Source organism: Parambassis ranga, chromosome 7 (assembly GCF_900634625.1).
Source record: "Parambassis ranga chromosome 7, fParRan2.1, whole genome shotgun sequence".
Lineage (NCBI taxonomy): Eukaryota > Metazoa > Chordata > Actinopteri > Ambassidae > Parambassis > Parambassis ranga.
In genome coordinates, this window is record NC_041028.1 from 10,872,862 (window position 1) to 11,016,388 (window position 143,527).

The 143,527-nt window shown below is 42.8% G+C and overlaps 6 protein-coding genes across 13 annotated transcripts; 3 read left to right on the forward strand and 3 right to left on the reverse strand.

Moving 5' to 3' along the window:
• Window positions 1-452: 452 nt before the first annotated feature.
• On the forward strand, window positions 453-43,308 carry samd11 (sterile alpha motif domain containing 11). 3 transcript variants are annotated; one of them, XM_028410845.1, is made up of 13 exons: window positions 453-2,080; window positions 3,112-3,203; window positions 11,442-11,617; window positions 19,007-19,116; window positions 25,201-25,293; window positions 28,060-28,224; window positions 32,928-33,081; window positions 37,936-38,051; window positions 38,704-38,782; window positions 39,044-39,828; window positions 40,383-40,516; window positions 41,408-41,518; window positions 41,759-43,308. In XM_028410845.1, exons 1-13 carry the CDS (start codon window positions 1,381-1,383, stop codon window positions 42,035-42,037), a joined length of 2,994 nt encoding a protein of 997 aa, XP_028266646.1. In that variant the 5' UTR covers window positions 453-1,380; the 3' UTR covers window positions 42,038-43,308. The 3 variants fall into 3 exon arrangements, with proteins under 3 accessions (XP_028266646.1, XP_028266647.1, XP_028266648.1); XM_028410847.1 differs by lacking the exon at window positions 453-2,080 and adding an exon at window positions 2,103-2,353 and having other exon boundaries at window positions 41,759-43,307; XM_028410846.1 differs by lacking the exon at window positions 41,408-41,518.
• A 1,184-nt stretch (window positions 43,309-44,492) lies between these two features.
• Window positions 44,493-54,987, reverse strand: noc2l (NOC2-like nucleolar associated transcriptional repressor). The gene is made up of 18 exons (XM_028409548.1): window positions 54,927-54,987; window positions 54,435-54,578; window positions 54,166-54,349; window positions 53,834-54,077; window positions 53,294-53,384; window positions 53,111-53,189; window positions 52,839-52,949; window positions 52,638-52,751; window positions 52,375-52,563; window positions 51,846-51,985; window positions 51,385-51,496; window positions 49,763-49,876; window positions 49,196-49,297; window positions 48,813-48,956; window positions 47,436-47,549; window positions 47,123-47,258; window positions 45,421-45,522; window positions 44,493-44,761 (listed from the first exon to the last, which is right to left on the reverse strand). The coding sequence occupies exons 1-18, from the start codon at window positions 54,944-54,946 to the stop codon at window positions 44,631-44,633; spliced, it is 2,271 nt and encodes a 756-aa protein (XP_028265349.1). The 5' UTR covers window positions 54,947-54,987; the 3' UTR covers window positions 44,493-44,630.
• A 254-nt stretch (window positions 54,988-55,241) lies between these two features.
• On the forward strand, window positions 55,242-67,995 carry klhl17 (kelch-like family member 17). Of its 3 annotated transcripts, none has more exons than XM_028409551.1 (12): window positions 55,242-55,439; window positions 57,934-58,198; window positions 58,858-58,979; window positions 59,070-59,291; window positions 61,439-61,555; window positions 61,653-61,884; window positions 62,080-62,224; window positions 63,177-63,344; window positions 63,468-63,556; window positions 63,693-63,766; window positions 63,870-64,051; window positions 65,800-67,995. In XM_028409551.1, exons 2-12 carry the CDS (start codon window positions 57,985-57,987, stop codon window positions 66,026-66,028), a joined length of 1,794 nt encoding a protein of 597 aa, XP_028265352.1. In that variant the 5' UTR covers window positions 55,242-55,439; window positions 57,934-57,984; the 3' UTR covers window positions 66,029-67,995. The 3 variants fall into 3 exon arrangements, with proteins under 3 accessions (XP_028265352.1, XP_028265350.1, XP_028265353.1); XM_028409549.1 differs by lacking the exon at window positions 55,242-55,439 and adding an exon at window positions 55,737-56,174; XM_028409552.1 differs by lacking the exon at window positions 55,242-55,439 and adding an exon at window positions 55,737-56,174 and having other exon boundaries at window positions 61,653-61,866.
• A 5,180-nt stretch (window positions 67,996-73,175) lies between these two features.
• Window positions 73,176-84,930, forward strand: plekhn1 (pleckstrin homology domain containing, family N member 1). Of its 3 annotated transcripts, none has more exons than XM_028409943.1 (16): window positions 73,176-73,350; window positions 74,990-75,080; window positions 75,232-75,393; window positions 76,163-76,243; window positions 76,656-76,746; window positions 78,443-78,576; window positions 79,062-79,211; window positions 80,158-80,238; window positions 80,327-80,402; window positions 80,657-80,802; window positions 80,972-81,112; window positions 81,699-81,941; window positions 82,334-82,489; window positions 82,797-83,042; window positions 83,260-83,320; window positions 84,117-84,930. In XM_028409943.1, exons 1-16 carry the CDS (start codon window positions 73,277-73,279, stop codon window positions 84,299-84,301), a joined length of 2,118 nt encoding a protein of 705 aa, XP_028265744.1. In that variant the 5' UTR covers window positions 73,176-73,276; the 3' UTR covers window positions 84,302-84,930. The 3 variants fall into 3 exon arrangements, with proteins under 3 accessions (XP_028265744.1, XP_028265745.1, XP_028265746.1); XM_028409944.1 differs by having other exon boundaries at window positions 82,800-83,042; XM_028409945.1 differs by having other exon boundaries at window positions 74,993-75,080.
• A 995-nt stretch (window positions 84,931-85,925) lies between these two features.
• Window positions 85,926-92,159, reverse strand: perm1a (PPARGC1 and ESRR induced regulator, muscle 1a). Its single transcript, XM_028409942.1, has 4 exons — window positions 92,067-92,159; window positions 87,352-90,974; window positions 86,413-86,529; window positions 85,926-86,211 (listed from the first exon to the last, which is right to left on the reverse strand). The coding sequence occupies exons 2-4, from the start codon at window positions 90,956-90,958 to the stop codon at window positions 86,096-86,098; spliced, it is 3,840 nt and encodes a 1,279-aa protein (XP_028265743.1). The 5' UTR covers window positions 90,959-90,974; window positions 92,067-92,159; the 3' UTR covers window positions 85,926-86,095.
• Window positions 92,160-135,119: 42,960 nt separating this feature from the next.
• her9 (hairy-related 9) lies at window positions 135,120-136,989 on the reverse strand. 2 transcript variants are annotated; one of them, XM_028409882.1, is made up of 4 exons: window positions 136,659-136,989; window positions 136,412-136,507; window positions 136,230-136,317; window positions 135,120-136,132 (listed from the first exon to the last, which is right to left on the reverse strand). In XM_028409882.1, the coding sequence occupies exons 1-4, from the start codon at window positions 136,764-136,766 to the stop codon at window positions 135,552-135,554; spliced, it is 873 nt and encodes a 290-aa protein (XP_028265683.1). In that variant the 5' UTR covers window positions 136,767-136,989; the 3' UTR covers window positions 135,120-135,551. The 2 variants fall into 2 exon arrangements, with proteins under 2 accessions (XP_028265683.1, XP_028265682.1); XM_028409881.1 differs by having other exon boundaries at window positions 135,120-136,135.
• Between the last annotated feature and the right edge of the window lie 6,538 nt (window positions 136,990-143,527).

The following is a 143,527-nucleotide window of genomic DNA, read 5'->3' on the forward strand; positions in this document are numbered from 1 at the left end:
AAGCTGTCGCTCAGGGGAACCTGCCCTGCAGACACCGGCGAGAGAGTGCTTCCAGAAAACATGGCTCTAGACTTTAGTCCAGTTTAAGCAACAAGTTTGCAGCATTGATTCTCATCAGTTCTTTGAACATTTTCACAGACCAAAGAACACACATGACACCCAGGTTTTTTCCTGTTTAAAAGTCAAACTCCTTCTTGTATCTATGTTGGCTTTAGGTTTAGTATCATACACTTGATAAGATCAACACATTTTGCACTTGGTTAACACATTTCTTGCTGCAGCTCCTAAGAAAAGACCAACCCCTAACTGCACCAAACATGGAGGTTTGTGATGTTTAAAAGGGGCTTAACACTAGCAGCTCAGTGGATCACAAAAGCCTCCGCAGCAGGGGAGCAGGTCTGTGTGGCAGGAGAGGGCAGAACAGTGTCACCGTAGGTGAAGTATAACAAACAGACAGTTAGATTTAGACACACACAGAGAACATAACACACCCAGTGTGTGGACCTGCGGCTGCGGCCTGTCACGGGTGGATCTGTGACGTCTGTTCAACAGGCCATCTCTTTGTACATGTCGGTGAAGGGCTGACTTCAAGCAGAGATATTATTACATGTGATCAGTTCACTGTGCAGGACTAGAACCTGTCTAGTGTTACTAAACTTAAAAAAAGTGAAACAGTTTGGTGATTTTAGGTTTAATAGGAGTCTGTATATGGCAGAATGTGGAGATGGATGATAAATGTTTATGTGAGTAGGTGGCTGCAGCTCACTTCCTCATGCGCGCTGATGGTGGTTCCTAAAGCGCCGTCCCTCGCAGTCCCCCCCCCCCGCGCTGTGTGACTCTCGCCTACAGCCTCCGCTGTTTAAATGGGCCAAGTTGAGAAGCGGCGGAGAGTGCAAATCTTGTTTGGTCTGGGTCTGTGAACTTCAGCGTGACTTCAGCGACATACACAGAGGTTACAAAATAACAACTCTTTCCAAACTTAAAACTGCATCAATGTTGCGCAAATACTGAGGAATATTTAGCCTGATATTTTTGGCTTATGTTTCTGATTAATGACACATGCCAAGCAGGATAATTCTGCTCTTATCAGTTTCCTTTAATTATCTCCACGGCTGTTAAATTGTGTCTGGGGCCATATGTGCTGCCTCGGCTCCTCATAACAGAAACGACGTGTTTTGTTTTTTGAAGGTTGCAGAGTTGATGTCAAATTTCGCCTCATCTCGGTAAAAAAATATCTTTCTTCTACATGCATTAAGGAAGAGCATGTGGTGACATGGCGTGCAGCTGCTACTGCTACTAATGATCACGGCATATATAACATAATGTGAGGGGCTCAGGACTGCCCAGCATGTCAGGTATTAACAGAGCGAGTGTGATTAAATGTGGGAGGTAGGAGCTGTGAGGCTGGCGGAGAGCGCTGCTGCCGCTGCGAGCTGGAAACTACTGAATGGGAATCTATCCGGCAACTTCACCAGACCGCTGTCTCACGGCGACACGGGGACTCTGCGTAAAACCAAGCGGCGCGTCTCCAACTCTGGGTTAGCCCAACTCACAGGCGAAGAGGACGCTCAAGTTGGAACGGGGGAGCAGCTTTTCACTTGTTACCGGCGCTCGGCTCCTACTAACATGCCTGCCATCAAAAAGGAGAGGCTGGATGGAGACGACATGGCATTGACTGCTTTCAACCAGTCCGAATACCTGGCCCCTTTAAATGCCACCGCGATCCCCGTGGTGACCCCGCATCCGCCGCCTTACGACCACATTTTCGCCCATCATCGCGCTTACTTGGGGCTCCACGACTCGGCGCTGCATCACCAACACCTCCACCATCACACGGACGACTTAATGCTGGAGAGATTCTCCTCCATCCCCGACTTTCAGCCCTTTTTCGACAACGGAGAACCGTGCATTGAGGTGGAGTGCGGGGAAAACAAGGCTTTGCTTTACATCAATAAACTGTGTCAAGGTAGTAAGGGACCCTCAATTAAATACAGGGGCGAGTGGCTCACCCCCAATGAGTTCCAGTTTGTCAGTGGACGAGAGACTGCCAAAGATTGGAAACGGAGTATAAGACACAAAGGTAAGAGAAACCTTCTCTTCATACACAGTGCATGGGCAGAGGAGGACACTTTGATGGCTATTAAATGGCTTTATAGACGCCACTTATATGATACAACTTGGGTCTCGTGGTTCGCTGCTAAGTTTTGGAGTGAAAGGGTTACAGCAGTTAGTGCGTAAGGAGACAGATGAGAAAAGGCGCATATCCTCCACATACCCTCCCAGCATTTGACACAGTTTGGGCTGCGATCATACACCAAACCGGGTAATCTGGAGTCGGCTGCACTGGACTGAGGTGAAAAGTTAGTCATAGATAATTCTGTGTGTGGCACTTCCGTTTTTAAACATTGCGGGATGAGATATCCCTGTGAAGTGCTGCTGCTGCTGCTGCACTTGTGCATGGGTGTTTTTTACTGCATGTTAGCTTGGAAGAGACTTTAGAAAACAAACCTCGTTTGGCCATTTAACATCACAGTGAGTGTTTGATGCGATTATTTTGCATTAGTTCATGTTTTTAGCTACATATTTTAATAATCTGGCGCTCAGACACATTTTAGAAGCGTTTTTTTAGATTCTGACCAACCAAGCAGTGATATTGTTTAGGTTTTTATTTATTATACTGACATTTATTACAGTGTATTTTTATACAATAATTACGCACGGTGCGCGCGCCCACTCCACGCACACGTACGCACGCACGCAGGGTTACTCAGGCAGAACTGACACGCGTTAGGATGTGTGTGTGTGTGTGTGGGGGGGGGGGGGGGGGGGGGGGGAGGGTGTCGCCCCAGGTCAAAAATGATAGCCTAATAGTTTAATATGCCGATTTCCATAGACAGATGACAGAATGCTGCTGTCTCTGTGGCGCGCCACACTGCACCGTGGCAACAATTAGACCTCATTTTACAGAGATAAGGCTATGTGTTTGCAGGTATTGACTCCATCATCTCAATTTTTTTAAAGTTAATAATACGTCATCACATGATATATGATGTAGGAGTTTACAGAATCGGGAACACATCCACTAAAAGTTGTATCTCTTTCCATTTCCAGGAAAAAGTCTCAAGACTCTTATGTCCAAAGGAATCTTACAGGTGCACCCTCCCATCTGTGATTGTCCAGGTTGTCGAATTTCATCTCCAGTGGTAAGAATATTTCATCTTTTTGTCATACTGGCTTTAGTGCTGCAGCGACTTGTCTGAATATTTAGTGTCAATGTGAGGAAGCCACTTAAGAAATGTTTCATTGAACTATAGAAAACTTCTTTGTATTGGATATGCTGTAAGGTAAAAAACATTGATTTGGTGCTCAGAAATGATCTCAGTGAAGATTAAATGATGTCAGAGAGTGTCCGGACAGAGCTGGGAGATAAACTGATATTTTACAAATATGTGTATAATTTATAGTTATAGTTAAGTGTCATGAATGTTTGTGTTTCATCATTCAGTTAAATAAATTCCTCCTCAAAGATCACTCTCCGTACTTATATTTTGCTCATGTTTTCATGCTGATATTTCTATTTTACTTAGATTTTTTTAACCTATATTTAATATAAATGTGTGTGAAGACTGGACTGAGCCTTCGGTATTGTGTTGTAGCTTTTCTTTGCCAGTGGGTGAGCTTTCTTTATTCTTATCTTTATTGAAGCATTGTCTTTGTAACCTTGGTGGTGAAGACCCTACAGGCCACATGTCAGCTCTGATGGTAATTTTTCTCAGCATGAATATCAGATTCACTTTCAGCCTTTACAGATGCAGCGTATCACACATCCTTTTATTCAGAGGCACTGAGCTGCCCAGTATGGCTGCTTGACGTTGGGTGTTGTCGGTCCGACTCTTCTGTCTCACTGAATCAGTTTCTTCACCTGGCTGTTGAACTTTTGTTTGCCTTGTGCTTCCCTCGGGGGCTCGGCCAGGGGCACGGCGCCAAGCCTTGAGGTCTCACAGGTGTGTCACGATTATGGCATCACCACTCGTGTGTGTGTGTGTCAGCTTTGAGCAAGCACACTGCCGGCTGACTGCCGCCAAATCTGTTCACACAGGTGCAGCGGGTTGTGAGTGTGTGTCTTTGGGTGTGTGTGTGTTTTTATCACCACAGAGCGCATCTGTCGTCGCTCCCAAGCACTAATCTTGAGGGAAGGGTGTAAGAGGCTTAGTGAGCTACTGAGCGTGGCTACTGCTGATTATTGTGTGCAAGGCACGCAAGGCAAAGGCGGTTTTGATAAGCCGGAGGTGTTTGAGTGATACAGGTAAACCGGTGACATTTTTTATGGCCAAGAATGAAGACCTGCACCTTAACGCATAGGGTTCAGCCAAAACAAATTACCTGAGGGAGGTCGGGGGCAGAAAAAGCAGATTGCAGAAATGCTCATGTCTTATTTTTTACAGACGTGTCTTTGTGTGTTTGCTTATGTTTTGGCTCATTACAGATATCAGAGTGATTGGCTTTTGGCTTGCCGTGGCCTGTACAGTTCCACTTCAATTACAGCTGTGACGGAGAAAACTTTGTCATTGACGTAAGCAGAGATATGAGAGCCTTCAGGTTGTTGTTGTAGCATTTTTTTCACTTTCTCTCTCTCACTTCCCTCATCTGGTGCTGAAGCCTAAAGCCTAACTCACCAACAAAAACTGGCCTGACACACACGCACACACATGGACACACAGGCTAAGTATGTTGGCAATTCCATGCGAGGCAGTGAGGGTTAGGCGGAGGAGGGAAGGCGGCGGGACTTGTATGGCCTGTACTGGCGTCTCCCTTTCTCCCCACTGACTCCCCTCAGGGCATGGCAGCCAGCACTCCCTCACTGATGAGCTCTCTCTCTCTCTCTCTCTCTCTCTCTCTCTCTCTCTCTCTCTCTCTCTCTCCCTCTCTCTCTCTCTCTCACACACACTAACACACACACACTCTATATGCCTGGCTACTGACACAAATTACCTCATGCCGACATTATTTTGAAAGTTTGACGGCTGAACTTTGAGTGATCTTGTTTTGCTATAGGCATGAGGCAAGCGATCATAAAAAGTGCAGCAGCTGGTGGAAAGATGTTTCACCTGCCTGCACAGAAATCATGGGAGTTAATTTGATGTGTCTGCCCAGGCTCCAGCTGTTTACAGTGACACGGCAGAAACCGAACCTCTCATCCTTTAAAGATTTTGTTTTAATGAAAACCAGGCTATTGATAACAAACTGTCAAGGTGCGTTTCATTTCCATTAAGTCTATGATGTGATAATCTGCTGCCTAAATGATTTCTCTCATGGCAGCATTAACTGTTGTTACATTTGCTTTTTTGAAGTTGCCGGATGCTGCTTATTCAGTGTATGAGACTATGTATCACATTTTTGTTGCACAAAATCGATGTAATACTCAGGATCGTGTCTGCTTGTTGAAGATTATTCTCAGCGCTGTGTATTTGTGTTTTTGTCTGTGCATATGTTTGGCTTAGTTTGTATTTGTGTCTTTGTGCGTGCATGTCTGTGATTGTTTGCCCAATGCTGGATGACTTGCCAGCTCACTGTGCATGTGTGCATTTGTGTGTTCATGCGTGTGTGTGTGTCTCCTCCCGGGAGAGCTGGGCTTCCTCTGCTCTGTTATTTCAGCGGAACTGGCGGAGGCCGGGAGGAAATTACACTCCCCTCCTCCGGCTCGTAAAGACCTCCTCCAATCAAGGGCTTCTCTTGCAAAGTAGAATTAAACACACAGCCATACTTATCTGCACATACACACTTTTTGCCTATAACTTTTGGTCCATCTCGTTATGTTTTCATAAAAATAGTGGGGGAGATATGTAAATTAAAATGCATCATGTTTAGTGAAATAACAGCTGATCTGTTATGTGCTGGTGCCAGCTTCATTGATGAATCCTCTGCTGTATGATGCTTCTTTATGTTTTGTGCATGTTTGCGCACATGTTGCTGATGCTACGTTGCTATGGTAACACTGGAATCGGTCATTGGCCCAGAACTGTGTTAGTGCACGTTTGTGTGTGTCTCTTTAGGCACATGAGATATATAAGTGAGCCTTTACTGATATTCACCATCTGACTGATTAGAGATCAATGTCAAGTGGAATGTCTACATACAGAAATAACAGTGTTATTAATTAATATTACATACTAAATGAACAGTGTTACATACACACATTTATGAAATCATTTTTTGGGTCTTCTAATGTCCATTTATGAATAATTTAATAAAATAAATTCTTTAATTTCACAAACCAGCCTTTAGCACACTGTGTGTGTCTGGGTGTGGAAGCTGTTAGCTCTGTTAGTGGAAGCTCTGTTAGACGATGTGGTGTATTGTGACTAAGCTAATGGCGATATTTAAACAAATACACTTATACCTGTGTATACATGTACAAGTCAGATGACATCTCCAAACCTTACCATGCAACATTCATCGTTTTATACCACGGTTAACTGGCCTGTTTTAAGTTTTTGGAAGTTTAAATGAGACATTAGTTTAGTGAGGACCAAACCAACTGAAAGTATCAGTTAAATTTAAAACCACAGCTTCATTTTCACCTCCACTTCCCCTAGTTTGTCGAGGGGAAGAAAGGCGGTCGTTACCTGTCTGTAAAGCTCCCCTGCGGCGACCTCAGTAGGCCTATACAAACACAGAGAGAGAGAGAGAGAGAGAGAGAGAAATCAGGAGGAAGGAGAAGAGAAACAGGAGGGAAAGGGGAGAGCGAGAGGCACGCTTGCACGCCTGACTGCACCGGCACTGACCTCCCAGCGCCGAGCCAGCAGCCTCCCCTCCACCTCGCCGCCTCTCGCCCTCTGTGCACCTCACCCCCTCCCCCATCCCACCCCCCTTTGCCTTGTGCCGCTCCACTGGGCTGCAACTGCCCGCTCGGCTCAGCGCGTGTGGGGGCTGTGTGTGTATGTGTGTTGGGAGAGCATGGGTCTTGGTCGCATGCCTGTCTGCCCTACAGTGCTTTCTCACTTTTTTTTTCTTTCTCTCACATGGTCTTAGCCAAGTGTTGCCTAAAGTCTATACGTACACCACACACACACACACACACACACTGCTATCCAGAATCTCATTTATTTCACCAAGTGCACTTATGAGGAGTTTTAGTTGGTACAGTTGGTGCAGGATCTCATGGCAGATTGATAGTTTCAAAAGTAAAACATGTTTTTGTCTACATTATGTATGGGACAATGCATACAATGATACTAAAATGATAACCGTAAAAGATGCAACATGCTGCCTCACTATCTTTTGCTACCCCACTTCCTCAATCCAAAATTAAAGCAGTGGTTATAGAGACCTGACAATGTGAAGTCAAGGTTTGTAGGCTTCGGTGTGTTAGAACAGGAACACCTAAAATGACACATTAACTGGTGTGGCGTGTCCTCCCTGTTGACAATTCTGTTGTGTTATTTATGCATACTTCTAGAGAAATTTGTAGTACCTGTGTTAACATACAGAATATATACTGTATCATAGATTGAATTTAAATTAAATATCAATGCTAAATGAATGTGCTTTAAAATTAGATGGATAATTACGTTAGGCTAAAATTAGTATATTATATGGTATATCTATGTGTTCCCACTGTTGTGGATTGACAGCCATTTTCTAGTCTTTCTTTTAGATACTTGTTTGTAATGTGTTTACATGTGCACTGATGATTTGATATGAACCAGATTAGTCGAATATTAGGCTGGTCGGTTTTTCTGTGGCCTGTTCTCTATAGTTTGTGTGATTGCATTCACAGCTTAGTTTTTGAACATGCACTCAAAGGTCACCAAGTACAGTGGATGCAAATGGGTGTTTACCAAACAGTGTCATGGCTCCTGATGGAGGAAATACCCTCAAAATAGTATAGGGTGATATTCATTCATTCATGACACAGATAGAACTAGATGTCATCGAGCATGTAAACGGTATGAAACACAGACTCAGTCCTTAAAGAAATTACACTGACTATCAAGCAAATCATATAAACTTTGTTAGGAGGTTACTGGGAAATCCGATTACTGTGACCCATGTAAACACTTTAATCAACCCATTAACCTAATCTGATTATTTACAGTAATGTCAGGTTGTACTGGTCATGTTTGCACACTGAGCCATCTCAGTTTGACCAAAGCTGGCAAAATTTGTGTCGACTCACCTTTCAAAGATGCACCTGCAGAAATATCAGGATGGCCTTCAGAGATAAGAAGGTGAGACTAAACAAAGTATGGATCTGTGTTTTGTGATGAATTGCAGTTAAGGTTCACATAAACATGCAGCAGACAAATTGTTTGTTTTGGCCTTGTTTCAGAGCTCTTATGTTAGCACGGTAATGACCGCTCCAACCCCCCCTCTCCTCTCCCGCCCTCCTCACGCTCATTTTTTTTCCTCTCTCCTTCTCTGTCGTCTCCTCATTCCCCCTCCCCCCTTTCCCCTAGTGCTCGCGCCAAGTCGGCCCGCCATCCCGCCTCCACACACACACACACACATGCTGCGAGGTAACGGCAGACAGGCGCGTGACTCATTAGGCATTCGTCCCCCAGGGAGATCGCTGGGGGGGCGCGTGCGAGGGAGAGAGAGCGCCGCAGCTGCAGGAATGTCACGGGCGGCTACTGCTGTGTGTGAGTTTGTGTGGGTGTGGGTGTGTATGTGTGTGTGTTTGCCAGTGATGGTTGGAGCCAGCGGCAGGGCACTGCACCTTTCAGGAAATAAGGCAAAGAGAAAGAAAAAATAACAGTTATTAGTCCTCTTTTCCAAGAGCTCATTTAAAAATGAGAAATAAATGTAGAGAGAAAACATCAGGATGCTGTATAGCTTCTGCTTTTATTTAAACGTTCTTACTCTTATATCTTTGATAGTAGTCGCATTGTTTTCTTTATTAATTTTATTAGTATGAGCTTTTAGAAAGAATTTATGGATTAAGAACATCAACCAAATGATCTACAGAAGCATGTTTGCAGCAGATTCTAGGACATGGCTCACTAAGGTATTTAAAGCCCAAATATTATACCAGGATATATGGAGAGGATGTTCTGAGAGGATGTGATGTCATGACTTCTTGCCATGTGTCAGGAATTTAAATATTTTTAGTGAGCTCAGATTAACACATCTCAACCCACCACAGTGATATCCTATTTACACCAAAATAGGCATGCATTGTACATTTTAAATGTTGGCTAATCCCCCCCCCCTCCCCCCCAGCACGTTAGTCTTTGAAGAAGCATTGGTTGAGAGTTAGTAGTTGTGTGTGAGGGCATACTGTATATAATTGTAGAGGACATCTCTGACCTTTAGCTGTAAGGAGCACCTGCACTGTATCAAACTTGTAGTAATCCTTCATTGAGAACTTTCAGTTAGTTTCAGTGCATGTTGGAGAATCCTTGTTTGTGTTTCTGGATGGTATTGTGTTCTGATATGGCCATATTAAACTGCCTGACTAGATTGTGTAATCAGATGATCATCTGTATGTATACGTGTTTTTTTTTTTGGCCTGTAAATGTGAAGCCCAGTTATATTTCTTGGCTGCCTGACTGTTAGACAGAAAGCGTGGGAGGCGATATTCATAGAGGTGCTTTTAGTGGGACTTTTATGAGAGACTTTTTTCCATGGCTGAAAGGAGGTTGACCACACACACAGCAAGGTTGCCTCACACACACACGTGTGTGTTTGTGCGTGCATGTACGAGCCTGAGCGCTCAGGCGCCCTTCCTTTGAGCGCTCCTACGTGGGCAGCCAGGGGTGTGTTTTGCTTCATGTTTTGTTTCAGAGAGCCCTCCCCCGTGCTGCGGAAGTGTTGCCGGAAGCAGTGGGAGCTCACCCCCAGTTCTGCGTCAGTGCCACTAAAGAAAGGATTGGGGCTTTCCGGGAGGAGAGTGGAGGGAGGAAGGGAGGGGGGCTGTCAGCCCGGGTATGTCACGGCCATGTGGGTGGTTGTCGACATACACACACACACAGCCACAGTCACGACTGCTCTTCGACAAACTATTCTTGTATACACTATGTTGCTGGCGTGCTCCAAGTAAAGTCCCCCGCTTTGGAGGGGATTTCTTAGGAACATGAACAGGTGTGTGTGAGTGTGTGTGAGATGGTTTAGGTGTGCAGATGGTAGTGTGCATGTCTACTTGTGTGTTCTCCCTGACAATGTGAAGACAGCAGGAAATAAGACATTGTATATAACAGATGTGTGTCTGACAGAAGGGACTGTGGTTGCCAACATTTAAAAAATATTTGTTGTGATGACATATTTTGCTCTTGTCGGAGCTCCGGCGTTAAATGACTACTGTAAGACCCTGTGTGAGAAGTGCAGAAGTATCAGAAGTGATCAGAACAGAGTGAGCAGAACTTGTAGAAAAGCTTCATTGGGAAAAGAAGAGGAGAGGAAAAAACAATTTTACTTGCAAGACATAGAAAAAGAGGAGTGTGCAGAACTCAGTGGCCTGCTCATCCTGCGGGATGTTTTCATCTTTCTATGCCCCCCCCCACACACACACACACACACACCAACTCTTTTTAATGTCTGCCATTTGAGAGACTCCAGAGGGGCTGCACCTGTTTGCCTCTTGGCTAGGAGCCCCCAAATCCCTCCTCCTGCCCCCGCCTGCCACTCATGCTACTGCTCCTCCTGGGATGGATGGAGCAAGCGAAGGAGGGGACGGGGAGGAGTGGTGGAGTGTGGGGTTGCGTGCGGTGGAAGGGATAGCTGGAGGGCTTGAAGGCGTCGGGGAGTAAGAACTGAGATGTAGGCACACACACACAGAAACAGGAGCATAGTTTTTAAATCCAAGTCCACTCTCCCACACTGGACAGGCCTTTCTACTGTGGAGCGTTCTCTCTTTCATGATTTGACTCACCACATTCTCTTTTATTTTTGTGTTCTCTCTTACCTTTTCGCTTCACAGTACAACCCCACACCTGCTCTTCCTCTCTCCTTACTGTTAACTTTTCTCCTCAGCCATGCTCCTCTCAAATTTCCTTCCCTGGTTTAGTCTGTTTTTACCCTATCTTTTAACCCTTTCTCTGATAGGGCCACGTTAATCTGCTGTGACCTCTTCAGGTCACATTAAAGGTTGTCCAGCTTCACTTCCTAACACCCCTCAGGCCACACTCTCATCTTAATCCCCACCCTTCTCTGTAAACTCCTGGCAGCTTTAGAACTTAAACAAACATTTAGTGCCAACTAACCTTTCAGTCTAAATACAGGGGAGTACATCACTTGTTAATGTATTTGCAATTTTCAGATCAGTTCCATCCACCTCCATCAGTTACTCTATGATGGAGGTGTTTTATTTAACTGCCCATAGCGATACAAAATGAAACAATGATATGGTTTCACTGGAATTTCTTACTCAGGTGATAATACATGGAGTACTGGTGAATCCTGTTTATGAAGCGTCTTCATTTTGGTGTGACTTGTTTTTGCAGAACCGTGGGCGCTTGGCAGAGAAACGCACCATCCCCCTACCACCAAACCGGGTTCCAAAGAAGGAGCTGGCCTCCATCTTCAGCAGCGACGACAGCGAAGGCAGCGAGCGGGCCAGTGGGGATCATGCCCACATCAAGCAGGAGGACGAGCTGCATTACAGTATCATGAGAAAGAGGTGAGGCTGCTGTTGGGTTTAATTCTGCGTCGGCTTGAGGCTTGACAAAAAATGTTCCGCTCTCCTCTGAGGTGTCACTTTTGTTAAAAATAATTAATAGTAATAAGTTTCTCTGGTTGGTTTTTGCTACTGCTGTTTAATAGTTTAATAGCAGACGGGAAAAAATAATAATGGCACCTCATACGTGTGTAGCATTGAAGTGATTTCAGGATAATTTTAAGGTGTTAAAGGCTCATTGTAGACAAACATGCAACGCGTCGTGTTTCAGAAATATACTTTGGGACGCCTAATGGAAGCTGTCGAGCCTTCAAAGTGTTAATTGGTTTGATGGTTTGTGTTTTATTGGTCTTGCCAAGCGTCAGTGTATCTGTCTTGACTTGATACTGAAAGTCTGAGTCACCTGAGTCACTGCTTTCTACTGCATCACATTCTGTGCGAGGGAGCGGTTTGATTATAGAGCGTGTGATAGAAAGCATTTCTTCTTATACGTTTGTATTTTATTATTGCATTTAATGTTTTTAAAATAGTTAGAAAATAAAGTTAACGTCCACTTTTAACATGCATCTATTCACACTGCCCAGTTACCAACTGGAATAAGATTTTAGAGCTGAAAGTATGAAATAATTGAACAGGAAGGCCCAGGGAGAAGAAAAACTACGATTAATAAGAAGTAACAAATAAAACACATCAGCGGTGTAAAAACACAGATGCAGTCTGTGGATCCTCATCCTTCACACCACAGTGGTGTTGTTATTTTCATCACATCAGGAGAGAAGCAGGAAAGTTTTGTGTCTGTAGTGCCAGTTTATTTGTTTAGTTGGTATAAAAGTTGGTACAAAACTATAAAAAAACACTATTAATACTACAGGTTTCAGAAAATGTTGGTAGTTTATGTGTGAAATCAAACTTTATTGTGTGAATGGCTGTTTAACTCTCTAAGGCGCCTGCACATTGGATTGGGTTTGTCACAAAATATGTACCATACTGTCCAAAAGACCTGTTTGGACTCAAGCTAATAATCACATTCACATGTTCATACAGGCAGAAACACACATGCAGGGTTATAATAGGGTCATCTCATTAAGTCCCCCCCCTCCCCTGACAGTCCGTGCTGACATTTTAAGTCTCATTTGTAATAAACTGATTTGCATTGTTTAAAAAAATCAGACAGATTATATAGACAGATATAATGCAGAATCTGTTCATTGATTAACTTCAAAAAATCCCCAGCTGCATGATAAGCTTCTTGTGCAACCTCATTACAGGAGGGGATGTTTTTCATGTCTTGAGACTTGGCGTGTGACACGGCGGACAGCACAGCAACTGTGAAGCTTTAAATGGATCCACTAACCTCATTTAAGAGGGCTTCCCCTCCTCCTGACACTTGTGCCGCTGGCGTGTTAAGATGATAATGAATTTAAAGAACACTTATGACTAATATGTTAGGCTTTTACCCTTAGAAAGGCGACGGACTCGCTGGAGCCGCAGCTCCGGTCTGTCGTGGGCATCCGTCTCAGCCCTGCTTTATCCCCCAATGTAGGTCTGGACGAAAGGGATAATGGGATGTCCAATCATGGAAATGTGATTTCCATTGACCGCAGCTTTGTAAGTGAGTCGTAGAAGGGTCTTAACAAATTGGATTTGGCCAATGGATGTGAAAAATACAGGGCCTCTGTATACATGTGTGAGCGTATCTGCGCTGTCTCATCCTCACATCATCAGGGCTGGCGGCAGCACTGTCACACCCACTTGGTTGCAGCAGCCTGCCTACTGTAACTGTACTTTAATTCACATGGACACATCAAATGTGTCATGTGTCAATTATTTAGCTTCTCAGTCCTTATGCAATCTGTCCTCTACCACAAATAACCTCTGGTAGCATTACACCAAGAAAGAGGTTTTCTCTGCAGTATTAAATATAGATTCTATATGCTAAGTGATTATTGTCTGGGTAGCTCTGGTGGCTGGATATTGTGCTCTAGGTCCGTCCACCTTCTTTTAATCGGATTAATGTAAATTGTCGGCGGCTTTACAATTGGTTTACCTGGTGCTCCATGGATCTGCACTATTGCTGAATAAGCAAAGACTACAGTGCAGCTGAGAGCCAACCAAATAATCTTTATCACAGTAAGATGCAGATAGAGGAACTTGATGTGGCTGCTGCACAACACTGAGCAGCTCAAACTTAATCCAGTTGGTGTAGGTGGCACAGATTGGTCAGTTTATAGATTCCATCTAAATATGCGCAGAATGGTCATGGTTAAAAGAAAATGCTGACTTTATGGTTAAAAACAGCAAAACCAACAGCTGTGATTTGTTGACCCGTTCATCCTCCACGACCTCCTCCCTGTAATTACGCCATCTCACTTCCTCCTTTGCTCCTGTGATAATTACTACAGCAACTGTCACAATGAAACGTGGCTGCAGGTCGAATAGGCTGCTTTGACAATCAGCTTATGATGATGTCGTCTTTTAGTTTTTTTAAGAGGACAGTAAGCTCAGTAAGATTTTAGTGTCTTACTCAAGGGCAAAATAAAGCCTATCGTAGTGTTTGCTTCAGTTGGCCATAGATAACAAGGCTTTGATTGAAAAGTGCTGACTGAGAGTCTGGGTAATTACCTGGCAACCACCGTGGATTTTATAAGTTACACCTGCTGACGTCTGCCTTTCAGTTTGCACCCTAGAGAAAAAACCTCTTCACCATAACCATTATTAACCCTAACCAAAACAAACACGGGGACATTTTCTCAGGTTTTCACTGATCCATATCCCACACGATCAAATACTTCCTTCCACAAAGAGGAGAAAATAATAACTGTCTACACTATTGCAGCCTTAGGAGATTACGTAGGAAGGTGAAAGCTGTCATAAGGTCTGCGGACCTTTAGCACTGATCAGTTACATCATCAAACCTGCCCAACACCACATAATTACTTATATGCAGCATCTTTTCCTTTCATGTGAAAGAAGCATCATGCTGAATTTAACAGAACATATAAATGACCAATATCCCCAAGATGCTAAACTCTAGATGTTGTAAAGAGTCTCTTTGAGATGTTACAGTTATGTTTGTGTTATGTTTTGTTGCATTTGTTGTGATTTTGTGGACATGTGGCTGTTTAGTGATATTAGTTTGCAAACAGAGGATTTTCACATTCATGAACATTTACCAAAATCTCTCAGTGTATTCTCACTGTCCTCTCCGTATGCAGGAAAACAGATTTTTTTTATCAGGGTGGTTAGTGGAGTTGCTGTGCTTGATCTGCACACAAACCACAGAAAGGAAAGATGCTGATGATTAGTTAGCTACTGTATGTCTATTGCATTTGACATTTTGTCCTCTGGCTTTATTGAACAACTGTGTCATTGCTTATGCCAGTAAGGGGTCACGGACAGTGTGAAATTACTGGAAATGGCTCTCCCCTAAAGCACTAATTAGTGAGCTTGGAGGTTTTTATAGCGTTTTAGAGGAGCTTTCCGCTTCAAAAAATTTGGCCTTGTTTACATGCATTTGTCATGGCAACAGAGTCACAGCAATTTAGTAGTTGATTGGGCGTTGGCTAGCAGCAAAATGTTCATTGTTTCCACGTCGAACTATGTTTTCGTAATCTAATAAATCCCTGTCAAAACATGGGATTAACAAAAAGAAACTCTAAACTCTCTGAAAGATCAGCTAAATTATAATAAATAATACATCATTTCCTTTTGCAATCTAATCTTCTTGCAAGACAGGCCAACAAAATTCTACACTAGATTCGAATTTAAGAGTAAATCCAGCAGTATTTTCTTAATGTTTATTTTTCAGTAAATGTAACGTGGCAGGCTTGCTTTATATTCTTTACATTACTTTCTCTCCTCCCTTGGCTGCGTTATCGACCTCATGTCAGCCTGTACAGTGGAGGAACAACAAGGAGAAGTGAAGCTAGGCTATTCTTACTTATTTATGTATCTATTTCTGTATTTATTCATTACCCTCTCTGCTTGCAGGTTTCCCAGTTGTAGGTTGTCTTTCGCTTGAACTGTGAGAAGCATGACAATTGTGTTTCCATTGCTCAGACAAAAGATAAAATGCAGAAGGAACAGATCCATATTCTTGCTATGTGTCCTAAAGTATTTGGTATTTCTGAAATAAATTTCTAAAATCATTCTTTTTTTCTTGCTGAGCACCTGAGATTTTTTAATCATTCTAACTATTTGCAACTCTCCCCTGTCCATAACTTACTGTGCTCTGGATGTTGAATATTACATTTGAATGTTGCTGTGGGCCACCAGCAGCAGTGGAGGCAGTGGGTTCAGGCTGTTGTGTTGAGCAGATGAGGAGGTTAGTAAACCTGTGAGCACCAGATGTTACACAGCACTCGCAACCTGTCTCTCTTTCTTCTCAGTCTCGTTTGCACTCTCCTCCTCCTCCTCCATCTTCACATCCCTGCTGTCTGTCTGTCAGCACTTTCCCAGTGGTGGTGTGAGACATGGCGTCAGGGTGCCTGGGCTGCCAGCTCACACTGTGACCTCCATCCCCGCCACCTCAGCTCCATGTGCCAATGCCACAGCAGGGCACTACTGGGCATTTATACCGAGTTGTCTCCCAGTGCCAACAGAAGAGTCTTTTCATGTTGTGTGGACTGAAGAATAAGCACTCTATGGGTAAAAGGGAGCTTGACCTTTTGTTATATAAAAAAAAAGATAAACAGTTGTTTACTGATTAAATTACTGCTCATTTGTTTTTTTTTTAATTGTTTATTTTCAGACGTGTAGAACAAAGGGTTAAAAATGTGACAGTTCTATTTTAACTGCATAGGCAGAGCAATGAAAGACAGCAGCAGGACACATTATAACTGGATGTTACCTGAAACTTGTTTGCAGCATTGAGTATGAGTTTTATAAAATCCTTATAATAAAAAGCATAATAAGCATTACATGTTACAATTACATACACATTTTCTGTGTTTCAGTGAAGGCAAAAGCTTGAATAAATGTTATTATTCCCAATATAACATAATATTCAGTGCTTGCAGTTATTATTAGACAGTTTGATATCATAAGGAGTGTTGAGCACCAGTAGCATCCATGACAGGGTCTTAGTAATGACACATATTACCTCAGTGTCTGGGTCACGGTGTCTGTTGTGTGTCCAGGAGTGAAGGGGCAGTATTGACTAGTTTAGGGATGAGCTGAGGATGAGATGATTGTCTCCGGTGTGCACCTGGGTGATAAGAAGGCGGCTCATGTCCTTCTTAGCTATCAGGCCCAGCAGCTACAATCTTACCCTCCTCCATCTTTTTCCGAGGCCCCCGTCCTTCCCAGCTAACCCCTGCCTTAGGAGCTCCTTAGGGAGAGCTGACTCAGGTGACTGGGTTTTAAACAGCATCCCCACCCCCCTCTCCATCTTCCATGGCTTGAGTATGACCTTGCCTCCACCCACAGAAAGAGAGAAGGATGGGGTAGAGGGAGGGCAGAGGTGGGTGGAGATGGGGCTAGGCCCTCATTAACCCAAGCTGAGGCGGGACAGCTCAGGAGAAGTGCACTAATTACCAGACTAACGATGTCCTTGCCGCTCATGGCTTAAAGCGGCCACTTCGCCACAGGATAATAACCCTATAACCTCTCTGAGAAGTTCAGGATGGCATTATCATGATCACTTTAAATGATGGACAGAGGGTGGTGTTAAAATGCAGCTGGCTGATTGATGTATTCGGCTGCAGTTTCTCATACTGCAGTGTGGGATGTGTGTTAATATGGAGTCACTGGGTGACGCAGATAGATTATTACATGACTGTAAGCACAATTAAAAAACCCTTCGCTGTTTCATATTTTCTTTTTTTGGAACATCAGACCTAGGCAGCCACTAATTTTAGCAAGTTGCACTCTAAAAAAGACCTCTATCATTAGTCTAAAAAGTTTGCAGTCATAGTCCAATCAAGCGTCTCCTTGCTTAGCAACCGACTGAGATTGTTATGTCTGAGACCGCTTTCTGAGTCATTGGTTCTTCTGTGACTGAGAGGTGACTGCTGAGGCCAGCACAGCCAGCATGAGGCCCTCAGCACTACCCTTCATCTTTTCTTTTAGCGTGTGGAAAACAGCTTGGCGACCGACAGCCTGACATTACAGCAGGAGCCTGTAATCATGGGACTGTAAAAACCCAAATCCAGCAGCCACAAACAGTGTGGCCTCGTCATAGCGGTGGCAGCTAAGAACCATTCACCGCTTCTGTCCCATAAACTGTGCCTGTCGTGTCATACCAGACCCCCTTCATAGATGATTCTGCTTTTAATAAAGTTGCCAGTTAAGCCTATAAATGAAATTCCTACTCACACGAGAGGATGCTGAAACTATGAGACTGACATGTGTGAATGCTGCATGTTGTTAGGCCAATTATGTAAACAAAATGACTGTGTACAAGAACCCTTTCTGTCTCTCTGGGTTTGGATGAGTCTTCCAAGTAGCATGAATCTTACAGTAATATGACAGTAAATGATATTTAGAAGCTAAAAAAGACACAGGCCTTTGCCACTCCCACCCAAAAGAGCTGTTTGCCATTACACTGACAACACTGCACGGCCACCACACTCCCCTCAAACACTAAGCGCCTATTTCCCATCATTATGCCATTTAATGCGATCAGGATGGTAATCAGATTGCAAATGAAATACCTCTATGACACAGTTTTGTGGGTCTACTGGTGTGTGGAGTTTAGAAAGGCAGCGGGTGGAGAATTCAGAAGGACAGAGTGGCTCCAACCAAATCTGGGTCTAATCTACAAAGCCTCCTCCTGCTCCTCCTTTAGGTGTTGAAGGGCAGGACAGGGAGTCTGAGAGACTCTCGTGGACAGTTTTGTTTTGTGTTTAACGAAGGCACAGCCAAAATGACTTGAGGCTGAGTTCTAAATTGCCAGCATCATGTTCCCAGTTCATTCTGTTATGTTTAAAACAACAAGTAAGATCAATTCATGACTTGATTGATGTCTCACAAATATCTGTCATTTTACCATCAGTTGCCATATTTCTCCAAAACAGAAGTTATACCCACAGTTTAAAAGAGCTATAATCGGGTTTTAAGCTGCTAAACTACTTATGAGTTGTGAATATGTTCATTAATACATCTTAGTGTGGAAGATGAGAAGGGATGAGACTAGAAAGTGCTGGATACGGTAGTCTGTCAGAGTCTATTACACACCTCAGAGCTAAGAGCCAGTTGACAGGACAGCCACTTGTTGCTGCTGAGTCTGTGTGGAGGTGTGCGTTTTATTAGAGGACGGGTCTATCTGGATGGAGAGTTTTTGCGGTATGTTGTGTATTAACGGATGCACCATTGCTTCTCTCATGATATTTTGTATTGGATTTGTAGCTGCTGTTAAATGTTCTCTCTGTCCTGTGTGTTTTTTTTTTACAGCCGTGACAGTGACCTCTCTACAATTATCTCCAACCTGCACCACACCAGACAGCACGGCATGCCCGAAGGCCAGTCAGCCTCTGACCACAGCACCAGTTCTGGACACACAGGTAGGATCCCCATGATGCTGTTGTTGTCTTCGTTGTCCTCTTTCTGTCTTTCCTTGCTCCTTCCCCTTTTGTGAATATGAGCTGATGATATATCCTCCCCTACACCTCCTGTAACATATGTAAACGTTCCATTACCCATTTAATTTAGCCTAATTTGTGTGATTGGGGGAATTTAACATAAGCTTATTACTCATTCCTAAAGGTCGCTCTCAAGTTGATTACTTAATGTTCTTCCCACATTCTCTGCCGCACTCTAGGATTTTTGTTAAACCCCCTGTTCTAAATTACCTCTGAATAAATAGCTTTGTTTGCCATTAATCCAGTTTCATGTGAGCAGAGGAACCATGGTGTGCATGTGCTAAGCTAAGAGGTTTCCTTACAGCTTATACACAGAACACAGACCGCATTAATCTCAGCTGTTTGTCGAGCCGTCTGTATGAGGATATTATGCAGACATATGGTAAAAAAGCCTCTGTGTATGTCAGTAATATTCAGCAATCAACCCACTGTCCTGGATGTTGTTTCCTCTCTGGGTTTGTTGGAACTTCTTTCATGACATACATTTGTGTTGCATAGTGTAGAATTTCTAAAAAAGCAATATATATATATATATATATATATATATTATGCCTAGAAAAAAATATACATCTAAACTGATGTTGTTGACAAATTGATCCCATCCTCCATGCCTTAACCCTTAATTAAAATATAAAGTGTCTTTTTATCATACCTTTGCTCCGCTGTTGCACGAAGTTCAACCCTGTCCATTCTTATCCCATTAGCCAGAGGCACAGCAAGTGGCATAATCATCCCAGACCCAACACCTCCATGCCCATTCTCTGTGCACTCATCTCTGTCTGCCAGATTAATTGTCCATACGGTGCCTGTGATATCAGGTAGGGTGCATGGAGGGGTGGAGGGTATTAGGTTGCTCAACAGCCGGCTCAGTTAGTGTCTTAGACCCCAGTTTGGGGCAGATTTCCCTCAATACACCAGCCTAATCAGCTGCTAAACATAATGGAGGAGTCAGAACCCTGCATGGTTTTTTTAATAGGGGATGACAAGAAGAGAAAAAGGCAGGTGGGGGGGTGGTCGTGATGGAGGTGGGTGTGAGCACAGTGTGTCCGACACCATAGGGGGTCCAAGACCCTAAAATCCGTCCGTTTGAGCATTAAAGAGAGATTTAACAGGCTGCCTAAGCAGCTCACTTTGTGTCTGTAAACAAGTCCAATCCGATCAGCCACTGGCTCTAATTCTGTCTGCCAGTGAAATCAGACACACACATATTCTCAAACACACAATTACACACAAATAACACATCGTTATACAGATGCGCACCCACGCAAAATCAACACAGGTTCAAATTTGAGTCCAAATACTCAGGTGGGTGAAATGTGTATGAAGTCTTAGTGGATTATTTGACTCTGTGTGCTGGTATGATTTCGTGTTTACTTTGTTCTGCCTGTCAACTCTATTATTGTACTTATCATCCAACACTGTTTAACGTTTACCAATGAACTGTGGAGGGAGACCTCTAAGCAGGACAGTCCAGAGGCTGAGAAAAGGAGAAAGAAAATGAAAGAAACGTCTCCACCAGTGAGAGACAGAAAAGCAGTGATGGAAGAAACATTTGGAAATAGACAGACAGAAGAAAAAGAGATGAATGAGTGTGGTAGTGGTGTCAGGGGAGGGCAAGCAGCAACTATGGCGGTGGACGGCTCCATGTGTATGTGTGTGTGGGTCAGGAGGAAAGGGAAGCAGGCCTGCCGGGTCGTCTCAGTGCCGGAGTGGGCCGTTAATTAAATCTGAGGGACAGACAGGAGGGCTGCCTCCCTCCTTCTCCTCTCCATCCCTCCCTCCCTCTTTCGCTCTCTCAATCCCCAGCCACTGGCTATTCAGAGGCTCTGTGAGAGGTGGAGAGGAGGGAAGGGTGGAGGGAGGAGGGAAGGAGGGGAAAAGGGTGGGGGGGCAGGGGCGCCAACGCTGAGAGTCTGGCTGCCTGTGGAGACTGTAAACCGTGGCTCTGCGGTCAGACCGGAGACTCAAACAGGCAGATAAGGTGTTTTTGGGCCGCCGCTCTCTCTCTCTCTCTCTCTCTCTCCCTCCCTCTCCTTTGCTGCACTCAGACTCCCAGAGGCAGTTACAGCCTGTCGGCGTGTGTGTGGTTGGGGGTTGTAGCAGTGGTTTGGGGCTTGAGCACATTTTTGTGTGTGTTTGTGCATGCGCACCTTTCCGTGTGTGGTTTTAAAGGCCTGGTTTTAGATGTTTGCTTGCGTGTGAATCTGCAGCCCAGCATGTTTGTGCAAGACCTTCTCTTTCAAACTGACTGCGAGTGAGGATTGCTTTTAAAGCATTACCAGCCAGTTATTACATGATTAGCATAGAAAGGCAATTCTACACCAAAGTAAACATTCCAGGCTTTGTGCTGATATTAGCTTTGTCCTACAGAAGCAAAAATGGAAATGTGGGGAGTAAATATTTTAAACCATCCCACTGCTTAACAGGGATGTAATTGCACTGTCATAGCAAAATGCTGTTATTGTTTATAAATGGATTGGTATTGGATTGGTATTGTTCAAAAAGCTTCTATCATAAGACGGAATTCAGACAAAATAAATAGTAGAGTTAGATTTTCTTTTCCTTCTAGGGCACTTAAAGCAATCATGATTTTATTTTTATTGTTCCAGTTACCGTCTGATGCCCTTGCTGTTTAATTTTAGTTTCTGCTCGGAGCAGGGCATTGCAAAGAACACCGGATAGTAGATTACATTTTCACTGATAGGCTCACTGGTGAACTTGTGAAAATGTTGCTGCTTGTGCCAAAGATTTAATTATTTGATAATGCTTATAAAACTTTAATAGGCTTTAATAAGCTGTGAATTGTTTGATAGAAATATTATATTTTAGCATGTGCTGTTGCTAGGCAACACCACTGTAAGCGGAAGAAGACAGATGAATGTTGGGGAGGTTTGACAAGGGAACATTTTACATTTAAGAATGACATGAGAACACTATGTGACATCAGATAATATATATAGAAAAAATAAATTCTCTGCAAATGACAAAACTTAACTTAAACTTAAGGAACAATTGCTAGTATGATATAATATTTGCTTTATTTTCCAATCCTGATTTTTCCTTCCTCTTAACTGTCCATCTTAATTCTCATCCAAAGAATGAGACGTACAGTGGCAGCGTCACTATATGTGTATGTTTGCACGTGTTTGTGTTGCATCCTCCACTCAGCATGATCTTGTCCCTCAACCACCCCCATCCCTCCCCCTGTCCTCCCTCCCTTTTCCCAGCTGCATCGGCCTGTAAGCCAATCAATGGCAGGGCTTTCAGGGCCGGCGGAGGACCCGGAGCACGGAGGGGGGATCAATAAGTTATTAGCACCATTCTGTCAGCTGTAATGTGGAGATTGATCGGGGGGCTGCGGCTGGCGGCCCACCCCACGTCCCCGCCTGTCACACCCCCCACCAGCCCCCAGCCCCCCTCCCCACCCCCCCACCCCCCACCCCCCAGCCTGATAAAGATGACAGATTAACGGAGTAAGAGAGGAATTAAGGAGTCTGGCTGTCTGAGCTGTCAACACGCTGCATGGGATGGAGAGAGGAGCGGAGGAGGATTGAAGTTTGAGGGAACAGAGGAGGAAATCAGAGAAAGGGGAATGCTCTCCTGCCTGATGGTTCACCCTGGCGGTGTCACATGAAAGAGAAGTCGTTTAGGTCCTGCTGTTTCCTCTTTCTCTGTGTGTCTTCTGCTCTCATCCATCTTTTCTCTCAGTGTGAGGAAGAGCAGATAAGGAGGAGGTTAACTAGCAAGGAGGAAGTAAGACAGAGGCCAGAACGTTAGCCTGTTGACTGTTTGGGGGCTTATATCATAGCAGATAATGCTATTTTTCACTTAATATTTGCCCTATTTTGACAGCCTTGAAGCTAAAATAAAAAACTCACCACTAATTCCACAGGAATATCAACGAGCAGGTGATAGGGAAAGGCCTCGGGTAGCAAACTTGACTGTAAGCAGTGTTTGTGGGAGTAAAAGGGTTAGTATAGACGCTAGCAGAGCTCTGAGTTTAGCATTAAAAGGGAGCACCGGTGCTCTAAGAAGCCCCATTTAATTGGCTTTAAAAGCTTTCCGCCCTCAAATCTCTGGCCCTCGGGCACTCGCTCAGGAGACACAGTGTCTTGAGTGAGGTCGGCTCAAGAGACGACTCAAGTGTGTGTGTTTGATCATGAGAGGCTCTGGGTGTGGGTGTAAGCGTGTGTGTGTGTGTGTTTGGTAGGAGAGGGGGTTTAACTAATGGGGGTTCTCTCTCTCTTTGTTAATATATTACTAATAGGGTAGATGGAGACCTTTAGAGGACCAGTGAAAGAAATGCACTGCATGATTTGAAAATGAGAAGAAAAACTGAATGAGAGATCATAAAGGAGATGACAGAAAAAGTAGAGTCTGTGAAAGGCATTCAATGTGTGTGTATGCATGCATTTGTCCATTAGCACTCCTCCCTACATCCTTCCCCCCCTCCCTCGTCCCTGCTGTCTCTTTAGGATGGTATAGGAAGTGGATCTCCTCAGGACCTGAGAGGCAACATCAAACACGGGATCATTAGTGAACCTCCTCCTCCTCTCCCTGTCTCGGGTGCTCACTCGCCCTCTCATCAACAGCAGGCCTCCTTTAGCAGCACAACAAAATCCTCAGAGTCTAAATTACTGTCTCTGTGTCTTATTATAGACAGAAAGGAACATAAGTTTGGGGGAAGGTTAAGGGTTAAGGGTCAGACACCACTCTAACTTCTGATTGTATCTGTCAGCACATCACAGGTAACTAAGAGCAATATCAGGTGACAGAAAAAAAACAGTTTGCTTTAGTATTGCAACAAAATAATGTTGTTTTTTTTTACCACCTGCTTATTGTCTCTTCATTCTGTGCAAATGATGAAAAATTGCTTGGTTGAAAAAGAGGCAAAAGGAAAGAGAAACCATTCTCTTTGAGGGAGAAAAAACAACCCCCCCATCCCTAAAAATACGCACTGAGAAGTGAGAGAGAGAAAGTGAGAAAGAAGGGAAGCAGTTGCTGCTGTGGCTTGGCTTTCTGTGTGGAGGAAGAAACAGAGAAAAATCAGAGGTGCATGAGATAGAAATAGAGAGAGAGAGATAGAGCAATGACAAACAGCTCTTTCCTTCCTGCCGGCACTGCGTGCGATGTGCTCTGCATCCCCACCCTCTCTGATTAGGCCTGTATTGATTTGAGGTGTGTTTGAGAGGGGGTGGAGGTGAGGTGATGGGATGGGAAGGAAGAGAGAGATGAGAGGGGAGGAGAGGAGAGGAGGAGGTGGGGGAGGCAGTAGGGGGTGCTGTAATTGTACACTAGATGCTCCTCTTTGGGAGCTGCAGGGGTGGAAGTTGAGGGGGAGAAAAGGGAGGAAGAGAGGGGTGTTAATGGGAGGAGAGAGATCTCCTGATGAGAGTAAAGTTCAAACACACCTAGATGAGAGAAGAGGCAGAAGGAAGCAGAAGAAGAAACGAGATGAGTATGTTTACAAGGAGAGGACAGCAAGAGAAGGGGGTGGCTGTTGTGGAGGAACAAAAGCTAAAATTGAACTCATGATATAGATATAACGTCAGCTGAGAGGATTTTCTCAAGCACCTGAGATGCTCTCATGCTTCAGTTTAGTCAGAGGCTTTTGTGCTAACATCTGGAAAAAGTGAAGAGAGAGGGAGGAAGAGCAGTGATAACACTTGAGGACAGACTTGGAAAGAGACATAGGAGGAGGCTCAGAGAAAAAGAGCCGTCCTCCCTGCCTCAAATTGACCAACACACATGAATTAGCTCAGAAGATCTGTCATCCACCACAGCCCTCTCTGACTCTCTGGATGTCTGTGGCTAGATTCACTTGTTCTCCTCCTTTCTTTTCTCCACCTATTACTTTTCTCCTTTTCACTCTTCTAACTGCATTTCTAAACAGCTGTCCTGTACACAGGTACATGCAGGGCAGATTGACTTAATCACTCCTGTTTCTGAGTATCTCAGTCTATTTCTTATTTGTCCTTCTGCCTGTGTGTCTGTGTCTGTTTACAGACGATCTTCTAGGCAAGAGAAGAAGCTTCTCTCCCAACAGCAGCAGCGAGTGTCCCTCCAACAGCAAGAAGTCACGCAGTGTATCCCCCAAAGGTAAGAAGACTATTCAGTATCTGTGAAGTTGCAGGAAACATGAAAGTGATACATTTTTACAGTGAGGTCAACAACATGTTTGCAGACCATTGCATCAAATGGCTTAATTCTGCTTTTTGTCAGCTGTTTGAGGCCGTAGCCTCACATGTACCTAGCCCAGAAATGTAACATGTTGCTGCAGTGAAGATCCAACAACAGTGATTGGTCCACCTGCTAGCATCACCTTATCCTTCTTTGCTAAACTGAGCAAGTATAAATGCCAAGAAAAGTGTAAGCTATGGCATCAGAATTGACACAGAAGCATGAATTCAGCTTTATATGGAGCCCGTAAAGGCTCAGTAAACATGCCTTTTTTAGTGTTTTAGTTACATGCTTGAATTGTTATTTTGCTGCTTCCTCAATAAGATGGAAAACTTTAGCACGACAAAAGAGATTTTTTTTGACCCACCAGTCACTGAAAAATGTCATCTGAAAAACTGTCGACTTTTCTTTTCACATACAGTGTCTGAATTACTCAATCAACAGCCTTCACTTTGAACAGTTTCCATCAAAACAATTTTCTACCACAGATGAATGAGAGCTGTGATTTGATGTGTTAACAGGAAAACACAACATGGCCGACCCTCCACTGTACTTTGCTCCAAACACACAAACGTGCACTCTCTTCATTCACTTTCTGGGAGAAATGAAGGCTGCATAAATGACAGACTTTGACAAGGCTCACCTTTGCAAGATAATGCCTCTTCTGCACAGGGCTTCAATCCGGTCGCTGTCCTCTATTATTCATATCTCCCTCGTGTGGTGTGAAACCAGGCGCCCGGCTTGGAGCCGGCACAGCCGCCCAGTCTCTCCCCCTGGGCTTCTGAGGAAGATTTCCTGACTGATGCATTATACAGCAAGCAAAACCCAGGGCAGCTCACCACATGCCCAGCCTCATCACTGCAGACACTCAACATACACACACAATGTTACTTTCTAATTATTTGACTTATAAGTGATTTTTTTCAAGCTGGATACATTTGTGTAACACTTAGATGCACAGAGTTTTTTTGTGTGTGTATACAGAGGTCTGATTGAGCTGTGCAGAGCTCAGCGTGTGCCCTGTTTTGACCTTTGCCCTCTGTGTGACCTTTGAGCAACAGCAACCCTGCCTGGAGCCTCTTCCTCTTTCACTGTGTATAAAAGCACTCATTCCTGGCCATTATCGTCTTACTCAGACACAACCCATGCATCTGAAAGATGCATGGGTTTGTTATTGGTGGAGACAGAGTGTGTGTGTTTATATACGTGTGTGTGTCTATTTGTGTACACTGGCTTGGCTTCCTTTTAAGGCAAACAGGGCATATGTGAGTTTTATTTTGATTTTGTGTTTTTGTGCCTCTCAGAGTGTGAGGTAAGGTTTTTGGCTTTTAAATCAAACAACCCTTGTATAAGCCCCGTATATATTCTTCTTTTGCTGTGCTGTATATTCACATAAGCAAGACAGATAAACAAAATTCTGCTTGTGTATGTGTGCACGCGCAGCCTGCTGTGCATTTAAGCCATTTCAAAACATTTCTGATCCTGTGTCTTAACCTTGAGCTCTATCCACGCCCAAAGCCTGACTCGGCACCTGTATGGGTGCTTGTACTTGTGTGTTATCTTTGCGGGTTACATATCCTCGTCTCCAAGTCTGGCGACGGACACTATCCTTTAATGACTAATGCAGGTGGAGGAATAGAAAGACTGACAGCGTAGCGTATGGACGGAGCCAAATAGATTGGACGCCGCTGTGTAAATGATGTCTGTTTTTTTTTTCAGTTGCAAAGTCGGCACCCCCTGCTGTGTTTAAAGAGCAGGAAAACCTGAGACAGGCATAGACTAGTTGCATTTGTGCACACATGCACACACACACACACTCTTGAGGACCTTGGGTGGATTAGTTGGAGCTTGGCAATGGAGACAGAGATGCTTGCGTGTTCACTTCCTCCCTCACCACCTTCACCCCACCTCCGTTCCTCAGCGCCACTCCTGCTCGCCTGCCCGGGGCCAGACTCAGGTTTCAATAAGGAGGAGGGTGGTAAAAATAACCCCTGCTTTCCTCTGCTTCTCCCTCCTCCACCTCATCCTCTGTCTCTCTCCTCTAACTCCCTAACCACCTCCCCATATCCCCCACCACCCTTACCTTAGATCATGTTACTATTGACAGAGAGGGGGAGGAGGGAGGTCAGAGAGAGAGATTAAGAAGGGGGACTGACAGCTAGATAGATATCATACACTGCATAGTCTTCACAATATCTTAAACACAGCTCAGGAGTACTACACAAACATACACAGTGGTGGTAGCTGAGTGTTTGTAGTTTGTGCATCAGATAAAGATACAGTTAGAATTGTGTATTGTGAAGTATCTCTGACCCATGTGAGCATGTATACTACAATGTGAGATGCTGTGAGTTCATGACAGGGTTAGACTCAAAACTTTAACAATGCATAGGTGTATGTGTGTTGCGAGGCATCCAGTCTGTCAGTGCATGATCATCAAAACCATTTTATTCTACATGTCTCAATTCAAAATACGTCGTTAGCACAAACACAAAAAGTAAAAACGGATTTTTTTGAAGCATACATATCTACAGTATGTGGAGGTCCTATTATATTGCTTTCAGTACGTGTTATTGTACAACACTAAAGTAACTGCCAGATAGCAGCACTGGAACCATTGTTTTTAATTTAACATTTATTTTCTGGTGAGTTGGTCCCTGATGAATGTGTCCCTCCTCCCTGCAGAAAACTCTCAGAGCCCAGTGGTGGAGGCGGGCGGTAGCCACGGCCACATGAGCCCCGAGGAGCATTACAGGCGCATGATGTCAGCGCTCAGCGAGCAAGGGTCCTATGAGGAGCAGCAGCAACGCCTATACCAGCTTGCGAGCAGCATGGGCCTGCCCGGCCACGGTCAGTGTGCAGGCTTTGTGGTTTTATTAGCCTGTCATCATCATCACTGTCATAATATGCACCACATGTATTTGAATAGAGTTTCCAGCTTTACCAGTAAGTACTGACTCATAGAATATCTGGATGTACTTTTCCTTTATTTTTTAATTTTAAATAACTTGAGAGTTAGTTTGTCCTAGAAAATTCAGTGGTTCCACTAACTTCACCAGCTTCCATTAAAAAAAAAAACTCTATCACCTGTCACCAAGTTGCTGTAGTGCAGTGCTACTTTGTACCTGGAGTGTAGCAGTGTGTTCAGAGTACCACGTTAAGGTGTGCCACACTGCTGCCATTGTAAAACCCCAACCATGGAGATGGCTGACATTTCTATTTGTGGTGCTTGCCCACCCAGTGTCAAAGTGTCACTCAGGGTGATTTCTGACCACCCTGACTCTCCGTTGTTAACAACACCCACAAGCCTTCACATGCATCAACGCCATGATTGATCCGGGAGCTCTCATTGGCAGCCTGCCAACCCTCTAAATCTCACCCAGGAAACCACCGGCGTGTCACACATTTACTCAATTTCTACAGACATAAAATTTACTGGTTTTAAGTTGGAGAGGATTGCAGTTTGATGGGGGGAAAAGAAAATGAGAAAAGTTGCCTAGTTTGGATTTTATAAGTTGGCTTTACATTTATTTCTCTGTGCCTGCTATTAAATGTTAACCTTTTTCTCACTTTTTCTAAAGAACGTCACATTTAGATCCTACCAGTCTTTATGAGCTTTTTAGCAGTAGCATAAATCCAATCGATGCGCTAGCTGAATTGTTTGAGCTACTTTTATTTTTATTTGATTAGTAATGATTTTTAATTGCTGGTTGCAAATCTAGGGGGCGAAGCCTATAAAGCTTTAATTGCCTTTTCTCTGTGTCTTGAGGAGTTGGAGGCAAAATGGTGGTGCATTGTGGGGGTTTTATGGCCCAGGGCTCAGTCTGATCGCTGGCTTCCTTTCCCAGAAGCGTCGTCGGTTTTGAGGCAGGCAATCTGGCACAATATAGACATACTCACTCCCTGTCCTCACTTCTACATTCCAAATCTGATAGTTTCCACACCATCCTTTATTCTGCACACACACGCACACACAGTCTCCTTTCCAAGTGACTAAAGAGACACAAGAAACAGGAGTAAATGAGGAAAGAAGAAAGAAATAAACTATTCTATGTATTTCCAATGTTATAGTTCCTCACATTCAAATTCATCTTAACTCCTTCCCTACCACACCTGGCAACTTCCTACTTATATCCACTGTTTACAAGTATATTAACAAATGTATTATAACACTACCTCCACACCCTTCCTTTCTCCAATTAACAGGTGGAGCTTGTTAGGAAACTGACACTCTCAGATACAAACAGTTGAGGAGGTGGGATGGCTGTTTTGTCCTTTGAGAGGCTGATGTAAATCACTTCAGCCACAGCCCCTTGACATTGACCTGGTCTCTGATCGGGGGCCCCTGTGACCCCCTTCTCCCCCCCCCCACTTGGGCCCCGCATCTCTCCTATACATCTCCCTCTCAAGCTTGCTTTTATACCCCCCTCTCTGCTTCCTCCTCCTTTTCCTTACCGTCAACTCTCCCTTTAGCCTTGGTCCCCGCAGAGCATCCTTTCATGTGTTTGAAGTGTAGGGCACAGAAAATGAAAGTGTGTGTGCGTGAAAGAGGCGGGGGTGAAGAGGAACTCTATGTGCATGTGTGTCTGTGTGTGTGTGTGTAGGTGCAAGGTGTTGTTTGAGTGGCTCTCTCTGGACCTGATGGGCAAAAGAAGAGTTGGGAAGAGGAGAGGGGGTGAAGGGGAGCTGAAAATGGGGGGGTTGGGGTGGAGGGGTGGCGGGGTTGTAGAAATGGCCAGGAGGGCTTTCCCTCCCTCTTCATATGATGAAAGGAGTGTGAGGGAGAGAGAAAAGAAAATGAGAGGTGGGGGTAGACACCCAGATGAAAGTAAAAGGAGGAGTGGGGTGGAGGGTGTGTTCTACTGTTTGTCTCATGCAGTTTAGTCTGCAGTGAAACATTGAGCAGTGCACATCTTTTTTAAATTGTCCCAAAGACGTGATTGGACAAAGAGGACAAAAACATTCAGTGCAACAGACTCATATTTAGAGCTACATAAGCTTATGATACTAGACTAAACACCTCTTCCTGAAGATACTTTTTTGGTCTATGGTTTGCTTTAGCGGATGGATGTTGGCTTTTGTGTACCTGCCAGTCCACCGAATCCATCACAAGGCTGGCCAGGCTGTATCAGCACTCCCCTGCATTCTCGTGCTGAGGAAAACCCGGCTTAACTGAGGGGATTTAGGCCCAACTCCAGGAATGATGGTGGGGAGAAAAATGGGATGACACAAAAGAGGGATAAGAGGAATGGGTCCGAATGGCAAACTGGGACTTCCCAAAATAACTTGCGTGAAAGAAGAGGTGTGTGTGTGTGTGAGAGAGAGAGAGAGAGAGAGGTTTGTGTCGTCAATTAGAACTCTGATTTGCAGTCAGAAAGACCTTCCTCATGTATTCCAGCAGCTGCAATGCGAGACAAGTTTTATAGGGTTAAATTTTGAATCCAAGTACACACACAAAAATACAGACACACACATACAGACCCTCTAAGGAGTAGGACTCCAGGTGACCCTGCTCCACCCAGGTCACATGAAAGAGAATTCAGAGAAAGGGAAGGAAGGGATCAAAGTATGGACCCTGTGAAGACTATGGAGAGGGATGGACTAGATAAATGGAAAAAGAAATAATAGACAAAGACATTAAAACAGTTTAAGAAGTCCCACATAAATTTGCACAGCACATTTTTTACCTGTAAAAATGAGGGTCCTGTCTATTCCCTGGATTTTAAGATTTTTTTAAGGTTTTTTAAAAAAATACCTTTGATTCAAATAAAAAAGCAAACAAAAACAAAAAGTATTTAAGTATTTAAAAAGACAGAATATGTTGTGATTTTTTTCGCTAATCACAGTGGTCAGCATGTGGACAGCCAAACTGGAGACGACTGGACATCCAGGTGGACTTTTCTGTCTATGTTCAAACTTTGCTTACACATCATATATTAAGCACACACTGAAGTTAAAAATTGGGAGCACACACTGACCACTGCATCAGTGGCCTGTCTTTTAAAAGTGCACACTGAGGCAGCATTGTGCCTGCATTAGTTAATATTTGAGAACTAGAACAGGTGAGTCAAGGTGTCCTAACAAAGGGGTTCTTCACAGCACAATTAAATTACTTTATGTGCATTTGTCAGTGAAAGCCTCCATACATGGGATAATAGACATTTTTCTAATAGCTTCATGAGTCATGTGTTCTTGCAGCGTGTTGAGCAGGGTGTGTTTCATGTTTATTATTTAAGCTGTGGTATGGCCAGGATGTCTCTCCCCCTGCAGCATCGATTCTGGCCAATCTTTGTAAATCTGGTGCCCAGACTTTATGGAAGCGAAATACTAAAAATTGCTGAATTACCCCTTTAACTGAGCCAGTCACACAAAATAATTGGTGATGTGGGATTGTGACCACAGGAAGCTCATAGAGGTCAACTCTTCCACCCTGTCACCACTGTGCCGTGTACGCAAGTGCACAACAGACAACTGTGTGTGTATGTGTGTTTGTGTGTGCGCTCTGGGGCTCGAGTTTCCTCTGATCCTTCCCTTATCTCTCACCCCACCCCACCCTACAAGCGCACACACACACACACACACACACACACACACACACACCCTTGTCTGCCGCCAGCCGAGTCCCCTGCGGCCTGGCGCAGCAAACAGATCGATACACCGGAGCTAGGCCGCATTAATATCTGTCGCTTCCCCCCCCACCCCGGCGCCCGCTCAACTGCTCACACACACCCATGCGCACCACTCACAGTCAGGCATGCACACACAGGCACCTAAATCACGCAGACACACAGAAACACACATCACACCCGTACCGGCGGCGGAAATGGCCCCTAGCTCCCGAGGGATCTGTCTAATTAAAAAAAGGGTTGTGGAGGGTGGGGGGGGGGGATAGATAGATTGAGGCAGAGAGCGAGAGGGAGGAGAGAAGGAGGGAGGAGAAAGAGCAGGATGGATTTTTCTCTCATTAGAAGCCATGTCTCCTGGTGTGGCCTGGCCTGGCTGATAATGATGAGTCCTCTTCTCCTGCGAGGGTGAGAGAGAACCACGGCTGCTAGAAGAGAGAGAGAGAGAGAGAGGAGAGAGAGAGTGAGGCTGAGCGAGGAAAGAGATGGAATGAGGCGAGTGGATGAGGGCAGAAGGTGGAGGGAGAAGGCATGGTGATGATGATGATGATGATGGTGGTGGGGAGGGGTGTGTGAAGTTACCCCTTCATACAAAAACACAGTGAGCAGGATTTGTTTTGAAAAAATTATTACAGCTTTTGTATGGTATTATTTAGATGTGTTTATATTTACCTAAAAAAGACATCTAAGTTTTAAGAAAATGAATATGAATATGAATACACAAAATATGTCAGTAAGACGTGGTGAGCTGGATTCTAAAGTTTTTATCCTCTCTCCCTTCCTCCCCTCCGCTTCCTTTCTCTGAATCTATCCTTTCTTTCATTTTTTCTTAACTATTAATCCCTCATCTTCTTTCTCTTGTTAATGCTATCTTCTCATCTTTTCCCTCCTCTGTGCTTCCACTGTTTTACCCCTCTGCACCTCATTCAGAAATGCTGCGGGCTCGCCAGGAGGCGTTGGCTGCAGCAGTGAGGAATCCAGCGGCCTTAGAAGCTCACCTGCCCACAGCAGGCAGCTCTTCTTCATCCAGCCAGAGACGTAAGCAAGGCTTACCGCAGCATCGGGACGCACATTACACTGACAGGTAAAAACACACGCAGACCAACACTCCTCCTGATCTCTATGTCAGACCTGCGTAGCAAGCTACAGCTGTTGAAACTGCGACCCTACTCAGCTACAGTGTGCATCATTATTCATCATTAAAAAACAAAACAACACCCACGTCCTCTTCACGAACACACACACACACACAGACACTGTATAAGAGTTGAAGATGTTAATCACCTGCCGGTTTGCATCAGTACACCATGGCACTTTTCTTTTCATTCTCTCACTCATCCTCAGCTTCTACAGCAAGGCCCGATTTCATATTTGGCTCTTTTTGGTGCTGCAGTGCAGGTTTGTGTGCATGTGTGAGTGAGTGCATTTCCACATACTACATGGTTAAACTAAGGATCCAATAACCTCTTGGCTACCACTGTTGAGTTGCACGCCTGCACGCCAGCTCTTTCTCCCTCCTCTCCCCCCAGTGCTGGCCCCTGCGCCTCCCAAACAAAGCCGGGGGCAGCGGGAGTGGGCGGGTAATTGCTTGTCGATTATTTATGTGGCGCGGGGAGAGGCGGGGGATCGATAATGGGCCGGCGGTGCGGCAGCAGGGTGTGTGTGTGTGTGTTTGTGTGTGAGACAGAGAGGGGTAGGAGGGGGAAATAAGCAGGAAGCAGAGCGGCCAGGCGCTGTGTGGTGCAGCTCTGGGAGACTGTGGGGGTGTATATACTGTGTGTGTGTGTTGAGTCAAGAAGGGGGGGTTGTGGGACTGAGTGTTCGCGTGTGTTTGTTTGTTCCATTTTTCAAGCTGGCGGTCTGCATGCGTGCTCATTTATGCGGATTGAATTTGGGTTTGTTTGTGTGAATATGTCTGCTAATTTGTGTGTGTGTGTGTGTCTGTGTGTGTGTGTGTGTGTGAGAGAGGCCAGTTGTGCTGTGTGAATGTACTCAGTGAGCCGCAGCTATTCTCCGACAGCACACAGAGTAATTAGCCACACAGGACCATGGAGAGTTAACTAGGCCTCACCCTCTTTTCCTCCATTCATCCATCCATCCTTACCTCACCCTGCCCTCTTCTCTGTGCATTCTCATTAACCCTTTAACTTTTCATGTTATTGGAGTGAAAAAAAAAGAAAAAAGTCCAAAAACAAGAGAATGCAAGATGGAGCTTCTGTAAATGAGGAAAGAAGAAAGAAATAACAAACTATTCTACTATTCTATGTTGCACCTGCTTGTACTCATGAACATGACAATGCCACAGCGTGGTATTCACAAATACTCCTTTTAAAATCTGGAGGAAAGCCATCATATATATATATATATATATATATATGTGTGGTGTGATGTCCTGATACTTTTGGCCATGTGGATGTGGGTCTGTGTCTGTACAGAGTGAGAGAATTAAGATATAGAAGCAGAATGGCTGCCAAGTAAGGAGAGAATTAAAATCAAGATAATTGGTGAATAAAAGCAAAAAAAAAAAAAAAGTTATAACATGAAAAGCGAGGCTGAGGAAGTGAATCAGAGATGGAAGCTGTGCCCCTCACTCTCTCTCTAACTCTCTCCGTGGCTCACCTTTCCATCGACCCCTCATCATTGATTATCTGGGGCCCATTAGGGCCCATTGTTAAAAACAAATCATTAGGGCCGCTCGATGGGCTTAGAGCCTGGCGCTCCATTTGTCTGGCCCTAAATGGCACTAAGCTCACTGAGCATCTGCAAGGCAAATAGGGAGCAGTGGAGAAAAGTAAAGAGAAGAGGAGAGAGAGAGGAAGTGGAAAACACAGGAGCTTAAAACAGGGATGAAGAAAGGGAAGAAGGGAGATGGTGAGATGATGAAGTGATGGAGAGAGAACCAAAATAGGGAGTGAGGAGAGCGAGATAGTGTGAGATAAGGGAGGGGAGGAAGGGAGGGAGTGTGTGAGATAGAGGGCGGGAGAGAGAGAGAGAGCAAGCGTGGAGGGAGCCTCATCCATTTTAATGAGCTTCCTGTGTAAATGTGTTCCTGCGGAGAAGGAGCCGAAGGCGGCCGCGCCGCGCTCCTAATCCCCCCACGCTCCAGTCATTAAGGGCAGCCCTGTCACACACACTTACACAGACGCACCTACACACACACAGCCTCGGCTTCTGTGGGACGGGGCCACTGTCGCCACTCTGACAGGTCGCCACACACCAGTGAATTCCCCAGGAGCCCCTGGCCTCACTGCAGGCAGAGACAGAGAGACAGACAGAGAGAGAAAATCCACTGATTATGAGTCCACCTTGCATTTGTGAATCTGCCTATTTTCAGACTAATGCAAAAGCTAGGTGACTGTCTTTTTATAGCATGTCACTGGTTTGCCAACAAAATGCACAGATGCATTGCAAAAAGAAAACCACACACACACTAACAGGCGTGTACACACAAAAACTCATGCACATGCATCCAACACACACACGCACACAGCCTCAGAGCAAAACGACTAATGTCTGCCACTCCTCCCTCGAAATTGCCTCCTATAAAAGGAGGAAGAGAGGGAGAGACGGAGGAAGGGAGTGGAGGGGAGTGTCAGACACACACTCTTTCTCTCCTCTCTCTTTCTTACTCCCCATGATTAGGCCTAATTATGGTGGCGCAGACGCCTGGCAGCCCCAGTCATGCAGCTTTAATTGACCGTTATTCATCTGCGGGCTAACGCCAGGCAAGGGTAGGCGGTGCAAGGAGAGGGAAGAAAGAAGGACCATCAGAAAGGGGGGGTTGTGATAGGAGTTTGGCATGCGGGAGCCAGGGTGGGGGTGGATGGGAGTTTTGCGGGGGTGCCTTAGCGTAGCCTAGTGGAACTGTGCATCGCAAGGCTAATTGCAAGCCTTCAGGGATTAGGCCAGGTGATTACACACTGGGCGGTGTAATTACATAAGCAGCGGCTAGCGGGGCCCTGGCTCTCGGCTCCAGGGTCACGCGCCACAGCCCTCACCCAAGATTAATTGGAGCTGCCACTGGAGTGCGAGGCACCGCCGGAGAGAGCGGTTATACGATTAGCATTAACATTTCAGCGGCGGAGGCGATCGATGAATGCCCCCCTCCACCACCACACACACACACACACACAAACCCACCATCACCCTCTCCATCCTGGCTCCAACCCCCAACCTCCTCTCCCAGCTTCTTGTGCTCTCCTTCTTTGCACTTCTTCTCTCTTTCTCTCCCCGCACCATTTAGGGAGACATGCAGGCGCTGGCTAATTTGAACACGGTTGCAAAACAATATTTGCGGTTGCATGTGTCTCAGTGTTGGTTTTGACTTTGTTGTTTTCCTCAGCTTGTTTCCCATGTAGGCTTTTGTGCAGCTGCAGTCACACGCCGCTGAGCTGAGATTGGTGTGATAGTAGCAACAGCTCAGAAGCAGAGAAACAGAGGAGGTGTGGGTACGAAGCTCAGGAAGGGCCCGGGAGACAACTGTTTGACGTTTGCCCGTTCTGGGCTCAAAGCTACACACACTTCAACCCTGTTCAGCCCGGGGAAATTCAATCCAGCTAAAGTGGGATTGAATCCGGATAGCTTTTAAACTGGATACATTCAGACCTATTTTCAAATCCGGCTTATCGCACACATGTGTCCGCGCTCAAACCAATTTAACCTGGCTTCTTTGCTGTCCTCCAGCGCTAGGTGGTGCATCGTAAAATTCAGACCCTGTTCAGGCCGCGATAGGAAAGAGTGCGCGCATGTGTCATGCATGTTTTTGTTACGTTCATTCTTTTGTTTTGTTTTTTGCTCCAAAGCGCAATTGGTTTTTTTGTAGCCATGTAGACAACAAACTCCTAGCAAAGCTTTCGTAGTCTGACAGATTTTTACACACGGCTTTTGTACGCAACCCAGATACTGTGAACCCGGAAGCATGATGTCGCTAGCAGGATTGGATAGCCGCATTTGCGTGAAGACCATAGCCAGATTTACACAAGTCTGAACTGGGTCAAGGTGCATATGTCGCTCTGACAGGTTTTCACGTGCTTCCTCAAAAATGATGTCCCTGTACTCCTAAAGATGTGCACAAAGGTCAGAGAAAAGGGTCAGGAAGAGAAAAAGGACTGAAAAGTACACAGACAGGATGAGATGAAGGAATGAAAAAGTGAGAGAAAAATACACGGAGAGAGGTGAAAGAAATAAAGGTGGAGAAAAAACAGATTTGTATTCAGAGGTCACACAGAAGCAGTAAGAGGGGAGCAAAGAACATAAAAAAGATGGGTAAGACAGAACAAGAGACAGAATGAGAGGGAGAAAGGTGAGAGGCACCTTTCCCCCTCGAGGAGGACAAAAGACGAAGCCCATAATGGAGAGGCCTTTTCAGAAGCAGAGATTGCAGGACGCTCCATCTTTTCACTGGCTTCAATGCAGCCTAGAGAGTGTGAGGGAGAGAGGGAGGGAAACGGGGAGTAGGGTGTAAAAAAGGGAGAGAAGAGAGGAGGGATGAGTGTTAATTAGAAGGTCCTTCAGCCCATGGCCCCGGTCAAGACGCAGGGGCCGCCCCAGCTGTCGGAGCATGACACACTGGCATTGTGCATTCAGCCCTCATTATGTGTGAGGGTCTAGAGTTGTGTGTGTGTTTGAGTGCGAGGCGGCAGGGGAAGGAAAGGCTGCAGTCCAGGGTACAGCAATGGCCAGCGGCGCTTGCTGCGGCGTGACAAGACTGATGAGGCACTGGGGCGACATGGGGGCCTCTGGAGCGCCACTGATAAAAATACACTGCATACATTGGTGTAGCAGCACACACATACACGCACAAGGATGAAGAAACAGTTGCGATGTGCTGAAAACAGAAAAAAACTTAAGATATTGGGGCATATGGCAGCAGTTGTGTTTGTGTATTTTTCTGTAAAATCCAAATTGAAATGAATGTGTTTTATTTTTGTGTCTGCAGAGAAATGTCCCATCCTCCACCCCTACTGTCTCCTCCAACGGCTCCTCACATCGCCTTAGGACCTCACTTGCGGCCTCCTTTCCTGGGCATGCCCTCTGCACTTTGCCAGGCCCCTGGTGAGTCATCAGTAAAGGATAGATGGAAATCTATATTAAATATACATAATATTATCATTGTATATGGGGCATGGGCCAGTAAGATAGAAATATAGGTAGATAAGCCAACACTGAATAATACTCATAGTGTCCACACTGACCATATCAAAAACAATGGCCGCAAGCTTTTCTCACCCTAGGAGGCTGGTCAGTTACACAGTATGTACTACAAAGTATGTGCTACAAAGTAAAGTATATATTACCTAGTGTATACTACCTAGTATATACTAATGCATTTTTCAACCCATGTGGTCGGTGCCTGGTTAGAAACCACTGGCACAGTTGCTCAGATCGCCATATCTCCAGCACTATTACTTTAATTACTCAATTTATTCCATTAATTTCACTCTAGGAAAGGTTTGATGTTCTTAGCAATTAAGTGAAAAAAATATATCTGTGTTGGCAGTCAGACAAAGGAAGTGAACAATATAAGCATATTTTATATCAGAGTATATTACTGTATTAAACCAGAAGATTAAATAAGAACATAAAACTGTAAAAGATGTGAGTGTATGTATGTTGTATGTTTACTCATAGATTTGTTTCTGAAATTTGTTGATCTGTTTTTCAAGTTTCGCTTACTGGTGTGTTTTTTTCTTTCTTACTTCCACAGCCTATGGTTTTCTCCAACCAGCCCAAGCTGAGATATTCGCACGACAACAGGAGCTCTTGAGAAAACAAAATCTGGCCAGGTGTGTGTTTCATATAGTGTGTCTATAGTACTGTGATTTATGTTATACTGAACAAAAGGTTTGTGTATGAGGTAGACTGTGTGCTGATAACTACCTATGAATTCAAGTTGCTGGTAATGAATTCTCAGAAATTCTCAGTTTCAACATTTGATAAGCAGTCTTGTAGATTTTTCAGTTTTCTGAAATGCATCCTGTTTTTCATTTACATTTTACATGAGAAAGTCATAGTTCAACATTTCCCTGTGTGTTTGGCTCCCTCAGGCTTGAGATGTCAGCTGAGCTGCTGAGACAGAAGGAGTTGGAGAGTCTGCACCAGCGACAGCAGCAGCAGCGTCTGCTGGGCTCTGACCCTCTGGGAGCTCTACCTCCTGGCCTGCCACCTGACCATCCAGCCCTCCGGAGTCTCCATGACATCCCAGAGGGACATCCTCTCCGTGAGGAACTGGCCCGTCGCTCAAATGCAATGTTGGTGCTTCGGCATGGGGCTGCCACACCCCTGCTAACACTCAACCACCAACAGCAGCAACCAGGCGTGTCTTTGACACCCAAAGACACCCAGGCACAGAGCTCCACTGCTGGGCCGGATACTGAATCCAGAAAGGCAGCCCGCAGGGTCCACCAGACACAGCTCCGGGCTGCAGATCACAGAGGAGGAAGAGAGGACAGAGGAAGAGAGGGAGACATGGAGGTGCACGACGAGGAGATGAAGGACTCTGACAGCGAGGCGGAGATGTGTGAGGAGAGGCAGGAGGGCGCTAGTGCAAAGCCCAGCAGTAAACCCAGGGACAGGGAGGGAGAGAGGGGTAAAGAGACTGGCGCTAAGGCCAGTGACAGTGCCAAGGAGGCTGGAGAGAGCTCGGGCAGGCTGAGCGCCGCTTGTAGCTCAGCAGGTACAGATTCACCCAGTCGCCACCTTTTTACTCCTGGACTGGGTAAGGCTGATCTCAAGTACCACCTGCCACCAGGGATCATGCCTCCACTGCCAGCTCTTCACACCCAGTCGCTGCCCTTTGGATTCCCATACGCAAGCCCTTACTTTCACACGGGTGAGACTCTCTCTCTCTCTCACACACACACACACACACCACACAGCTGAAGTCTGATATGTGAAAGCCATTAGCGTCACTCTTGTGTGTGCGTGTCTCCAGTGTGGAGACCTCTCCCTGTTAGGGGCCCTGTCTCTGACCCCTGTGTGACCCACATGCTCACCACCAGCAGCACAGCCACGTGGGCAGAAAGGAGGGAGGAGGGGGTGTTTGTTCACATACATACACATTTGTACACATGTGGGATAACACAAATGCGTTTAGAATATTTATTATAATTTTTGAATATAGTTTTATTAAGTCTGAAGAATTGCATTGGGCACTTAAACTGTAAGACACTTATTTCATACTGAGAATAAATAATACATAGATTAAAATGATTAATAGGCTTCATTATTATCATATTAATGGTTTTCTATTCAAATCTGCGTCATGAATAAGCTCAACTCATCTAAAGATTCTACGGCACAGCTTGAACTTTTATGAACCACTCTGCAGCTTTGTACTTAGTGTGTATACAGACTCATCATTTTCACTTGCTGCTGCTTTTTCAGGCGCTTTGGGAGGTCTTTTCATGGATGGCGAGGATTCGGCCACAGCAAACCCTGTGGAGGACATCAGCAAGTGGAGTGTGGAGGATGTGTGTGGCTTCATAAGCAGCCTGGCTGGATGTGCTGAATACACACAGGTGAGACCATAGGGAGAGGGAGGAGTGAAACAGAGAGAAGGGGGATGGAGGTCACGGGCAGGCTGACTACTAACCATGCAGGGAGAGTAGTATATTTAATAGTAATCATTGTGATTAGATACTAGGCACTAAAACCTGCAAAGTGAGTGTGTGAGTGTTTATGTTCATATTTTCATTGTTGTGTGAAGGTTATTCAGTAATGCATGTATGTAGGTGTTTACCTGTAGCTTGTGTGAATGAAACATGTGTTTTCCAAAATGAACCATCCAACATTTGAGAAAAGTCAACCCATGTTATCTTTGACAGAACAGGAAAAAGAACTTGTCCGGCCTTAACATACTCACAATATGCATGTTTATGTAAGAATTTAAAAATGTTAACGTGTGGAAATATTGCCATGTAACCCTAAAAACAAGTCACAACTTAATTGCTTATAACAGCTATTGGACTGGTTTCTGTCAAAAATATCAGAAATCCAGAGGATTAGCATTAGCATAACAAGCTACCTAATGATGTAAAACACTGAATGGATGATGCAATCTAGTTCATCCAAACCATAAGAGTCAATCTGGCCACTAAATTGGCTAGATTAGTTTTGTAAATTATCAACACAGTGAGAGACTTGATGTTCTCTGCAACAGGATGCTGACTGCAGTTTGTTTAAAAGTAACAGATGTCAATAATGACATGGATTTTGTCCACACATGCATAGACCACACGTTCTTCACAACTGCACCATCCTTATTGTAAAAATGTTCTTAATCTTCGGTTTTTCTCAAAATGGGTATGTGACATTTTGGAACAGAGCCACTGTTGTGTAGTTTGTGTGAATGAATGTGCAGTGTGTGTGTATGTCGTGGGCTGTGGCTGAAGCGGCTGTGTCTCTGCCAGGTGTTTCGGGAGCAGGCCATTGATGGAGAGACATTGCCGCTGCTCACTGAGGAGCATCTGCTCAACACCATGGGACTAAAGCTGGGGCCTGCACTCAAGATCCGCTCACAGGTATACACACCACAGGCCTGCGCGTGTGTTTGTGTATGATCAAGTGGACGTGTGTGTCTGAAAGTGTGTTTCTGTGAGTAGGACCAAGACAAACTAGTGTAGCATAGCTGTTTCCCTTAAAGTAGCCTGCCCCATAGACTGAAGCCTCTCTTCTTCTCTCTCTAAAATACAGTATTAGTCCATTACACAAGTGTCACCAGGCTGTACTGACAGTCATATGGTCTCCTCTCATCTCCTCAGGTGGCACGCCGTGTCGGCAGGTTGTTCTACATGACAGGATTTCCACTGGCCTTCCCGTTTCCACCACCTGCAGCGCTGCGCCCCCCAGAACGGGATCGTGACCCTCTTACCGCACCATTGGACAACCCCCTGCCCCTCTCCCTGCCGCACCGACCCACCTCCACCAGCAGCAGCTCCTCTCCCTACAGTGGCCCAACCCCAGGGTGCTCCTCCCCTAAGCAGGAAAACGGTAATGGCTCCACTGTGGTGGGAAGATACGAGGCCAAAACTCCCTCGTAGGAGTGTAGAGGCAGGGTGAGAAGGGAAGACCTGTCTCAAGTGCAGGGATGAGGGAGGTAACTTGAATCAGACAGACTGAATCCCGGGCCCTATTTATCAGACTCCCCTCACCTTGGGACCTTTAAGCAGAAATTTGTGGGAAAATGTTAGACTGGAATAAAAGGCTGGACGACATGGACCGAATCCGGCAAACCAATCAGCTGACTTCCTCTGCAGCGGCTGTAGCCAAGCAGAATCCAAAGAAGCTGGGCTGGAAGGGAGAAACGTGAAGCGACACAGGAACAGAGCGAGAGAAAAAAAGAGGAAAAGGAGACAGCTGGTCACAGACAGCTTGCCAAAAAAAGGGAGCAAAGCCCTGCCACAAATGCGACATTCTTGCAAGTCAGACAGTCAGACGCTAGCGGAAACTCTTCCTTCCTTCCTGGGCTGGAGGAAGCTCTGCTCCCTCACTCCCTTTCCCCCCGTCTCTGTCACTGCTCTAACCACAAGCCCTGCAGAGCCCAGGAATTAAAGAGACGCCTCTCCCCTCTTCTCTCTCCCTTCCTTCCTTCTCCTCCTCGCCTGTTTCCCGAGGCCAAACAGCAGCGTGGCACTGACTTTTAAGACATATGCTGAGCACCACCAGATCTGACCAGCTCCTTCTTTTATCACTGCAACTATGCATTCCACTGTCCCGATACCAAAGATGACCGGATGTGTGGAATTGGAACCATATTTCATGATGTGTCCGCTTCTTTTTGCATTAATGGTCTCAGAGAAACACTGGTCCAACAGGGGGAATGCTGGGCTAGTGCCTCGGATGGACTCATGGTAGAGCTTTTCTTCACTGACGTACAAAGGCTTGTTGCTGAAATGGAAAAAGCCTCAATTGTGTGTACGGCTTATGTCATTGTATGTTTGTGTTTACTACTGTGGGAGGTAGAAAAAAAACATGCAAAATTGTACAGAATCACGCTTAAGATGAAAATATCCTGAAGGTTGCATACGTGATACTTTTTGTTAAATGTAGTTGCACGAATAAGGTTTTCTTTACTGAAAAATGTGACTTGCTGAACTTTGGTGGTACTTTTGTTCATATTTTTTGTTTTGCCATTTTTTTTTTAGAAAAAATTGTAATATTAAAAAAAATGCTCCAATCTCAAATGCTACTTCAGCATATAAATATGAGGACAAAATATTTATAGGACTTTTGATGTAGTAGATAAAGCAGATTATGATATGTATTAAAAATTAGCCCTTAAGATGGATTCCAAAGATACTTTGTTTTCTCTTGGTTGCAGGGAAAAGAAAGGCACAAAGCTCTTAATGCAAATGTTTTGAATTTGTTATGTTTTTTTTAACAATGCAAGTGATTAATTAAAAAAAAAGGTCTCTAGATTTCCCTTCAAAAGTTCTGTCTTCATCCTATTTTTCTATTCACCACACAGGTGAAATAAATCCTAAACAAATTCCTCTGCTTGCTCTCATTTGTGTGCTTGCCTTAGACAAATGCCTCTTCCTCCTCAGGTGTTTGTGGTTCTCGTGTAGAAACATGCAGGAAGGGAGCATGTGGTCTGTGTGCATGTTGAAGGGGAGGTGACCCGTGGGGGGCACAGTTCAGGTCAACACCAGCTGTTGGAGTGTGAGGTTCAGCCGCAGGCCAAGGCCTCCCTGCCTGTGGGGGTAAACCTGACCCTCCTATATCCTCTCTCACACACACACACATACATACAGAAGAGCAAAACCAGCCCTCACACTTACCTTCCTCCTTCAAAGCAGTATGCTCTGCACACTCTTCTGGGACTTCCCCTCGCTCTAGGCAGGCCTCTACGCCAGGAGGTTCTGAATTCACTGAAAGCTGCTGCAGAGGAAATGTGACGACGCTCATGTTTCTTACATCTTCATTTGTGCCGTTTAAAACAACCCCCTTGTTTTGTACACCAGTGACAGTGTGTGATAATCGTTCACCCAACAAAATCCTGAGAATTACCTTCAGTGCAAGTGGTAAATGGTGGAAAAAGGTGCAGTGAAGTGGAGGAATAAAGGAGAGGCTGGAGTAGGAAAGCTGTGTCGGAGCATGTGAATACACAGACAGAAGACAGTGGTCTGGGCAGGGGGTGGGTGAGGAGTTGGCACAGAAACAGACCAGCCTGTGTTGCTGCTCTACCACCTGGGCAGAGAGTCTTGGCACAGCATCAGACACCACCCTGCCAGCCTGGCACAGGACTGCTGCCTCAGGGCTCAACACCCGCCTCTCTGTACCCCTTCTCTTGGCCAGGAGCAGCCTGGCTCGGCCCAGTTCAGGCAGCCTCATAGCTGCCTTCAAATAGACCATTCTTACAAAGCCTGAGGGTGCCTACAGGTGCGCACATATAGGGGGACAAAAATGACTTGTTTCAGGTGCAGTGGTACATTAGAATGCATGTACAGCAGTATTGATTAGCAGGTAAAAAAAAAGAAGAAAAACCAAGGACCATTGCAATTCTTAAACTTTTTTTGTTTCAAAGCTTAACAAAATTACATCATGATGATCTGTACTGTACATGAAGCAATACAAAATTCAAAAGTGAAATGGCAAAACTCATAAAATATTTTAGGTATAAATGGTTACGGTTTAGTCATCATCAGACAGCTCCAGATCTTCAACTACATCCTCATCTCCCTCCGCCAGCTTTATCAGGGCAGAGGATGATAGCGGCTGAGGACTCTTGGAGGCGTTTTCATCACCGTCGTCCTCATCGTCATCTGGAATACAGACAGAAAGAAGTTCAGATTCGGCTAAAAACTGTATGAACTTTTTTCCTCCTTTTTTTTCCACATTGCAGTGAAAACGAACCACAGTGAATATAAATGTGTAAAATCCCAAAAACTGCTTTGCTTCAGAGGTAAATGCATGGATTTTACAGGTCCATCCAATCAATGAATTAAATAATTTATAAGAACTGAATGCAATTTAAAGGTAGTAGCTACTCATTTGGAAACAAACACTGAGCATTGTAATGCATTTGTATTGATAGGACTGCATCATAAATATTCAGTCCTAATATATCATAAAACTATAATATGTCTCAATATTTCCTCAGAGTAAAGACATCTCAGACATCTTTTAATTGCTTGTTTTGCATGAGTAACATGTCAAAAGTAATCCGTTTCCTATGAAAGACAGCATTAAAAACAAAAACCTCTCAGATTGGCTGAAGTAAAACAATATCTGCAGGTTAAAAAATACAAAGATTAAATAAATCAAACTAATAATCTAAAACCTTTAATACATGCCAGCCTAATAGATCTATATGCACATGCTCAGACAGCCTCTTCTGTATACTAAATGCATTAGCAAATTTAAATGTCTGAAAAGATGTTTTATTTTTTAGAGATACTAGTATGCTTCTATTTGCACCAACCTGAGTCTCCTCCATCCATCCCCTCCTCGTCGCTCATGTCAGACGAATCATTAGGATCCTCATCATGATCATCATCATCTGATGCATGGTTGCTCTTCTTACCTGAGTAAAAACAATAAAACTCATTACAATGAAATGTGTTAAGCGTTACTTCCTTGAAACATTCCTAAGTTTGCAGCAGTGCATCGCTGACGTGTGAGGACTTTGGAGACGCTGATATGTGGGCCAGGTATCAGAGGCTGCTGGAAGTGTCTATTTCCTCCTGAGATGGAACTGAGAGTCGATTACAGGCGCCGCTGCTGCTGCACAAACACCCATGACAGTTTACTACCGGCAATTTCAGACAACTTATGCTCACGGCCTAAATATAGCAAATGGAGATAGCAGGCAGGTTCCACGGTTCCATACTGTGTGTGTGTGTGTGTGTGTGTGTTGTCTAGCCAAAGGGACAACTGGGGTCCATGGGCTTTGAAGTAGAGGTGTGATGAGAGGCTGGGGGCGTGGAGGAGAGGGAAGCAAAACAGAGCTACTTCTCCTATGTTATACTGCAAACACAAACACACACAGAGGAAGCGAGATAAAAAATTAAAATATCAAGAACTTATCTTCCCATGTGAATTTAAGATGACAAACAAGCTCTCACTTGTTCCTCATATGGTGCAAGCAGCAGTACATTCACAGGTTGACCCCAGATGACCTGGATGACTGATTACCACACGCATCAATCTAAATCATCAGCCCCCTGCTCTAAAACACCCCCTCTTTCCGGCAGTGTGTGAAACCACAAAGAGCTTTGGTGAGCTGCCCAAAAGCTTTTGGCTTTTCAAGACTGGACGACAAGGTGGAGTATGTGCGCTATCATGGAGTCGTGTGTCTGTGTGCGCGCGCATGTTGCGAGGACATGCGGGGGCAGCTAGTTGAAAACCACACAGCTAGGACGAGAGCGCGACAGAAGTAAAATGAAAGAGTGGGGGGAAAAAGAGAGGAGTGGGAGCGGCCACCTCTGGCTGTTCCAGTGAGCTGGTTTGAATTAGGAACCCCTGCTGTGATCCAAGCCTGTATTTCCTGTTGGGGGGGTCCAGTTTGTGTGTGTGCATGAAGGGTGGGAAGGGTGGAAAAGTGGGTGTGGGGGGCACTTGCCGGCAGCTGCCCGTCCATTTGTGGGGAATCTCCCTAGAATGAAGTCCAGATGCATTAAAAAAATCCTCTCTGCCGCCTACTTCTTTCCTCAGTGACCTTGCGGTGGTCTTTTTTTCTAACTTGGAGCATGTCCGAGTGTAAGGCTGGAAAAGCAAGGCTGCAGCTGCCTGTGACCTGTGGATGACCCTGAGAAGATGAGACATGCGGGGGTTAAGTGAGCTGGCGGCTCCTCTTACAGACAGCCCAGCGAACTACCTGAGGAACAATGTTTTTCTGTTAGACTTGGGATTTAATTTTTCATTTCCACCGACACAGCCTCTGTGGACGTTTAAATATCCGAGAGCCTGCAGGTGATCGGCCTCATGTAGCTTGAAGATAGAGAATGTCACACTAACAGATAACAGCAGAGAAATCTAACTGTCATCACTTCTTAACTTTGCTTCTGCACTGTTGTAACATAATACAGCCCCCTAGAGGCAGAGACCGGCAGCACCACAACAGCCCATCTCCTTTGCAGTCCATTTTAACAGTTGGAGGGAAAGTTGTGTGGCAGTTTCCTTACTTTTGATTTTGAGTCCAGCATTATCTTCGTCTGAGTCACTGTCTGACTGGAACAGGTCCTTGAACTCCTTCTTGTCCTCTGACTTTTTCTCTTGAATCTTCTTCCTTTTGATCTCAGGGAGATCCAGATCCTCCATCTTTAAAAAGACCATAAAATAATTGGATACCGTAACGTTTTGCTATACAGCATGACTGTTTCATGATTTATGTAATTGAGCAATTCTTGTGGGTAACGATGACATTCATAAAGAAAAAAATGCCAGAAGCGAATCATGATGACTGAGTGGGATGAATGTTGATGGTTGGATAATTACCCTTTCTTTGCCAGAGATCTCCAGCTGGATCTCCTTCTCCCTCAGCTTCTTCCACTGGCTGTAGTACTTGGTAAGGGGAGTACCCTCCTCCTGGATCTGCTTCTCCCAGGCCACCTAACAGAAACACATAATGTATTGGATGGATATATACAGTAACTTTATAGCCTTAAAAAAACTATCCTACTACATGTGGCTCTCAGCCACATCTTCACATCAACTGACCAGAGTCAGACAGACGAGACATGATGAGAGTCAGAGGAAACAGACAAATTGAGGAAGCCTGAAAGAGGAGATCTTCTTCAGCCCCTAAAGGTCTTTGTGGATGATATTGATTAGGCCCAATCACATTATCTGACCATCAAATCCAATAGAGCAAACAGACAGTGGCCTCCTGTGCCCGTTAGCTTAACACATTTACCACAATTGGCTGTGCAGCTATTAAGATAGGTGACATGTATGTGCAAAAAAATAGAAAACCTACTTTTGAATGCAGACAAACAAAAATATTTCAATTGTGCAGATAAGAGAACAACGCAAACAGTGTGACTTGAATAGGGCATCATTAATTAGGCTAGCTCTCGGTTAGTGTGACATGTCGGAGAGGGGGGTCTGGTGGCCAGAGGGGGGCCATGGCCTTTCCAGAGCGGCAGCAGCAGGGCGGTCCCCCTCTCCTTCGCCTGCAGTGACACCTCTACCGCCACCATGATACAGGGAGTCGATGCTATGGCGACAGCCTCCGCTGAGCAGAACGCTGCGGCGACAGACGCTGGCACTGTGCCTCCCTGACTGTCTGTTGTGGTCTTAACACACACATGCGTTTCGTGTACACTCATCTGCTGAATTACACAAAGGCCATTTTCTTTCATTTCATCCTTAAATACTGTTAAATATTAATCAGTAGTTCATGTCAAGACATTTAGGAGAAGCACAGCCACAAATAAACCTGTACGTAGACAGACATCATAACAAATGCAGGTGTGCATGCACACATGCACACTAATGACTGCTCATAAAGGCAGTGCCGCCTCAGGTTCAGAAGCCCCTATGAGCTACCAAGGTCAGTCTTAGCCAGGCTCAGTTTATACAGGAAAGTGTTCTCCATTATCAGTTGAAGCATGTAGCGTTTTATGGTTAGTTGTCCGATGGCCTGCAGCAGCCATCTTATCTGGACCAGAACCCCAAAGAAAAGTTTGATTTCTTAAATTTCTCCTCTCAGTAGACTTGTTGCTGCTAAATGCTCATTTTAGAGTCTCACCTGCACACACAAGTTTTACTTCTGACGTTAGGGTTAAAAACACACACTAGGAAACAGAGACAGAAAATGTCATATTTTGGAATTGCAGTCTGTCTTTCGCATTGCCCCACACACACACTCACCGCAGCAGTGGCATCGACCACTCCGAAGGCGGCCTTCTGTCTCCGTCCTGTGATGTGGCTGCTGTTCTCCTGTACCTTCTCCAGCAGCTGGCGCACCGGCTTGGAGTAATTGGCCACTTTGCATTCCTTCAGGAATGCTTTCAGCTGCAGGGACATGGAAGGGGGAGCATGAGGAGGGAACCAGCAAAAGGATGATACTGTCTGCCCATACAGAGCATTTTGCCAGCGCAAAGGAGTTTGTGGTCATTTCCTCCAGAGTGAAGCAGAACCAGATTTTAAATGATTTCAGAATTTGAACAGTGGAAATAAAATGCTTCTTTATTATACAGTTTCTCATGTTAAAAACACATTTCTATTTAAGATCACATTAAAGGTTCTACTACCTGAATGATGGTGGGCAGGGCCAGCTCAGGGAAACTGATGGAGGTGGCCTGGGTGTGGAAATATTCTAGCATCAGGTCATAGAGCTGGTCAATCAACCCATCCTGAAATGCAACACATTCAAATTCCGGTTAAAATTTTTCACTTGGGTGGTGTAAAGACTTTACAGTATTTTGAAATTTAGTTTGTCTTTGTAGATACAAAGGAGAACCGTTTGACCCTAGGCAGACTAATAACTGTTGAGGTTTGCTAAGATAGGTCTGTGGCAGTGGCCCAGGTGACAGCAGTGACAACAACCCTAGTGAGCGGAAAGCAGGGGGATAATCCCAGAGGGCCGTACTGCAATCCTCTTGGCTGCAGCACCGAGCGTGGAGACTCACAGCCAGTTTTAGAGCCCTCACAAGGGGCTTTGAGTCCTGCCCTCAATCCATTTATGCACACACTTGCGATAACATGAAGATAACCAAGACTTGATCTGCTGCTCCTTTTTGGTGCAGCAAAGACACAAACAGCAGCAAACACCAGCCATAAAAAGTGATCTCTCATACTCTGTTCATAGTGGCACTTACCTTGTAGGCCTTCTCCATTAGGTTGACCTTGCTGAGCTTCAGGATGACTGCAAAGTTGATGGGTTTCTTACTCATCCGCCCAGGTTTCTTGTTAAAGTCCACTTGTTGGAAGATCTGTAGAAGACAGGCATGAAGTGGAAACATTGAATCTTGAACTTATTGGTACAACAGCGTAAAGCATCTTTACAGAACAGAATTCTTAAACAAGAACCTAAAGAGACAGGTCGTCAAACATTCATATTGTTCCAGCAGTGCTATTTATCCAACTAGATTGTAGAATTTTAGAACTGGCCCAAAAATACAACAGAAAGATTTTATCTTAAAAATTAACAGTGTTTAGAGAATTATATGTTGATAACTTCTTTTAAACACTGTAGCGTTACCATGATGACATTTCTATCTCAAGTCTGTGAAAGTACGCTCTGGTCAACGAGTGGGCTATTTGTCTATAAGCTTTAACTTTCACATCTGCCCACAGTGTGCAAGTAAAATTCTGTCTTGCATTTTTTCTATCAAGCTATTTATGACTCCCTGTATCTCTGTGCTTTTGTGTGTGTGGTCGCTAATGCTCTCTGTGTGCAAAGCAGTGCAACGCTCCTGGCCGGTGCTGTCTGTACAAACATAGGATGTGGTGGCGGTCTGCGGGGGAGCCAGGGGGAAGTGGGAAGGCATGGGCCAACCCTGGTGCGATCACACATGCACGCACACACACTCATACACACACAAATACAAGCACAGCCACTGAAGCAGGAAGCTCCAAATCATACACCCCCCTTGGAGATACGAGAACACACACAGGCATAGACACACAGGAGGAAGGGGCTGCTTCTGTTGTTCTAATTAAAACAGTAGCAGTATAGCTCAGCCTGCCTTTAACAAGGGAAACAGTAAAGGAGAAAAAACACAGGAAGTATTGTGCGTCACAAATAAACACAGCTTGCTGCTGGGGGTTGAAGGAGGGGGGGGGCTCTCAGCATGTATGGAGGGGAAAAAACGAGGTGGGGAGTGGGACCTAGGCAGAGAGGATGTGGTCTGCACAGCATGTTAGGATCAGAGTGTAAACCACAACCATACCTTTATTGCTTCGGTCAAACTGCTGCTTGCACACACATGCACACACTTTTCACTGACCACTCCCGGCAGGCCAAGCTGGTCGCTGTCACCAGCACAGCGCTTTCCTCCAGCAAACCACAACAAAGATCCACAGCATGCGTACAGACACACACAAAGGACACACGTGCACCTCCCAGTCACGTGACTAACACCTGACCCAGAGTAAATGTTGTCAGTTGGTGATCTGTGATTGGTCTGATAACAAAAGTTGTTTCTCACACAGTTCTACCCTTCAGTGCATTTCCTCCTGAGCTCCTTTCAGTTGTGACCGTTGAGACCAAAATGCATTTCATATGCCACTGATGTTTTTCCACAGCAAACCACTGACGGAACATTTCATCATGTCTACCTTTTCATTGTTTCCACTTGTGACATCAACTAACTGACTGATGTTTATTTGAGATAATATAAACCTGTCTGAAGATTTCAAGCTGGGCTCTGGTAAGAAAGACCAGGAAACGTGACAAAACCTCTGTGCCCAGTAATTGTCATAGGAGATTAATTCTTACCTCCAAGAGGAAAGGCAGAATCGGCACAAATGTGTTGGTGCTGCCAGACAGCAGGGTGAGGGCTCTGCAACAGTGCATCCTCAGAGGGTAATATCTGGCTGTGGGCACCAGTCTGAAAGACAAAACAGTGGTCAATGTCTCCCCCTGCTGTTTGCACAACAAATTGGACTTGCACAAATAACACAGTGCACGATTAAAAACCAACAGCAAAATGGATAAAGAAAAGAAATTTGGTTGACATCAACAATTTCAGCAGTAGAGAATAAAAAATGTTTTTGGCTAGTTAGACCAGCAAGACGTGATTATAAAAGCTCTTTTATCAGTTTTATGTGCACCATGATAATCTGCCAAACAGACAAAGCACTGTTAGCAAAACATTTTGCTAACAACATAAGACACATTCTTCTGGACAGGTGGTCAAAGATGTAGATAAAAATCAAATAATAAAGCTGTATACTCACTTAACAGTGCCAATTATGACTTGGCAGAGTGGATAAATAAGAGGGTGGAGGACATCACTAGGGTGCAGGGTGCTAAGGACTCGACACCACAGGTGCAGACAGTGGATAAACTGCCAGTTATACACCGACTGATATGTTTCCTATCAAAAAAACAAACAAACAAACAAAAAACAAATCCAGAGATTAGTTGTGAGCATTCTTAAGTCTTGCTGGAAAATCAGTTGAGCAAAATGACAGTGAAGACTCACAGGTGACTCTCACTCTAAATAAAAAACAATAATTTTGTTCAGGAAAAGGAGTTTATAAAAAGTACTGTAACTCCAGTCATCTATCCCATCCCCCTGACCACTTACAAAGCAAATACACTTGTATTTTATAAACTCACAAGAACAAACATTGAACAGAGGGCTCTATTCCAATGGCTAAATCTTTGTCACCTTAGTTAGCATTTCAGATTTACATTTATGTAACTCTTTAAAGTCACATAATGTAGCTTCTGTGAGCATGTGTAGTTAGAGAAAGAAAAAACCTTTTTCTTCATGGTCATGGCATTTCTGAGATGGATGGCCAGCTGTCGGATATAGATGAAGGCTTGCTGATAAGTGGCCTTGGTGTCCAGGGCATACATCTCCGTAAGAGTTCTTTGCATGAAGTTGATCATGGGGAGCATGTTGGGAGATGTGAACTTGCAGTTCTGTACATAGGAAATGTACATTTGCTGCAAAAAGAAAGAAAAACCTGTCAGGATAGAATGCTACTGAGAAAAAAAAACAACATAGAACTGCAGCTCACCTTGAGAATAGTGTTAAGATACGTTTCCTGTTTGTGTCTGCAGATTTTATTGAGGGCCAAGAAAGCAAGAACCCGACTTGTCTCCTCCCCTGTGCTCCACTGCTTCAGTAGTTGCTAGACACAAAAACACACTGAAAACCCACTTCCCAAAGAACAAGTAAACCTCTCAGTCTGTGTCATTATTTTGGGTTCAATTCTTACCTTCACCAGATGACGACACTGTTTGGGTAGACAGAGATAATAAGGTACGAGTTGGTTGGTGTGCTGCAGGACAGCACTGATGACTGTGACTTCAGTTAGAGAGGACAACAGCTACATTTGGAGAGAAAGAGAAAAACATCAGTCTTTACTAACTGCTGTGCATCAAAGAGAAACAATTCTTTAATACCTGTATACCACGATGGAATATATCAAAGTGAGAAAATCACAAAAAAAACATATGGATGACACTAGAAGTGAAAAGCAAAACAAACCTGAACTACTCCACTGAGGTACATCTTGATATCAATCTGATTCCTCTGCCATTTTGAACTTGATGAAGGGAGCACTAGTCTAAACAACAAGAGATGAAGGGGGAATTAGTGAAGAGTCTTTTCAATAAATAAACAGACACTGAACAAGAGATGAGATCAGCAGATATAATGTTGACTTCATACTTGTTCTGGTTTTTATCTGGCTTCAGGTTGAGCATCTTTTGCAGGGCCACGTGAATATCTCTGATACAGAACAGGACCAAAGCATTGAACACTGCAGAGATGACAGAAAGGGTTATTTATGCAAGTGCACTATTACTTATAGTATCGTTCAGAATATATTAATACAAGGCTTGCAATTTAAAATGTATGTGCCTAACGCCTTAATGTCCATACTTAAACCAGCACCCTGGCAGCCCTGATATTACAAGGATGTAAGGAAATCAGACTGTTGGGTAGTCAGGTTAATAAGTGTTGGGGCTGGTGACTTGTTACATGTTTACCCATAAAAGTCGCAGCAACATAAAACATACCCACAACAGACAAAGAACACAAGCATGCAGGTTTTTTAGGCTCCTGATCCGACAGACATGGCTTTACACTTATGAGAACAGCACTTGTGTAAAATTTTGTTTTTAAAACCGAGGAGGAAACATAAATAGATGATACTCTGACAGAATTTGCCAAAGAAAATGGTATCGGATTAATTTTCATATGACCTACCTGAGCTGTCAGCTACTTTATATCGGCACTGACTTCCTCCTTCCCCCTTTGTTGTAGCAACAGCAGCCTTAAATGCCTGTGTGATTTCTCTAAAGAGACGAGGTGTGGGGTCGCTCTTCAGGGAAGCTCTCCAGTCTTCAATCATCTTGTCTGTAACTTTGATAGACTCCGCTGCCTTCTTGGATTTCTTTGAAGCTTTCTGAATCTCTGTATTGTCATCATCATCTTCATCAGAGCTGGCCTCCTACAAGCAAACCATGCCAGCATGAAAAATCGTTTCTTTCCTCACAGACCTCAAGTCAGGAGCACACATTTGCCAGCAACTGACTTACCTGCAGCATAGATGGTAGTTTGTGGTACTTTTTCTCATCTTCATCCTCAGAGGAGTCCGAGTCATCAAAATGTAGAAGTTTTTGGTCGTTGTCTTGCAGAAACTTGTAAAATTCTGGATCTTTGTTCTTTAACCGGGACAGCTGCTCTTTGTGCTGGGAGGCCTTACCCTTCTTCTTATCATCTCTATAAACATGAAATGGTTACAAATCTGAGCTTAAGAGAACGACATAGTTTGTAAAATTAATCAATCTCATTACAGAAGACTCACGTCTTAGATGCAGCAGAATTTACACCTTTCTTTTTCTTGAGTCCATTCTGTTTGGAAGACTCTTCCTCAGACTCATCTTCATCTTCATCTGCAGAGTCAAACCCTGACAGCAAGAACTCATCCACGCTGAGGTCCTCTAATTTTCTACAGGAAAGACGGGGATACAGCAGATAGAAGTTGGCGACATGTCTGTGGGCCACGTGTTTTATACTTTCCACAATCAGTTCACAGTTTTGTTGTTAAATATCTACTTCTCAGTTAGACATAGAGTCCACTGAGCGTAAGTCCAGTTTTGTAGGTTGCGTTTAAGTTAGCTCTTACCCCATGCTAACACCATGGATGCTAAGATACAGTCGCACCACGTTAGAAACGTTCTTATTAATTCCAGAAATGTCACAACTGACTTGACAGCACCTTAAATCTTTAAAATAATGCAGAATAAATGATAATTATAGTAATATATGCCTTATTATAGAGAAATCAGGCACGTACCTTTTCTGTTTCGCTGCCATGCTGGATCCACAACGTGACTGCAAACCTCAATACCCATAAGCCACCGGTGCAAAACGAAGGAATTGGTTTTATGTTTCTAGGGTACTGAGTGGAACGGCGTACGGCACATGCGCTTAATACTGTAACTTACAAATGGAGAGTTAAGTTTTCCCAACACGAATGTATCTTTATTGCTAATCGTGTTATATTAAGGCACGCCATCAAAATTAGTTAAGGCCTGATGAAACAATAATAAAAAACACTGAGGCGTTCATGACAACCTTGGAATTATACTGTCAAAGCCAGTTAGTATGAGAACAAGCTGTGTTTTGATGCTACACGTGAGCTTTAAATTAAATGATCAGCTTTCACGAGACACAGGAAGCTGAGAGGCCGGAAAGAAATTGATTTCCTTTTCATTTTTAAGCGTTACTCTCCACAATCACAAAGCTGGGCAAGCTTACAAACCGGAAGAAATCACTGCTGTCACATAGACACCGACGACGGGTGGTGGTGGGTACTGTCTGGGATTGATTTCCTTCACACTTAGTTTGCGTTAGCTGGTGTTGCTAGCAAACACGGCTAGTAAATTGTAAAACAGGGATATGTGTGTGTGATTTTATTAAGACAAAGTGCATTTCCAGTTTCTATTCTACCTTTAATGCGCCTATGTATTATTGTTCAGCCTTTATGTTTGATTTGTTGTCCAGGATAGCCGAAACCGGGTATGATTCAGGTTCTGACCAATGATAGTGCTTTTCGTGAAAGATCCCGCCTTTCTCAGTAGACCAGACACATTAATCGAACGCACTTCCTGGCTCTGAACAGACAAAAGGGGTAGTTAAGGTGGTTTTTATAACATTGGTAAATACACGAACCTTCGGCTTTATTGTGTGCATTTTGCTCATATAATATATCTTCCTCTGTGTTTATGTTCCTTTTTTCCTAACCGACGGCGCAGTGTTTCAGCAAAATGAGCAGCTTTACTATTTACACATCTTGCATTTACAGATCCACCTTAACAAACCGATGTCAGCTTTCATGCAGGATTTTTTTTGCATTGACGTCAACTGCATACAGCACAAAACAGAGGCTTTCTTCATATTTCGTATGCTAGAGTCAGAATATGGATAGATAGGCAGATGATGGTAGCTGTTACAAAGCAATCTGACTGCGACAACTGCTGATTTATCTCTCATCATATCGAAGGAGACACTGTGTCCAAGGATAACCGCAGCACGACCACCGGTAAAGAAATGACACATTCATTCTTTTTATTGCTGCTGCAGCAGCTGATAGCTGCTGTTATTCAAAAGAGTGGGGGTTGGGGTTTCCTCAGATCACATAAGAACTCTGGTGTATGAATAGAAACATCTTTCTGCTGAAGAGTGACTACAGTGCAGCATTTGTGTGGCCAATAAGATGCTCATGCTCTGTCACGGAGCCACAGAGCTTTTGTGTGGATCCCAGCCAAGGTTTTAAGGCAGAGGCAGGAGAATAGACACAAGTCTGGGATGATCTGGACTAATGTTCTTACTGTTTTAACTGCTGTCACATCTGTCTTGGCCGCCTGTGTATACATGTCTCAGTTTGCAGCATTGCCCCATGTTATCCCCCTGAGTATGAGAGCAGATTGTTCCCTCTTGGTGTGTTTTTATGGTCTATTTTGTTTTGGAAAATTGGACCCAGAGCTCAGCTGCCAGGCTGCTCTGATGACATTTGAGATGGTGTTCAGTGGAACAGTGGAGAGTGTTTAGTTGAAATAGTATCTCAGAACAGATGATAACATTGTTATTTAATGCTGATGCATGGTCTGTGTACATACGATCATGTGGAATCAGGATCAATAATATATTGTTGTATTTCAGGCTTGAGCATTGCACTTCTTGGACTTCAAACAGCTGACAAAATGCTGGTGTTTGCATATTTTTTTGACACAAAACTATGTTTGTATTCACAAACTTTAAAAATAGAATTAGATTAGTTTAGTTTGATCACCCATGTATCATGTCCCATGCTGTACACAGTCAGACCACATGAAAACCACTGTAGTTTAGCAAACAAATGGAGAATAAGGAAAACAATGGAAAGGAGAAACAAATATAAATTTGCTGTGTGTGGTGGTTTGGGATGTGTAGGGCGTTACACACATGCATTGTTTAGTGCATTAAATGGATATATTAAGGTGTGTGTGTTTTTGTGTTGGTGACATTTGAGCATGGCGTGTAGATGGCACGTGACATGTAAGGTTTTTGAAGGAACTGGACTTCGTGTGAGGTCACCTTGGAGACATGATGTTAGAGGGTGGTGTGTGCTTCCAAATTTAGTGAAGGGCCACACCCGTAATCTGGGCTTCATTCTTTCTTAATAAAGGTCATATTGGGGGCAGGTTCAGCCAGTGAGCTTCTGCTCATATGCCTGATCCTCTGTGCTCAAAGCATATCACGGCATCAGTTTCAGTGTAGTCTGTTTTTGGACTGTGTTTTTCTAATTTTGTTTGGTGCATCCTGAATATTCAACAGCCTCTAAGATGCTGCGTGATGACAGTTATGCAACATTCTGAAGTGTGCTCTCTTTTCAAGAGCAGGGTGGGGGGGGGGGGTTCACAGCTTGTTCTGGTGCGAGTCAGGACTAGACAAAAACAGTAGATGAAGACCTCATACTAATTCCTGTTTAACTAATAATGTCCATCTCTTGGCTCTCTCTTGTCATAGCGAGATCTAATCTGCCATGACACTGAATGTCAAATAACCAGGCCAGCTGTCCTACTGCACTTTGTAACTATACTCAGATTACTGTCATGCTGATAGGGTTTCCTGTCACAGCTGACAGGATGAGTACAAATGCTGTATGATAGGTACAGCGATTGCTCAGGACACCTGTCATAACACTATCCTCGCTGCAGATAATATAATCCAACAAGACTAAGACTGCTCTGAACATAAAATAAGATGTTAGAGTAATGACATAATTAACTGACATAAAAAATGGATTCTTTATGTTTCAGTTGCCTAGAGTGCGGCCCAGGCACGAGCCCACGACCACCACATCCAGCACCATGATGGAAGGGGGCATGCAGCTACTGAACCGTGATGGCCACAGCATCTCACACAACTCAAAACGCCACTACCACGACTCCTTCGTGTCCATGAACAGGATGCGACAGCGTGGCTTGCTATGTGACATTGTGCTCCATGTCTCCAACAAAGAAATCAAGGCGCACAAAGTGGTGCTGGCATCCTGCAGCCCCTACTTCCATGCTATGTTTACAAGTAGGTTGTTTAACTTGTTTGCTGTGTGGCCAGCCTGTTTTTATTTTCTCCCTGAAATCCTTGAAGATCAGCATGTGGCATGGCTCAGCTATTTCCAGCTATGACTCAAACTGCACATTTCGCTCTGTTGTTCGAGTTTGGAGGCCAGAAATGTGTGTATGTGTGTGCAGTGAACACCACTTCATCCTTTCAGCATCAAAGCTTCCTTCCTCTCGTTCTTTTGTCTTGTCACAGGTGTTGAGCGAGTCTTGGATTTCCTCCTGACACCAGACCCTAGTAGTGAGGGTACAGTGTGTCTGCAGATAGTCAGTTGTCTAGAGAGACGAAGCTGCTAGCCTTCCAACCAATTTTATTCTTATGTTATGGTTAGGTGTCAAAGGGTAGAAGAAAAATATTTGTCTGTTTTTGCAGAACTCCTACAGTACAGTACTTTTGCAGGAGACTTCGGTGGGCAAGAGCATATGGAGTCAGGAATTTCGAAGAGTTAAAACAACTGATTAAATGGACAGCACCCTGTGGGCTTTGCTGGCATTTGGCAGCAGTGCTGTATACATTAGGAGATGCCGCGTGTCAGCATGATTGAATAGGGAGGCAATTTTATCATCGGGACTTCACATGTAGGAAAAATTGAACTGCTCTCTTTCTGTTTGCTCATTCAGACGAGATGTCAGAGAGTCGTCAGACCCACGTGACCCTTCATGACATCGATTGTCAGGCTTTGGAGCAGTTGGTCCAGTATGCCTACACAGCAGAGATTGTGGTCGGAGAAGGCAATGTGCAGGTATAGTAGATGTTTAAGACACACAGGCACAACAGTTAAATTACATTTTCAGTGTGACCCTGATTTTACCTGTAATCATACTCTATCTAGACGCTGCTCCCAGCAGCAAGCCTGTTGCAGCTCAATGGGGTGCGGGATGCCTGCTGTAAGTTCCTCCTCAGCCAGCTGGACCCCTCCAACTGCCTGGGAATCCGAGGCTTTGCTGACACACACTCCTGCAGCGACCTGCTCAAGTCGGCACACAAGTATGTCCTGCAGCACTTTGTGGAGGTGTCCAAGACAGAGGAGTTCATGCTGCTGCCTCTGAAACAGGTAGGGGTGACACTTATTCTGTCTCTTACTGTCTCTCCTAACAGTGCTTTAAAGAATGTTTAATTGTTAGCATATTCACAGCTGGAAGTAAGCAATTGTTGGTATATCTGTCTACCAGTGATAGTGGTAACGTATGGATGTGTTGTTAGTCATAAAAACATGGTCTTTGAACACCTCTGCCCTGTAGACATCCCCTGTCTAGGCCTCATATTAGTTAACTTTAAAATGTCAATTATAATGTATTCAGCGCAGATAAAATTGATCACTACACTACATCTTGATTAATCCAGCCAAATGCTGAGACTTAAGCAAAAACACAATGAACACACACTAGTGTTAACAGTTTTTCTTCACTCGTAAGAGCACAGTTGCCTTTGTCCACACCAGTCATGGTTTTCACCATTGACACTCCCAGAGGGAGGTGACCATGGGTACACGGCTGTGTTTTTAACATTCGTGAGAAAGCTCTCTTTCTTTCCTCCTTATTGCAGTAAGCACCATCTCTAACAGTTTTATCATGCCACTGTGCAACCATGGACTACCTCATCTGGCACGACAGCTTAGCCAGACTATCACTTATTCATCAGCAGGCCTCAGCAGTGGCAGCATCATGGTTTCTGTCCTAAAATTGGTAATTAGGCAAAGCCGGTGACATTTTCACAGCTGCTGTTCTGTTTATAGAGCCAACAGACACTGTTTGCTCCTATGGGACATCAATAAAGGTTTCTATGTGTGTTCCAATATATTACTCTTACCAAATTTTGGAAGAAACTGAGCCTTAACAGTCATCCATTTGCTATACCTACTCATCCTTTCACAGGGTTGCTTTTCCCAGTTGGCAAATCTCTAAAGGTGCTTTATCAGTCCTAGGATTTTTACTGTCTAGGAACTTCCCACATTTAAATACATAGCATAACTAAACCCATTAAGGAGCTTATGCCATTAAACATTCTGATATATAGAATCCAAGATGGTCTCAAATTCATACTGAATGTTTTCCTCTGCAAAAACGTTCAAAAATGCTAAGAGTTCAATGGCTAAAAATCTGCATATTCTCTGCATATTAAATGATCTTAAAACAAAAACCTGCCATACCATGTCAGGATTCTGCAACAATCAACCACCAGCATCACTGATGATGAGAGTGAAACACTGAGCTTCACTCTGTCCCTGGCCTTCAAAGCCCTGAGACAGAATCTGCAGTGTGTGGGCACAGTCCATTAAAACAGTGAAAGTTAAGCTGCATAAAGGCAGATTAAATATAGCCCATTTTCTTCTTTTATATTCTTCTGTGTTTTTCCTTTGGCTCACCGCCCCATTCCGTCTGCAGCTGTTCCGTGGCTGTCATACAGTAAATCTGCACAAGATCTGGATTTACGCACTGGCTGCATTAAAGGACTGAGCTCACACAGCTGTGAAATATGCCCCATATTTCTTTCCATGTTCTGTGACAAAAGTGACTACCCTTCACTGATGCAGCTTCACTACATAATATTTTGTGAACAACACGCACTGATCACTGTGCACAGTCGTTTATGCAGCGTTTGTATGCAGAGGACTGCAGGGTGGGGCTACAGCAGCAGCAGTATTTCTCTGTGTGACCATGGAGTCTTTACCTTGGAGGCTGCTAACTGTTGCCCTAATCTGACCAGGGAAGACGGCAGCAACAGCAGCAGCAGCAGCTGGCTGCTCTGGTCCTACCCAACCCTGCCAGCTTTGGTTTGATGTGGGAACAGTGCCAGGCAGCCTCTCAGACTGCAGCATTTGTGGTGCCACAGATATACACAAGAAGTGCCAACTTAAATATATCACAAACACAGAGACTGTATAGTACTGTATCTGTGCATGTGCAGTGTAAAAGATTCTGTGTGGCAATCATTTTGACGTACATAAATCTAGGGAGAGAGGGGAGCGCATGAGGCAGCAGTGTAGCAGAAAAAGTACAAAATAGAAGAATTAATATTTTCTGTGACCATTAAAATTTACTTTTTATGTCTCAACATGCAGTTTTATTGTCACTTTTTTTTCAATTTTTCTGCCTCTGTAGATACTATCTGGTCGTTGAGGTTGAAATAAAGACACTGGGTTGTACTTGTAATTCACAGTATAACATTACTCAGCCCATCTGCTGTGTCCTGTTTATCCAGGTTCTGGATTTGATCTCCAGTGACAATCTAAACGTGCCATCTGAAGAGGAGGTGTACAGAGCCGTACTGAGTTGGGTGAAACATGATATAGACGGACGCAGACAACATGTGCCTTGGGTACATCTTTTCTCTTCTTGCTCATTTAGCTCCATCACAATGTTACCACTCCCCTTGATCCCTAGCTCGCCAACTTCCCTCTATCTTTTCTCATCAGCTGATGAAGTGTGTGAGGCTTCCACTACTCAGGCGAGACTTTCTGATGAGCAACGTTGATACAGAGCTTCTTGTGCGTCACCACTCAGAGTGCAAGGATCTGCTTATTGAGGCTCTCAAGTACCACCTGATGCCTGAGCAGAGGGGGGTCCTGAGCAACAGCCGAACGCGTCCGCGACGGTGTGAGGGTGCCAGCCCTGTGCTCTTCGCCGTTGGTCAGTGTGCACCTGAAGGTACCCATTAGGGTACTATTAAACCAGACACATTTATCACGTTTGTGTTTGATGCCACTGATTGGGTGTGAAAACAGTATTTTAAGAGGGAATCATGATCTCTTAAACCTGCTTGTTCACACTCACTAACATCTATGAGGACTTTCACTATGCCTGACATTAAAGCATTTCTTCCACTGTGTTTGTTGTTCCCAGGTGGTGGCAGCCTCTTTGCCATTCATGGAGACTGCGAGGCATATGACACCAGGACAGATCGCTGGCACATGGTGGCATCCATGTCCACTCGTCGGGCACGGGTGGGTGTGGCAGCCATTGGAAACAGGCTCTATGCTGTTGGAGGGTGAGTGGTTGGAGGATGGTAAATGTAGTGTTGACCCTTGGCCCAAAATCCAGGTAATTTTACCCTGTACTTCCTCAAAGATTATGCTGTATGATTAAAAAAACTAAACCTGAGAGGAAGCTTTGGTTTAGTTTTTCATCATACAGCATTCTTGTTTAAAGCAGGTGGTGACAATATTGATGATCATTGTGAGACTGTTTTAGTGTACTTCACATTCTGTTTTTGATCTACTATGCCAGTTACAATACACATATAACAAATGTTGGATTTCAAAACAGCTATCAAAAAGAAGAAACTGACCTATTGTACTGGCAACTCTCTCTAAAAAGAGAAGTACAAAGTAAAATAAGGAAGCTGAAACGTAAACACAAAGACAATGCCGAATATAGCAGTGAAGAACTTAGAGCAGCCTGGCAAGGTATTAAGAACATAGCCTTACTCGACTCTCTCAAATCTGTTTAGATCTTGGCCAGATTCCTTTAATCTAGGAGTTGTCAATCATCATCCCTATCCTCAGTTCAAAGGGAAAACTTGATTCCATGCTTTGCCTTTCAGCCTTACAAAGGTGTGGACTGGAGCGTGAATAACTTTAGTATTATACTTTGTAGAAATATCCAGAAAAAAACCAGGTGCTCATGCAGGACTTACATCGCAGATTTTGTCCTCTGCTTTTTCCAAAATGTCATGTCTTGATTGAAAGACTTCTTATTTTAATCTTCCAGACCTCAGTGTTTCTAAAACGAATGAAATGATTATTAACTTCAGACACAATGCTAAACACAAAGTTAGTGAGCTTGGTTTAATCCATGAGACTTTGGTGTAACAGCTCACTCACTAAGCCTTCTTCTTTAGAGGCCTTTTTTAACTTATCCTTGCATTTTTATATTCAATGAGTGATGATCCAAGACAACGACACACGTACCTTGATTCATTACTATCTAAATCTCTTCAGGTATGATGGCACCTCTGACCTTGCAACTGTGGAGTCGTATGACCCGATCACAAACTCCTGGCAGCCTGAGGTTTCCATGGGAACACGGCGTAGCTGTTTAGGTGTAGCTGTCCTGCATGGCCTGCTGTATGCTGCTGGAGGTTATGATGGAGCTTCCTGTCTCAATAGGTACACACAGAATCTTTGGTTTATGAATCCTCAACAGTTTGCCACTGAATTATCTGCTTGTTGTATCTTGATACTGTTTTCTTGTCCCGGGTTTATTTAAATTGTATTTTTCTTTTCTTTCAGTGCAGAGCGCTACGACCCTCTGACCAGTACGTGGACCTCAATAGCTGCGATGAGCACCCGTAGGAGATATGTTCGAGTAGCAACCCTGGGTAGGAAACTGCTAGAGAACATAATGTTCTAAACTGTATGCTTACATTTCACTTTCTGAATTCAAGAAGGAGTTGCCACCTTGTTATGCAACTACTAATATTTACATTGTCTGTGTTTATACCTTTTCCCCTCCAGATGGTAGCTTGTATGCAGTGGGAGGTTACGACAGCTCCTCACATCTTGCAACAGTGGAAAAATATGACCCCCAGGTAAAAGACTGTTAAATTTATCATCAGGATAACTCGCCCGTTGCCAGCTTATCTACAGAAGAATCTGAAGTATATTAACAAGTCTGTTGATTTGTTTAAACAGAGCAACACATGGACAGCCATTGCAAACATGCTGAGTCGGCGCAGCAGTGCCGGCGTGGCCGTGCTGGAAGGCATGTTGTATGTTGCAGGAGGCAATGATGGCACCAGCTGCCTGAACTCTGTGGAACGGTTCAACCCCAAGACCAACACCTGGGAAGGAGTGGCACCCATGAACATACGCAGGTTAGCCAGCAAGCCAACCATTTCAGTGTCAGGCTGTAGACAACTGAGGAACAATGGGGGACATTTCTGATATTAATAAGGAAAAAGGTTGTAGTCAAATATATTTCTGATTTATAACTATACAAAGTGGGAAAAACAAATGACCTGGGATAAATCCAGGGACTTTAATTACATGAGACACCTCAGTCACCTGAGTTATCAGAGTGACCCAGTTCTGCTCTTTCATCTATGGGACTGTGACTCACAGCAGTGTAATGAGCAGCTGGCAAACAGCTCCTGGAAGGAGAAACACGGCGCACAGAGGAGAGTGTCTGTCCAAAAGGTGGCGATAAAAATTAATCCCAGTATTGATCACGGCGTTACAGTGGCTCGCGCACATTAAACACCGGGAGACGGGATGTATTATTGCATCCACACGTTCATAAAAACTACTACAGTCAGCTACACTAACCTTCTATCTATTGTCATGCTATACGCCCTCTTCCCTAAACATTATCAGCTCGTTAAGCCAGGTAACCATGACTGTGCACACAATTTGCAATACAATTGCATTGTCAACCTGTGTGTGACGTGTGCTGCGTAGAAGGGCCATATGCACACACTTCTCGCAGAGTATGGTACCTCCATGCCAAAACGAACTATTTTTTTTTACTCTTGCCACCCGTGGAGTGAGTTCTCTGTTCTCTGTTCTCTGTTCTCGTGGAGTATGGAACAGCCTTCATCATGTTGAAAAGACTTCAGCAGAGACTGTCCAGCGTTATCCTTTTTTTGTTCTTCCTAACAAACATGACACATTGCTGAAAGGAGATGAAGCACAGAGCAAGCTTCACTTTTGCCATAAAACTGTGGGGCTTTCTATATGGAGGTTGCCAAAAGGGTTCCCTGGCTCTAATCATTTTGCATTGTGGAAAAATGTACTGTTCAAAGTGAAGGATTCAGGCAATGTGGATGTTATCAAATGATATAATTTCCAGAGCAGCCAGTGTTTTCTTATTCTTCAAAGATCAGAAACGTGTTTTGCAAGTGATTATCAAAGCAGGCGTGTATGTGTGCACTCCCACGCAGTGTATTGTTACAAGATCTACATTTAGGAGGGAGACTTGGAGATGCAGACGTCTTATATTTGTAATCACATCAGCAAATTCATTTGTTCCCAGAGCTCTCACACACACGCACACACTCACACGGTAAGACACTATATTGTAGGAGCAGGAAAACCTGAGAGTTGACTGTGCAGCACCATGAATAACCCATGGCATTCATCAGCTGTGTGGCTTTTGAGTGCTTTTATTATCCTGTTGCTGGGAGGCTCTATTCACACTGTTTAAAACCACTAATACATCAACATTTAACCTAAAGTGTAAAAATAGTTGAAAAATGGTCTATCGTCTCTCTTTTATTGTATCTGTGAACAAACCATTAACTTTTCCACATATCGTTTGCTATGATTAACATTGACACTTCTTCACTGGCTGTGTGTAATTCATTGTTATTGTCCATCCATAAGCAACCTATATCTCATGACCTCTTGTCATCTTTCCATGGATTTTAATGCCGTTCTTGAGGAATGTTCTTGTTGTAGCCATGCATGTTGTGAATGTATGCTCCAGACTGGATCCAGCTTCCTCTGTTGGCCTTCTGTCATTAATCCAGGACATAGAATAGATTGCATAAAGAGTACTATTCTTTCTAACATACATTATTTTTCCAAAACATCAGATACTGAAATGAGCCTTTTCTCCTTCTAGGAGCACTCACGACCTGGTGGCTATGGATGGCTGGTTATATGCAGTGGGAGGTAACGATGGCAGCTCCAGTCTGAACTCCATTGAAAAGTACAACCCACGCAGCAACAAATGGGTCGCAGCCTCTTGCATGTTCACACGGCGCAGCAGTGTGGGTGTGGCAGTGCTGGAGCTTCTGAACTTCCCTCCGCCCTCCTCACCCACCCTATCAGTTTCCTCCACCAGCCTATGACACGGGGTCACCGTTTGGCTGACCTCAGCCTCTGCTGCTACAACCCCGACTAGCTCTGGGAAGAGACGCAACTGCTCCGTTTAAAATGAGGAAGACGAGGGAGAGCAAGTGTACAGGTAAATGTAAACAGAGGAGAAAGGAAGGCGTGATCGAGGTTCTCAGCTTCACACAGACTGCTTCAGAATTATTGGTAGTGTTGGTAAAGATTATCCAATCGTTTAAAACCACAGGACAATAACAAAGAAACTCAACTAACAGGCAAATAAGTCATTTTTTTGGTGCCAACTAACCCTACTCACAATCTGGCTGCTGTTTACCATATTGCCATTAAGTCTGAAAGCCTGACGCTCCACTGTACAGAGGACAAAGATATTTCTGGGAAAAGATGTGTTAACATTGTCCAATCTCTCCACATTTTTTCTTTTACCACTCAAGTGTTTGACACACTTCTCATGAAATGTGGTGAGCTCCTTAAACCTGTTGTGTTTTCAGTTTGATGTTGTTCTCTGCTGCAAGGTTGTTTTTTTTTTTTTTTGATGTGAGGACTTTTGCAATAATGTATAAAAAAAGAGAAACTGAATGATTTTACTTTTGGAATGTAGCTTTTCACTGGTTGCACCATGCATGTTTACGCACTGGCACTGACTCCCAATGAGAAGGGGTGGAGAAAAAAAATCTGTAGTGCTGCTATGCCACACTAGGTGGCAGTATTGGCAACATTACAAACCATAGCCACACTGCAAGAAAGCATGGTCACCAGCAGCATTAAGCAAGGCCCTCAGAACTGTCTAATTAGTTTGGATCTCTTTTAAAAAAAATAAATAAAAACAGAGTTATATGTATTTATAAATATGTATAAATTAATATATTCTGTTTGAAAGATCTTTAGAAGAGAATACAGATTCAAGCTATTTATAAGAGTGTTTTTTATGTTGTATTTATTTTAGAGGTGCAAATTGTCAATAGAAATGACAAAGAGAATGTCTAAGTGTGAGAGACGGTTACAGTTGTATGAATTTCCTGGTCATAAGGAGGACGGAGTGTTGCATTTTGATATGCAGCATTTCATGTGCATTTCTTAATGTTTTTTCACTGCCACAAGCATGAACTCATATGACACTGTGCTTCATGTCTGCTACATTTGTGAAAGAGCCTTCAGTTGCTTGCAGAGTGACTCTATATTGTCTTTAATCCAACAGTTAATTAAAAAAACATGGACATTGAGGATATTGACATGACAGCTTAACTGACATTAAGGCAGCGTGTTTATCGGCAGTTGACACTATTGAGTTGTTGACACTTGGTGCTGCCATATTCCCTTTTAAAAATGTACTGGTTTCTTGTTTTATTACCTCATTGTTGAAGTGGATCCAACTCTGTTTCAACAACAAAATAGCACTATCCCACTAATATACTGGCTATACAACATGTGGTGGCTGATTTGGGAATGACACCTGCATTGTCTAAAATCAATGGATCCCTTTAACTCAATTATGAGTCAGTACCTGGGTTCAGTTCATGTGTAGTGCAGTGATATCATTCCAAACTTCTGAGAAGTTGTCTTTTCTCCTTATTTAATATTAAGGATTTTGTTGATCCACTTCTGTTTGTCTAAAATTACTTTATGTTTCAATTATGTGTATGAGCAGGCGCTCTAGAATTGGAGTTGCAATGACCTTATAAAGATGCTGTTAGTGTTAAAGTTGTGAGTCAGGAACAGACTTAAAGACAAAGGTGCACAAATTCTATGGATCAAAATGTAAATAGAAAGAGTACTAAGTTATCTCAAACCCATTTGTGCAATTTTAATGTGACTGTAGCTCTTTTTAGTTTGTGTTTAATGTGGTGATAATTGTTTATTTATGATATGTTTGTTATTTATATTGGACTTTAATATTTTGCACTATTGCGAAATGGAGCAATACTATACACTTTAAAAAATTAAATAAATATGTTAAATATGCTGATTCCTTGATGAGTCTGAACACACACACTACATGTTATGTTGCTAACAGAGTTTGTTGCTATACACAGTTCCTTGGTACCTTCCCAACATACTCCTCTTTCACAGTGATCTAAGCCAACAGCTGAACACTCTCACTTTACCCTTCTTGACCTCAGTCACATGGCATTTACACCTGTGGCTGCCTCTGCACACCCACACACACACAGTCTCATGAACCCCTGCTCCTAAAACACATACAAATGCAGGCCAAATATACACAATGCAGAACACCTACAGTTTATCTATTTATATTGGTTCTGTGGCACTATACACACAGGAACATGTCATGATTACAGATACTACATAGATCACTTAGGTTCATTTTCATACTTTGATATATGCACCATATATCAGTGTGCTATGTTGTTTTTTAGCCTGCAAAAACCAAAGAGTTAACAGCAACAAGTCAGGCTCAGTATTTCATGGACAGTATATAAAAAAGAGTGTATTAACTTTTACCAACAGGACAAACAATATGATAATAACAACAAATATTAACACTAACAGAATTGTTTATATTGAATATGTCATGGATTACTGTAGTTTGTATAAAACTTTGTGGACATATTAGTTTTCACATAAAGTGATAGATAAGATAAGATGCAGTTAAGTACAGAATATAAGAGTATAAGTGTCACTAAAATCCAATCAGAATACAGTACACAGTATGAGTACAGTATTAAAGTGACTTTCTACCCAAATTAAACACCTGTGTTACCTTAATAAATGTCCAATTATATCATATTGTTAACAACAAATTAATGATTGCTTATTCCTTATGAAGGAAAGCAAAAGCAATCATAATTCTGGTATAAAGTCCTTCTTTAAATTCTTATATATCAACATGATGCAGGGATAGCTTTAGTAGTGTGACTGTAGACACACAATGCTAACAAAATCCACTTTTTGCTTTATAAATATGTTCGAATAAATGTGATAAAACACTGGATTCAAGATATATCTCTATTCAAATGCACCAAAGCTACAATTCACAGCCACTATTTTAAAACAGATAGCTGCCTGCTCTTTTTTAAGTTTTTCATGAATGTGCTCACTCTAGAAAGGCTGCTGCAGCTAATCTAGGGGTGGGGGGGCAACCTTTCCTACCAGCATTTCTACCACAGCAGCCTTTGCTCTTTCCCCTGGTGTCAGTCTCTGCATGGCCATTATCAGGCCATGAAGATGCTGTCACTGCACCTACCGTGAAGTACCCATCCACTTTTTTACCTGCTACATTACAAAAGACTAATCTGTAATGTAAAGTCAATCTTATCCAATTATTTATGACTGTGGCATACAACTAATGGCAGTGTTCAGACTGATATAATGTGAATGCTGACAACAGCAAATGGTGTGATGCAGTCATATAGTGAAATGAAGTATGAAATGATCCTGTCGTGGTTTCTGCACCTTTATCATTACAGCATTTGCACATCGTTTATTGTAGATGTGTAGAGTTGTTCATATTGTTACTGCCCACACTGTGTACTGTAGATTTTATTTTTTATTTGTAATTTGTAAATTGCTCTTCAATGTCCTCTTATTTTAAATGAAATGCATCGTTACTTACGTACTTAGATAATTGCTAATAAATCAAGAAATACAGAACATTAGGGTTCATCTCAGCAAAAAGCTTAATATTTCTACTTGATTTTATTTTATTTATCGAATCAAACATAATTTCTAATTTATAGATTTAGTTATAATTTGTATTTTCCTCAGGTTTGTATCCAATTCAATCTGCTTTAATAGCTTTCAGTATGTGTCTCAAAAACAAAAGCTAAGGTGTACAGTGTATAGAAGTAATTTCAGCAAATTCAGAAATGCATCTAGTACACGTATTGAAGATACTCAGTCATCCAGGTTATTTTCATTCCAAAGATTGAAGCGAGGTATCTGGACTTGTACCTTTTTCCTGAAGACGTTTCGGTGCTCCTCCAAGCAGCTTCATCAGAACTGATCTTCAAGAACACTGTACAAGTCCAGATCTATCTAAGTAAACATAACATTACAAGTCACTATATTTTCTTGACAAAGCTAAAATGGCAGCTCAGTGTGTGTTAATCAGTACTTGGATTATAGGTTTAAGTAGTGCTAAAGATGACGAACCTTCACTGGCACGGCTTCACAGGCTTCATCATTGCTTCTTAATACGCCAACACTTCCAAAGTTTTTAAAACACCTATCCAACATACTCCTACATCCTTCTGATGTTTTCTATTGACTTCCAGCAAAGAAGAGTTTTCCAAACTGATAAAACTAATTTTCTATGTCTGTATACACATCTACTGAAGTTAGAATCTGTTAAAATGACTTTGACTGATCTCGCCATCAAAGCAGGGCCAGGCTCCAATTAAGATTCCTTTATGGTCGCCCCTTGTGAGAACTTTGGCACGTCAGATTCTCTGTAGGACACCTGATGTTGGGGGCCTCATATCCAGACTCCGTTTTAGTGGCCTGAGGTGTGACTTTAGCACCGCTCCTGTCACCTGCTGAGTCTGGATAAACACAAACGGGTGACTTCTCAAGGGGAGAGCCAAAGTTCAACCCACCACACAAGGAGGGAACGTGACATCAAGAAAATGGATCTTTGTCTAGGTTTATTCTATTTGTTCATGTTTTATTTAGATGTAACACATCTAATAAAATGAGACATGCACAGACTAAAAAAAACTATAACTGCAGCTGTATTGTTAGGAAACCACTCAACATGTGAATACGAGTGGGAACAAATGAGTGGGCTGTTTGTCTTTCCTATCATACAGTGTTGCTTTTGGCAAAGTACATGGTATCCCCCCTTATACTGAGCAATGTGACAGACAGTGGAGGAGCAAGATCTACTGTAGTAAATTAAAAACGTATGGACCAGTTTGTCCACGGCCATGTTTAGCACATTGCACTCACAAGGCAAGGGAAGCCAACCACAAAAAACTGCATTACCGTTTTAGTAAAGACATTTAAATTTGAGAGTCAAACTAAAATAAAAATATGTTAAAAATTTGTTATTATTAAACTGTTCTGATGTTACACCTTACTCTATCTTTAGTGTAGACTGGAAGGCCCCTATAGAGATTTATGTTCATACTTTCACATTAACATAATTTTACACAGAAGAACATGCAATAGGATACATTAAACAACACAAGAGAAGGAATAAAAGGGAATCGAGGATGTATCAGCACTATCCACGACACATTCCACCTCAAGTGAAGTATCCCACAACAACAAATGTTTTCTTTAAGTTTTAGTGTAAGTGTATCAGAGGAAACTTATGTCCAGGATAGCACAGATGGAGAGACCAGTTTAACCAAGCTCACCTTGAGAACACAAAAGGAAGTAGAAGGTCTAGTAGTACTACAGTTGTATAGTTAAGACACATTATGTATGTTGTTTGCCCTACACTGTATTGGTACTTGTGCTTACATTGTTGTTGTAGAGGTGATATGATCAATGACACGTACCTATCAATATCTATAAACAGTCACTGTGAGATCACTTGTTTCATCAGCAACGTGGCTGGAAAAATAACACAAAATAAAAAGTTTTTTTTTTTTATTTAGAGCTGATTATTGGACCTGAAGTTGTGCCATAACTTCAGGACATATTTGTACATGTCTATCCTGGTCTATTCGCTCAGGGTTTTGTAATTGATGTGGCTTCCTTGTCAAGGGGTGGTAGATTTCGTTATTAGCAAAGACCAGATGATCCACCATACCTGAAACAGTAAAATAAAACTGAAACAACAATCCAGTCAAAAGCCCCTCTTTTCTCTTCCTTGTAATCCTGGCAGAAAGTTGAGTCACTAGTCTGGCTGCACATTAAGTTCATCTTCCTGATTTTTCCATGATGATTAAAAACCAGATTAGATAAGAAAGGTGCTCTTTATGTAAATATAAGTGATTAAATCACAGCTGAATTGATGCAGTGTATTCAGCTGAACTACGGTGTAGTAATCAGATTACATTTAACTAAAAAGGCAGATCAATGCCAGAACAATTCATAAATACATACATAAAAAAACATGTTTTGTATTTTAATGAACTTGTCCCTCTCTGTCTTACCATTGACATTTTAAAGACCCCACAGTCACATATTTAACCAAACCATTTGATTTAATTATTTAAACGACTCAAAGTTTAGAGAACAGTGTAGTACAGTATTTTGAAGGATAGAAGTGACAACGACTCTACAGTTAACAGGCAGATGACTGTTGGTGCCTCAGGCTGTATCCGTTTTAACAACCGGTTGAACCAGTCAGGATTAAACCGCAGCATTTACTTCATTTTATGACGCACAGACAATGACCTAATTAATGCGCAAACACAACATGATCATGAAAGTTTGATTCCTTCTTCTGATTAAGTCTGCATGTCACTGTCCAAGAAACCACCTTTGGAAAATAACATGTTCGCTGGACTGAGTCAGGAGTGTTGCAACCTCAAACCTGTTATTATCAGTAAAAGGTCAGTAAAAAGGCCCATATGATTGATTAACTTTGTATTGATACACATCCGATAGGTTAAAGCAATACACACACACAAAGGAAGACAAGCTTCAAATTTTAGATAGTTCTTGCAATTGCTTAAGCGAGTTTCACTTTTAGGTTGTGGATATTTCATTTAGAAGCAACATGCAAATACAACATGTTTGCATACGCCTCCTGCTTTATGTAAATTATAGTCATTCCACAGAAGACAGTCCTACAAAAACAACAGGGAGGCTTACTGTAATCTAACACTTCCCAGACACTTCAGTTACAAAATGACACTGATGTACTCAAAATAGAATACTTAAATCTGCAGGCATTTTCATGTCTGGACATGCCAGAAAAGTTCCCATCTTTCCCTTTGATTGACACACACCATCCCGTGTCTTTAGTGACCACTCATGGCAGTGGTGACCCAACAATGAGCTCCATTTGGCCCCTGGAAGGTGTGAAATGGCACACTTCTTTCCAGACCCCCTGCCTTTGTTGTAGAGATTGATTTAGCAGACAGAGGCAACTCACACAGAGTGTCAGACCTACTGCTTATTCACCACATACAGCCTGTGACACAGCCCCAAACTCCACCCCTTATACGTGGGCTCGTCTGACTCTACAGTCCTCACCCTGCCCTCCTTTCCCTCAGTTCAAGTCTGACTTCAGCAGGGAGTGCACTGCACTCTTGGATTACACTCATTCATCACAGAGCGGAGTACAGTTTGTCTACAGAGCAGCGCAAAGCCCCACAAAGGACAGCAACATGGGGAGCAGCATGTCATGTGTCCCCCAGCACAACCTCAGATTCTCCAGCAAGAGTTTCATCCGCAGAAACAGGTAAGAACAATTCAACCTGTCCAGGTATTCATACATGTTTCAGTGTCCATACAGAGCACAAGTCATGCCATTGACTGCAGTTTGTTATTTTAGACTCAGTGTTTCAGCTGGAAGGAATTCTTGGTATTTCTCAGGATTTGAGTCGTGGGGTTAAACAGAGGTTGTGAATTTTGTGAGGGCAGGATCAGGATCATATGGTAATACAGGATAGTCCCAGAGTCGTGCCTGAGTGGTGCCCGTCTGGCCAACGGTGTCAACGATCCAGTTACCATTTGCCTCCTCTTTGCATCTCTGTGAAGATGATCTGCCAGCTGTCACTGAATCTGGTTTCCCTCCAAAAAAATCAGGACCTGACCCCATTCATTATCACAATAACATTAAAGTTGTATGTGATTTATGATTTCAGACATATAAGACCAGTTTGTAGTGATGTGACTTGAACATGAACACAATGACTGACAGCATGGCTGTATTTGATTTTTTATCAGTTTTTTTCTAACCCCCCCCCCAGGATTATATGCCTTGACATGTTACACTTGGTACAACCAACTCTGGTGCTAGACCACCACATCTGATTGTAATTAGCCACAGCTCTTCTGTCTTGTCTTGTATGATGGTTCAGTGTCTGGTTTTGTCAAACATGGACTGCAGCTCCTAGTTCAAATACAAACAGATGCAGGAAAAACCTAAAAAAAAATTCAAAATCTCAACGGCTCAAGCTTGAACAGTGATACACCTTCCAAGTCGGATTGATGGTCAGCCTGAACAATACATTCAGTGTTCCTGTTTCCTGTGTACCCTACTAACGCTTTGTGTTGGTGAATCAGGCCAGGCTCAGGTATTCCCCAAAGAGAAGGGAAGTGAGCAGTTCTGAATGCCACAACAGTGACTTGGAGAATGTTGGGTGTGCAAATCCACTACCTGGCTATTATCTATAACACATTCCTCTTTCACATTGCAACGGCAGGTTGCATCATAATGTGCGACAATTGTTGTTTTTTTATCTGCATATCGGTACTTAAAAGGGGGATCTGACAGAATAGCATAATTCACTAGATGTTAATAAATGATTAATGTTGGACTTCCTGAATAGACAGGCCTTGATTCCCACAGTGGACACAAGCTCCTGTGTTGTTGCAGGACACTGGCACACATGTGTACAGATAAGCAGATAAACTACAAGCTTAGATTGTAAAAGCAGTCCCCGTGCCTTATCTCTGTGGTGAGGGAGCTTCCTCATTAAGATGTGACACTAATGGTAACAGATGAGGGTCATGCAAAACAAAGGGGACATTGAATGCTGATTTTCCTATGCACATCCTTGCTATCAAAAACACAAGGCGTGATTGTTCTTATCATTTAAATAGCTGGCATTGATGGAATGAAGACAAAGGGAGGGCCCCTGATTCATTTATATGATATTCACTATGATTAAAAGATTATAATGTACTGTTAAAACAGTCCAAAACAATGAAGCTAAAGACAATATATTAGGGTCAACTCTCTGTGACAACAGTAGACATCAGTGAGCTCCAGCAAACAGCAAATCTTCTTTGTTGACAGTGCAGCCGGACAGTAAACATTTGATGGTAAATACATGAGCATGAGTAGTAACAAGCAATTTTCACTTCTCATGCAGCAGTCGTCTGTTTCGCAAGAAGAATCCCCAAGAGGGACAGGAAAAGTCCAACAGCATCATCAATATCCTGTGCACTGTCACCCCGAGGAAGGTAAGAGCCTCCTTCAGCTGGTAAACATGGCAACATCTGCATACCAAACACAACTATGATCCTATGTGCTAAGACATCTTTATTGCAGCCTCTCCGATACCAGGTCTTAAGGGTTTAATTATGTCATGTCTAAACTTAACACTGTTTGCAGGAAATGTCCCCCAAAGATCTGCAGACGATAGAGAACATAAAATGGGATCCTCCTTTTCCTTATGACCCAGCTAGCGGCTGGAAAAAAAGCAGCATCAATGTGAAGAATTATGGACGGATGATTCACAGCTCCAAAGTTCGTTTCCGTTTCCTCCACTGCCAGGTGAGTGGATCAAAATAACTTTTTAATGACGGTATGCTGAAATATCAGGAAAGCAAAGAAAACAAAAGAAAACAAAGATAAAGCTGCACAATTCTTAGTGTGGTTAAGAGATCTTAAACAATGACCAAGCCTCGAATGACACATCATGCCAGTCAACAGTGTCAAAATCAGAAAAGAAAACAGGTGGAGAGTAACCGGATGTTGCTTTGCGGCTACTGAAACTCACTGCTGGCTTTGACGTGGTGGCTGGCTGTGAATAATCCAATCAGCTTTCCACAAAAGCAGACCGCAGCCTGTGTTTGGACATGCTTGTTTCTGCTGTAGTTGTGAAATATCTCCGTCAGAAAACCTCAGGGTACAGAGAGAGTTCCTCTGATCCCATAGACAGATAGGACATGCCGGCTCCTCACTGTGGGAACTGCAATTTGTCAGAGCTCTGACACAACAGCTCTGTCAAAAGTAACAGAAAAGATTAATGGATAGAATCATGTCACAAAGCCAAAAGAACACACTGTATTGTAACACAAAATAAGACCGCAAAAATCCTTGTCCTACTAAACGAGAACATTTCCTTTAATGCTAAATGAATCAGCGGACGATAAGAACAAGATGTGACAATGTGGACATATTACCACATATGTTCCTGCGTCTCTATAAATGGCAGCTACACCAAAAGTGTTGTTCTGTTGCAATTCCCCCTGCAATGTCCCCCTGGGATTAATAACTTTTTCCTGATTCTGATTCACTTTCCATCTTACCCTTTCTGCAGGATATACATGACTGCTACTTGGATCTTTTCCAGACACACCTTCATTTTGTCTCCAACAACACAACTGGACTGACATACCAGGTACTTTTTCTTCATTCGTGCACTTTTGCTCGTCTTATATTATGTCATCATAACTTCAGACGTGTGTGCCCTGCCAACCTGCACTTTGTTGATAAACAGAAAGCATAATTATATATTCTTAACCTGTCTAATAAAGCATGAGCAGCCATTAATCATCACTGCCTGCTGAGACTCCATGTTGAAAAGAGACAGCCCCGCACCTTTACACAACATTAGTCAGACTACAGATGACGGCAGATGGGGGGCAGACATGAACACTTCATTGACTTACAAGGCTGACCTCAGGGTCAGAGTGATTCATATTTTTTGTTAAAACACAGCTGGACAGTTGGCTTAAAAAGAACATAACAGAGGGGAACATGTTGGCGATGATGCTTGTAGTTTATGAATGAAAAAACTCTTTTCTTTGCAGGGAACTCTTCCTTTGAAAGAGCTCACCATCTGCAACCTGCAACAGAACTGCAATCACAGCCAACCCCAGGAATATGCCTTTCAAATAAATGGTAAGTTTATATATCTAAGACATTGGTGGTTCTTGGCACAGATATATGATGTGTCAAAAGTTTCTGTTTTGTTTTATTGGCTGCATTACATTCAGCTAATCAATCACTGAAACCAGCCACTGGCAAAAAGCCGATGACCTACAGCAGGTGCTAGAGACGTATTTTTGAGCGTTTGGTTTTTATTTATTTCAATTTAAAGCTCAGAATCTGCCCCTTTTTTTCTTTTACTCCTGCTGGTGGTCTGCTATATTTGTCCCTCTCATCAGTTATGGATCAAAGAAAAAAATCACCTCACTTAAAAAAACCCAAAGGAACACACGCACACTATTTTCAGGCTGCAGCATTTCCTGTGTTATCACATTCCAGTGATTCAAAGGTGCCATGACCCTCTCACCTCTTCACCTCCACTCAAAACCAAGACTAACTAGAGCTGGGCCCCTTTCTCCCTCGGTCAAAGTGGCCTTAAAGGTCCTGCTTGTTAAACAACAGGTGCATTTCAGTCAGCCCAGCTGTCACACTGCAAAGCCCAGCTACTGCTCTTAGCCTTGTCACTGTGTATAATCTATGGCACATTCCAAAAACTGCTCAGGTTAGAAGTGGCATTTTGCTTTTGAAGTCTTGCCTGGGAAATAAAACCACTGAAGTCAGTGATAAGTGTAAAATTCACAAAGGTGTAAGGTTTCTTTGTTTATATGTCTTCATCATTACAATCTTACCAAAACCTTTGCTGTCATAATATTGACACTCCTTGGGGTTGCTTTCTCAAAATTAGTTTTGCAATTTTCCAGCTCAAGCTTGTTATCTTCTGGTTTTATATTTCAGTTGTTTTCATTGTTCGGTATGAACCTTTATTTACCTAATAGAAGTCATCACTGACAGGAAATATGAAGGAAATGTGACGGAATTCTGAGTCAAGTGAGAGCTCTGATGCAGCGATTTCCTCTGTGAGGTCTGCATCTTCCTCTCACTGAGCTGTGAACGAATGTAGGCGAGTTAGAGGTTAGAGGTTGACAAAGCATATATAGGACTCCTAAAAAGGAAGCTTTCACACGGTTTGAATCATTTTAGCTGTGAAAGTTAGATAACGACAGATCGTTACTTGTAACAATGGTTAATGACCTCTGTAAACTGACTCAAGTTTTAAATGATTGCTCATCCAACTTGAACTGTTTTAAGGGAAAGAAAAAGTTTTTGATGGAGGGCTATGGTCAAGGTCTACAATTAAGAGGCTGGATGAAAATAAAGACAACAGAGTCCAAAGTAGCTGCTTATTAAGTAGTCAAGGGGCTAGGCTTCCAGACAATTATGGTACAAAGCCACAGGAGTGGAATGAAATAGACTATCTTTGTTGGTTATCTTTGGTATGTGTGGGACTGATAGGTAAGGGGAGATTCCAGCTCTATTCATCCCAGGTACTGTTCATTCTTTCTGGAAAAGCTGCATGTGGGAGGGAGAGTCTACCACAATCTTTAAATGCCAAACACAGCAGGTCAACATGGATTTTCCGCAACAGGTCTTGAATGTAGTTTACTGTCCTCAACATCTGTTAACGTTTATTGTACTTGTTGCATGAGTTGGTCTAAACATCCAAGAAGCAGAGTGTGAACTCCATTAATGATTTGCCAACATGACAGAACGCATTTTGAAAAAGAAAAATGGAGGATGTGACTGATTCTGTGACTTTTGTGCCTGGCAGGTGTCAGCCTTAACCCAATCATCGTCTACTGTGCCAACCAAGAAGAAATGGACCTATGGTTCGGCCTGCTCAAAGAAAACATTGAGGCTAACGGAGGCACTGCTATTGCACCTGAAATCTACACCAGAGTAAAAGTAAGTTCAAGAAGACTATTTGCTAAATAGTGAAATATTGTATGTTATTACATCAAATTAGTTTAATCCACTCGGTGTGTGAGCCAGGACCATGCTTTGGTTTCAGTCATGTCAGATAAAATAGGGTGTTTAAGTGTGTAAAATTTGGTGAGTCAAGTAGGTCTCTGCTGGCTCTCCCTGAGGCCTGAGTGCTGGGAGCGGCCTTGACCGCATCAAGCTAACCCTCACATCTGTGCAGGGTTAAAGTGCTGACTCTACACCCACAGGTGGGGAAAGAGCTGATGAAACACATGAGCCTAGATGTGTCACAAGAGAAGAAAACAACTGAAGTGATGATTCTTTTATAAGGCTTAGACATCTTTGTAAATAACAGACATGAGTGACATTCAAGGAAAAAAACGGGCAACTCAGCATTTTAAATTTACCTAAGGGCAGGGCTCTGTTTGTATTTACTTCTAACACTGACTTCTGTGTGCTGACTATAGCTAAACCAGGATGAGACCCCCAAGGGCCGAGAGGAGCTAAGAAACTCTATCAACAGAGAGCCTATCTATGAGTGGGAGGGTTCTCAGCGGGACAGCCTGGGGCCCATCACCTTCGTTACCAAAGTGCGACTGCAGCACTTGCCCTGTCAGGTATGACATCAGATCAGCTTGCCAGGACTGAGTCACTTCTTCCTGGGTGTCTATGTATGGAAATGTACATTAGGGCAAACTGTAACTCATGATACATGTTTTCAAACTCTGGGAATTTTTTATAAAGCAGGATAACATCAGCTCTAAATCCAGGTGACTCACATAGTTTACAAATTTCACAACAGGCACATTACCTCAACACAATAAAGGGAGAGAATGAGTGGCAAGGTGGAGTCCACATTTTGGAAAAACAGCAAAAACAGCACCTATCTATTATCATTATTTTCTTGCTTAAGTGTATCACAACGTCAGACTATACAACCAAGTCATGAATTCAGAATTTAATCAGACAGGAGCACAAATACATAATGCTCAGACAACTTTACATAGCAGCCAATAAAAACAGCAGCCATGATGCAGCTTGCAAGGATATCTGTAATTAATTCTCTGTGGGAAATAGCGGCAGCTCTATTGAAGTGTGTGAGATTTAGGGCCTGGGTGTGTGAGAGGCATATGCTCTGCTCACGCAGTGACTCGACTCACCTCACAGCTGGAATGTCAGCTGTCTGTCCAGACACACCCTCCTCAGGAGAGAGGAAACATAAACTCTTAGTCTGCCGCACCTTTAAATGCCCCGCCAACAGGTTTGACTGAGGATCTTACTGGGAATTAAAGTGTGCTTCTCAACACAGTATTAAAGGATATCCCTGGTGATTTTTTCATGTTTCCACCGGCCTGATGTTATTTAAAATGTCATCTTTGCTGTTAAGTTATAAAGGCTTGGTTTCTAATCCGTAGTTTCTCTCTGTCTTGTACAATACCTCCACAGAGAGCCAAGTGAAAACATTCTGGCTTAACATGTTAACATGACATTCGTTACCATAATGAAATAAAACGGGCAAAACACATAAATCTCACAAGTCTTTCTGAAATCCTAAATCTACAGCAACAGAGTGATAGACTGCTGGTGATGTACCCATCAACCCTGATCATCCTATCAGAGGAGAATGATGGACTCTTCTATAAGGTGAGATTGACTTCCTACTCAATCATATCCTGGTGTTTATCTCATGTTTGGATAAGGATGTTGTGCTAAAGAGTCATTATGATTACAGGGAAAACTTCCGCTCAACATGATTACTGTGACCACGCCCTGCCAAGATGTCAAACCCAACACCTTTATGATTGAAGGTAAATAATCCTGAAACTGTTCTTGGACATGCTGCCATTTAAACAGACATGTTAAAGGGGATTATAATGAGTGTAGATTCCTATGCCTGTTTAATCTTAAATGGCCTTTTCCATGAATCTGCTAGCGTCACAGAGTGTAACCCCTCCATGAATGAGCTGGTTTTATCCCTGGTGAATAACTGTCTTACTATAGCACATTCCAGTGAAGAACTGGACCAAATGACAGGCTTTGTCCTCCCCTCCTCTCTTCCCAGGGAAGCTGATCAACCCCATAGTGGTGTCCTGTCTGGATAGGCCAGAGTTCTGCGACTGGATCCAGCATTTTAAAGCTGCTGACGTGCCTGTCCTCAGCCCTCCACCCCCAGTCTATGACATCATTTACACCCCAACCAATACAGAGGTGAGCAATGTGCTCCTTCCTTTCTGTTCATGGCTGCTGATGACCCACAACTATTGCCCAATCTAACTGGTGAACCTGTGGGTGAAGTTTATGCAGAAGCCTCAAAGCTTAGCTCACAGTCAAACAAATGTTAATGCTTAATAATATTTTTGTCTTCTTTAAACTCCAGCCTCCGCAGTTTGACAGGTGGAGCAGAAACAGCCAAGGAAGTAAATTCAGCCGGTCATCAAGTGGACGTGGGTCTCAACACCTTCAGTTACCGATTCGTGCAGAAAACCCCCTCTCCCCTGGATACTCTGAACCGCTCTGTGTATGTTTGACTGTTCTTAAACCATTAAACACTACAATATTTGCACAGATCTAAATGTGGTAGGTAGTTGTACATCGCTGAAAAAGAGCTGTTTGTTTTGGTGGAGCTGAACAACACCTTTCTTTCACACAGTTAATTATTAAGCAAGGTCCAGAGACCAAAGCGCTCCTGTTACAAACTCTCAGGCAGTGATCCTCTGGCCTTCCAGTACAAAAATAAATCATAACAAAGTCAATCATTTCTCCCAAAACAACATCCAAGTAACACAGCAGATAAGATCCTGCAGTAACATTTTGCTTCTTAACTAAAAAGTAAAACTCCAAACTCCCATAGGAGAGGGCTACACAGACAGGCTGCCCATCCAATTAGCTAAAAGTGGAGAGGGCTGAGTGCCCAGCAGAAATGTTGCCATTTACCTTCAGACCTCAACCACCACTCTCCCAATTAAAATTTTTAGAGACCCTTTTCTCTCACACTCAAGAGGACTTTGTATACTAAAAACACAGGGTGACACAGAAAGCTAATGCTGCATAGTGTTGTAAAGCCACAAATCTTGGCTGACATTTTTTTTTTGATGTCCCTACAGTACAGTTCCAGCCGTCCCTCCTCGACTGAGACTGCCCGACTGGGCAGCAGAACCAATAGTGTGTCTTCACACACCAGGCCTGAGCGCGACCTCCGACCTTTGTCCCTGCGCTACTCCTCCCCTCAGCGTAGCTCCTACCTGCAGCCTGCAGAGAGCTCAGTACTGTCTCAGGTTTACAGCACACCCTACTCTCCCATGCACCATGCCAGCCCACAGCGGCTGGAGAAAGCCCCACTCGTCAAGGTAATTCACTCTGGCGTCTAACTTGATAACTGAATATTCCCTTTGAGACTGTTGACTTTCTTTGAATGTCATGTGAGCAGTAACTAAAATTGGCAGCAGTGGGCTGAGAGCAGTCATCATATAGTGTTAACAAATGGTGTTTCATTGGCATTTATATAAGGTTGAAAGATCAATCAACTGAATGATGCAAGGAGTCAAATCTCTATTATCATTCATTAAGTATAAGCCTGTCTGAAAATATTTACTCTGCTTAGCAGGCATCTGTACTGCTTCACTGCTATATTAGTCCAAAACCTTAGTTTACTAATCAGATTGCATCAGATTGTTTTTTATTTGATTTCCCTTTCCTCTGGTGGTGTAAACTAACTCCAGTTTCTCTTCAAACCCTTCAGTCTAACAGCTGGAGCACTCCTCAGACTTCCCTAAACTACCCGCTAAACATCCCTCAGCGCCACTCAGACATGTGCGCCCCGCGACAACCCTTGTCACCTCTGTATGATGAGCCCTGCAGCCCCGAAATCTACTCCCTGGATGAGGCCAGGCCAGTGGTAAGTGGGTCAAAGATACTGGATCCATAGGTTCAATTTACACCTGCACAGCCTGTCTGATATTAACCATTGCATGAACACAAACAAACAGGCATGTAGTTGCAGAACTAAAATAGATTACAAAATAAATGTGTAAACTATTGTTTATTTTAGTTATCACATCATATGTTATATAAAAAGATATAAAAATATGTTAAGAATAAATATTGTCAAAACATTTTTAACATCTTCACAAATGTGACTATAGTGAAATAATCCTGTTTTACATGCTCATAGCTTCTCTGACACAATACTCTTTGTCCTTTAGCAGCAAAGCTGGCAAGAAGCAGTTCATCACCAGCATCACCAGCAGGACTCCCACCTTCTACCCTCCTCCTTCCAGCTCCGCACCCCTCCTATGGGCAGACGCTGTAGGAGAAGCCTGGTTTTGACCAACTCCCAAGGACAGGCTTTGTCCCTAGAGATGGAAACTCCTCAAAGCCAAGCAGAGCAGAGAGCAGAGGCCGTGTCCAGACTAAAACTGCTGCCTGTGCCCAGCCAAGTACAAGAGCAGGTGAGGAGCACAGATGCACTCATCTACCAGGACACTCCGGTTCCTGGAATGCTGTAGTGCAAAGTGAAACAGTAGTGTGCCGAGCATGTGTATATACATGTGCTGCAGGTGATATTTAAACAGGTGCTTCAGATGAAACATATTTTAGGAAGCATGAGAATGTTTGTTGTTGTTGTTCATGGGAAGTAACTTTCTCTGTTTTCACATCTGTTGACAGATTCTTGTCCCACCAAGCTCTGTGAGGTACACTGCTCAGAAGCCTTACAGTTACTCACCAGGTAAGAATTGAAGGCATGCAGTGGTGAACCTTACACCATTCCTCTGTGTATGCATGGTGTGTCTGAGTGCATTTTAGAATTTAAGTGTTTGGCATAGGCTGGATAAATTTATAGTTCTACTGAGAAACAATAGAAACCCTTTAAATTCTACACCGCAGCATCATATTTCCTCACAAGTGTGAGTTATGAAAGCCAGCACCGCCAGCCACCTTCCTAAATACCACTAAGTAAGGACACAGAACATTACTTGCACTCCATTACACCATAAATTTCACACTTTGGAGTGATTGAACTTTCAGTTCTGTCATCAGGTAGATAGAAGATCAAAGGTTACAGAAGTGAAGGTGCAGTAAATGTGCAAATGTGCCAATGAAAAAGGAGCTTATTGCATCACTAAATGCCATCTGTGCAGATATCCCTAGAGGGAGAAGTGTAAGAGAACACTGTTACACAGTCAGGTTTTACTCTTTCACTGTGACTGACAGCACACAACTGGGCACACATATACATCTACAGGCTGTTTTATCACATATGAAACCAGTAGAATTTATCTGGTGGTAAATTCCTGTCTGCATGACCAAGTGATATCATTTGACAGGCTGCATGTTTCTATACTGTTAAAAAGAGAACAAAGAAGTGAAGGTGTGGAAGTGGCATGTTACACTACTGGTTTGACTGTAAGATTATATTTTGGGGCAAAGCAAAACACCCCATAATTACTTTGGGACTGGTCCAAGTTTATTCAGTCAGGGCGATGTTTATCTTTCATTGCTGAGAATCTCTTCCATTCCAACAGATCACCATTCGTACCTAGAACCCACAGAACCAGATGACCAGGAAGTGGACTATGACAACATATGGGAGTACGACTGTGATACTGGAATGATTCAACCAACGTCTGGAATTTCAACACACTGGACTGGATTAGACTTTGGGGCCAGAGGCCTTGGTGCCATGGCAACCCAGCAGAGATGGTCATAAAACAAAACAATAGCCCGGCACTCGTCTGGACGTGTGCAAACAACAGATCTCTATCAGAGGGATAATAAAATCCAACAAGCAGAGGCCGCGTTGCTCCCGCTGTGTACAGTATAAACCAACAAATCCCAGGGAGTGCTTTGTTAGATGTTAAGGAGTGAGACAAAGGAATGATGAGGGCAGGTATGAAAAGAAACTAGCAGAAGAGTCAACACAATACAAGGAACAGACTTCATTTGTCGGACATGTAGCATTCAAGAGAGAAGTGCATAATAAATTTGTTTCTTTAATGTTGTTTTTTAATGTGTTATCTGGCAAGTTTAATATGTAGTACCTTAGTATTGTTTTTTAAAGATTTCAAAAATTTTCTAACAAGCTGTACACTGTACTAATAGTCGTAAGTTTCTTTTTTTGTGATCAAATCATTCCACTAGGGCTCGTTACAGTCAAGAAGAAGAATTTGTATATTTTTGTAAATAAGTAATTTTATTATGCAAACACATGTAGCTTCACCTGACTGCCTTAAAGATGCTAATATTACCATCAATACTGCACAGAACTGATACATGTGTGACATTTTTCCTTTTTGTTTGAGGTGTTTATTTATATACTGAAATAAAACTACAAATCCACTTCTATCAATATGTTTTCGTCTGTTCAGTCTCCCTTAAGTTATCTACATTGTCTTGTGCTATCTACTTTGGCCAAAGATAGACAATAAGCATATTTGCACTCATATTTCCTTTTAGGTATATATAGGAAATTTGTATTTGATTATCCATTTGCACATATGGGAAAATTAAAGCCAGCGTTCATACATATTAATTTTGTACCTTTTAACATTAACTTGAATTTTGAGTTTTTCCAAGTCATGAATCAGTGACATGTTTTCAGACATGAGATTATAACAAAATCTAAAAATGTATTTCTTCTCCAAATACTCAGTGGGAGAGAGCTGGTGGATACTTAATATGGACATTATTGACGTTTTTGCATTATGTCATTATTTTTAGCTTAAACGCTGGGTCCTTTTTTAAACTGCTAGGGCAGCAACTTCTTATATGAGTAAATGTCGCCCTCTAGTGTTTGCAAAGTTTTATCTTTAGGCCTAAATGCTTTTCAAATAACACACATAAGCACACAATTCAAATAAGCATTACTGCTGTAAAACAGCTCAGTACAACCTATAATAAAATGCCCTTCAAAGTATACATTACCGGCTCACAAAATGTTGTCCCCAAACTTTTAAAAGGGGGTGTTATTATTTTTATGATACAATTGTTGAGTTTAATATTAAAAAAGTAATCATTAAATGTATCCAATGTCTTTTGTGATTGTTACAGCTGCAGCTGTAGTGATGTAATGGATACATCTTAAAAACCATCTTAACTCCTTCAAGTCCCTCAAGTTAATCTATTTATCACATGGCCATCTATAATCCCAAGTCTGTACAGCTCTGAGTGAACCTGCCTCTAATCACTCATCAGAACATTCTTCAACATACTTTACAAATGTCTAAAGTCTTCTTTCACATGAACTTGTCTCATCTTGACTTTGGTCATTTTATATTTTACGTAAATTCTCTTCAAAAAGAGTCACCCAGTGATTTAACAAGAAGGAAAGAAACTGTTCTATGGAAGAATCAGTGAAACTTATAGTGCAAACATGTAACAACAAATCACAACAACAGCACGTTACAACACATTCTTCAAGGGACTCAGGTCCTGCAGTGGCTCATATCAGGTCTTCATTGGAAAGAATCAATCATTTCAGTCATAGAGTATTTAAGCAGAAACGTCAAGAATCAGTAAGTGCAGGGTGATTCAGCTTCGTTTCACTGGCCACCGCCTCCATTTTGACGTACTTACGCAGGTATCGGATGGCCGAGAGAGCGCTTACATTTGCCAGCAGAACTGTGTGAAAACAGAAAGTGAGTCATCTTCAACTTTTTAGTACCTCAGCATTTACTGTTTGCAAGGATTAGGAATATCATAACAGTTCTCAGAGGGCTCAACAAAAAATAAAATCAGTGGCTTAATACCTGCCCTGTAATTTTAGCACATTTGAAACTTTTGTATTGTCCAGCAGACTGATACTACACTTCACATACATACCAGCCTTCCAGGCATCTCCAATTTGTGGGTTTGCCGTCTTCAGGACCCACGAAGCAAATGCAATGCAAACCAGACACATATCTGACTGTTTGAGAGGCAGGAATGATGCATCCAACCCTTCAAAGAGACAAAAAGAGGTCTTCAATCATTAAGCTGTTACAATACAGTGCAATACACAAAATGGAGGAAAGGTCCACTAGAAGGTACGTAAATGCCATTAACAGCTGTGAACAAGCTCCTAATAATATGCTCTCCCACTTCTATCACATTGTGTCAGGGTCAATTCCCAACACCTGACAAATTCAAATTCTGCAAACATACACAGCTGCTTGATGCTTCTGATATTTGTATGTATGATTCCAGCGGCCTTAAAGATAATCCTCACAAATAAGTGCTGAACACCAGAGGCCATATTAAGGATAAGTTACCATCTTAATAAAGGCTTGTGGAGTTTTAGGGAGAAGGATTAACATATACTACAGAGACTCCTCGAGACTATGTAACTTAATTCCCCTCACAGCTAAAACATAAATTAGTGCACTCTGCTGGCAGCTTAGAGAAGACACTGATTGAGTGAAGTCAAGTTATCACGTACTACCATTCCTCTTGGCTCACCCCTACATGCCAGCTGAGGAAAGAGAATCCGTCCTGGTCATGACGGTAACAGCTGACTGACTGGGCAACATGTCCCGCATTACAACTGTCCACATGTGAGCAGATCTAAAATGTTGGGTCATATGTGATTGTGGTGAACCAGATGGAGGCCTATTTGAGCTCCACACTTAATACATGAGTAATGTATTAAGATAGAGTTAAAAATAAACAGGTGGTAATCAGATAATGATACTTTCTGGTCAAACGGCTACCTGAACTGTCGCATAGTTTAAAATTGAATGAGAACTAATTACTGTATCTGTTACTGTATTAAAGTGGACTTACGTGGATTTGAAAGAGTTGTCTGTATGTCGTCATAACTGAAAGGTTGCCTTGCTAGTTGACAGGAGATCCTTTCCTCCAAGTGAAAGAGCAGTGGATCAGGAAACATTGTGTCTTGATTCCCCAGGGCGTTGAGAGGAAGAACAGTTCTCGGTAGGTATCTGCCACTTTCCCTCACAGGGACAAGAGACAGGGCGTTGGATTCCTGCTTCTGAACTGTAGATGCTGTAAAATTAACATTCCTAAAGGAGAATGTTGTTTTCCAGAAGAAATTCTGTCCAAGGTCTCCATCTGTGAAGAAATGATCATACATGTCGCTATAAATCTGACTTGAGCTTGACTTACGGGTGAACCTGGTCACCACCCTCACAGGACTGCACTCTTCTTCTTCATCAGATTCCACAGATGAATCATCAGATGAGGAAGAGGCAAAGAAATAATCATAGGCTTCTGGATACTGTAGATTTCTGTTAGCTGAGCGCGAGCAGGAAAAGATGGGAACTGTCTTGTCCTTGGCCTTCTCTTCTGCAATATGGAGGGGGTTGAAAAAGCTTTCTGTGTCAAACTCTGAGAAAAAAAGATCATATGTCTCAGGAACTGAATTCCCATCTGTGGAGAAGGTGGTTATGTTGTCTGTAGTTGACTGGCTGGGAACGGACTGTTTTTCACCAAAGAGGTACTGAAATATATCTGAGAGAGAGATGCTGTAGCGCCCCTTGTCTTCAGCTACATATCTCTCTGTGAAATGCTCTAGTTGTTCTGATTCCTCTTCATCGAGTGTTTGCAAAGTTTCACTTTTCAGTGTATATTTGAGAGACTCTGATTCCAGGGCATGTAAATTATGCAGACTGATATTTTTGGAAATCTTTCTGAGGCCTTTTTGAGCCCTTTCAGCAGGGACTGGTTGAGGAGCGTCAGTCACAGATGTCAGTGACATATTTTCTGGGTAAATATCAACCACCTGGCTCACAGGGACCGGTTCACTCTCCCACGTAACACTTCTTGATGATGAAAAATTACCCGTGTTAGCAGAGTTTAAACTAGACTCTGCAGAATCAGGGACACTGAATGTGTCCTCATTGGGTGTCTCAGGCTTGGACTCTTCTGCATGACTGAAAAAGCCTGAATCAGCAAACATGTCAGTTTCCTCTCGTTCCTGTAAAGGTGGGAGGGAGCTGGGTGGAGCAGCCTGGCTGATCCTCCGTAATCCCAGAATGTCATTTATCGTCAGCTTCTCCATCTCACTCCAAAAAGATGACATGGCAAACACTGAATTCAGTACATTTCCAGGTTCACATCCGGCTTTGAATACCGTGATGGCATCTTCTGCTCTATCTAATGAGCCAGATTTTGATTCTGGTTGGCTTTTGTGTTCAGATGTAGCATGTTCTCCTTCTGTGTTTGCTTGCTCTTTCTTTTCTCCTCCAGAATCATGTTCACTGACAGATGAGCAAAAACTTGCTGACATGTCTGTGATGTGTGTTTCATTTGAGAGTGACATGACAGAGTCCAGAGTACAGCAGGATGATACATGTGTGATATCTGATGAAGGGCTTGTTAGTAAGTCTTCAGACTGGGATGGATCGGTTTCTGTCAGAATGCTGCCTGTTGTTTGAGCTTTGTCTGAAAAAATATCTAACTTGAATAAAGGTTGAACCTGATGCGAAGGTTCTGTGTTATTTACATCTGAATTTGAGTGACATTTAATGCCGGCAGTTGATAAATCAGTGCATGAAGCTTTACTGAAAATCTCATCTTGGAGTGGGCAGGCTCTGGTTTCAACTTGCGGAGGTCTCACGTTAAGAGCGTGAGAAGCAGTTTCACCAGCTGCAGATGGAGAAAAATGAGTCTCTTGCAGTGTGGTGCTATATCGGTCTGTGTTGTGACAGTGGATTTCCAGCTGTTGTTGGGGCTCAGCCTCTCTTTGACGCAGTGGGCGCTTGTCTCTGCCAGAATTTTCAGCCTCTTCAGCCAGGACTGACTTAGCAGTGGATAGTTTGTCCTTTTGGCTGACTTCCACAGCAGGAGCATTTGACTCTGCACTCGGTAAAAGACTTTCTGATTTGACCTCTGTGGTACAGGATTTGGGTTCATCGTAGCAAACAATGACTGAATGATTCAGTTTATCAGACTGCTGCAGGCTCTCTGCCTTAATGTCCTTTGTTTGATTTTCTCTGGTTGTGTTTGATTTAACAGTTACACCTTCAGTAAATAAAACTGGAAACTCAGAATATGTATTCAGTCCAGTTGACTCTTTAACATCTAACTTGTTGCATGGCTGTAAATGTGTTGCTACATTAGCGCTGTCATCAGTTGGGCTCACTGATCCCCTGTTGAATGAATAATTCTCTGCTGGGCCTGCATACATTGTCTGAGCGCTCTCTGGCCAACACCGGTGTTGACTGTCATGTGGAGTCACAGGGTTTACTTCCATATCCTTAATAGAGAGATTATTCACTGAGAAATGACTGGTGGTTGAGTATGGAGTCAAAACAGACACGAGACTCTGCTGTGGTTCATTGAAATAATTTGATAACTTGATATCAGGTAAGCAGAGAGCTGCTCCTCCTCTTAATGTATATTCTCCTTCCTCTGAGTCACTCTGCCTGATGAAAAGCTGCCTCTCATATCCTCCCTCACCAGGCTCTGCACTGAGACGCCTCTTCTTTCTCCTCTTCCTCTTGATGGAGGCAGATGGAGATGTTTCTCGGCTCACTGCTTTGTTTGTACTTGTTGCATTAGGGGTTTGTTCTTCCCTCCATTTAACATCTGTCCCCATTTCTACATCACAGGTTAGGTCAGGGCTTAGCTTTCTACTGAAAGTGAACTGAGTTTCTTCCTGCTTACGCTCATTGGGAAGTTTACACATGTCCACATAGTGAGCAGAGCAGACAGCCCTGTCCGATGAGTCATGAGACTGTTTCCTCCGTGTTACCTCACCTAAGCAGGTTTCTGTGTATGCGTCCTCTCTGATGAATAACTCTATTTCAGCTGATTTGTCAGTTTCGAGCCCTCTGGTGCTGGCTGCAGGTTCCATTTTTTTCATTGCGTTTATGTTCCTGATGGTGTCGACAGGCCTCATGGTCTCTTTGCCAACTGCTGTTTCAACCCTGGCAGGCCCACCGTTTAACTTTGGGATGTTTTTTGGCAAACCATTTGCACTGGCTTGCTGCCCGACACTACACTGCTCCTCCTCTTTTACTGCCTCTTTGTTTTTCCCAGCTTTCACTTGGCTCGCCTTGGCCTCTGTGAGACTTTTCAAGCTTTCAAAAAACACATTGACAGACTGCAGGTGTATGTCCTCCTCGCTGCCTGAGAGCACACTCTCTATTCCACCAATGCCATGCTTACTGAGGTAATGCTCCACAGGAGAGCCCTCACAGTCTGGGGGACCATCGATGGGGCAGTCTGACACTGAAAAGCCTGCTGGAGTTAGATCAACTCGCTGAGCCTTCTTAGCAAGAACAGACCCTGCATCATCCATATCGCTCATCCCTGAATCCTCCAGACCTGCTAGCGAGGGAGGAAGTATGTTACACTCCTCGCATTCTGCAAAGAAGCATTGCCAGTCACGGTCGCAGATCTCCACACTGTACTCAAATTCATCCATTGTGGTTCAGTACAACCTGCAATTAAAAGAGCTGTCACTAAGGCAGATTCATCACAGTCCAGTCATTTTAGGACAATATGAGTTAAGATGTGGATGAAGGTTCTCAGTCATCCAGGTCATCATACGTAGAGAAGATTGAAGCAAGGCGTCTGGACTTGTAGAGTTTTCTTGAAGACGTTTCGCTGCTCACCCAAGCAGCTTCATCAGTTCTAACTGTTTGGTGGGGAAACATGGTAAATATGTGGTTGCAGACCTCAGTGGGTGGGTCTGGGTAAAACTTAAAAACAATAGCACTAAATGTTTCCATACTTACATGTGATGATCTGGCTGACTGGGCCAGGTGTGTCTAACGACTGGCTAACGACTATGAAACTGCCGGAGGGGGACTGGTTGACAGCCCTTTGTTCTTACTGTGAGTATGTGCAAACTTCCTGGGAATGGATGGAATCACTGCATTGTATGTGGTAGAAAGATGATGTCTGAGGCCACCACCTCTGTTAAGGGAAGGTTTTTCCAGCTTAACATAGATGGCTTCCTTGACTCCTCTTTCATACCACCTTTCCTCCCTGTCTAAAATGTGAACGTTGTTGTCCTCAAAGGAGTGTCCTTTGTCTTTGAGGTGGAGGTGAACAGCTGAGTCTTGTCCTGAGGAGGTGGCTCTCCAGTGCTGAGCCATTCTTCTGTGGAGTGGTTGTTTAGTTTCTCCAATGTACAGATCAGAGCATTCCTCACTGCACTGGACTGCATATATCACATTGCTGTCTTGTCTTGTCCTTCAAGTGAACGTCTTCAAGAAAACGCTACAAGTCCAGACGCCTTGCTTCAATCTTCTCTACGTATGAGTTAAGATATTCTTTCAATAAACACTAAAGCAACAAATTACAAGCATTAACACCAAATGCTAAGCTGTAACAGGTCCATGAAGCTATTCATGCAATAATAAACAAACATGTCTTTATATACTGTATGTGGCAAATGCAAAACATTTGAAATACAAGAACTTCATTTGATAATATAATCCAACTCTCTCACATATTAAGTTTAAGGCTTTTCTTTTCATACTAGCTTTGATCTGTTTAGTTTACTGTACACACATGCAGGCTCCTACCTGTCCTGCTTCATCTGTGATCTTGGTCTGTGGGACACGAAGGTCAGGGAAGTCTCAGCAGCTCCATGCTGCATGTCCTCTTGTGGGCGTTCTTGTGCATGTACCACGGCAGGCCCCATGATTTGATAAATATAGAGCGGTGCTTCTGATCACGTAATACACGCAGTGTTCTCACAGCAGCCATCTCCAACAGAGGTATAATATTTCTTAACTTTAAATAGATTCTCCCCTAGCAAACCGCTAAAGCTTTTTTCTACCTTTACTATTGTTTGATTTTGAAGTATTTGATGAACTCTGTGATAATGTATGTTGATTATTTTATTTGTTTATCTTTTTTGCAGTCATTCTATGTCATAATTTATGTCCTGCCAACAGTAAAATCCCCTGGCAACTGCTACAACAGCAGTCTTTCAGCAGATATGGGGTGTGTGCGAGGTGTGTGTCAGACAGCTGATACCTCACTGGTGTGACATCATGGGGTGGACAGCAGATCCGAATGTTTCCAGACACCGCAGGAGATGCAAAGAGCCACATCACATGAGAATCTTCTGATCCTGAACAGCAGAAATACAGACGTAAAGATCAACATGAAGCAGAATATTACATGGTTAGAGTTTAGGTTGTTTTAACGTTCATCTGCTAAAGAGGAGACACTCACATCATGTTGCTGGCTGTGTCGTCGCAGTCAGACCTAATATGTAACAAATTTGTGCACACACTGAGAATGTTTTTGTTTTTTTCAGGGGTTGAGAATGGGTTGATTTTAAGAAGTTTAGGTTACCATCTTGTGAAGGAAACAAAACCAGACATCATTAAATGATACAATTTAGTATTAGTTAGTTTGATTGTTGCTAGGCAATCAAACTCTTGTTCTTTATCATTTATTGTTATGATATATCTAAGTGGAAATATTTTGGCTTTAAGAAAGACACATTAGGTTGCAAGCTAATATAAGCAACCCATATATGTAAAGAACAACAACAAGAACACGGCAGAAAATCTTAAAATTTGAATATTAAGATATGCACAGATTTCCGAAAGATGGTAAATGAACCATTTGAAAAGCTTTTTCTGATTAACAATGTAAACACAATCAAGCGGATACAGCAGCTTTTTTTTGTTTAATCTGGCAACCAAACAGAATATAAATGGATTATTCCTGATCTGTGAAGCATCAATCTTCTTCTAAATTATGCAATAAAACAAAACTCTGAAACACAACAGTTTAAACTGCTAAACTAGTTGTCTAAACTACATCTAACATCCAGATTCATACATCTGTTACAGCAATTTAAGATCAACAAATGTACAGTCAGCTGAGCACCGAGATACACTTCTACTACACAAGTCTTAGGTCAGTTAAAATTACAGCACAGATGTTGGGCTACATAAATGTGCCAGTAGGGAGGACAGCTTATCTGAGGAGGGCTTGAGCCTTTGTTTACAGCTATCAGTAAGACTTTGTAAAGACAATGTGATTACGGGAGCATCCTGTCAAAATGTCACTGACAGAAGATACCAAGATAACCAATCAGTCTTGATCTAATAAAGTGTCGTTAACAGATGCCTGTAGATTTGCCTAAATTACAGTTAAAGGCACTAATTAATGACCATAGAGTCTTAATGATAATTTAGAAAAAGCTTATCTAAGAGCAGGCATAATGTAGTATACAGCATGCTGACAGAGTTGTGATGAATAAAGTACATCAAAAATATTAGTTTTCATTTCTTAGTACGTTAAATTATGAATACTGAGCTTTTTTTTGCATTTATAAAAGCACACATGCACACATGTCCAGATTTTTTTCCCACTGTCACTCTGAATTGAGAATTTGCATCTGACACTTTCACAGGCTGTAACTACAGCCTTTATTTGCCTAATTTTCATCACTATAGATATTTATGAGAAAACAGACCCTCTAATTAGCCAAACCACAGCCTGGGCTGTGTGCCCAAGAGGGCCCTCTCAATTCATCAGCTGTGATAAAGGGAGACAAGCCAGGGCCTGTGTGGTTACTGCACCTGGGGCAGTGGGCCGTTTTGACACGGGTGGGATTCTGTTTCCATCAACAGGATTAGGCTCTTATGAGTCAGTTTGTAGAGTTAAGATTGGAATCTGTTTGGGCTGTTTCACAGCCACTAATGCGACAGAGTTTCACCCTAATTGTTTACCATGTCAGGCCCGGCAATTCAGCGTTAATTAAACAAAGCCCAGTAAACAGACGCATTCAGCAGTAGCTCAGTGACATGATGTTTAAACAGAGAGGAGTTTGTGTACAGTCCCGTTACCAAGCATCCTTGGTTGGTGGCATCTTTTGTACCAAACAGGGCTGCAAAGTCTTAATTATAGTAAAGAGCAGAAAACAGAAGACAAAGATTCACAATTCAGATCTGTGGGACTGTTTAGAAAGTGTTAAGCAATTTACAAATGCCACACAGGTTGATGAGGGTGAGCTTAACTGTTAAGAAATAGAGGTGAGTGAAAACAATGTGAGAATAATGAGAGAGAAAATGTAGCTTTCATAAACAGAACACATATAAAAAAGGATTAACAGTCAAGAACTAGACTGTGTTTTTAAATGTCTGCATCTACTGTGGATTCAATGGGCTGTGATACTGTTTCACTTTCAATGTGTTTAGTATCATTAGCAGCCAATAAATAAAGAAAAGGACTTTTTCCTTTATTCAAAAATAAAATTAATGTTCACATGTTGTATTATAGCACCTTAATCTCACAATAAGTTGTTCCAAAATGCATAATTTTGTGTAATTTGGTCACATTTTCATCTCGTTAACCTCATATCTGGGATTTTAATTGTTTCGCCTATAAATCAATCAGTTATTTTTAACATATGTTTTTATGAAGGCTAGTCCCTCTCCACACTGAACTCAAATTCTTGTTTAACAAGGAAAGTTTAACATGATAGAAATTAATACAATTTTAGAAACACCAGCAACTAGTCGAGTCCCGAGTTATAAGGTTTAAAACACGCAGACAGTCTGCAGAAGGATTAGCGCATCTGTGCGTCCTCACAATGGTGAGATTTGATCAAGCGAGCTAACAACAACTTTATCGCCTCACCTCAAATGTCACTGGCCACCGAGATCATGTAAAATCCTCCAGGTCTTCTTTCCAGGATTAAGACTGAACCCAAGGCCGCGGCATCAGACTGCTTCCTGGCTGTGGTGCAAACAGAGTAGGATGGTTCAGCTTCAGCTCATTACTCCCACAGGCCTCGTTCAGGAAAACCTTTACGACTTTTTGGCATTAAAATTGGATACGAACACCCCACATATCTGTTCTTTAGGATAAAATAATCATAAATAAACGGTGGGGCGACCTCAGTTACCTCGACGTAAGCATGCAGTACGTCATTACGCCACAAGATGGCGATTAACAACCACTGTTTGACACCAAACTGACTCACATGAAGCTCTACAGGTGTCTCAAAGACAGCCGTCAAACAGCCGTGGCCCCTGGTGGAGCTAAACGTTTTTAACCATTTCTTTCTAAATGTAATGCAACATAAAAAAGCCATTAAAGCTTCTGAGGTGTTTTAAAACTCACCATGATGTTAACACAGTCACATGATCAGACCTGATTTTCTCTAATTGGTGGATCAGTGCAGACACATGTTGACTTCACAACCAAGGAAATTTAGAATATTTATTTTTCCACTTTTTTTGCCTATATTTTTTCCTTTTCCAAATGTTTTTAATCTGGGAGGAAATTCATTTAATCCCATGTGATGCCATTGGCTCTGCTGTATTTCTCTGTAGAGAATGTACAAAATGCAGTTATGTCATCAGTGCTGAAATCAGATGATTCACAGAAATGTGTCCTGTAGTATTTCATTGTCATTTACAGCTTTTTAGTTTTGATCCCCTTCAGTCTCTGGAGACATGTTTCTACCTGGTTGTGAGTAGCCTGTGTTTGCATAAATGACACTGCTCAGAGGTGAAATAAGGTCAGAGTAATACACGTTTTAAAGTCTGTCATCTTTCCACTCTAGAACTAGTCTTGATAGGAAATTGAGCAGACTTTCTGGGAGCGTTGAAGAAGCCTACAACTAAACCCACAAACAATTCTTTCATAGTGTGGAAAGCCACTCTGCTCTTCACAAGTTCTCTGATGAAGCCTATTGGTTCCATCTCCATTGCTTCATTTCCCTCTGTTAGGGATGCAACCACATCATTGCACATTAGCTGGTGTCAAAGGTATTTTTAGCCCTCCAAACAGCTGTTTGAATGCTTCTTTCAGTCTGTTGTCTTCAGGCAGTCTGAGTTCTTTGCACGTAAAACAATTTGGTCCATTTTTTTTCCCTTGAAGTGAAACAGCTAAAGTGATTGTAAAGCAGGCCAAGTGAGACCTACACATTAGCGAAGCTGAACACTGCACAATAAAGGCAGCAAGACACATGACATCAGCAATGTGCCTGAGGAGTGTGGTGACCCTGGCTGACTCTGGTCTGTCTGCAGCCCTGCAGGCCTCACCGGCTGGGTTAATTAGTGAAAGACAGCTAACACTGTTCACTTCATCTGTTTTAAACAGGAATTTTTCATAGTAAAAATTATAATGTCGATCTGTTTACATAGCAGAGCAAAGATAAGTCCATCATTAGTGGCTACGAAATTACTGTCTTCTTCTAAAATAGAAATTCAATGAAAAATTGTGTGCCTGGACAACGTCTGGCTTCCTCCTTGCTGTCTCTGCAGAAAAGTTGTTTACTCTGAGTTAACCATACGGCGAGCCAAGTGAGAAATTATTCTTCTGTCAGACGACTCTGTGGGTTAATAAGTTATCAGAGGACAAAGAGCTGACAAGCCCACTGCCACAACCGGAGCGATGGCCTTCCTTCTTTTGGCCCGGGTTGCAGAGGTTATCGCTGACAAGGGGAACAATAGGAAATGGTGAAACCAATCACATAGCAGCACATCTCTTACCTTCTCCTCATAGCTCCTCCACAGTGCTGCTGGGAAACATCCACCATCCACCACTCAGCGCCAAAGCTTCCATGCCACATTACAAGAAGCAGCCTCATTTATTCTCAGTGCCTGAGTTTGAAACAATCATGGTCCGGTGCATGGACAGGATGCATGATCCACTGGCAAAAATGCAAACCATTAAGACTACTGTTGTATGCATGGGGCCAGCAGAACTGTCCCATACAGTATTTCAGGACTACCACACAAACAAAGAGGGTACAAAGGCCAGCTGGATGCATGTCTCCATTCTGTTTAGGCTTTATGTGCAAGACTGGAGTTAAGTGAGTACATAAAAGGAACAGTTCACCCTAAAATGTTCCTATTTTTTCTGTGACCTGTGGCGCTACTGTGGCATCTAATCTCTAGTAAAAGTGTGATCTTTAAAGTCAGTGTCTGACATGAGTGTGAGGTCTGGTTTCAGGGTGTCTTCTCCCCAGTAAGAACAAAACTTATGGTACAGTTTGCAACCTTGTCAAAACAACATGTAAATCACAAATCAGCTGGGCAGCACTGCAGCTGCACCTTAGGCCAGACGTCTGCACAAGTCTCAGGCAAATGTCTGCATGTGTGTGCTGCACCCTGGCTGCCCTCTGGATCTGAGTCAGCTGGCTGGTGTGAGTGGGCGTTGGGGTGTCAAGGGCATGGGCCGTCCCCTCAGTAACCTCAGTCTTATCCTCCGCATCGCTTTGTCACTGGGCAGAATGACTGAGAGGGCACAGTCCTCCTTCTGCAGAAAGCAAACAGTCACTCCTCAACCCATTTGTGGTTTAACAGCCTCATATTTCCTCCTCCAAATCTGCAGCTTGTTTGCTTCCTGTTGATGTGGATCACCCACTGTGTTTAAACGACTCTATCCTGCCACCTTTCGCTGTACAAGGTTATCAATGAGTAGCGAGGTAAACTGCAGCGCTTACCTCCCTGGTTTGTTTAACCACAGATGGTTGTTTGTTGCCTGACGTTCGGTAATGATGCGTCGCTGGGAGGCTGAATGGCACATTCTTGCAATGACACTTCAGATGTTTTTAACTCTTTCACCAATGAGGTCCAGAAGACTGTGGATCAAGTAGGACTGAAAGGCAGCTAAATTAACACAACCAGTCAGTCAATGCTGGCCTTTGCCGCCTGAGAGTGTGGAAGAATTTGTATTGAGGCCACACCATTCATGATACAATACGGCAGGTCTCTGACAAGTGCTCCTGTACTCGTCTGGGTCTCGGGGAGTGTAGCTCTCCAAGGAAAGAGACTCTTCACATGTATGATGCCAGAGGCCAAAGAGAGAGCTTAGGCAACAAGAGGCAAGTTGAAGCTTATTTGCTTGGTAGTTGCCACAACAAAAAGAGTATAAGAAAAAGCACTGGCTAATGTGTTCTCCTTTTTAATGAGGCCTAACCAAAGCAAATGGTCAGAGGTCAGCATTCCTGATGCTGGCAGCTCCAACGATCCTTTATTACTGTAGAATAATCAGTTTAGACTGAATCTACATATTCAGGCTATGGTTGCATGCTCAGATTGTCAGAAGAAGATAAAAATGTCCACACGCAGTTGGTTACTCCTGGTTACTGGGATTTGGTCGCTCTTTGAAGCAAACAGTCGGTATGTAGGTATTTTACATCTAATATTGTCCAACAGTTAGGGTTGTTAGGGAGTTTGACACATGGTGTAAAGCATCACATTATTATCACTATCACAAGCTAGCTTCAAACTATCAGAATGCTTCTTGCAAAAGCATGATATTAAAAAGAAACAATCTTGCAGAAGAAGCAATCTGCCTCACCAAACTAAAAAGATGCAAAAAAAGGGAAAAGTCTCTACTTTGCAAATAATTTACAGTATCACATATTAGACTTCACTGAACTGCATTACTACACCCACGAAGGCTTTGGGCGATGCCTCAGTAATAATATTTGCATTGCACATTGAATGATTTCACACCTGAAGAACCTTCCAGCTTTAAGGTAAGACATATAAAAACAAAAATTCCACCTGACATTAGTGATTTCCACAAAGTGTGAAGAAGAGCCAAGCAGAAGAAACACCTGCAGTTTTTGGCCATGCTGCTGATGATAGTGATGTCATTTTACTCTCCCTGGGTTCACTGCAAGTTCTCATCTTCTGCATTTGTTAAACCACAGCGGACTGTGACGGTGTTGCAATACTGGTCGACGCCTATGCAAACGGGCAACAGTTTCTGCCCTGCAGTTTATCAACCATCTGTGATGTTGTGTGGATGTGTTGTCTCAGAAAAAATACTTAATATTGCAAAACACTGGCCATGCATCATTGCATCATGGAACAGCTACCTTCAGATGCTGTCAGTTTTTCTGTGTGGTGTAATTTTTCACCACAGACACAGTTTTGCTTTGAGTGATATTTTCTTAGAGTAAGTACACAGGGGAAACCCACAGAGGGTCTTTAGGGTCAAAATGCAAGCTCTATATGTGTGGACACTTCTGACTCAAGAAGATAGGGTGATTAGTAGTGTCAAGAAATGACTTGACAAAAACCATATACTTGAGCAACTCTATGTACTTCAATTTTAATCAAACTACACAGAGCATGGCATGCTGGGAGAAAGCCTACCCCCACTGAGCCTGGGAACATGCCAGCTTGTCTTGAGAACTTGCAAACAATCACTGCTTCCCGTCCTCCACTCTCCCTGAGCTCCTGCTGTGTTGTAATATAACCTTAGAAGGGGGTGGCATGGTTGTGAGAGGTTAGTGCTGTCAGTGGGTACATTATAGTAGAATCTGCTGGACTGCCACACAATATTACTAAATACTAGCCGTCTCTTTGAGGTTGCTGAGGAGAAATGCTTGGTTTTGGCAGGTAGGGAGCCGGGTGGGGCTCAGGCTTTCACAGTAGGTTCTGGTTGATTAAAAGTGTTTCAACACAGTGGTGACCGGTGCTACCCAACTGCTCGCCATGAGGAAACTAACAGCATCATATATTACATTGATCAGCTGGGGCTGGTGAGTGTTCCCACATATATCACAGCATGAGAAGGGGGGCATGTGGAGACAAAGATTTAAAACCATGAGATCTTTTTAATATCATCCCACTGAAAAGATGGAGTCAGCCTCTGTCAGCTCCCAGGAAGTTTATGAGCTCAAAGTTTCCTTCCAAATACTCAGTTAACACTTCAATTAGGACAGTGAATGTGTGCTGCTTGATAGTTAAATTGAGGTCTGGAAGTATGTGTGACCTGCAGTGGACACCCAGCTAATATGAAGTGAGCAATACGATGAAGGTATGTGTGCAATGCACTGCCAGTGTGTGAATGTTAGAGTCAGGCATTACATGAAGTGCAGTCAGCGCCCTAATCTGTGTATCCTAAGCATCCTGAGCAGTGATTCAATCAAATCTGCAGTTATTAAGGCCTACTTTAGCCCTGCACTCTGTTGCACTAAGGTATATTTTGTATGTATGTATTCATGTATGCTAACCCTAACTGCCTTTACTTGTACTGGTGCAGGCACAAGTGTTAATCCAGTATAATAGAAGCAAACAGAACAATAGAAATTTACTTTGCACACTGTTTGGAAGTTGATGCTGTAACACACAGTATGGGATCAACTGTACTAGTATCTGTTGGGAGAAAATAAAAATGCAGATTCAGTCTGTGAAGAAACAATATATGTGTGAGGAACACATTGTCAAGTAAGGAGGAAGATTGGAGGACTTCTGCAGTCACTTCCCTTAAGTCTCCTGATTTCACCTCAGGCCAGAATGTAGCTTTTACTCCTGCTGTTTCACCTTCTCTTATACCACCCTTCCTTTGTTCCCCTGCTGTGGGCCAACCTGCCATGTAAAGAACCTCCCCTGTGGGAGAAGGGCTCAACAGGTGAGAGCGGCCTGAGGACGAGCACTCCTGCTGGGCTGTGACACATGCTCGCACACTCTGCCCTTTCTCTGCTGAAAACTGAAGTCCTCCTTTTAGGGTCACTGGCGCACCACAAGGGAGCTCACACACACGCTAAAGAACCTGTTGATTGCTATGTTTATGAAAGCCTTCAGTGTTTTTTGTTAGCTTGCTCTGCATGAACTCTCACCCACCTGCTACCATAAACCTTGGTATCATGGCTGAATGACTAATAAAATAATCCAGGAAAGTAGAAAATACACAGAACAAGCTATGCTTTTGAATAACACGTTGTGTTGCTGTTTGTTCCCTCTGCACATAGTCAACATGGGAAAGCGACAGAAGCAGCACTCGGATATAGATGGCCACGCACTCAGGCACTTCCTGCTGCGTCTTGCTTTCAGTCTGGAGCTATTTCAGAGGTTATTGATGTGTCTGCCAACTGGGAGCTTTCTAAACAACTACCCTGCTGCAACAGGTTACAAGACCAGCTTCCCGCTCATTAGGCTCTAATTGATTGTAATCTGGCCTTTGAGAAGTACTGGCCCGCTATGGGGTTGTTCTGCACATGTGAGCGCCCCCACTGTCCCTTCTACTTGTCTACCTCACTCAGCAGCAGGGTCTGGAGTACAGACACAATTGGTCCTCTCAGATGGAATCATTAAAGCGGGCGGGATAGCATGGTCTCTTTCATACATTGGGCCTCTGTGGACCAGCTTGAGACCAGGGACAGTGGCCACTCTGCCTGCCCTGTGGGAGAGCCCCATCCTGGGCAGGCTATTGTTGGCCTCACCCCTCGACTGGCTGCCTGCGGTTCTGCCTGCATTGGCTTGATTTGTATGCCAAAGTCCTGGACTAAAGACAGCCATGCAGGGGAGCTGGGTCAATATTGGTTTTGAGAGCTGGAGGAAAAATGTCAAAATGTTAAATTCTATTGACTTCCCCCCACTGCTATTTGTTTCTGTGGCAAAAGGCCTAGTGGGCCATTAGTGTAAACAAGGCTTTGTCTTAGAGCTCAGCTTCCAGCAGGAGGTTCATAGAACAAAAACCAGAGATAGAGGGTCTGCTCTGCCTTAAAAATGGCGGCGCTGTCGTGCTGAAGAGAGACCTTGAGCTGACACAGACAGACACAGAACACAAAGTGTCTTGAACAGTTGTGCGCCTATCATCTCTGCATTTGATGTGAAAGCTTCAAAGGGTCCATGAACATGTAGAAGCTATCAATGTTTCAGATTACTTCCTGTGAGAAAGTCATTTTTCAGCATCATATGTATGTAATGATCTTATCACATGCAAATTTCATGCCTGTCTTTGTTCAGCAGTTCACTGGGTAAAAGTGAAGAACATCTGTTTTACAGCAGTCTTCCTTTCCCCCTCAGCTCTCGCTGTTGTCTCCTTCAGCCCTCCAGGAATATGGGATTCTTTTTTAAATCACTTCAATTAACACAGACCCATAAAACTGTTCTCCCTGAGTGTTTTCACACCCTTGTCCTCTGTGCTTTCTCCTCTGGTCCCCCTTGCTTTCTCTTGCTTACTTCCCCTTAACTTTATTAGGTGGCAGACTTTTGTGCTGCTGCAAGAAGTCACTTCCTCTAAGGGCAGACAGGGAGGGAATGTAGAAGCAGGCACATAAAGGGGCACCCTTCTCACTGAAGACTGTAAACTGTTTTTTCTTTTCTTTGTAAAGGTTTCACTTAGACTAAACTTATCTTTCCTTGCAACATGTGTCTTATTATTTGTATCGCACACTATGACAAATAACCCCAGAATTAGCTCTACCAGTACTCTAATTATCTCCTGTTACCACCTCTAATGGATTACATAGCATCCAGTTTTACTCAAAACAGTGCATGTGTGTAAAGTCACACATTACTGCAAGGTGACACATTTCTCTCGTAGGACCCACAGAAGCAAACAATGTACCTTCTGACTGACACTTTTTTCTAAAGTGTACCATAAAGTAATCTAACAAGGTTTACTTAGTACATTTACTGTTCAAGCAAACAGCATTTTTATTGCTTGTCAGTGTGAGTAGGTGCAATATGTGTTTGGATTCACATATAAAAGCAGTATTTCATCAAATAAAGAATATTTAAAATCTTTCACATTAACTTTAATGGTTTAGAGAATATAAGAACTTTATAAGCATTCACTGTACAAAAGCATTTGGTCTCACCAGGTCAGCAGGTTTATTCTATCTTGAGACCTATAGGTGCTGTAGTGGGCAGAAAAAAGCTGCTCTGCTCCTGCAGGAGACAGCAGAACTAATCAGACTGCCCTGTCCAGTCTGTCAGCTGTCACCAAACCAGTTAGTCTGGTTAAGATAAAGCATTTATGGACCTCATATCGTGTATAACATTTTGGGTTTAAGTGTGGTGGTAAAAAGCGGCATTTCACCTCTTGAGTAGTTGTTGGTTGAACCTTTTATTTTTTTGCAAAGCATCATGAAGCCACACTGACCTTTGACCTTTTGTGTATTCAATGTTATGTAAAATGAAATGAAATATGGGGCACGTGTTCATGGTGCTGCCCCAAATTCTCCATCTCTGTGCCAACAAACAATGCTCAGTTCCCCACAGTACGGTTGACTTTGCATGAACATATTTGCTCTTTGTGATTGCCAGCTTTCTGCCAGCCCCTTCTAGTGAGAGACTGAGCAAACATGTCCCTCTCCCCTGTGGACCTGCTGTAAACCAAAGACTGAAAGACGAAGAACAAAAGGAGAGGAAAGGAGCAGTCGGATAGGCAAAGAAAGGCAAGTTTGAAAGCAGCAGAGCTGAAACAGAGGGGATAAACAGACCATGTTTGTCTTCACTGCTACTGATACAAACTGCAGAGTAAAAAGAAAAACAGCACCCTCTTTAATCACCTTCAGCCTTTTTTTCTGATCAAGGATACCTATGTTTCTTCTTTGTGGACTACAGTGACACAGTGTCAAATAAGTCAGAACTCAGCCAGCATGTGGGATGAAGTCATGTCCCACTGTGACAGTTACCCCAGGGAATTGTTGGACAAAACCTGACACCTGACACGTTGCTGCGAATGATCCTCTGAAGAGTGCATGTCCTCCTCACCCAGCCCAAATCAACTGAGCCATTTACACACTCATGCCTGGGATGGCGTGATGGAGTTTGAAGTTTGTAAAACGAATGAAGTGCTTCAGAGATTACAAAACAAAATTCATGTTATAGTTTGTTTCATTTTTATCAATGCCACAGAAGCACAAGAAAGCAGAATGAGCTGGGATGCCTTCAGTCACCTGTAAACTCATGCTACATTAACCACACTACGAAATGACATCATGAGAAAGCACCTGCTTGTAGGACACAAAACACACTGCTTGCCCAGGAAACAGCTGCCCATCTATTGTTGTCTGGAGTTTTGGTTTATGGACAACATGAACCACTCAACAAAGCCAAGTCCCTGTGGATGACAATGGCCTAAGTAGGAGGCAGAGTGAAGGGCATGCAGTGTTAAATGAAGTGCAATGTCAGCCCTTTACTTGTTTTTATTGGGCAGTCGAGTGGATGGTGTAGCTCTGCTGGGGGCTGCAGTAAAAGAGGAGGGCAGATTTTTTCACACTTAGGTGTCTATCCTGTCATCAGATCCTTTGATAGAAGGGTCTTTGTCCATACTTATACCCAGACACACACATAACAAACAAACCGTTTGTATATTTTATCAATTTTTCACCCCTGGAAACTGAGCACTGGGCTCAGAGCTCAGAGTTAAAAGAGGTCAACTTGCCCATCACACAGCAGTAAAAGACAGAAGATGAAGTTTACATTTAGCTGCTGAATTTCTTGAAGCGGGAATTTACTGTCACTGCTGTTTGCCAAAGGTACCACCAAAAACAAAGATGTGTTCGAGCAGCACGCCCAATCAGTGTTGCTCCTGAGTGCATTTCAGTCTGAGTCTGAAAAACAGAACAACAAGAAAATGCATGTTGGATAGTGTCCACAGACAATTTCACATTCTTCACTTTTGAAAATAAAATGAATTAAAAAAAAAAACATTTATAGAGATATATGTGGTTTGGCTATTCTAATGTGCTGCAGCATTATACATGTAGCTGTCCACTTGGTTGCCAAGTGACTAAAGAAATCAGCTCCAGCTGTTTAATGCTACAGTGTAGCAGCACTGTGTAAGCTGTATGATCCTGACCGAGCAGTTTTTTTTAGTCTTTATTTTTTGGATTGACCGGTTAAGACCTCTCCAAGAATCCCTTATGTGTCCCAGCTTAACTTGTGTATGCAGAGGAGAGCCCATCCTGTCCTGTAGCTGTTACTTAGCTGCTTCATATAATCCTATGAAAGGAACATTTATTTTGCATTCATTGAGCTGAGGTTTAAAAGCAGAATGACAACTGCAGCTGTTAAAAAATAAAATCCAAGTTTTGTTATGTTGTTGTCCTCGGATCTTTGTCATGACTAGCCTGGAAGATACAAGATCAATTTGAAATCTTTCTGTCATAAATCATGAATAAATGAACATACATGACCTGCATCGGCAGCTCCTTTAATCTGATTCACTGAAACACTTTGTTAAAGTGAAACAGTTTGCTTTGAAATTCTAAGCCCTCACAGCTGTACAGCTCATGATTAAATGTGTTTTCAGGCAGGAAACCTGGAATAAAAAAATTATTCACAGTGCTTATTTTGACACACAATGAAGAGGCTGATCCACTAATCCCGTGCCACAGGTGCACAAATACCTGTGTAAGCAGAGTTAATACTGATAAAAGCTCTTGGAAGAAGAAAAAAGGAACCAGGAAAAGTTCCCACACTTTGACTGTTTTGTTTTCCTCTGTCCTTTTTACAATCCTGCCAAAATGTAAAGCTGTGTGCCAGCCATGAATGAGAAAAAAAATGATGGGGGAAAGAAAAAGAATAGAGAGAAAAACCAACAGTGACTCGTGTAACTCACCTGTTGGTGAGAGTTTTTGTTTGGTGTTCATTCAGACAGCAGGCGACTGGGCTGCCCCTCCCTGAGGCTGCTTCAGTTCCCAGGTAGAGAGAGGAGAAATGGGAGGAGAGTTCCCACCACACTCCCTAACCGTTCTCACCGTAGCCCATTGGCTGGGCATTGCCTCATCGTTGAAACATGACACTCCTCTAGCAGGGCAGGCAGGTGTATGAAGCTGCAGGGCACCAGGAGCTGGTAAGTGTGTGTGCCAGACACGTGGACAAAGAGACGCACAAGGAGGAGGAGCATGATGAGCAAGTTTCACTCAGCTTTGTCATCCCTTCAGACTCTCATAGTATTATATGTGTGAGGTGTCGTTAAGCACCTTGTGTGTATGTGTGTGTAAGCATTTACTTCGCCTTTGTAGTTGGCAGCTGCTCCACCAACCTGAGGTCATGTGTACACAAACAGCAGGTATTTTGCCAATACATAGGCAAATGAGGCTCTTAAATGGAATGAAGATGTTTCCCACGCGACCAGCACAAAAAATAACTTGTTTTTTATTCTTTTGTCTTTTCATCCTCACCCACATAAAAACCAATTAAAAAATGTTTGTGCGAATAAATTAAAGCCAAACTATAAATAACATTTTCCTCATTCAGTCCTTAATATTCATTCAGTAAACTTTACAAATGTTTATAAAAACTCTCAGTGTGACCACAAACAACCTTAAAATGTATGCCTTTTATGTAATGAACCTTAGTATTCTATATTATTTACACCAAAAAGTTGTGTTTGTTGTCCTTATTTCTTTTGATGCTGATGTATATTTAGAAATCACACACAACAATACATAAACTCTACATCCTCCACTTCCTGTCATGAACTGCACATTACATTTCATAGGATGTTTTGCATATTATTGACTGCATGCCAACACAGCTAACGGTCAACTCCTGTCGCACAATCATAGATACAGACGCAGCGCTTATGTTGTCAGTAATGCTGAGTGCACAACTGATTGTATTTGGTTTGAAACAACCTTGCTCATTTCTTGAACATTTCTCATAACCCGCTCATTTATTATGTTATGACAACAACAAAATAAAGGAAAGTTTTGTTATTACAAGATGTAGCGATACACTGTTAGAATGTTTCCTGTAAATGTGTATAACAAGAATGAGTCAATGTCATAACAACCTGATAAGGACAATAAACATATGAGACATGAGTCATAGTGGCAGAAAAACACCATTTGAAGAACTCATTTGGTCAATTTCAACCTTTCTTTGTTTCTGTTCAGTTATTGTTACACACCTTAGGTTTAGTTCTATTTTGTGATTGGTTAATGGCTCCTGAACTTTGTGCAAATGCTTTCATTTTTTTAAATCAGAATGTAGATTAAAGGTTTTTGAATTGCTCTCTGTGGAGTTCCTTGTAGAGGCTGAATTTCTGGGTGAAATAGAACATGTGGCGCTGTCTAAAATCAGTTATATTTGCTTTTTTGTATCTTTTGTTTTAGGTCAATGCAAGGTGTGAAGTTCAACAAGTCAGTCATGCATTATCTCAGCTGAGGGCGGTGTGTGAATGGAGAACAGGTATACCCAGATATGAGTGAACTTGCTCTGCACCCAGCGACACCATGAACACTGGCTATCTTTCTAAGCCTTATCACAAGATATCACTTCGACAGTGCACGGTGACAGCTGACTTCCTGGTGTGGGTTTCAACAAGGCATGGTTCTCATGTTTGGCACCGGCAGGTTCCCACCTGAGGATGTGTTTACCTCAAGCTTACTCACACAGGTGGATGTTTAACGTTCATGTTCTGCTTCCCTGGTCAAGTTACGTTTAAAACAAAAAAAAAAGTGTTTGTTCTTTTTTGTGTTTGATGATTGAATGAATGAATGAATGGATGAAATTAAATTTACTTCACGTATGCATGCACAGGTAGCGTATCAACAGGTGTCCATCAATACAATCGACAATTTCCTATTTGGACAACAATCATAAAACACAACATAAACAAAACAAAACAGATTTTCTGGAATTAAAAGCTAGTCCACTGCTTATCTTTCCCAAGAAATTAGGGAATTAAATGTGCGTACCTGTATGAATGAACAATTAAACTGTGTGTGTGTGTGAGGGCGGGTGCCTCTGGCTTCTGCCTCTGTCTGTTAATGTGTGTCAGTCTGCAAGCGAGGCAATAAGCCCGGCAGTGTGCCTGCTGGAACTGCACGTGTGTGTGTGTGTGTGTGTGTGTGTGTGCACGGCTGCTGACGGGACCTGTCACTATCAGGCCCACACATCTCTGGCACTGTCTGTGTTGACACTCTGCCCGAGGGGGAACGAGCCTGCAGAGGTTGAGGAGAGCAGCGGTTTCCCACGGCTGCTGCTCTCAGTCTCAGCCCTGCCTCTGCATTCCAGGGCTGCCAGCGCTCTGTAAATGTTTGGACAGCCTTGAACAAATAACACACCTTGAAAGGCACAAGCACAGGCCCTCTCTCCCTCTCTGCACACCCCCTCTCTTCATCCACCTCCTTAAGCTCACATAGCTAACACCCCCTACCCACCCAAACCACAAATCTACCTCCCTCACAGCCACCCGCCCAGCTACTGCCTCTCTCAAACTTTCCCAGCTTCATTCTCCTGCACAAATAAATACTGGTCTGTACTGTGTTACTATTGTACACTTGCATATACAAACATGCAGACTTACACCTGTGTATATGTAAATATACTCACACGTCTATTATATTTCAGCTGCAGGGCTATAGCTGTTTTAACTTCACAGGATTATGGCCCGCATATCCCTGGATATGAATGTGATTAGTGCAGAGTCCTAGTAAAAAGTGTCACTACTGCTCTGAGTCACCAGTCAGACATTCTCAAGTCCAGCAACTAAACGTAGGCAGAACTGTCTGAGAGGAAAATGGCCTCTGCTCACACCCACGCCTCTTCACTCAGGCCTGGCTTGGCATATTTGGCAAAAGTCATGAATAGGAAGTTGGTGAAGGACCCAGCCTAGTTACCCTGTATGACATCCATACTGGAACATTCAACAGTCCATGCTTTGTGTTCAAATACAGTACAAAAAGCAGGAAGCAGTGAGACCTACACTTTATGTAACTTCATCCATACTGTCACTATGAGCAGGTTTTATCCCTTTTAGACATAAAACACTGGGTTGTGGGACATTTACCTCTGTTTCTTGTTGTCTCTTTTATGCCTTTTTGAGTCATCCTTACAGCAGGCTGGCAGGGGATTGCACTGCTTTATCAGATAAGAAATAAGTGCAGTATGGACATTTGCTTCCCCCAGCACAGACAATGTGTTTACATGGCCTCCTAACCACCAAAGACTTCCTGCCAAACAGGAGTTGCGAGTCTGATGATAGGGTTAATGACCTGCTAATTATGAAACAAAACTATGCTTTGATTATACAAGAAGCTGTTTTTACTCAAAGGTCTGTAATAAAACCATTAAGACACCAAGGCTACTGTGAATCAACACATCCATGTCATTGGGATAAATGCCTGCACTGTCAGCAAGGCCCTCCCTCGTATAGTATGTGAACAGCACATTCATGGGCTTGATGAACAATATCATGTCACTCTGACAGTAAGGCCGACCCAGTATGAATTCCCACACAGCCACCAACGCTGCTCCACACTGATGTTTGCCAGCAGCTGTGGAATCTGGAGTTTCTTGCTCATAGTAAATCCCATGAAACATAACGCAGGACAACTTCCACTGCCCTCCTCAGGCAGCAGCCGCTCAAACGCGCCTCTGTTTTCATTGTCGGGAGGCCTCGGGGTACATATTTCTGTAATTTGGCTTTTGTGCTCAGCAGTTTTGCAGCTGTGATGACATTTGGGTGTCGCCCCCCTGTTTCTCACGATCTCACTGCCAACGCTGCTCCGGCCACTGGTCGTCAGCCAAGACGGAGGTCTGTGTGTCAGCCCCCACTTCTTATGTACACATCCACACTGAAAGAAGGTGCTTTTGAAAAAATATACTCCTGGCAAATGAGTTAAAACCGCAGTGGAGTGTTTTTTTCAGGGTCAGTTTTCCAAACTGTAGCTCAATGGTTTCAGGGGAGGGGTTCAGTACACACACAAAGTGTTGGCAGATTGTGACTTGGCAATTTTGTTTGGCTTTTTATATACATTTGTGCAGTGATGACAGTGTTTTATCTTTGTAATTTAGGCATCTGTTAGCATTGACATGTACAGCCACAAAGGGTGATCTTTAATAAGCCACATAATAACCATTAAACCCCAAAAAAAGAGAGTCCCAGGGACAAACTGAAACAAACCAAAGGACAGGTAATCCACAGGGACACCAGGGAACTAGAACACACACCAGAGCAACAAGAACATGGGAGAACAGAGAACAGACTGACAAGGACAAAGGGGATCACAACAATCAAATACACAAGGGGTAACAAGACACAGGTAAACACAATCAGGGCGGGGCAGGCAATTGCAAATGGAGGGAACACAGGAGGAAGTAAAACACAAGGGAATGCACAAGGAAAACAAGACTTTCAAAATAAAACCGGAAACAACCAAAACAGGGCAATAACAACACACAGTCAGAAGTACAGTTCATTGATGGCATTTTTACACTGAATCTAGTGCATATACTTTAAGAAGCAGTGAGTCGAGATGCATGCTGGTGATTAACAGCTGAGAGATATACTTCATGCAAACATATGCAGCATCTCTTAACATGCAATGCACCCCTCCCAGAATGCATTGCATGGATGCTTACATAGACAATAAATAGGAAGCATAGAGTAGATGGATTTTGTGGACACCGCTAATGTTATTTTTTGGTCTATTGTAAAATTAACACCGGACCCATACCTGCTGCTACCATTTCCTGAGGGCAATATGTACGTTGGATTACTCTAATAATCATTGTACTCAACATAAACAGGCACTCTGGAATGGTTTCCTGGTTGGGAGGGACAAATGAGCAGGGAGGGAGCAGCTTAGAGTCTCAGAGGAGTGATAATGGTGGGAGTTCCCCACGGTCTGCTTGTTCTCAGCTGTCCTCCCGGAAACCTCGGTCCAGCTGCTGCCCATTACACCAGGAATGTGTCTTTGGGTCAGATGCCAAGGAGTGTGGTGGCACATTAATAACTGAGTGACCACTGGCCTGGGCCACTTGTGAGTTATTAACATGGCACACTCGAATCCTTCCCATTCCCTCCCTTAACCACCCACTCTGACAGCAGCTGCCGGACTCTTGGTTTCCCAGAGTCAGGAAGCAGCAGTGTGTCAGCATGTGTGTGTCAGGGCGGAGGGTTTATGGGGTCATGGTATCTGATTAATTGGTCAGATATGCATACCAATGGTTCCTGTTTGGTCTGTCATGGTTTAGGCCAATTTGTCTAATCGCTTGACACAGCTGGGACTGTAAGTGTGAGAAAAACATTATCAGTTATCAACAGTCTGGGGCACAGCTTGTCTGGACATTTATATATCTATCACCAATTCACTGATGATGCAGTCCAGAAAACAACATTTTACATTAAATAAAAGTGGAAAACTGTGACCCACATTTTTCGTTGTAGAGATGGAAAAACTTTAACTGACTAGATGTGGTTGTGAATGGATCTACACACTTAAAACCACAGCATGTGACTCACTTCCTGGCTCAACACCATCAAAGGTAACTGAAGCTCAGAAGTGCCTTTGAAATGTCCACGGAACAAAAATAATTCCTCTCATTATTTAGGACATCTCTTTTGGAGAATGCACTCAGTGTGCAGCCTCAGCTGAATGTGCATCAGACCCATGCATTTCCTCTGATCGGCTGAATGTAAAAATGTTTGTCATTGTTTGAACAAGCTTGATTGACAGAATTTAAGGACTCCACTCATGCCGCTGTGTATGAGCTGGAGAGTGTGTTACAAAAAGCTTGTAGATGGCAGTTTTTCTTTACATAATCTCTCCACATATTCAGGGAGTGAGCACCTGGGCGGATCATTTTGGTCTTAATGATATGGCCAACAAAACAACCCGAAAGGTACTTGAGGAAGTTTTTTAGAGCCTGGGCCTCATTACAACATGGGACAAAAAAATCAAACCACCCCTCTCTTAATTGGCTTCTTTTCTCTCACGGTCCTATACATGGCCATTCAAACATGAGATGGAGGCAAACAAAACCCTTGCTCTCTCCTTGACCCAAAACACTCTCTAATTGCCACTGCATCATCAGCCACAGCTGTAGCGGGGACTATCCTATAGAGGTGCATCCTTATTCTTCACCACATTTCTATACTTTAGCATGATTAGTTTACATTGCTGTAAATGCTGTGTCTACAGATCACTGCACAGTCAGCTGACAGGAAAAAAGGTTGGTAAGCTTTAAAACCACTTCCCTGATTCACTTGTTTGGTCCTGCAAGCAGTGCAGTATTTACACGTGTCCCAGCTCGCAAAGGTCACTGGTACAGTAAATTAAGTCACGGTCCCGTTCCCGTCATTTCTCCGCTTGCAGTCAGAGCTGCGTGTGTTCTCTGCACTCTGTATGGTTAGTCTGCATCCTGCGTTTGCTGCTGAGGTCATGACCCAGCACATTCACACATGTGGCATTTGCACAGCAGGCGCATGCCATTGCAGAGCTCCGGCAGCAAGACGACCGACAGGACATGTGCAGACAAACACAGGTGAAGAAACAGCTTGAATGGAGTCATACAGTGTGAACTGGCAAATTTAGCTTTCAGCAACTTTTGATTGATTGATGTGAAACATGAAAAGAATCTGTATGTGAATCTGTATTAGGGGACATGCAGCACTCAGTCACTCATTCAGTTCAGATAAATGCTACTCACAGACAGACAAGTGGAAGAGCTGTTAGCGGTTATTTGTGTATGTGTGTCTGAACCACACTGAGGCTGCCGTGTGGGACCCTCTTTTCACTCTCTCTCCCTCACACGGCTGCTTCTAATCTCTGACCCCCATCAATAAGATGCATTCAGAGTCCATCAAACAGACGAGCTGCTGCACAGACAGCCACAAACCACTGGGGGGAGAACCATGGGAAACACTCTCTTAATTGTTCCCCAACCTTTCTTTTAAAGAACATTAAGCTGCATTAGTTGACCATCAGCCTTTCTTCGTGGGTCTTTCTTCTAGAGAGGGCTACAGCAGCCCACTCAGCCTACAGGCCATTAAATGTGACAGATCTGTGTGAAGCACAGAGAGACAAACCCAGGGGAAAGTGCAGCTAGTAAACCCTTGCCTAAATAACAGGGAGACTAACAGGTTAGTCAGCCTTACATCTGGATTGTATCAAGCCCTGCAAGCCTCACATCAATTAGAGGCAATTAGGAGAGTGAGTCCACTCTGGCAGTGGACACATCATAGGAGGATCATTAAAAGTAACGTTTTTCAGCTTCACTGAGGTCATAGCTACAGTCCTATTCTCTCACTGTTGGCACTAAGAACATATCTTCAAATTTATATTAATAAATAATGATAGGTCATCCGAGTTTCCCATAACAATATATTTTCTGACTTTTGTAATTTGTTGAAAAATATGTGCATTTTTATAAATTAATACCAAATATATATGTTTATAAATAAATAAACAAACACACATATTTACAAACAATTGTTTTATATGCATTTGGATATAATGTGAATAATAAGTAAAAAGTAATACTGTCCATTCAGGTGACATTTCCAGATGCAAAATAGTGGTTACATTTGTCTTAACTCATTCAGTAAATTAGCCATGTTTGTATGCATACCTTCAAATTCAAAACACGCCTGCAGTGCTTTGCCGACATGCTTTAGATACAATTATTTTTCCTGATTTGTTAGAAGTGAGTTGCTTTATTCTAATGCCCTGACCCAGTCTTTCTCCAGGGCATAGCCACATTGTCCCTCACGTTAGTCACATCAAAAAGACTTTATAAGCCTGGACGGAGTGAGTCATGTGTTAAAATTGGTGTTAAGCTGCTGTAGCTTTTTTTCACTCAGGCCTGAACTCGCCTTGTAGCCTTGAGTGACACTGAGGGATTTAAAGGGAATGGCCAAGTGTTCTCTCTAATTTGAGGGATCAAGTCATCTCTTAGGTAAAGTGTTTATATTTTAGGTTGGATTAATACAATGAAAGACTAATTAGTCCTTTATTCGATATGTGAAAAGCATCTTTAAATGATAAAACAAAGGCAAATAAGTTCCTAAAAAACACATGTATGTGTGTAGAGGTGATTCTATTGTGTTCTGATCCAAGAAAGGAGGAAAAACTCAAATTTGCTGAGTAAAATCATTCTCTTCTGTCTCTTTAAACATAACAAGTGACTTTAACACATTTACTTCCCACCAGATGAAGACCCGAGTGTTCTTTTACAAAATGGAAAAGCTCCGTTTCTTCCTTTATTTCACCTTTCTGCTCACTGTGACCTTTTGACATCATTACTCAAAAACAGCAAATGTGCTCCCCTCTTTGGGCCCTGAAAATGGCATATGTTACACAGAATAGGCCCTCCATTAATCAAAAGCAGTTAGCACTAAATAGGCAGATCCTGGATGAGAGACCCCCCAACCTCCATCACCCCCACCCCACCACCACCTCCCCAAACCAACCACCACAGTTCATATCAGCCGGCGGAAAGGGGATTCATCACCTTGTCATCCTTAGATAATAAAAAGCTATGAGGCTGTGTGGGCTGATGGGATCAAGATGAATGTGTGAGTCTGTGATGCAGAGGGAGTGAGTGCCGACGGTCAGGAATGGGCAGAACCTTCTTGTTGGTGACACAAAGCCGTTGCTGTGCAATCAGCTCGGTGTAAAATCGCCACTCTGTGGCCCTCACAAAGGCTCACAAAGGCAGGGGGCTGGTGGCTGGGGCGGGAGTGCGACGACACAGCTGTGAGCAGAGCCTACACAACCCGGCTCAATATGGGCTCCCCTCACATCTGTAGCAGCTTGGCCCCTACTTCCGCCAGGTCCCGGGACAATGGAGGCCCTTGGCCGACCCCCTTTGTTGCAGTGTTTTTTAGAGTTTCTTTTTAGCCCGAATCTTAAATATTTCATTAGGCCTCCTCCGGCCCTGCTCTCTTTTCAGTACCGTTTTGAAGAGCATCGCCCCTCTGGTCTTCACCCCCTATGCCGTAGAAACGCCCCGAAGACAACAAAGGATTTCTCCTAAAATTATTGGGGATCTACTGTTACTTATAAACAAGCAGTGTTTAAACTTAAACAAGATGCTACACACAATATGTTGTCTCCTTCATCATTGCAGTTTTAAAAAGAAGGACAGAAGGATTTGTGTTTATTATGGCATTAAACATGCATCTCTGTTACATAATACAAGAAGACACATTTGTTATTGGTATTTTTTTTCTTTTTGGTTGGTTTGTTTTTTTAACACTTCTCTAATCTTTTTCCGACAAGTGCAGTTTATTTGATATTTATTTTTTTCAGATTTTGTTGTGTTATGTGAAACTGCTGAAGGAACTGTGAAACATTTTTAAATAAAAGATTCATTTGACCATTATAATTTGTTTGGGCTTCCTGAACCTCTGTAACTGCCTACAAACAGTGCTGTGATGTTTAATAAAATGTATAAACCTTTATCATATATAATACTCTAAATTCCAACACTGGGTGCATTACTTTCAATTTTCAATTAGGTTAGCAGTAGTCAATAGTTGCCTATGAAGTGAATAAAGATTTTTTTTAAAAGAGTGTTTAATAACATTGAACCTGATAATAAAAGCTGAATAATGGAACTGTATTGAAACTCAAATATATTCATGGCATATGGTCACATTAGCAACACAGAGTGTCATTATTAAGTGTTAAGTCACAAGCTGCTTGGCATATAGAAGGGCCACACATAAACGCCGTGTATAGAAGAAGTGACCAAACACTCCCATCCAAATATTAAACACTTGTTAATAACTTTTCCGGCCCCGCAGCAGAACCTCTGTCATGATGGACAAAAAGGTCTGGAAAGGATTGGTCTTTATGCTAAGCTTTAAACTGGGGTGATTGGATGGACGGACAAAGAGAAGCTTTTGTTAAAAAAAAAAAGAAAGAAAGAAAAAAGAGGAGAGGGGGGGTTGATTTATCCAGCACTTTAAGAGACCCTAATGAATAATTCAGTGTTATCATTCAACTTGATGCTCAATTATTATGTTTTTCTTCTTTCTTCACACGTGAGGGACCTCAGCAGACAGGGGGTATCATGCAGGGGCACCTTGGGGGAAGTAATGTGCACACAAGGACAAAACAAGAAAGGCTACGGTGCAGTCACTCCGCTGTCAGATTGATAAATATAATGTGTCACCAATTAAAAACTCATTGCCATTCTTTAATTCAGCCAAGGCCTTGTTAACCGCTCCCTGGCAGGGAGGCTGCCAGAGTGTCCACGGCCTCTGAGACCAGCACCACCATAATAGAGGCCCCTGCTTTCCCATCCTTTTAAAACCACGGCCATTCCCTTTGGCATGTAAATAAGACATTCAGTCGGCAGCACTTTTCCAATAGAAAAAAATGACCATCGATGTCTTTGATTTTCATTTTCTTTTCTTTTTTTTCTGGGAAAACAAAGAATTCTATAGTTTCAGATTTTTATTCAAAAAAACCCTTTTCGGGCCTTTCTTTGGGAGCATTCTCATGGTAATCATGTTGACTCAACTTTGTGCAACGTGGCTATACAACACATATGAACCCTAGCAGGAGTCCATTACAGAAATACCATTTAGCAAGCTGTTTCTGTGAGAAAGTCAAACGTTTAAGGGGCTTTTTTTGTGATGGTCGGGGGACAAGGGTCTCAGTGAAGCAGCAGGAGTTCTTGGAGACTTCAGTGAAACTAAAGGCCTTGGAGATAGTCTGAGATCGTTCCCAGCTGAAGTCAAAAGTGTTGGAAAAGCAGAAAAGCGGGTTTTCTTAAGCGACGTCTGACTTCTTGTCAACCATGACTGCCACGCTATTTAGCAACTTTCTTCTTTGACACTGGATAAGTGGACGTCAAAGACTTCTAAACATACGTACCCACACAAAAGCAGTTTTAGAAATGGTTTGTGGATTTTAATATAACATCATATTTGCATTTGTTTATGATGGCCTGACATGCTAGGAGAGATCCTGAGATCCTCCAAATTAAACTATTATTTACATGGTTTGTCCATTTCTGTTACACATACAAGTTTTTTCAAACTAACCATTATCTGCCTTCAAAAAGCTTTATCAATCACTGTTTTCAGATTCGAGACTGCCAGGGTTAAAAACAGAGCAAGAACATCCTGGTTACAGTTATGAATAAATAATTTTATGGTTACACAAGTAACTGCACTGATGGTGGTTCAAATAGCAATCACAGCCCTCTTGCTGACCCTCACACAGTGACTTCCTGCACTCATTAAAAGGCTTTTTCACCTGAACAGCATCATTTTATGTTCTTTGGAGTTTTACTGACACAGTCATAGAAGTTTCTTTATTTGTGCCTTATTTAGATGTATATCAATCAATACATCGGGCCGACCCTCCCTACTGGCTCTCATTACATTAAATTATCATTATCAGCCTTCCTTCTTCCACTAAGTTTAATAAATGTGTTTTCCACACTGGTTCACTGTCATGCTTTTTGTACTTCCTGTGTTGTTCTGTTCTAAAATGCGACACAAATCCCATCATCCTCCGTGGACAGCACTTCGTGTTGTTTATGTGTGACTATGTGTTGATTCAATATCAATACAGGCCAAAAATATAGACATATAAACTTTACCAAGAAACAAGTCAGGCTTTCAGTCCAGCCATCTGGGCGTTTTTGAGTCTCTTTTCAAGTTCTTCCAGACACCTATTGTGTCACACTGCCCACAGCACTGAAGAAAGAGTCCTGATTTGGAAACTTTTTTTTCAATTGCAGGAATTCCGAGGACACACTCCTTATAATTTCCAGTCTCTAAGTGTTCCTCATCTAACCCATTTTCACAGCAATGCTGGAATGCAAAATATTCCATTGAGCACCAAATGAGTCGGGTTATTCTGGAAACATTAAAGCCTTTAAGTAGAATATAAAAAGAATGAAGTATGAACATCTGAATGAGCACAAGACTCCATCCAACAGCCACCCTCCTCCTCCTCCTCTGTGCCTGCTCATTATCCCTGTCACACGGGACCAGAGCCCACTTGGCACAGCCTTGTGGACTTAATTGAATTAGACATACCCGCTTGTTTAGGCATTGTGCGGTGGCATGAGAATCTCCTGGCCATCTCCAGGAAGGCAGAAGAGAAGAGAGGGATCAGCAACACTTGTCGGTAGATCTGAGAGTCGAGATTCTCAGCGATGGAAGGGCCGCCACAAAACGGAGGACCACCAGTCTCCCATTGTGCCCCGGCTCAGTGCCAAGTGCTGAGTGGTACTCACCCAGGGGTGTCACTTCACTGAGCCCAGGGTGGCATCCTCCCAGCATCCCAAACACAACCAGCTAGAGTGTACAGGTTTCAGGAACACAGGAAAAGGTGAGATGTAATTCTGCAACTGGACGGTTGTCGGTATTTTGATGTACTGTGTAATATTTTTGGTGTAAAGTAATTAAGAGAGATTTACATTTATCCAAGTTTACACAAACACTAGTAGAAATGGTTGAAATGCCTGCACCCTCAGGGTCAATTAAAGTCAGACACTGTAGTTATTTGTGCAAAAACTTAGTTGTGCTTGCCAGAATTTCTATGAAATGTTTGTCTAATATGGTAAAATAATCTGTATCTCCCATCTGTTTTATGCTGGCAGGCTTCCTCTAAATCCATTTGATGCAACTCTCGACATCAATGACAGCACTTACTGTGCCAGATTAACCTTTTCCTGCCACTGTCTTGAAACTGACTCCAAAGTCAAGAGTCACCTTGTCACTTTGTGAGAGATTTCTTCTTCTTTTTGCTTTAAAATGAAAAGAATCCACTTCTAATGTGATTGCCCTTTTCCATTTATCCAGACGGGTTCTAAATGGAGGTGCTACAAGGGGAAGCTTAGGCACTGTGACTACATAACGTCACCTCCCTAACCCTAGGGGTCAGGGCCAGATTGACACCATAACCCACATCCCTGATCCTCCTTCAGCCTCTTTAGAAGTGCACCCGGCCGGCAGTAATACGGCCCGCACTTTATTCATTTGGAGATCAGCCAAGCTGAAAAGATAAGCTCTGAATAATTGGAGCCCATGGACCACGGAGAATCTGTTGGGATCTTCCAGTCTTTAACTTTTTCTCCCTCTCTCCTCCTCCTTCTTATAACTGGAAGACAGCCCTTGTTAGATTCAGGCAGCCAGATGGGCGAGAGAGGAGTGGGCTGATCTGCCCTGCTTTAGAGAGAGAGAGGGATGACACTGGCTGCAGGGACCTGTCACTCACGTGCAGGGGGAGTGAATGTGGGGCCTAATGAATCCTCCACAGCCACCAGTGGACAAGAAGGGACTCTGTGTGGACACCAGACATCCAGACAGTACACCATCCTGCCTCCTTTTCAGTCATTCACTGTGGCTGTGTCATGGCCTCCTTCATTCCCGTCCCACAGACAATACTTTAAATTGTACCGATTATAAAATAAGAGTGGGGTTGTTGCACTTGAAAACTCAACTGTTTGTATATTTAAACATAAAATACACTGCTAAAAACTAACTTCATCATTTCACCAGAGAATTCTAGCAAACAAGAAGTTGACAAACTATTGAGTTTCTTTGTGTTGTACAGATCCCCTCCATTATAAGTCATTGATAGAGCAGTCAAACCTCTCTGGGAGGTGGGACACTGTAGACAATAAGATGTGAAAATGAGGCAGTTTGCTACTGTGTCTGCTGTAGTTAATCATCCTTTTGTCAAATTAGCATTCGGCCTGCCCTGCATGGAAGACACCACAGCAGATAGACAGGGTATCGTTAGCCTCACTGTGCATCAATGGACGAGCAATGGGGAGGCTGCAGCTATACTGGTAATGTCAGGTCCCAGGTCAGCTTGGTCCAGAGCCAATGGAAGCCCCCGCTGTGCTCTGCCTGTCCGGTGTTTTCATAACAGAGCAGTTTTACAGTATGAGGTGAGAGACTGGCGGCAGCCTCCTGGTAACAGGCAGAACAACAGGACCACACACTCATTTCTCATTAACATCAGAGGCAGTCATGGTTTCTCTCTTTTTTCTTCTTCTCTTGAACATGGATCTACTGAGAGGAGCAACAATACATGTAATGTGGCTTAGATAAAAGCTGCTTGTTCATGTCTGCTTTGTTTAATGGAACAACTCAAAAACATACAGTGTATTAAAAATGTTTATTCACAGAACACAAATAATTACAAGATATATGGTTTGAAATAAAAAATATAAATAAAAAATAATGTGTTTATATCACATATGCATGTTACAGATTTCAGATATCATAATAAAATGTAGAAAATCTGTCAAAAACCTTTCAGCATCATTCTGCAGTCATACCCCCTCCCTGTACTTTTACATAGGCCAAGCATTGTGAAACATAATAATCCTGATTGTTACAATAACATCAGACATCGTGTGTGCCATTGAGCAGGGGCCGCGTTGGCACGACAAGCTCAGACAAACCTCTAGCCATCGAGTCAAGCAAAATATTTTCTCTGCCCAATCACAAGGGCACATTGCTTCCTGTCCTGGAGACAGTGTCACCCGGTGGCTCCTTGTTTTCCATTAAAACTTACTTCCTGTGTTACAAGGCATTATTATGAATAATAATAATAACATTTTCCCACATGTAGTGCTCACTCATGCTATGTGTGCCATGCCAGGGAGGGAAAGAGAACAGTAGTCCATTTACAGGAGTTTTCATTGAATCTTAAATTTATAGCAACTTGTATTTAAGCTGTATCTTAAACAGGGGCAAACCACTTTCGCTGTGCTCAGGCTTTACCTGTGGCTCAGGCCAAAATGTGCTAAAATGGGAATGGGATGACTCAATGAGAAAAAAAAAGTTAGAAAAAGCTAAACAAAAAATATAATATTTACTTGTACTGAGGCTGCAATAAGCTTGCTCATTTTCTTTGTGGCACCAGCTTAACATTTCACAAGTGGTAAAATGTACGTACTTAGTATACTTAAACCAGCAGTGAATGATGAATAGATAATGTGCAGACAGCTGAAGTGGCCCAGTATTATAAATCAATGATGGTTTGTAATTCTCTCTATTTAAACAAAGGGCAAACGAATAAAAACTCATTAAGATGACATGTGAATTGGCAAACAAACTGTTTAATTTGTGTCTGCTGTGTGAAGGGGGCTTTCTGTCAGTGAGGCTGGGGGCAGCCCAAATTTACATCTGATTGGAGTTTAATGGCCCATGGCTGCTTTTACTGCCCTGTCGCTATGGCAACCAAGCTTTTCTCAAGATTTTCAACAGGCTAAAATGTCCTTTTTTTGTCCATTTGAAATGTGTCATGCAAGCCAAATGGGGTTGGAGCTTGTATGTATCAATTTGTTTCTGTTGCGGGGCCCATGCCAGCCCTGCAATGAATATATGGGCCATTGAATCTCTGCACACAATGGCTGCAGCTGATGCGGTTGCCACAGAGACACGCCCACACAAAGGGTCGGAATGATGACATATGGTCCAAACCTGCCCAGTTGGTGGACCCCCAATAGGTTGACTGCATTGACAGACAAAACCCCACGTTAGCCATTTATCCGTGCCTACTCATTTCATGGTAAGATAAACTTTTTATAAAGTTTCCACAGCCAATGCACAAGAAGTAAATGGGTGGTGAAAAAGCCACCATGTAAAGTGGGGGGAATTCATCATTAAGTGATTAACAAAGGCTTCTTTACCACCTGCTTCTACATTAATACGGACATTAAAGGCCCCTCTTTTGTTTAAGGTGAAAGAGAAGAGATGGAGGCAGAAAGCATTAACTTAAAGATGTAAAAGAATGAAGCATATGTTGTCAGTTTCATTTATTTACATAAAACATTTCATACATAGAGATATATGTAGATTTAATTCCTGTTGGAAAGTTCAGTCTCTACTCAAGAAAGGTTTTTAATTTTAATCAATTAAAATCATTCTCAGATTTACAACAGTTGTTAACAGTTTTTCTAAATATTCTAAATAAAATAACTGTTTATAATCTATAGGACTTTTTTTTTCTAACTTTGTGTGCCATGAGTTATATTTTGATCTAATGGAACACCGAGTGATAATTAACACACTGATAAGAGCACAGACCTACCAATTGTTTGAGGGCAAATCACATAGAGACAAGCATGTGAACAGAAGGGGCATCATTCCATTAGGATGGAGGAGTGTGTGTGTGTATGTGTGTCTGTGGAGATAAGCAGTGTGTGAACAAGACATTTAAAATTTGACCTGTTTCATGACTCACCACTGAAATATGTGATGATGTCACTGCAGGTGTTGCATTGTGGGAGGGTTGTTTCTGTGCATATGGGGGCAACATTCACTTAAAGGCAGCGCTCTATTTTAAACAGACACGTGTGTGATGTCTCTTCTTTGAGGCTTGTTAGCTGACAGTGAATTAATGACAATTATATAGCATGCTGTGATACTTCTGTCGATTTATACAGTACAGCGAGGTATGTTTTAAAGAAAGCTGTGTGCACAGATTTGTGTATGTTTTATGTTAATGTTGCAGAGAGATATGTAAATTATAATGCATAGAAACATTGTGGTGTCCATGTGCTGTGTTTGGTTTATGCAACAGAGATAGTTATAAATATATTGTGTATAATAGAGTGCTACAGTATTGAGCCCTACTAGTCAAGTTAAAAGTGGGGTGTATGTCAGTAATGTTTATGTTTATGTTTAGATCAGAACACCTCTATGCATCACTTCAGATTCACAGTCACTAAACGGAATACTGAGTGGTTTCCAGGGTTGTATAAAATTCAGAATGAAATTGAAAATGACCCATGAATTCCAATTCAATTCTTGAATTTGAATTTGAATTAAGATTGCAGGAAGTGGAATTGCAATTCACATTCAAATTGCAGGAAGTAGAATTGGAATTCCCTGAAGTTCAAATAAATTCATGATACATAATTAGTTTTATTTTAACAATGAAGCTTTACAGTATATGATTACAACATGAATTTCATACAGATATTATTGTATGGACTTTATGTATACAATAACTTTCAAATTGTAGAAAATGATAGGACAGCACTTCATTTCCCAGAATACCTTGCTGTATCCAAGTCTTCAAAATGGTTGTCCAAACATTTAAGCCGTTTTGTTTGGAGTACACTGATGAAATAAGCTGAGGGCCAGAGCTGGTTTTTACTTTTGATTTTTGTAATTAGAGCAACATGCAAAATGATGACACACGTAAAAGGACATCTGTGCTCGTTCAGTTTGGTGAGACAATCCCCACAACACATGGAAACAACAGAGCAATCTGCCATTACTGCACTGCTCCAGTCTGTGGTTCCATAAAGGTGACCTCAAACTTCAAACAGCAGCTCCAGGTAAGTTCACAGATTTGTATTTTGTCTTTTGTTTTGATGATCATGGCATGTATTTGCATTGGGAACTGTGAATCAATCAAATACATTACACTTTACTCACCACCTGAAACATGTATTGTATTACCTTATACCCTGCTCTCTTTGAAATACAACAACTGTCTAGTCACACTGTTTCTCATTTGCTTGTGCAAGTCCAAAACATGAATGTTGGCATATCATGTGAAAGCAAAGTAGCCTTGGAGGCAGGGGTCTGGGCACACAGCATTATATAGAGAGGCAGAGAATGTAATAATGTTTGCAGTATAAATGTTATTGTAGTATAACATAAAAACTTGCTGGCCATTTTGTCCAAAACATGAACAGTCAGACCAGAACGATGCCACCTCGACCAAACATTTGAGGAACTGTTGACCAGTAGAAGCAACAACATTAGCCTGTAAAGTGGTCTACTATAAATGATAATTCATTTTATCACTTTGAAATGAAGATATTGCTAATAATTCAACGTTAAGGGAATGTATGCTTAATGTTAGTGTCTGTGTGATAAGAATGAATTTCTCTGAATTGCAATGAGTTCAGATCAACATCCTGTAAAGTGGAGTCAGTTCAAATTCAGATTTAGTCATTGTATTGAATTAAATTTAGAAATTCTGATTTTTTCACAACCCTCGTGGGTTCATTAGTAGTTTAGAAATCCTCAGCAGATCAGGTTATAGATGATAGTCCTGGTGAGTGACTGAGTGTTTTGCTGTGGACGATGCCTCAACAGTCCCACCACCCAACGGAACATAGACCCATTCATAAAATGGTCTCTACAACCAAATGTGTACTCTGCAGAAGACAGGTCAAGCCAAAGTGTCACTTGGTGTCAGCCAAGTTGACAGGGGTGAGAGTGAGACCCGGAAGGAGATTTCAGTTGGTTTGATGTGGAGGTGACAGGTCCTACTGGAATATGACCTGTCCATTCCCCAACTTCACCCCAGCCATCCGCCTGGCTGTCCCCTGCATGGACGCCTCCATTGACTGCTGTCAAAGAGAGAGACCTGGAAGAGAACATTAGCCTGGGAGGTCAGAGACCCCCAGGTGACCCAGTGAAGCCCTCTCGAAACAGTTCAGCGAACAAGCAGACTTGTTTTGAACTGACACCATGCTGTCCAATCTGGAGCTGTCAAACTGGGAACAGTGGGTAAATACACTGTGAAATCACAACTGAAATCCAGGCTGAGTGGCATCTGTCTTAATTAGTCAGGCTCCATTTTAAGTAGAGCGATGAGGTTTTATATGACAGAGATACACAAGTACAGCATGCTTTCACACACACACATCCTTTCTGTTATCATATGAGCCGCAGCACAGATTCCCACACATGTGCATGAATGCGCAGACCCCACCCTAAGACCTCACACTGCACTGCATTATGCAGAGCTCCCTTGAATTCACACAGAGATCTAAAAATACCCGCGAGGGAGGAAATCCCCACATTCCGCAGCAATGGACCTGCACTACAAAGACATCCAAACAATAAGCCTCTCCCGACTCGGAATCATCCCAGACAATATAGGAAGGCTGAGGCATCAGAGAGTTGTTTTTTCCCGGATGGACTGTTGTGTCTAGGACTGGAAACCTCTGACCACTGCTGCTGACTCATGGCAACTGGCCATATGTGAAAGAATAGGCTGCAGCATGGGATGAACGCATTCGGGGAAACCAATGTGCATCCAAAATGGCCTGTATCCAATAGACTGGCAAAGGATGACACGGTTGACAAAACATCACAGTGTCACTCCCAAACTGTCACATATGGACCCTCAGTCAGGTTCTGCCTGTCCGGTTGTGCATTGTGTGAGATCATTCGGGGACCACAACAAAGTTTATGTTAGCATAGCAGGGGTGGTGATAGATTCCATGATGCCATCAGCACAATAATGTGCACACCTCTATAATCAGCTGAACAAAAAACAGACTAGATAAATAGATGGAAACACAGGCCACAGACATTATTGCTTTGGACAGGTCTAATCAACAACAGTACTTGATAAGATTCAGGAAGAGCTCGTTGTTTAGGTTAAAAAGTCCTGTCCCATCTGAGCTATGATGTGTTGTGTGTGCCTGAATAGGAGTTGGACAGTTGGTATCAGCGCAGTTTAGCTATGGTGTATTGATGACATAGTGTTTCCCATTTTAACCTGCATGTTGAAAACTAATGCTAAAGTGGTGCCCTCTGTGTTAAAATGTGACTCTCAAGGAACCTGAGCTGAGTGAGACCACCAAGAAATAAATGTTACCCCTGCTATCAAGCTGTTGTTAACAGTGAAACTGGCTCATGATAGCAAGAACCAATGAGTTAATGAGTTTAGTTCTCCAGATTCATATACAGTGGTAGAAAGTAACTAAGTATTTGTACTTCGTTACTGTACTTGAGTAATTTTTATGTATTTATACTTTACTTCAGTAAAAATAATAGTGCATACTTTATACTTTCACCCCATTACATTTTGCAGCTGTTATCTGTACTTTCTATTCCACTAGATTTCTACAGTGTTGTAGTTACTTGTTACATTTTATGAACACAGTGCTGGACTGATGTGAGGTCAGACTCTGCATGGAGGTGGTGTCATGCTGCGAGCTGTGTTTCTATAATGAGCCTCAGTCATGACGCTGGTGCTCTGGCTCAGTTAGCTACTGTCTGCTAACACTAATCCACCCATTAATGTCTGATAAACATTAATCATAACACTAATCAAAAGCAGGAAAACTTATACAGTAAAAATGGTGAATGCCTGTTTTTTTATCACCAGCCTCTCTGTTCACTTGATGCCCACAGCCTGCCTCATGACACACAGACCTGTCCATAGCTGGTTCTGGGTACATTTCAGAGATGTCTGTATTGATAATTTAAATTAACTACACATTATCCATTTTAATTTTAAGATGATTTCTTTGATTATTTTAACCTGATCAGATATCCTTTGCAATGGAAATCAATAATATATGTATTTGGTGCATGAGTACTTTTACTTTTAATACTTTAAGTACATTTAAAAGTAAGTACTTAAGAGTCTTACTTAAGTAGGATTGTTGATGTAGCACTTCTACTTTTATGTATAAGTATATATTTTGTTGGGTAATTGTAGGTTTACTTAAGTACCAAGCTTCAGTACCTCCTCCACCACTGTTCATATATTTGTACTGCTAACGCTGTAATCTAATGAGTGTGTAACTTCACCCGTCAGTTTGTATGTCACAGGGGCACACATGACAAACCAACACATACATCTTTACCAGGAAACTGACTCATTCACGCCATGTGAATCAGTGGGTTGTAATGGCAGTGGTTTTCAATTCAGATTACTTCTCTCTCACTGTCTGCACCGCTAGTTAACGTCATGCTTGTCGTCAGTCTGCACAACGCACAGACCACATTCTGAGAAACAGGGATCGCTCATTTAGACAAAGAGGTTTAATGACTCGCAAGACTTTTATTTCCTGACAGCAGGACAGGCGCTGCATTGTCAGACCAAAAGAACAAAGATAATAATACAAGCTGTTATTTTGCAGTTTGCTTTGTTTAGACGAATTTGGATCTAGTAAGGTACTACATAAAAGACACAGACTTTTAACAAGTTCTATACAAAAATATCAGAAACATTTGAATGATTAAATTCACACATTTATTATATATGGTGTATTTGTATAACTTTTGCATACACAACATTTCCTTAAGTTACTTCTGTGTGAAAAATGATTAAATTCTTTCAATTAAACAGTTGAAATATTTTACAAGATATACTACACTTCATCAGTATCACACTCTTCCCACTCAGCCTCATGTGAGTATACAGCAATATCTTCCCTTTGATTGACAGCTCAACAAAAGCAATGGGATGGAGTGATTTGTCAATGGGTAAAAATCAACACAAAGAGCTATTGATTGGCAGGAGAGAAGAGGGGGCAGAGGACAATGAGTGTGGCTGTGAGATCTCACAGAAGTGATCAATACTGGAGTTCTGCATGAGGGAACCATCCCACTTTGTGTTTATACAGTCGGACACAGAGCAAAGATCAGCTATTGTACAGCCAGACTGGTGCTGTCAGTCAACACAGAGTAACACTGCAGGGGGTGGCCAGGCATCTCTCTCTCTCTCTCACACACACACACACACACACACACACACACACATTAACATTAACTCTTAACGCTCATGTTCCCAGAGGTTGCTGTGAGGTCTATTTTGAAATGTATGTACTTACATGTAAATAAATGTTTTATGTGGTGTGTTGCTATAGATGAATAGAACATGCTGTGAGATAAGATCAGAGATTTCTTATGCACAAAATAAGACTGGACAATACCACAAAACTTGGCTTCCTTCCCACAGTATCTGAAACTTCTATATAAATGCAGAATTTAGTGCTTGCACAACAGCAATCTTGATTCTAATGAGTTTTCCTTAATACATTAAGTTTACCATTAAATAGATGTATGGTAATTCATGAGAGTGATGCATCATAGTGTACTTAGTTGTGTACAAATCACAGTAAAGCTCAAAACATTTTAACAATAAAAACTATGTCTGTGGTAGCTGTGCATGCAAAGACTAGCTGCAGAAAGGCAAAGTATGAAAGGACCAGGAGTGATGAAGTGCACAGACCGCGATCTAAAGTCAGACTGATAGGCTTTGGCACTATTTAACTTGCCTATGAGATATAGACACTATAGTAGTAGTCTTCAATGGGAAAAATATGTATTTTCACAGGTCAGTCAGATAGGCGCAGGACATCCAAACATTCAAAATAAAGAAAGAGACAGGGACACATGAGGAGACACACGGCCAGACATTCACAGAGGGAGGGGCTCCTTCATGAATGGGCTACTACTAAGAATAACATGCAAGACAGTGCCCCATGTGTGTTTTTGCCCCGAGCTAATCTTATCACGGGTGTATTCATCATGAGGCCCAGTCTCTTCAGCTCTGGAGAGCGGAGCATGGCTGGAGATGAGTGCTCATACCGGATGGGTGATCCATCCTGGGGTGATCACCACCGACAGACAGAGGAGACACAAGCCGGCTGCGGAGGCACTGTTTACTTTCTGTCAGCGCATTGTTAAGTACCACTAAAAAGCTGTGTGTTATATCAGCAGAGATAAGAGCGTGACAGTGGGCTAACTGATGTGTGCAGGGGAGGTTGAAAGTAACGATAGATTATGTGTTTTGAAACTTCCATTAAAGTCAGGCGAAGTATTTAAACAGAAGTCATTTTTCAACAATAGTCTTAACATGCATCTACAGTGATCCCATTAGATTATGTGATACTGTCTGTGAAAGGATTATATGCACATAAAATGCAGGAAAGTTGCTTCTTGCCATCGTCCCCGTGTGCAGCCGTCACACCAAAAACACACCCATAACTGTCATTACTTCCTGGCTGGACCCCACCATGCAACAAATGCATTGCATGAAGCCTGGTAAGATGTGATTGTGTAATTTGTGTGTGTGACCTTCAAATTCATGAGAATGCAGCCACTGTGCAAGATAAGCAACAAACCACTTCTTGTTCCTGTGAGACTGATGCACTGAGTTGTCTTCAAAAAATAAGTAGTTACATCATCGCAGCATGGTGCGCCTGAACTTTGACGTGTCTGCCTCAGTGCAAAGGATTTTGGGTGGGAATAATCAGGAAAAAAAACATGACTTATTATTTTTAACAGTATAGTAGTGTGGACATTAGACCACAGCATTTGTCCTTTTAGTGGTGTGTGAAACACGAACCTAATTTCCTAAAACATTTGACACACTTAAACCACAGAGGCACTATTAGAGTTTAGCGCAAAGTGTTGACACATTTAGTACATAGCAGAGTAAATACTTGCATATTTGTACTGAATAGAAAGCACATCAGTTGAGGGGTTTGAGTGCAGCCCAGGATTCAGTCATAAGTCTCAACAACAGTCTAAGATTACACTGTAAAAACATGAGCTTTTGCGATAGGCACCCAGTTGTTTTTGGGTGTTTGTGTCCTTAAAAAATGAAAATGAAAGCTGCCTTAGTGTCGCATTTAAGTCTCACTTGAATGACTGTTGGCTAGTGTACACACACAGTGTGTTTATACAGTCACAAAAAACAAAATCATTCAATATTTGTAAGACTTGGTTTAAAGATCAAAATAGTGCCCTGTGTGTGTGTTTGTAGTGTGTGTACCCAGCTGCATTCTCTGCCCTCCTTGCCCATTCTTTGAACGCATTTGTTTGCAATGAGCCCATCCACTTATTGACACTTGTCTCCCCGGCCTCTTGCATGACAATCCAGGCAATAAAACCACGAGTGGAGCACACACTGTTCAACAGTTACCAGAAGAAAAACAAGAGCAAAGAGGATGAGTGTTTACCTTCCCAGGGCATGAAAAGAGGAGGAGAGGGAGAAAGAAAGATTTAAAAAAAACAAAAAAAAAAAAAAAAACGAAAGGCCTCATCTCATAACTCTAACACCCGACCACATGCAGCGCAAAGACCCACTGACACATATACACTCATTTTCAGTGTGTGCTCTGCAGTTTGCATTAAATTCTGCATGTGGTAAAATAAATAAAATGACAAGTTGAAAAAATTTAAATATTAAGAGCACCTTTTAACATCCTGGTCACATCTGGTTTAAGGATTTACCCCAATAGACAAGGGACTCACACAAAGGCTGGGCCAAATGAGATGGGACCAGACACCAGGACATCCTGTTTAGGGGACAATGCCCCCACCCCCCTTTTCTACAGTGCTAAAGTGATAATACTCTAGCAACAGTGTGGCTGTCACCACCTAACTTAGCCAAGGACCACAGGTCTCAGCACACTGGGGATAGCTGGAAAGGAAGCTTTTCAACACATCCCAGAGTAGAATATCCTTTTGTCAAACAAGCAGGCTAAATATAGGCTGAACCAGGCCTGAAAGGTTTCCCTTCATCTTACAGTAATAACCTGATGGGAACATGTGTAGAATGCTAACTTTGCATTTTTGGCAACATGAAGAGATGAGTAGTTTGAAAACCTAATTTTATAATTAAAAATACAGTCTACATACAGTCCACCTATTTTTCTATATAAACACTAGACTAGTCAATGCAAGAACAGAAGACTAAACCCTGGATGTTGAGGACATTTTCTTTAGAGGCTTCTCTTAAACTGGCCAAAGAAACTTACTGCAGACTTTTGTCAGCAATCAAGTCTAGCCCTGATTGGCACTGACGCATGGCACCTTTTACTGAAACACCTGCGTAAATGAATCAGTGAATCTTTGCTGTTTCAGCTGAAATTCGTCTGTACTGAAGCAGCCCTCACACATTCAGATTTTATCAGCTGATGTTAATGGTTTAAGAACCACAACATCATTGACATCAGTGTTGTGTGTTACTTTTTTCCCAGTGCTGTTTACATACTGTGACACCATTCTAGCATGTGTAGGCTTTGTAGAAACACACTCATGACGTTGGAGGTGAAACACCAGAAAAAGAGGCAAAATAATTAAAGAGTTAGATTCTTTCTCTAAAAGAAATCTGTACCTCTTTCTTCATTAAAGGTTTACACTCTGTAAAAACATATACATGTCACCTTGCACAACAAACAGGAGAAATGGGTCAAAGGCTGTTTCTCACACTCACCCAACCACACAATTCAAATGTGCACAACCCACAACACACACAAAAGAAGAGGAAGAGGGTGAAACACACTCGCACACAAACAACAGAGAGCAGCATCTTGCACAGACATAGACTGTCAGATCATCAGATTGCTGTGAATGATCTCCTCGAGTGTCAAACCAGGGACAAGTCAGGGCATGTAGTCGGACATATGTCACACACACACACACCGTACACTAGGTGGTGATATTGAGTGATCTTCAATCTTCTTTTTCCTTAAAGTCAGAAATTCACAAGTCAACTTTAAATTGATTTTAATAAAACCCAAACCACAGCAACAAATAGCTTTACACATTAACTCTCATTTTAGACCTGTCACTTAGTCTGCTTTAGGAAAATTCATTAGGCTGTTAGTGGGGAATTATTTTTTATGGCTCTTTTAATTAAATCATCTCTAATCTCTTTAATTTTCCTATTGCCAACATTAATACACCATTAATTCACCTCTGAGACCTGAGCTGCTGACCTCTGAACCAGGGAATCAGGGAAAAAATAGAACAACAGCTGCCAAAGCTGCAGGGTGAAGACAGGGATGACCCCCCACCCCCCAGTAGATAAAAACATAAATAAAATGTGACCAGATTTGAAGACAAGGCTCCTTCAAGGCCACCTATGAAGTCTGCAGGATGACCTCTAGCCCAGTCCAGAGCACCCTTTACTTTCCCTTGTGGAATCTGCACCAGTGGCAAAGGCTGTAAGCCACAGGCCTCATGCCATGAAACTGAAGAAGCTGCTGAAAAGCCAAACCTGGCTTCAGACGTATGTTGTGCAGACAAGCGGTAAGGATCAACGGAGCCCACACGGCACCCAGACCCTGTGATATTTGATCATGCTTGACACGTCCCATTGCGTTTGCCGACCCTGCCTCACCTCCTCCGTCTGTACGCGCACCCAACACCTCACACCCGCAGTCTCTGGGATAAGTGGTCCTCTGCTATAAATACAAAGACAGGATGGAAGGTTGGAAGGAGCCAAAAAAGAGCAGGCAGTGGGAGGAGGAAGGTGAATATGGCTAAAACATAAAGCGTTAACACCTGTTAATAAGGTGTCAAGAAGTCCACAGTGAGGTTACAGTAGAAAAATTATTTCATCATTTATCAACTAAATTTCCATTGTTGCTTTGTGCATCATTTATTTTTCAAAATGGGCATCAGCGGAGGTGCACAATTTGTACTTTCCTGAGTTTCAGCACCTTTTTTATTATGCCCCTACCCCTCTAAATCTGTCTGTCTCCTTGTCCTTACCCGCCTCTCCCCACCACCCTGTTTAATTCTCAAGAAAACAGGTGCAAGGAGGAGTGTCTTCTCCTCGCACAGACTGACACACTTTATGCCTTAGGACTGCTCCGGCCCTGCCTCTCCCTCACCAGAACCTGTGGCCAAAGCATGCAAAACATTTCCTTCTGTTCTCGTAGCTGCAGCGTCTTCAAATCCAGAAGCAAATATAGCTCCACATCCCTGTGAAAGTCTGAGCAGTGGAGCTGCTGAGTTTTCTCAATGGAAAACAACAGTCACAGCTCCATAGGGGCTGCTTTCTGAGGTGATAACCACCTCCTTATACATACAGACATAAAGAATCCCAGGGATGATGCATTTTCATGCACACCTAACATGGATGTAGGCTAATAAGAAGAGAGCCAATAAGAGAAATTGCAAAACTGCAACCACATTTCCAGGTTATATCCTGCAGCTCTCCATAATGCCAGCTGAATTTAGATGCTTGCTTTAATTGCATTTTTAAAAGTCTTGGCACTGAATTATACACAGATGTCTTATCACTAATTTAACAATTAAACAAAGAATAGGTGAATATGACTCAGTGACTTTTTCCTTATTTTAGCTCTTCTTTACAAACAGAATTTGGACTGTTCACATAGAATTAGTGTTCTGCATGGAATGCAGAGAGAATCGGTGGTATCTAAACAAACCTAATGCAACTCTGCCAGCTGTGCATTTGGAGGGAAACATCATGTTAAAAGTTTGGCGGCAACGTTGTGCGCGCGTTCCTCCATTCAGTCGCTAATGAGAATGATAATTTGTGGCTCCTCTGATGACCCCTGCTTCTCTTCAATAGCGGCTTCTCCCAAGGGAGGTGATGGCGCACATCCCCGAGGGACATCCAGGCCTCTAAAGGAATCCTTTTCATCACCAGAGAGAGGGATTCCCGCCTGATTTGTTTAGTATATGGTTGATAAGTCAAATAGCCTGAATACTGGTTGGACCTGTGGATCAGTGTGTGGCACAATGCAGCCCTGTTTTCTGATTTCTTAAGTGCAAACAGTGAGAATGTGGATGCCTTTAACCTGAGGCATGGAGAGCAGAGGCAGCAGTTTTAACCTGATTTGCAAACAGTCTGCATGTTACCATAAAAATAGCAGGGAGTCAACTTCTCCTGAGAGTACATTACTGTAAGGTCCAAGTCCCCCCCACGATCCCTCATGTTTACACCGGAGCAGGCGCCCTTCTTGGCGGCCACGCGTTGGAGTGTTCGCCTCCTCACCTCCGCAGAGCGGCTGCACGACCGGGGCCTGCCAGCGGGGATTTACTGATTGGCGCAATGCCCGACCGCAGGCAGACTAGTTCGCTCGGTTCTCACGACCTCAGCTCCACAAAAGCATCTCTGAACTATTAACTCAGACACGAAGGCAGTAGGAACGACCACAGAACCCACACATGCTGCCAACTGGTGTTTCAGTATGCCTTCTCGCAGAAGGAAGCTGCTTAAAGCGTCACAGGCTGTGGGGTTTCGGTATGCCATTTACTGGTGGAGTCATCTGCAGGGCACTGGCACTCAGGAGGGTGAAAGTGAGAACGCAAGTACATGAATTAACAAGGCAGTCTAACTGTAAAAGGAACATTAAAATCAGGAGTTGTCAGTAAAAAAAAAATACATCACAAGTCACGTACGCCAGGACACTGTAAAAAAACAACAAAAACAAAGATGTAAACAACAATCAACCTGCTTACATAAATGATACAGTCCCGCTTTCTGTATGTACATTTGAAAACGCAATAGCCTCTTTGAAGGACGTGCTTCTGTATGGATGTCCGTATGTATGTGCACACAATTTCAGCCAAAATGTCTTAAATTAAATGTTTATGTTTTGGGCTGCTGGTGGCCGGAGTACACAAAACAATATAAACAAACAAAAACTTTAACCCGTCTATCTTTCGGAGTGTGCCAGCCATGCGCACCAGAGGCGCGCCGGTGGAGTATTAAATGTTGAGGGGTTTTGACCGGCGGTCACAGGCTGTAACTTAATCCCAAGTACAGGGGCCCGCTGACTGCAAGTGGCTGACACACGGCTAGCGCCATGTCGCCCCACACAGAAACACTGCCTGCAGTTCCGGACCCCACTAGCTGGAGGAAGATAAGTTTACATGCAGGGATAAACAGAAACTCGGGAGGGGGAGACCTTTAATACATAGAAACGCTTGTGGAGCTGCGAGGAAAACGCGCATAAACAGATTCAGGCCACAGACTCAACATAAAACAGCCCGATTTTAAATGATCCTGACATGTGGAGGAGTGATTTGGAGACTCTAACCTGCAACAGGTTTATTCTCTGTCACGAGAGCAAAGTCTAACCAAGTTCCCTCTTGTATTGAGGTGTAGACCCTCTGGGAGTGGAATTGAACAATTGATACACAAAAGGAAGCGAGAATCCTTCCATATTCTCCTTTCACCGAGGCAATCTGTTAGTGACATTAACCCCTGAGCGCATTTCCCAGGCTCATGAATAGGGTTTAAGACTTCTTAAAGCTCCCGCTGCATACAGGATGAGACCCTTTTCAAACCTTTAATTACCTTTATAGCAATAGAAAAATACACCCCCATTGTCCTGAGGACCATTCTCCAAAGGGCCAGATGTAAGGAGCTCCCGCCAAACTGGTGACAAGGTGGCCACTTAAAACTAGTAGATTAATCTAGTTCATACTGAAAACACAATATATTGCTTCTTTTAACCTCATAGTATGTGCCGCATGAATCTTTATCGTCAGTGTCTCTGTGTGCGTTTTACGCATCAAATGCAGCTTTTACGCACGGACTTCACAGACTGAGGAATGACAGAATGCCTTTAAATCACGCATAAAACGATTTTTGAAAAAAACAAAACACGAAGAAATAGAAACATTCTGGACACAAAACATGATTTTCTGAGATCTCATTTATTAAAACATTGGGTCATCACCCAAACTTTTCCTTTTAAACACAAAACAACAAAGAATATAAAACACAGCTTTGGTATAACAATCAATAACACCTCTGTACAAAACTAAACCTTTTCATAAAAAGTACTTCATGACAAAAAATTTCCCTATAAATCTTCCATCTGTGTGTTTACCACCGAAATCCAAATGTTGGAATCAACAATAAATTATAAAAGAAAACAAAAAAGGGCAACCCCTGTTCCATAAAACGAAACAAGAACTACGGGGGGCATTAAGTGGTTAGCGTTACCATCCCGCAGCGGAAAAGTCACAGGTTCGACCCGTAACAGCTGTGTGTGCAGTCAGTTAAAAGTCTAAACTGGAAAAAGTAATGCAAACTTTTTTTTCACATGAGTCTCTGGTTCCTCAAGCTACCAAGGCCGCCACACGGGCTCGCTGCTCTCAGAGCCGGGGCTGACCCCCACCGGGCTGACCGCCTGGGACCCCCCGGAGAAGGAAGTCATGCCGTGAACAGGAGACGTTGCAGTCGGTGCTGACCCTCCGTGCACCGGACTGGCGTTAACCGCAACAGGCACTCCTGCGTTTGCGTAAAGGGGGATGACAGGGGCTGTGGTGGAGGCAAAGGCCGGGTTGGGGATCAAAAAAGCGAACTGTCCATCAGTTGCGGGCACCAGCTGGAACCCACCGAAGACTTTGGGGGAGACGGCTTCTGCAGGACTGAGTTTAGAGCCCATAGCAGCACCGCTGATAGGAAGAGTGGAGGGAAGCTGCACGTGGAGAGGCTGGCCCAGGTGCGCCTGCTGGGACGGAGCCTGCTGCGGGTAGTTCATGGACATCATCTGGCCCATGCAGCTGGAAAGGTGGTTGAGGAGTCTCGACCTCACCTCGGTGTTCACCCCTTCAGAGGTGGACAGGAAGCGGGTCACCTCGTTCATGCACTCGTTGAATCCAGCTCTGTATTTGCTCAGGACTGTAGCATCTGCTGAGAGCGCTGCTGGCAGAAAGAAAAGAAGCAGGATATTAATGTCGTGTTTGTCGTTGTTGTGGGACTCTTTGTGAACCGCTGCAAGATGATTAAGCAAACTTACCGCTCATCTGTACGCGCTGCAGGTTCCTCAAGTGCTTCACTGTCATCTCCAGGATGTCTGCTTTTTCTAACTTGGAGTGCCTGGAGCTCTGCAGGAAATAACATGAGAAGTTCAGCTTGTATTCGGGGAAAATGTATCTTCTAAGAAGAACGCAGGAATGATCAAAATTATTTTTAACTTACATCTTTCTTAAGTGCGTCCAGGATGAGTGTCTTGAGCTGTCCCAGGCTTTCGTTAATTCTCGCTCTGCGGCGTTTTTCCATGATCGGTTTGGAAGACTGCAAAGAGTAACACAAATTCTACATAAATACTCTGTTTACTAATAACAAATGTGGACATGCGCAGTGCATCTAAAGTCACAACTTCCCAGGTTTGGTAACTGAGTGACAAACTTTTGCCACAACGCACAAAGGTGTAGAAAATCCTTACTTTTCTATGCTCGCTGGCATTTTTCGGTTTGTCCGGCGTGTGTGATCCGTTCGCGGGAGCGCCGGCAATCGGAGATGCCGTCTGCTTTTCCATCGTGTCAGCTGGCATGTTTGATCAAACCAGGCGGAAAAAAATCGTAAAAATAATAAATCCTCTCTGGACAGAAAAATCACTGGGTGTCACTACGGAGCATACAGGAGATGCCTGACCGACGTGTCCCACCGATGTGCTGCGTTCTGCCGCTTGTTATCACTGAACTGTCATGTGAGTAGAGCAGGAGCGTGCGGTGCGCCTTGCAGAGCCACTCTCCACTTCTGCCGCCGACACACGCCGCCGCGCTACTTATAGACGGCTCGCGTGCTCCCAGTTCGTGTGAAACCCTCTCTGCATTCTTTCCCACACTCGCTTCAGCCAATAGCAGAGCGGACTCACCCATTGGGCGCGGGGCAGACCGCTGATTGGACAACACCCCCGCAGGCCGTCAGTCACGCGCTGCTCAATCAGCCCTGCAGGGACAAACAACAAAGCGGAGCGAGCAGCAGCGGCCGGGCCGGCCTGTGAAGTGATAAGGGGGGGAATGCGCTGGATGTTTGCTTCCAACTTTGCTCCGTGCTCGTCAAAAATGTTATACTGCTATGTGGTGTGTGTGTGTGTGCGTACGTGAAGAATGCAGAGATACTGACAAAGCCTTACAGTGGAGGAAGTGCCCTGTATTTGGCATATTTCCTTTATATTTTAACCCGGTGTAAACTAATAAATTCACTTAAATACACTATATATATATATATATATATATATATATATATATATATATATATATATATATATATATATATATATATATATATATATGGCGCGTTATTAAGTGTCACCTCACAAAAACGTAAACACAAGAAAACAAAACAAACACACACTTTATTTTTAAGTCTCCTCTTGCGCCTCCAAGGAGAAGACATCTGTAATGGCACGCGAGGCGGTTTGCAGCAGCACGCACCAAGCCAATGGCATGCGGCCACTTTATGCAAATAAAGCAGCTCGTTCTCTGATTGGCTGTGTGAACGACTCTGTGTCAATCATCCCCGGCGCGGGAGTAGCTCAAAGGACTGGAGGGGAGGAGGAAGATGAGGAGGACGAGGAGGGGGAGCGGGGCACATCTGTCCGCGTGCCATTCGCGCACAGTCTTCTCCGGTCTATGCGGAGCACGTGCCACAACTTGCAGATTATAGCTTGCAGACCAAGTACTATAATGTTCAAGAATAGTAATCTGAAAACGTTATTTAAAGTGAATTGAACTGAATAATTTTCAATGCAGCTCAGTCAGTTTTTAATCTGCAGTGGTCTATTGATTTAAATGAATAAGAGGCTCTAATAATTCTGCAGCCAGATGGATGGATGATGGACTTTTGACTGTTTAGTTAATATCACTAATTTTATATAAATAACAAAGTTACAATCAGTCAACAGCATATGATTTGTGTCTATGTCTGGGATGAAGAGGAATGCATGATTATGTACAACAAAACAAAACGCAGAGACCTTCACTCGCACATTGCGTTGATCCACACGTTTCTTCCATTGGACCTCTGCGATGGTTTAAACTATGGACCCTGTGCGTGTTTGAACAGTGTGAAAGAGAGGGGTGCCATCTAGCGACTGAGTTGATTAAGTCATTTTGTGGGATGACCCTCAAGACATTCAAAATCAAAAATCAACCAGCACACAGCGTGAAAGTGTTTTACTATTGAGAGAAAGTCAAATAGACTTTACTTCCATGTTACTGTAAACATTCATTGCTGCAGAACTATGGTTAAAAGTCTAATTTACATGACAGGTGGCTTAGTGTGTGGCTTCTTCTTCCTGTGGCTTCCTGTGCTTTTTTACAATCCCATTTTCTTGAGTAGTTTTTTAATTTTAGGTATTTTTCATCTTCATCTATAATATAGAAACAACAAAATCTTTAACAATAGCTGCAATGATATCTATAATATAAGATATAGGATGTCAAGAACACGGAGGAACAGTCACTGTGAAGCAGAGAGTGCCGAGATGACCACAAGGTGGCGCGTATGTGTATGTACAAATAGAGAAAACATTTACATCACTAAAGTGAAGAAAACACAACATTTATAGTTTTATATTGCACAAAGTTTATTATCAATATTATTCCTATATATTATTATCAAAGTCAAACTAATCAACAGAGAAATGGGAGGAAATAAAAGCGCAATGACAGCAAAGAAGTTTATCTTTTCATCATCAGCCTGCAAAATGAAATTTAGATGTTTCATATAGTTTACTGTATGTCCCCACAGAAGAACAGGAAACGTACAGATCACACCTGTTTGCACGAGCACTGATCTACTTCCACACATCCACAGTAAGCAGTTCTGTACATAATGGCTGCTTTTACCATTTTACAAATGCTCTAGGAACATGCATGTATAAAGAATATTATAAATGTTGTTAATGTGTGTATTATAAATGTGAAATGTGAATGCTTTATCACATGGCAAAAATGTAACTGAATAATAATTTTTATTACATCAAAACGAATGTTAATATTTTTTAAAAAAGAGAAAAATATCTGAGATGTGATATATTTTCATTTGAGGACACACAAGATTTTGGGTTCGTATCCAAATAAAAGGACAGTGTGAGGAAAATTATATTTGTATATAACCATCATATGGTGATGAAGAGTTGGGCAGGCTGTCAGCCAGTGAGGAAGAAGCTTAAAGCTACCTGGGGGACAACCAAATGGAAGCTGTGTGTTTAGGTGTCCTAAAAATATTAACATTATGGACATGGAAATCAGTGTTTAAATAAATCTAATGTTATTGATTTTGCTGAAATTAGTCATAAAAATCTCAGCCCAAGCAGCAGCTGGTGGTCATCCCTCATGAATCTGCATCTGTAACACAAATGAAAACGTACAACTTCAGATGTCCATGTTAAGTTAACAACAATGGGAGCATTACAGATTGTAAGGAGGCGAAGATGTCATAGTAATCTTAAAACTGACGACAAAGTCGGTTATCCTCTTGTGGCCTGCGGTGTATTGAAACAGGCCAAATGTAATAAAACTTCGCTAAGCCCTGCATCAGTCCAGCCTCTATAGTGGAGTATCAGTCATTGTTCAGGAGCTCATGTCCCCCCATGGCTGAGCTGTGCTGAGGCATGCTGGACACTTGTTTACCCAGGATCCCCAGTCTCAAGGGCCAGCTGTGTGTGTACTTGGGTTCACATCACCTTTATTTGCTTTTGGATCGGCCCAAATGAAGCAGATCTAATTCTACACAACTCCACACAGATTACACAACTGCTCCCCGCAGCAGTGCAGTTAATGGGATTTTGCTTTGATAATTCTGTATAGGTGGAATAGCACCTGTTGAACCTGATCTGGAGTCAGAAGTAGTCTGACAACTTTTGGTATTTCAAGTCCTGTCCGTCAATAATTCCCCCTCTTCAGTTCTGCATTTCAAAGATCTGCACTCAGACAACAAAGAGGACAAGAATTCCCCTTCAACCCAAAGAAACTTTCTGAGTGATGCCGTCATTAGAGCATCATTAAAGCTGATTCCGACATCGCCGGGCCGAGGAATGCAGAGAACAGAAACCAGTTTTTAATAGATGATCAGCATTCAGCAGACGAGAGGCAAAAGTACTTGCTTTTTGACTTAGCTTTATGAGGGAAAGGTCTGCGGGAGGAGATGTCGGGGGAGATGAAAGAGCCCAGAAAAGGAGGGAGAGTTTCTGTGTTTGCAGATTTAGCAGAGTTCAGTAGTCTGTTGTCCAGATTCGCTGAATGCTCAGCAGCTCCCTTTGACTGCTGCCTGCTTAATTTGCTGTTGTACAATGAGTCTGTGGACTCCTCCAAATCCATGTGCAGAATGCAGAAGGAGAGTCAATTATATCTGTATTAGCTGGTGTCGGATGGACAATCCCTTTATACACACTGCCCAATCAAGTGCTGGTAGATGTGTTTACCACAGTGAATCCTCACATCGAGCTGTTACAATGCCTGTTTAGGTGGTTTATGCTTTGTTTCAGATGTGGTGACCAGCTTTGAACAAAACCTGTGCAATCATCTCTTTTTTTTCTTGCAAAGCTGACCTAATGTTTACATCCTGAAAAAAATACAATTACAACAGCACTTTTATTGCCAGCTTTTTTTCTCTCAGTATTCATCAGTTTTATTGTAGTTTGCTGATTGCTTTCTGCATTAATCTGTGATTATTGATGTTTGTGTGATGCTACTCTAAATACTCTTTCATTCCACGGTGAAAAGCTAAAAAGAGGTTTACAAATAGGAACAAATGTTCCCTGAATGCATCATGTTTCATTGGCATCCAGAGCTGCTGCTCATCAAAGCTGTTTCTGCATGTTTACATGTAGTTTAGTGCTAGCATTCATGCACATATTAAACATATTATCAAATTTGTTGCACATTTGTGTTTGCTTATGGATGTTTCTATTTTATGTCTTTGGTTGTGGAACATTTATTCATTAATCTGAACCTCTCTCAGGTCACTCACGATCCCCCATTTGTAGAGAATAATTAGATAGTAAGCTCCATAATATGGTAACACTGACATTGGTAGGTTTTCTGTATTTTTTTTCAATTTCAAATACAGTATGTTTTTATTTGTTTGGGTTTTAATTGTTTTTGTTTGTTTGTTTGTTTTTTTAGTGTGGGATTACCAGAATTACACAAATCACTAATCTGAATTACCTCCTCATCCACTGCAGAAACAAATTCATTCCACAAATTCATGGTGATAAGGCTTTATTCACTTGATGTTCTGTTTCCAAATCAGAGATGACAGTAGGACTTCAAAGGTCCTGTTAGTACCAGTCAGTGCATAAACAAGTAAAGCCACCAGCAGGTCTAAAGCCTCTGAGAGAAAGAACGCCTGTGGCTGCTGCATTCACCTCTCCCTTTGTAGTGGAGGGATTTGCACAATACCAAAAAAAAACACAGGGCTGATGGTTCATTAAGGAATGTGATTAAATTAATATGTAAGAATTAAGGTTAACACACATCCATGTGTAAAAAAAAAAAAAAAAAAAAAAAAAGTTCTCTGTTCCTCTCAGATGCTGGCAAACGATCTAAAGGGACGCTCCCCTCCTGCCAAGATATTTCACCAGTATTGTTGCTGGGGATTTTTTAAATCTGGGAGTGGCCAGATGAATTAATTTTTTTTTTACACCCATCAATAGTGCTGGTATTAAAACAGCTATTTTTCCTGTTCAACTCCTCAGTGTTTGATGTATTACCAGGCCAGCAGGGTGCTTTATAAGAAGTCAGAATTTGAATAAATTAATATGAATTTGGGAATATTTCTCATGGCATTACAGGCGTGGGTGCATTCTGTCAAAGGCTTCAAAGCTGCGTGTTTTCACCACAAACGTGAGGGAAAGTGGTATTTTTCATTGACTTTCATTTTATTCTTTCTTAATCTCATTACTCCTTTAGCTGTTTTCATACCTGCAGAAAAAAACCCTGAGATCAATTATGTTTGCCTCACTCTTCAAGCAGCTTGTTGTCATTTTGCCATCTGCAGACCAGCATGTCCAGTACAATGTGGTGCATTCACTGCGCCTCTGTGGCTTTCTGAACAGAAAGCGAGAGACCCTTTTCTCTTGCTTCTCGCCCCAATTCAGGGCTTTCTTCTCCCTTTTAAGTGGGCTGTTGATGAGGTTAGTCTAATCAGATTAAGTCAACTCACATTGGTCTCTGCAGTTTGTTTTCCTTCCAAAGGCGTCCTGACATCTCCTATACTTCTTCTTTATCCTCCTCTTTGCACTTTTCATCCAGGCTTCCACCCAAAAAAACCCTTTCAGCTCAGGTCCCAATGGACTCCTTTATAAACAGCAGTTCCCCGATGATATAGGTTATTTAGAATGGGTCACTAGGCTGCAATACATGGGAAAGGCCTTTAAAGTTGTGCAGTGACGCATTTGGACATTTCCACTGGTGTCTGTGTGAATGCCAGAGATTAAGTAAACACAAAGCGCTAAATCAAATCTGGGAAATTGCTGGAACCTTTAATTTGATTCCTAAATAAATGTTTTGTAAACTACAAGACTAATGCAATCTGCACTTTCATCCAAACGAGACTGGACGAGAGCTGCGTTTTCATGGCTAGCTTGTTAAATAGTTTTTAAGTGAAATAAGTACGATTTTATTGTTTCACATTTCACAAGCTGTGACGTTTGTACTCTTACAAACAAAAGTTGGATCATGAGCTCAATTTCATTGTTTGTCTTGAAGTAAATCTTAAACATCATTATGTCTTTACTGTCAAAGGATGTGAACATTTGGTTTGATTAAGAAAACATTACACTCATCATAGCTCCACTCTGTTCTGGGTGTTTGAGTCTGTTGTAGAGAAAAATATGTAGTCATGTGAAAAGATAACCTATATACATACACAGATCATGAGTTGACTAAATTTTCTTTGTATTCATTTCTTTCTTTTTGATTTGATTGAATATGCAGACACCCCATTAAGAATATACCCCCCCACCACCACCACCACCATCATCTATATCTGTAATAATCTCTGATGTTGTCATCAGCCAAGTGCCATAACTTGATCCCCCCCAATAACCTTACAAAGACAATGAGCACAATGAGTACAGAGGAGGTCTTTTCAGATGACTTCAGAGCCCCCCTTAGAAAAGACACGGCAGCCCACTGACTGAATGAGGAGGGGGGGGGGGTAGTGTAGAACCATTTCAAGCTAATGGATCTGAGGGACTGTCCACATAATTACATTACAGCATTTCAGCAGGCCTTTGAGCTCCACACTTGCAGCTTGACCACACCACAGTATTTCTTTCAGAGCTCCACAGTGGAATGTGCT

Excerpts from the sequence above, each read along its gene's own strand:
- samd11 (XM_028410845.1), top strand. The coding sequence starts at position 1,381 with ATGTGGGAGGTAGGAGCTGTGAGGCTGGCGGAGAGCGCTGCTGCCGCT. Across the intron at positions 25,294-28,059 it reads ACGCAGTGTATCCCCCAAAG|AAAACTCTCAGAGCCCAGTG; the intron begins GTAAGAAGACTA and ends TCCTCCCTGCAG. Across the intron at positions 40,517-41,407 it reads GATGTGCTGAATACACACAG|GTGTTTCGGGAGCAGGCCAT; the intron begins GTGAGACCATAG and ends TGTCTCTGCCAG.
- noc2l (XM_028409548.1), bottom strand. The coding sequence starts at position 54,946 with ATGGCAGCGAAACAGAAAAG. Across the intron at positions 54,078-54,165 it reads AACTACCATCTATGCTGCAG|GAGGCCAGCTCTGATGAAGA; the intron begins GTAAGTCAGTTG and ends GTTTGCTTGTAG. Across the intron at positions 49,877-51,384 it reads TTCTGCCTTTCCTCTTGGAG|ATCTTCCAACAAGTGGACTT; the intron begins GTAAGAATTAAT and ends TGTCTTCTACAG.
- klhl17 (XM_028409551.1), top strand. The coding sequence starts at position 57,985 with ATGATGGAAGGGGGCATGCAGCTACTGAACCGTGATGGCCACAGCATC. Across the intron at positions 63,557-63,692 it reads TGTTCGAGTAGCAACCCTGG|ATGGTAGCTTGTATGCAGTG; the intron begins GTAGGAAACTGC and ends TTTCCCCTCCAG. Across the intron at positions 63,767-63,869 it reads TGGAAAAATATGACCCCCAG|AGCAACACATGGACAGCCAT; the intron begins GTAAAAGACTGT and ends TTGTTTAAACAG.
- plekhn1 (XM_028409943.1), top strand. The coding sequence starts at position 73,277 with ATGGGGAGCAGCATGTCATGTGTCCCCCAGCACAACCTCAGATTCTCC. Across the intron at positions 75,394-76,162 it reads TCCGTTTCCTCCACTGCCAG|GATATACATGACTGCTACTT; the intron begins GTGAGTGGATCA and ends CCCTTTCTGCAG. Across the intron at positions 81,942-82,333 it reads AGAAAGCCCCACTCGTCAAG|TCTAACAGCTGGAGCACTCC; the intron begins GTAATTCACTCT and ends CAAACCCTTCAG.
- perm1a (XM_028409942.1), bottom strand. The coding sequence starts at position 90,958 with ATGGATGAATTTGAGTACAGTGTGGAGATCTGCGACCGTGACTGGCAA. Across the intron at positions 86,530-87,351 it reads GACAACTCTTTCAAATCCAC|GGTTGGATGCATCATTCCTG; the intron begins GTAAGTCCACTT and ends GTCTCTTTGAAG. Across the intron at positions 86,212-86,412 it reads TGGAGATGCCTGGAAGGCTG|TTCTGCTGGCAAATGTAAGC; the intron begins GTATGTATGTGA and ends GTTTTCACACAG.
- her9 (XM_028409881.1), bottom strand. The coding sequence starts at position 136,766 with ATGCCAGCTGACACGATGGAAAAGCAGACGGCATCTCCGATTGCCGGC. Across the intron at positions 136,508-136,658 it reads ATGCCAGCGAGCATAGAAAA|TCTTCCAAACCGATCATGGA; the intron begins GTAAGGATTTTC and ends TACTCTTTGCAG. Across the intron at positions 136,136-136,229 it reads GCAGCGCGTACAGATGAGCG|CAGCGCTCTCAGCAGATGCT; the intron begins GTAAGTTTGCTT and ends TCTTTCTGCCAG.